The sequence below is a fragment of the Rhincodon typus genome, chromosome 22 (genome assembly GCF_021869965.1).
Source record: "Rhincodon typus isolate 14 chromosome 22, sRhiTyp1.1, whole genome shotgun sequence".
Taxonomy (NCBI): Eukaryota; Metazoa; Chordata; class Chondrichthyes; order Orectolobiformes; family Rhincodontidae; genus Rhincodon; species Rhincodon typus.
Genome location: NC_063353.1, coordinates 7,542,153 through 7,686,331, shown reverse-complemented (window position 1 = coordinate 7,686,331; position 144,179 = coordinate 7,542,153). Strand labels below are relative to the sequence as shown.

Genomic DNA, 144,179 nt, shown 5'->3' with positions numbered 1-144,179 from the left:
AAACTCTATGGCTCAGCTGATAAAGGAAAATATACCATATGCCGTCTTCAGCAATCTATCCACCTGCGCTATTACTTTAAGAGGCCAGTGTACATGCACACCAAGGTCCCTCTGATCTTTGGTGTTTCCCAAGATTACACTGTTCATCATGTATTCCTGATTAGATTAAGGCTGAGCAAGGATAGATAAATATGTTTGTATCTGGCTTTAATGGATGCATAGTTAATTTCAGAAGCAGAGATAATTATGTCATGGTAATTTCACTGGACTGGAAATCCAGAAGCCTAAGCTAATAATCTGGACTCACAGGTCAAATCCCATCCCTAAAGCTAGTGGAATTTACATTCAATTAATAAATATAGAATTATGAAGCTAGTCCCAATTTTGGCAACCATGAAACCATTGTCATAAAAGCCCATCTGGTTCACTACCGTTTTGTAGGGAAAGAAATCAACAAATGTTACCTGCTCTGGCCTATATGTAACTCCAGACCCACAGCAATGTTGACTCTGAAAAAGCCTATAAGCCATTCATCTGCATCCAGTGATTGCAAAGTCAAAAACAACCAAATTGGATTGATCCGAGATTGACCTAACACTGGAACCAACAAAATAGCACACACAGACTTGTTCACCTTGCAAAGTTTGGCTTATTAACAGCCAAGGGCTTATGCCAAAATTTAGAGTGCTGTCCCACAATCAACAATCAACTTGGTATATCACAGCAGGCAAAGAACATCCGCTGCCTCACAGCGCCAGGGACCCACGTTCAATTCCACCCTCTGGCAACTGTCTGTGTGGAGTTTGCACATTCTCCCCGTGTCTGCATGGGTTTCCTCCGGGTGCACTGGTTTCTTCCCAATGTGCAGGTTAGGTGGATTGGCCATGCTAAATTGCCCATACTGTTCAGAGATGTGTAGATTAGGTGGGTTATAGGGGGATGGGTCTGGGTGGGATGCTATGAGGTTGGATGTGAACTTGTTGAGCTGAAGGGCCTGTTTCCACACCGTAGGGATTCTATGATTCTATGATTCACACCACCATCACCATCCCTGGGTATGCCCAGGAAGTTAGAACCACCAAAGATGGTGGCACAGTGGTATATAATCAGGAGAGAGTGGTAGTTTTGGAGTTCTCATTAGATACTCTGGACCAAATGAAGTCTCTTGGCATCAGGTAGAAACCTACTGGCAATTACCACTCACTGAGACCCCTCAGCTGATGAATCAGTACTCCTCCATCTTGAACACCAGTAGAAGAAACACTGAGAATGATAAGGATACAGAATTTACCCTGTAGTGTTCTCGAATGTGTAGGTTAGGTGCATTAGCCATGGGAATTGCAGGATTACAGGGATAGGGTAGGGGGATGGGTCTGGGTGGGATGCTCTTCAGAGGGTCAGTGTGGACCTGTTAGGCTGAATGGCCTGTCCCTCCACTGTGGGGGATTTCAATTTCTATCACCTAGACTGGCTCTTTCGCATCCCTACTGTCCAAGCTGGCCCAGCCCTGAAGGACATCACTATTAAACTGGGTCTACAACAGGCGATGAGGAAACTGATAAGAAGGCAAACCTACCTGAACTCATCTTCACCAATCTACTTATTGCAGAGGTATCTGTCCATGACAGTTGTGATAGTATGACCACCGCATAATTATTATGAAGAGACAGCTCAGTTTCCTTATTGAGAAATCCTCCATCGTGTTGTATGGCACTATCGCCATGCTAAATGGGATAGGTTCTGAATAAATCTATCGAAATTAAATTTCCATGAGGCACAATAGTCCATCAGCAACAGCAGAATTGTATTCAACCATCCACAAAAGCACAATTCCGCAGTGTGATGGAATTCTCCCCACTTACCTGGATGTGCGCAGCTCTAACAACACTCATGTAGTTCAACACCATCCAGGTCAAAGCGGACCACTTGATTGGCATTCTTTATACCACTTTCAACATTTTTCCCCCAATACTGATGAACAGTGATGTACAAGATGCCCTGTAGCAACTCCCCAAGACTCTATTGATGCAACTTACAAACCTGTAGTTTCAAAACAAAGTGATACTCACTGTTGACATTATGTTGTGTGATGAATCCCTACCACTGCACACCATGTTGTATGAACTATCTGGACACATTGTCACCAAAAGATAGATTTGCTGCTGCCACCAACCTCCTTTTAGACTGGAGTCTATCGGGCCTGCTTTTCTTAAGAATAGAAGAAAACCATTAGGTAGACTAACAAAAATAGACCCTTAAACAAGCTGCAGTTCATTGCATGATAGCTATCAAGCACATGTTACACTATCATAATGGTCATTGTTATTAACACTATGAAGAGACCTTAACAGTAGATCTGTCTTCTTCAAGATCCAGAGATGTTTCCTCTTAAGTCCTTATGAGACCATATCATATTTAGTGGAGCTGAATGCATTCCTCAATATTAACTCTTTCTGAACAAACACCTTATACACACCATCTCTGATCTTCTTCCCACCCCCTTAATAACATTTACAGATTACTGTGTATCATTACTTTTATCACAATGTTATCTGCTCTAATGTCTCTGACTTCACAAACTCATGCCACCTGAAGGATTCACAATTCTTCCAGATTATACTCTATTTGGACTGATAGGTCCATGTTTTAAAAGCTGTTGGCTTTGATTCTGTTCTTGACTGTGTGATGTTGAAATAATTCCAAGGATGCATGTATTCTGTCACCAGGCCACCCTTTATTTACATGCATGCATTACATAGGCTGTGACCAGCCAGCTCAGAGCCAGTCCCCTGAATGAAGGGACTCTCTGAATCTCTTGTTTATGTCAGTCAGGACTCCCTGATTGGCCCAGGTTAACAACCTCATAGTCAATGAGATCTACCTGGCCTTGCTCCAATCTCTGCAGAGGTCTGTAACTCAGCTTAAACTGGACGACCCTTTATCTCTTGCTGTCCTTCGCTTAGGACCTTGCTCCTGCCAAACCAGGCAACTGATTGATACCAGCATCTGAAGGACCTATGATCTCCTGAATTTCATCAATAGAGTATTCTCTTCAGCTGAAAAAGACATTTGACCCGAAACATCATCCAGGGGACCTTTAAACCTCATGAATGTCCTTCTTCAAAGATGGCTCATCAGTTCAAACAGATATTTTCTTCCTTGTTGTAAAGAATTTCTGATCCAGTCAATTTCTTTTTGAAGGTATCTTGAATCCCTGTGCCAGTAATTTCTTCCTGACTGTGTTCTAAATCTGTTGCAATTAATCATCCCACCTCAGTGATGACTTCTAAGGAGTTATATGTAATCCATCTTCAATTTGAAGATCTGCTGGCTAATTTGTTGATTAGGTTGGGTGCTTATATTGATCCCCTTATGGTTGCTTTTCTTGCTCACCAACATGGTCATGCCTTCATCCATGCTATTTGAGGATTGTTGCTTACATAGCATGGTCTGTAAAAGTGGTATTTATTATTCTTCTTTGAGAAATGAAGAATTGAAATGTTCTGCTAGAACTTGGGCATTCACAGCTTTTGACATCAAATTCAAATTTGCCATAACATTTTATTCACCAGGTCATTTTGATGTCTGAACAACTTCAGTTAAAGATTCATTATTGAGCTCAAATGGGTCATACTGCTCATTAACTTTCTCATCATCACCATGTTGAGGTTGCACGGTGGCTCAGTGGTTAACACGGCTGCCTCACAGCGCCAGGGACCTAGGTTGGATTCCAGCCTCGGACGACAGTCTGCGTGGAGTTTGCACATTCTCCCCCTGTCTGTGTGGGTGCTCCAGTTTCCCCCCACAGTCACAAGATATGCGAGTTAGGTGGATTGCCTGTACTGTTCAGGAATGTGTAAATTAGATGCATTAGCCACGGGAAATGCAGGGTTACAGGGATAGCGTAGGGAGATGGGTCTGGGTAGAATGCTCTTCAGAGGGTCAGTCTGAACATGTTAGACTGAATGGCCTCCCCCCACACCCCCACTGTGGGGATTCAATGATCATCTCATTCTTCTTGGAAACTTTGTTGATTTTGTCATCTGACCTTTCGTCAGTATACATAGTGGTGGAAAACATTTCTGCCAACCTCGTATTGTCATATTTTCATCCAGTTGACAGTATGAAACAATTCTCTTATGCCTAATATAAGTAACGTCAATGGATTCTGTCTTCTTTTTGGATTTGCGATGAGTCTAGTAAGTCCTTTGAAATCTTTCATCAGTTGCCCTTTGACTTGCTGCTCAACAACTAACATTTCCTTGGCCTGTCATTCCATGACTAGTGTCTCCTTGAACAGTTGTGGTGTCATTGAGCTGTCCTTCACCAATTCACTATTAATTGAGTGAGGTTCAAGTCAAGGTACACAATCATGCTCGAGGGTTAGAATTCTTGGTTTTGAAATACATACACATTTTCTACTCTCTAACAGTTTATAAAGTTGCTCTCATTTAATGAGCTGAGTGTATTAACCTAACTGTTTGGATTGTGATCTTTGACATCTTTTTCTGCCTATAAGGTAACTTTGCACATTGTCATTTTTGAACTTTTGCAAGAGTGTTTGTATGGTGATGGTCATGTGATATTTATAATAGACATAATTTCTGCCTTAGTACATACTATATGTAGAGAAAGCAGCTACCACCCATAGCTGATTTGCAAACCATGGATTGGATAACACCAATCTGACCCTAGTCAGGGCTAAGATGATGGTTTGTAGAGTCTGCATTATTAGCAGCTTTCTCTATGTCTGTGAAAATGGATGATTTACAGCTACCAGCAAAAGAAGCCCAACAATTTCTATACAATTCCTGAGGCACATTTGTGCGCATATCCTAGCAAGAAAAAAAATCACAAATCTGCTCTCCAAGGCAGATCTCCCAAGTAAATTGACACTAATTGAACAGAGGCTGTTCAGAGGTTCAGACCCATCGCAGGCCTTTTAAACAAGACGAGGAAACAGAAATGAGGAGCCTGTGTGGATTTCAGTATCAGAAAGAGGTTTTAGAAGATAAATAATGAAAAGACTGTTTTTACTGGTTGTGGGTAAATTGGTATCAAGGGAATTTAGATTGAGACTGTCATTGGGGAACAGAAGGTCATTTAGTAATTGGAAAACTACTTAATGGGAAGAATATATAAAGTTAACAGGTAAGGACAGAGAAATAAGGTGAAAGTGGATTATTCCAGAAGTATAATGGCCTGAGTGGACTTCAGATGCATTGTAACCAATACAATTCAAAGGCTATCTAGATTTAAAAGCTTATTTTTTTTAAACCTTATGCATTAGAAGCGGATGCATCTTGAATTTGTTATGCTTGTATTCTGAAGCCTCTATATTCTTGCCTTACTTTTCTCATCCACAGCAACACCTTATTTCTGCACTATATAAACTGTCTGTGGATTGAAATCAACAGCGCAACCATCCTCAGGTTTCAGCTCAGATACCAGTTCAAACCAAAAAAAAGGCCATTCTTATTAGGTTCCACTTAACATGACATACAGGCTTTAACAGTCTCTGAGTGATGACTCATCTGCCTTCCCAAAGTAGTGCCAAAGATCACTTGCAGCATATTAGCTGAAAGGATTCTAATATAATTACAGCTATTAATGTCCACAATTTTGGAAAGCAGAATATTGGCACTCTTTTGTGTCATCAGCTGCAGTTTTCTAGCAGAATTGCTAGCAATTATCATTGTGTTATTGTGAGAGAGTACATTAAAGTTATTGATTTTCAAAAAGAATTTTTAGAGAACAGTTGAATATATTTTTACAATTGGGTGTATATTGATACAGTTTCAGCTGTTATCTCAGAAGTTGTCTTTGCTGGTGGAGATTGCGCTAAGGATGAATGTTTTGCTAAAATTCATGAAATCTAGAATATCAGGCCCATACAATGAAAGGAGGGAATGGATGCAGAAAGAGGATGTGATTGTTTTCACAGAGTCAGCAATGTACTTCTAATCTGTCTGGCTCTGGATGAGATGAACGAACAAGGTAAATGTGTTGCCTCCTGTATTAAATCATTCCTTGAACAACAATGGAAGGTGAATCAATACTAATTTGTCCCACATTCCATGCCTCAGCTATCGTTCACTGTCTCTGCAACAAGTCTCTACTTCTTCAGCGGTTGATTACCACAGTCAACAGAGAGAAAGTTTGCAGAGCATCTTTTGTAGAAGGGTCCTTAAACCCCTTGAGCTGACCTTAGACAGGCTTGCTTGCCAAGAGCTTCTGGACCTGCAGGCATGAATGGTGTAGTGGTAGTGCCACCACCTCAGAACCAGGAGACCTATATTCAAGTCCTACTTTCCCAACAGATGTGTAATAACATTTCTGAGCTATCAATTAAGAAAATATCTAGGACAAACAATAGAAACCCACAAGGAAGGGTAACAAGTACTTATACTCCATTGAAGATGCATTACATCAGCAAGCTTAACATGGATGGCTATTCCAATCAGTGTTGCCATTAATGTTCTTTAGGAATTTAGTAAAATGATTATTTAACAAATTTTAGCTTTATTTATTGAATCTGCCCTCTCCATGAGTCTGCTATTATAGTACTGTTAATTGTAAATTTAGAAGGGACGGTTGAGGCTTTTGGCTTCAAATTATTCCACGTGGAAATCCTGCCAATGTTGACACACACTCACAAGCTCTTTGTCCATATTGTTACAAAAGATGCACTGCATCAGAATTTGTGATCAATTATCAGACCGCCTTAAGCAATGAGACTTTTTTTATTTCTAGTTATTTGGCTACAGCAGTCTTTATAAAGACTGCCAGAAATGTTTTATACTAATCGATCGATGCTCAAAAACATGAAACTCTTCTACTTAAGATCTCAATGGCTTAGAATAAATTTAACATGAATAATCTCATGATTATAAGAAAAACATATGAAGCTTATATGATATCAAATTATATGTATGTTGATGCCACATGCTTTTTATTTCATTAATTACAAACATGAGGATCACTCTCAACCAACAAGTTTGCTACATAAATGCTTAGTACTTATTTTAATGGGACCAGATTCATGATATAAATGATAGGAAACATAACCATTAATTTAACATTTCCTTTTGTGTTGTTGAAGGTGGGGAATGAGAGGAGTGGGTGTAGCAGGAGGGTGGTACTGGAAGTAATAAGCCTTCATTGTCAGTAAACATAAACGTCTCCCTCGAGGAAAACAGGAAATCAAAACGATGAAAATGAAAGCAGTAAAATGTGGCTTCATAAAATAAATCAGTTGTGAACCAAATTGCACATTTGGCCCCAACCTCAATAAGGTCAGTGAGATGCTGCTGTGCATGATCCCACACACGCCAGATATAGAAAGGGTGACAAATCGAAGCCAATGAGTGGCAACAATAAAATGACAAGAGTTCCATCATGTAAATTTCACCCAAGGAACCAATTTAGACTTTGTGGAAAGGAGCAGCTAACATGAGGTGACGTGAGTATGTTCACATAATGATGTCGCCAAATAGATCTGCCATGCATGACGATAAGTGCCAATGTCACTGTACAATTGGAATACAAGACACAGTTTAAGAATTTGACAAATGAAGTAAAATTTGCCACAAAAAATCAAATTATTTGCATTTAGAAAACATACACCCTTCATTTCCAAATCCCAGGATATGTTTTTGTGCATTTAAAATATAAACCTCTTTAAATGAATTCTGCAGTTAAAAAAATTCTTTAAAGTCCTCAATTCAAACTCCGTTTTGCTTATTTTAATTGTATACAAAACTCTTCCAAGCACCCAATAAATTTGAAAGCTTTCCCAGTTGGAAAGACCTTTAAAGAATCTTTGACATCTTACTGTTTGAGAGTTGAAATGAATCAGGAACATTGCTATGTCCTAAAAATGTTGATGTCAAATATAGTCACCGCACAGAATGGAAAATATTTGTACCCTGTTGCATTTAAAGCAGTGGCAGAAATGATTCATTGTTATAACAATCTAATTATCTACTCATTCAATTCTCCTTTAGTCAAAATGAAATAGATGTTATTTCATAAAATAAATCAAATAGAAAGTGGTAGTGCAGGTAGTGCAAATGTAATACCTGGTAGCAGAATCTTATTTTTTAAAAAGGCCAACAGATTAGAACCTTACCCTCTAGCTCAGTCACCATATTTTTTACAATGTAAACTCATATTGTGCAGAAGTATAGATTCAAACCACACGTAGACGCAGACCAAGATATTTTGTTTCTTATGTTAAATGACATTATCAGTCTCTTCAGTCATATCCACCTGTCTGATTTCATTCCATTACTTCACTCTTATTTGTACTTCCAGTAATAGACGCCAGTGTCCAACAAACTAAAAAAAAGTTCCCTACAGACGTGTATCTTCAGAGCAATGAAATATAGACATCAGTCTTGCTTGAATAACAAAAGCACAAGAGACTGGCAACATTATGTGGAAATGGGTTTGCAGTTTATGCACCATTGAAGAGTATGTTTCACTTTCTATATTTATAATTTCCACATCAACAAGTGACGCAAGTACCATGCATTTTTCACCTTTTATTTAAAAAAGTAATCAGTGCTGATGTTTTGCATCACAATTAAAGTGAAATGGTAAACATACAAAACCACCTCGAAACCGATATTCATTTCAAGCCCACCGACTCCCACAGCTACCTAGAATACTCCTCCTCCCACCCACCTTCCTGCAAAAATGCTATCCCCTATTCCCAATTCCTTCGCCTCCGCCGCATCTGCTCCCAGGATGAGGCATTCCACTCCCGTACATCTCAGTTGTCCTCGTTTTTCAAGGACCGTAACTTCCCCTCCTCAGTGGTCGAGAACGCCCTCAACCGTGTCTCCCACATCTCCCGCACCTCATCCCTCACACCCCGTCCACGCAATAAAAACCAAAAAAGAATCCCCCTCGTCCTCACGTACCACCCCACCAACCTCCGGATCCAACGCATCATCCTCCGACACTTCCGCCATCTGCAATCCGACCCCACCACCAAAGACATCTTTCCCTCCCCACCTTTATCTGCTTTCCGGAGGGACAACTCTCTCCGTGACTCCCTTGTCCGCTCCACACTCCCCTCCAGCTCCACCACACCCAGCACTTTTCCCTGCAACCGCAGGAAGTGCTACACCTGCCCCCATACCTCCTCCCTCACCCCCATCCCAGGCCCCAAGAAGACTTTCCACATCAAGCAGATGTTCACCTGCACATCTGCCAATGTGGTATACTGCATCCGCTGTACCCGGTGTGGCTTCCTCTACATCGGGGAAACCAAGCGGAGACTCGGGGACCGCTTTGCAGAACACCTACGCTCGGTTCGCAACAAACAACTGCACCTCCCAGTCGCGAACCATTTCAACTCCCCCTCCCACTCCTCAGACGACATGTCCATCCTGGGCCTCCTGCAGTGCCACAACGATGCCACCCGAAGGTTGCAGGAACAGCAACTCATATTCCGCTTGGGAACCCTGCAGCCCAATGGTATCAATGTGGATTTCACAAGTTTCAAAATCTCCCCTCCCCCCACCGCATCCCAAAACCAGTCCAACTCGTCCCTGCCTCCCTAACCTGTTCTTCCTCCCACCTATCCCCTCCTCCCACCCCAAGCCGCACCTCCATCTCCTACCGACCAACCTCATCCCGCCCCCTTGACCTGTCCGTCCTCCCTGGACTGACCTATCCCCTTCCTAACTCCCTACCTACACTCACCTTTCCTGGCCCCATCCCCGCCTCTTCGACCTGTTTGTTTCCTCTCCACCTATCCTCTCCTCTATCCCTCTTCTATCCGCCTCCCACTCTCTCCCTATTTATTTCAAAACCCCCTTCCCCTCCCCCTTTTCTGATGAAGGGTCTAGGCCCGAAACGTCAGCCTCTCTGCTCCTATGATGCTGCTTGGCCTGCTGTGTTCATCCAGCCCTGCACCTTGTTGTCTCTGATTCGATACAAAAATACCTGCCTCCTTTGTTAAACATTCAAAAGTTTTGCATTCTACATTGTAACTTTTAGCAATTAGATAATTATTGGGTGATAAATTTAAAGTCAATGGCCACCTTGATTCTTAATTTTATTTTCCTTCCTCACCCATAACAATAGTGTAAATTTCAGGTTTGAAGCAGCTCTGTGTAGTGTAGAATACAGTGTGCCTGGAATGTGAAGTGCAAATGATGCTGAGTTCTCTGACAGAATGTAATTTGGCGCATGTAAGGAAGTTATTCATGGTGATAGAGGGAAATTGTCTACAAGTAAATTTAAAGGGATAGAAACAACTGAAGATGAATTTCACAATCATGGAACAAAAATTCAGAGATTTTAGCCTAAAGGAGAACTTCAACCCTGCATCTGAGGAAGCTGAATATTAAGAAAACAGGAAGAAAAGGAAAGGCAGTGGAAGGACATGTGAAGGGTGAGTCTGGAGATAAGTAAAAATGCTGTTCAGCATCCAATCTTATTTCACAGGAGTACTGCCATATCAGGTAATTTTGAGGTTGCCTTCTGCATTAACCCCTTAAATCATCATGAGAGTAAATAGGTGAGGAGGTACAGTCAAGTTTCAGGCTGGTAGGTCATTGCAATAGCCGGCACACTTCACATCTCTGCCAACCCTGGCAAATAGAATACAGGTCCTCAAGGCCATTGGCAGGTATGTGTGCCAGAATCTCTGAGAGTAGTTGGTGCAATTCCATTTGTTGCAGCTAATCAGGTGACATTAACTTCTGATCACTTTAACTTGCTTTCTTTCATGCACAAGACATGATGTACTGCACTTGGAATGGCCCTCAGTGTCATTAACATAAAGGTTAGTCAGAAATTAATTTAACGTAACTAAGGCACCCAGGGTTGTGTGTCTACTAACTCAAGTTCCTTTGAGAACAAAGGGGTGCACGGTGGCTCAGTGGTTAGCACTGCTGCCTCACAGCGCCAGGGATGCAGATTTGGTACCGCACTCAGATGACTGTGTGGAGTTTGCACATTCTACCTGCGTGGGTTTCCTCCGGGTGCTCTGGTTTCCTCCCACAGACCAAAGATATGCAAGTTAGGTGGGTTGGCCACACTAAATTGTCCCGTAGTGTCCAGGGATGTGCAGGCTAGGTAGATTAGCCATGGGAATTCTAGGGTTATTGGAATAGAGTAGAGGCGTGGATCTGGGTGGGATGCTCTTCAGAGGATTGGTGTGGACTCAATGGTCTGAATAGCCTGCATCCACACTGTAGGCATTCTATGATTCTTCTATGATTCTATGACAATAGTCCTTCACCTGCAATGTCTGCCAATGTGGACATGAGAATGAGAATTCCACTGTAGCACTACTCCTCCACTGGACTGCAACGTCAGCCCATTCCCTATGGTTGGAACACAGATCTCAAGGAGTCCCCTCACCCAAAATGGTTACTTATTGTGTGTGACCCCGGCAGTGGATATTGACAGGCAGATGTTGATAACCACGGGGATTACGAGAGCTTAGCCCAGTTCTTTCCTGACCTTGTGTCCACAGCAGGATGTGTTTGATGATGGCCAGCAATGGAAACTTCAGCTGCTTTTATTTCTCACCTCCTCACTTCTGTCTACAGACACTGAAGTTAATTATTGCTCCTGAAATACTGCGCTTGGCAAAACCATAGGTGAAGAATTATACTGGGAATGTTATGAACTGTACAACTTAACACCATCTATCCATTTGGCCAAGTGTATCCACTGGATCGCAGTTTTTCTTTGTAATAAGATGTCAGCATCACTAGTTAGGCCAACATTTATTACCCATCCCTAATTGCCCTTGAGAAGGCAGCTTGTAAACTGTAGCAACTCATCTTGCAAAGCTAAAGCAATTCACATTAATTTGAGGAACTGAAGAAGAGTCTTTGAACTCAAAACATCAACTCCTTCTCTCTCCACAGTTGCTGCCAGACCTGCTGAGTTTCTCCAGTATTTTCCGTTTATATTTCAGATTTTCAGCATCCACCGTATTTTGCTTTTATTAGATTTATTTGCATTTACTTCTTAACATAGAAACCTACAAAATGGGTGCAGAAATAGGCCATTTGGCCCTTCGAGCCTGCACCACCATCCAATATGATCATGGCTGATCAATCTCAGTATCCCATTTCCACCTTCTCTCCATACCCCTTGATCCCTTTAGCCGCAAGGGCCACGTTCAACTCCCTCTTGAAAAGATTTAATGAACTGATCCCAACTGCTCCCTTTGGGAGGGAATTCCACAGGTTCACAACTCTCCATGTGAAGCAATTCTTCCTCATCTCAGTTCTGAATGGCTTACCCCTTGTTGTTAGACTGCGACCCCTAGTTCTGGACTTTCCCAACATCAGGAACATTCTTCCCGCATCTAGCCTGTCCAGTTCCATCAGGATTTTATGTTTCAGTGAGATCCTCCCTCATTCTTCTAAATTCAAGTGAGTACAAGCCCAGTCGATCCAGCCTTTCTTCATATGTCAGTCCTGTCATCCCAGGAATCAGTCTGGTGAACCTCTGCTAGACTCTCTCAATAGCAAGAATGTCCTTCCTCAGACTAGGAGATCAAAACTGCACACAATACTCAAGGTGTGACCTCACCAAGGCCCTGTATAACTGCAGTAAAACATCCCTACTCCAATACTCAAATTCTCTCACTATGAAGACCAGCATGCCATCAGCTTTCCTCACTGCCTGCTGCACCTACATACCAACCTTCGGCAACTGTTCCACCATGACACCCAGGTCTCATTGCACTTCACATTTTCCTAAATTTCCACCATTTTGATAATAATCTGCATTCCTGTTTTTGCCGCTGAAGTAGATAACCTCATTTATTCACATTATATTGCATTTACCAAGTATTTACCCACTCAGCCAGTCTGTCCAAGTCACCCTGCAGCCTCTTAGCATCCTCCCCACAGCACACACTACCACCCAGCTTAGTTTCATCAGCAAATTTGGAGATATGGCATTCACTTCCTTCATCCAAATTGTTAATGTATATTGTGAACAGCTGGGGTCCCAGCACTGAATCCCGTGGCACCCCATTTAATGTAATAGCAAGGAAAGTAAGTTGCATTTGTACTGAAATTTTCAAAACTTCGGAATGTTTCAAAGCAACAGCCAATTAAGTACATCTGAAGAGGAGATTTTGCTGTAATGTATGAAATGTGGCTGCCAGTTTGAACGCATCAGTCACGTAAAAGAATAATGAGACAATCTGTTTTCATTTTGTTCGTTGAGGGCTATGCAATAGGAAAATCCACGAGTGCAAATTACACTGCAGCACTTTTCTTCATTGGTGGTTAAAGCATTAATCGGAATGCCAAGATTGATTAGTTAGGAAATGAACATACATGCAAATTGTTGGGAATGATCATTTAAGCTTTAGTAGAGCCTCAGGAAAACAAAAATGCTTGTGGTAGATAGTGGATACACATTGAACAACCCCTTTTATCTCTGTTGATATTCATAAAGCCAGTCCTGTACAAGTGCCACACGTGAAGCTGCCAAATCGTGTTGAGGATTGCTGTTTTCGAGCTTGAACCATGCTGCCAAGCTGCTGTAGCCATAGTCATCATGGTAAGGCACGCCAGCAGACAGAAAGTGTTACCATTCCACTCTTTCTCCAGCCCGTGACTCCCAGATGCGATCGTTAGAAAGGGCTTTAATGTCACATTTGCAAGCATCCTTGAAGCAGATCCTCAGGCACCCCATTGCTCTAGCAACCTCAGATACAGAAGGCCCTTGGCTATGAAAACCTGTGGACAGGTCTGAGCCTCTGAACCAGCCTCTGTATGATTAGTGTCAATTTACTTACGAGAGGTACCTTGGAGAGCAGATTTGTGATTTTGTCTTGCTAGGACATGTGCTCAATGTGCTACAGGTAGTAAAGTTAAAAATTGTTGAGCTTTTTCTGCTGGTAGCTGTAAGTCATCCATTTTCACAGTGATGCAGCAAGCAGCTGACAATGCAGGCCCTATAAACCATCACCTTAGCCCTAATTAGGGTCAGACTGGTGTTATCCAATCTATGGTTTGCAAATCAGCTGCTTTCCCTATATATGTATCAAGGCACAGATTACATCTGTTATAAATATCACACGACTATCGCCAATGATACGAGCATCCTTAGAAAAGTTCAAAAATGCCACCTGCATAGGCAGCAAAAAACGTTAATGATCACAACCCAAACAGTTAGATTAATACACTCAGCTCATTCATTAAGATCAATTATACAAATGCTACATAATTAGGGAGTTAAGTTGCCATGAGTGCATTTTAGAGAATGGAACGTATTTTTCCTGTAGTGATGGCTTTCCTGATGTTCGGCGGTCAAAGGTGTGGTTTAATTGGAACTCAGGAAAGCAGTTTACGTATTTAAATGCCTGCTTCATTGGAAATGTGGGGAAAACATCAGCTAATTCTAAACAGATAAGTAACCATCTGAAAAATCTCCAAGGGTTCCCCTTGCGACATTTGAATGGGTAGATGGTCTGATGTGTGGGAAGTTCTACCTGGATTCATCATGTAACTAATTCAAGTTTTTATTGGAGTAAAATGATTAGTGTAGCTTTAGCCTGTAATTTAGACTCAACTTTCACACTGTAGACAGAATGCAATTGTACTGCTTCAATTTCTCATTGTGAAGATTCAATTCCATCCTAGTCCTCATCCTCTCTAATAGTCATACTATATTTACTGTCAAGGTGCAGGATTGCCTCATGGACCATCAGTTTTAGTAGACTCTGCCGACTGCTTCCTGTGTGACCCACATGGCCCTGCTGAAAGAAAAGGATTTTTGCAAAGATATCTCCTATATGTGCCTGAAGTTGATGCTACTCTGGCACCACACAGCCCAATCAGCTGTTGTAGCATCAGTATTGTAATTGTATGAAATATATGCTCAGGTACTTCTATGTTGTTTATTCTGCATACAACCAGCATGGAGCAGAAAATAGGACTTTCATGAGCAACTGCAGCACAAGTGTTTCAAGTATCAGGCATACGAATTGCAACTGGCACTTTTGGAATGCTCGGTGGGTTCCTGTACATGCAGAGAGCATTGCAATATCCTTACAATGGAGGCTGGAGAAGGTAGCCTGCTCACACAGAGGCAGTAGGGTCTGCAGAATGAAAAACGTGATGGATGTAGAGGGTACAGAGGATGCACTCTCTGGGCTACGCCCTCTGCTAAGTTAGAGATGGAGTCCTCCACGCTTGTCGACATCCTCGCAGGCCAGTGAATGCACACAACATCTGAATGTGGTCATCTATCAATGCACTCCCATTCAGAATCCAGTTCTTCATAGCAACGGTGCTCATCTGTCACATTGACGAGCTTGAAAATGAACCTTCCTTTCCCTCTGGCCTGGCTGAAGGCGTTTGTGGCCTCTTGGCTCACTGCTGATCTTAACTCCATATTGGCCTCTGAGGTATGTGCAGTGCCAGTGGTCTGAACCTGTGGCTATGGGTGTCAGACCAAGTGGCAGGCCTTTGTTATCAATACTTTCTTTGTTGCTCTTCTCTCCTGGCATAGCCATGCAGACAGCAGCTCTTACTGTCAGTAAGCAAGCAGTCAGAAGACAAAGACAACAGTGAAGATGTGCGTCCTTGATTGAGAAGCAGGAAGTCCATGGTCACATTTTCTGCAGCTTGCTCATTGTGTCAGATAAAGCAGTGAAGTGTTGTACTGACTGGGAATTGGGTATAAGGCAGGGTGATGGCATCATTCTCAATGTTTGTGCCATCTGCAAGAGTGAGGGAAGAATCCCAGGGATCATGTGGCACGGTGTTTACTTATGGATGAAGAGTTGGTGGTGTTGAAGGCAGCGAGTGCTGGGTGTAAGGCTGGCAGCAGGAGTTGGTATGTATGGTGGCGTAACATTTAGGCAGGAGTCCTCAGTGCCTGGGAGTGCAGCTCTGAGACTGATAGAGGCATGGTGCATTGATTAGCATGAGTGCTTGGTGTTGCCTGAAGATCATTGCTCACCCCTGTGAGGTAATTGAATGTCTTGTAGCTTTGCCTCCAGATCCTCGGCCCATCTACTTTCATTCTCTCCAGAGGGCAGAAGTTGGAGATCTCCTGTGCTCTCCCCACTGACCCCTGCAGAACCGTGCCCTCTCTCCTCATGTTTACCTCCACTACTAATGCCTTCAGCGCTGCATATATGACCCGGAACCCTCCCTATGTCCTTGCATTACCATAATTTCAATTCCAGTAATATCAGTCTCTCTTAAGAGGGACAGTCTGTCTTCATGTCTGCACACAATACTGTCAATACTTAGCCTCTCTTCTCCACCCTGCTAAATGCAGAGGCTACTTCCAACACGGATGAGTGGCAACAATTGAAGAATCTCCTTAGCCACATGCAACAATGATGTAATTGAAGTGAGATGAGAGCGTCACTGGCTAGACCAGTATTTGTTGGCCGAATTGCCCAGAGGGAAGCTAAAAGTCTGGAGTCTGTGGGTCTGGAGTCACGTGTAGGTCAGACCAGGTAAGGATGACGGTTTCTTCCCTAAAGGATGTCAGTGAACCACATGGGTTTTTCCCAATGATCATCATGGTCATCATTAGATTCTTAATTCCAGATTTTTGTTGATTCAAATTCTACCATCTGTAATGGCAGGATTCTAACCCAGGTCCCCAGAACTTTAGCTGGGTCTCTGGTTTAACAGTCCAGTGATAATACCACTAGGCCATCACCACAAAGTCTGCCCCTATATGAAGGGAGCAGGAAGCTCATTCTTTTGTCATGTCATTTTACGAGTTTGATGAGTTTAAGACAGACTGTTCATGCAGAAGGCAATGTCAACAACTATCTTCAGGCTGAGCCTGGTTTAAAAATCTGTTATTGCATATTGAAACAAACTGCTATTATACATGATAACAAGGTGTAGAGCTGGATGAACACAGCAGGCCAAGCACATCACAGGAGCAGGAAGGCTGATGTTTCGGGCCTAGACCCTTCTTCAGAATTTCTGTTTCAATTTCTGAAGAAGGGTCTAAGCCCGAAACGTCAGCCTTCCTGCTCCTCTGATGCTACTTGGCCTGCTGTGTTTATCCAGCTCTACACCTTGTTATCTCAGATTCTCCAGCATCTGCAGTTCCTACTATCTCTGCTATTATACATGGTAATCTGAGATATATCAGGTTCGAATCTTATTTCTACATTATTGAAAGACTATTCTCGACATGTACTTCTCTCTAGCAATCTCATAAGATCCCCTCTAACTATTTACAGCCACACAGTGCAATTAATGCACATTCAGTAAATATAAGGAGGAGATAGAATATTTTTAATTAGTAATGGGTTAACGGGTTATGGGAAGTGAGCAGGAAAGTGGAATTGAGGCTAAGATGAGATCAGCCATGATAGTATGAAATGATGGAGCAGACTGAATGGCCCTACATCTGCTCCTAGTTCCTACGTTGTTGTGCTGAAAGGGGAGCATTTCCATGACATCATCCCAAGGTTGCTCCAAAGTCCTGAAGCCCTTAGGCAACAGTCAAGAACTGTGAAGACCCATCCACCTATCCAAAGCCTTCAGTTCTTTGGTAAAAAGACGTTACAGGAGTTATAGGAAAAGCAAAATCTGTGAACCAAGAATCTGACACCATGAAAAACAAGGAGGGATGCAAGACAGTCCCTTCGCAAATTAACCTTTTTCTCAGGTAAGAACCAAACATTTATGTGCAAAATCAAAACCCTTTCCCCAAGAGTCTGTCTCAACTTCATCTCTCCATGTCCAGCCTTTTCTCTTGTTCAAGCACTTGTAAGACAGATGCAATGTGCCTTAATTAGGGATGACAAATGCTGCAAAATAGAATTACCAGGGAGGTTTTGGAGTCACATCACGAGTTTATTGGCTTGTGTATTGAGGTAATCTGTGGGTGGATTGCTTCACTGCACATGATGAAAATGGCCAATTCTGCTTATTGAACATGATGTGATGTGACATTGGATTATTTGGTCTTGGTTTCTTTATCAGTTCCCATTGTATCTCAGTTGGGCAGCCGATGAGATTGAAAGGTTGTGTGTCGTTTGTCTGGTTAACATGGAGATGGTGCAATCACTATAGTCATCCATACAGTCAGACAATTGTTGCTGTAATATCAAGCAAAAGTTCTACAATCGAAGGTAATACACATAAAGTTATCAATAAATATATCATTTTAAAATGACAAGAAGTCAGTATTTTATACGTTACGCATTGCACAGTTAAAAGAATAGTTATTGCAAATACTGCAACAATAAGGTATTGAGGAGCAACTTCTTTACCAAGAACAAAAACAAAGTTGCTGGAAAAACTCAGCAGGTCTGGCAGCATCTGTGAAGGAGAAAACAGAGTTAACGTTTCAGCTCCGGTGACCCTTCCTCAGCACGTTCTGAGTTCATAGGCGTACACCTGCCTTGGAAAAACACTTTAGGATTATGTCTAAGTTCTCCAAAGTTTTCCTTGTTAGTTTTCCCAGTTATTAGCACATCAGCTGGATAAATGGCGACCTGAGGCAGACCTTTTAAAATGTTCTCCATCATCCGCTGAAAAACTGAACAGGCTGACAATACTCCAAACGGCAGTTTCATATATTTGTACAAACTCTTATGGATATTAATTGTAGCAAACTTCTGGGAATCCTTATCTAAATGCAATTGCAAGTAAGCGTGGGCTCATGTCCAGCTTTGTGGAGGACAAGCACTCCATGCCAGCTTTGCGTATAAATCCTATCTGAGGGATTGAGTATTAACCCAGCTGCAAAAGTGGTTTGCCGTTTGTTTAAAAATCCCCACAAAGGCGAACCGACCCATTGATCTTCACAATCAGTGCAACTGGTGCTGTCCATTCTGCAAACTGGGCTGGTTTGATGGCTCCTTCACTTTCCAGCCTTCTGATTTCTGCTTCTACTTTTGCCCATAAGGCAAATAGCACTGGGCAGGTCTTGCAGAATCATGGAATTGCATTCTGGTCAACATGCAAGGTAGCCTTGGTGTCTCTGGTAGTCCATAGACCTTCTTGGAAGACTTCTGGGTAATTAATTCAGATTTCACTCAGGCAGCCATTTTCTAACTGAAAAAGTTGCGTCAATCTCAGTGAATTTCTTGCGACCAATTTCACTTCATTAAGCTTGGGCCCAAGCCTTTTATGACAATTAACGGTAATTGAACCAGCTACTTTTTGTAAGAGAACTGAACCAAAGTTATAATCTTTATCTGTAAAGGTTCACTGGTATAGGTTCTCAGCCAAAATCTTGCACAAACTTAATGGCTGGATTCCAGAACGAATTTTGTAAAAAACTGGTATAGTGATCACTGATACAGTTGTGCTGGTATCAACCTCCATTAAAACCAGATGACCATTTAACCGGATGTTTATTTTGACTGGTTCTGATTTGGATCTTGCGAAGCAATTTAACTGTTCCAAACCAGATGTAGGTGGACTTTCCAGGGTACGAAGTCTCAGAGTTATCTTACTCTATTTAGGCTGGGTGGAACTCTTTAGCTGTTTTGAGTCCACATACCAATAGCAACTACAATGGCTTCTCAACGAAAATTTTAACTGTTTGGCTGAGGTTATGCTATGTTTTGGGGTTTTCCTGAGGACTGACCCAGAGTCCCTCTATTCAGGATGTGTTCTGAGTGAGGCTCTGCAATTGCCAGCACTCAAGTGTGTTGCCCAAGCTCAGTAAGACTGCAGAGGGTGTCCACTTCCAACAGAATACCCTCCAACTCATAAGATCCACTTACCACATTTTCCAATGATAAAGCCAGTTGTAGCACCTGTTTGAAGACAGGTTGGGCTTTAGTTAGTAGTGCCTTTGCATAGTTATATCATTAATCACACATACCAAACAGACTCTAAGCATCTCATTAAGGGTTAAACCAAAGGCACATGCTTGTGCCAGTCATCTTAACCTAGTCAAAAATCCCGATATAAATTTCCCCGATTCTCAAATTGCCAAGTAAAAACAATAACATCTCAGATTTCACGGAGGCTTGGGGGTCATAATATTCCTTAATTATGCCCATCAATTCTTGAACGGTTTTAATATCTGGTGCCTTCGGGAAAGTCAGGCTCCTAACAACAGAAAAAGCTGCAGCTCTACAGGCTGTCAGGAGAATTACTCATTTCCTTTGTCTGCCCAGAAAAAATAACTCATTCTTTCCACACACTGGACCCAGTCCTTGGTAGCAGGATCAAACAAGTCAAACTTCCCAAATAACAGCATGATATTAAAAAAAATGCTTATTCCAACTCAAAGACAACTATTGCTAGCAAGTTTCTTCAGGAACATGTTTTACTCTTGTCACCACTGAAATAACTCCACAAGGGCTGGTATCCCGAACCAAGCCACCCTTTATTTACACATGAAGACCCCTTGACTCTAGCTCTCCATTTTCTGGGTCAGCTCTCAGAGTGCCAGAATCTCTGACACTCCTCTTTTTATATGTCAGCCAGGGCTCCCTGATTGGACCGGATTAACAACCCTAGTCAGGGAATTTATATTCTATGAGGGCCAGCTGGCTGACCTCATTACAATCACTTGGACTCTCACCCCATCACGCAATTCATCATGCTCCTCATGGATGCATGTATAATGAGCTGTAATGCATGAGAAAAGCTGATCTGCCCCAATATAATAAAACTAAGAACTGCAGATGCTGGAAATCTGAAACAAAACCAGAAAGTGCTGGAGAAACTCAGCAGGTCTGACAGCAACTGTAAAAAGAGAAAAACAGAGTTAACATTTTGAATCCAGTGACCCTTCATCAGAACTGAAAGCAACCAAGAAATGGTGGCATTTATGCTGATGACTAGGATTGGAGGGTGATGGTGTGGGGGGTGGAGGTGGGGTGGAGGATGAAGGAACGATGGAGACAGTGCCCAGAGAGAGGAAAAAGAAGAAGGAAACAAAGGGACTGTTGGTGATAAACTGAGAAATAGAGGAATGGTGAATGGGAGCTAATGGGAAGTGTGAAGAGTTAAAAATGTGCTGGCTGTGCTGGCAGCAACCCATACAGAACAGGATCTGTGGGTGTGGGGTTGGATATCGAACATGGAAGAAAGAGTTCACACTCTGAAACTTTTAAAATCAACGTCTCCAAGCAGATGTTAACTTCCTCAACCACTGCTGAACCTGAGCTACAGAATGCAAACTCCCCCACCCCTGTTATGTCTGGTCAGTAACGAATTATGGATGTGAAGTCTGGAACATTGGGAAAGACGAAGAGAATAAATTAATAGCTTTGAAATGCAAGGTTTAAGAAATATCCCAGGATATACTGGGTGCAGCAAAGATCAAAGAAAAGGAATACTGACAAATGCTGGGATGACAAAAGAACTCTCAAATAATATCAAATTGTGACAGATGGAGTTCTTCAGAAGGGTTGGAACATAATTCCCATGTAAGGGTTAATGGGAGAAGAACAAAACATCGAAAGTGAAGGAAGCATCTCAACAACATTAAAGACTGGTTTAATCAGCATTCCAAAAACCAGGTCATCACCAGTGCTCTTCGATTGGAAGTTTTGGAATGCCATGTTTGCCTCTGTCATTCAGTATGGTCCTTATATGACAACAATATAACCGGCATTTTTATGACACCATGTGAAATGCAATATGGCCATTATCTAAGGAAAAGTCTTGCATTTTGTTTGCACAGACATGGAAGTGATTTTAAAGTGCAGTCATTTTTGTAATGTAGGATTGGAATTGGAAAATTTACACACAGTAAGCTCACACGGATAGAAATGCAATGAATGACAAAGAATGCATTTATTTTTTTTTCCTAAGGTCCATGCTTAGGCCCCGTATAGCAAGGCACTCCAAATCACAGCCTTGGTAATTGCTTCCTACGATTACTACTCATTCCTACGCTGAGCATTTATCTATGTTTGGAGAATATATTCTTTTCGCTGTATCAAGCATCAGATAATTTTTCTAGCAAAAACAAAAGTACGTTCAGTAAACTCCAGAGCACACGGGGAAGCACGCAAAATGCTGTCGGAAGTTTCTTACTGGTTCTGCTGGATGTAAATGTTTGCGTTATTTCAAAAATAGTGCTGAGTATCTAATGCCCTGTTGCCATTCTTAGTTGAATGGCTGTATCCTGAAAAGAGTCTGTGGCTGGGCGATGGGGGGAACATTCTGTTGTCATATTTAGAAGGCACCCTGACAAGCATTCATTCTTTGCAAGCCAGGAGCATCACTTGGACTCTCACCACTGCCATAAGATGTGCCATGATCCTCCTTCAGATGGTAGGCTTTGCAAATGGCAGTCAGAGTCCTATTATATACACCATAATGTGTGCATTTTGCCTCTACCAGATATCGTTACCTGATGTGGCAATACTTGAGTTATCCTTCATAAATTAAGAAACTAAAATATAGGTAACACAGTATTGTGAGATCAAACAGTCATTCATTACAACTCAGTAATATTACACAGATATTACATTCATAGATACATCTGGGTCTGGGCTAACATTATGCTCTTTGGTTACAAAAAGTAGAATGCTTCCATCAGCATGACACGCTGCAAGAGATCTGAATTAAGATAGAACCAGAGACATTCAGGTGGTGTGGAATGATTCAGTGACAACATGATGAACAAGTCTCTTATAGGTGCACTGACGTACTAACTGTGAAAAATAACACAACACACCAGACCTTGATGCCATTTTGGGAGACAATTATGCAGAGAAAATCAAGTTTAGACTTTATTTGTGGAGCCAGGAGAAGTAAAAGACCCGACTCCTTCATCATCTTCTTTTCTTATGCACAGCAAGTACCTACAAACAGCAATGTGATAAAATCAGTGGATGTGATCCAGTGATCTGTGATGGGGGATGCATACTGGGCAGGACACAAGGGAGGCTGCTTTCATTCTTCTTCAAAATATTGCCTTGGGAACTTTTACATTAACCTAAAATTGCATGTCAATTTGAAGAAAATTGCCTTTTATCAATGCTATACTTATTGACTGAATGCACTCTTAAACTCTCCAGAAAATGTTAAACTTCCAAATGTTTAGACCTTCTCAAGGTCAATTAGGAATTAGTGCTAGCCTAGCCTGCAATGTCCACACAGAATCATAGAATCTCTACAGTGCAAAAAGAGTCCATTCGACCCGTTGAGTTTGCACTGACCCTCTGAAGACCATTCCACCCAGACCCACCTTTGTTACACAATAAGTGAGCTGAGGTAGCAGCTTTATTTTAAGGTTCTTGGGGAGAGGTATAAATGGAAGAAAATGAAGCGAATGTGCAGAAATGTGCTGAAGTTTACCAGCTGAGCAAGAAACTTATGCACAGAGACACACGTGACTCTTCACTGAAGTTTAAGCATATGTAAAGGTGTTACAGGGGTAGAAGGAATGATATTTTTCTTCCTTTTTATTGTAATGAGATCATTCCAATAGTGCTGGTCCAGTATAATATAATTTATGTCAGTCTTTTGTGTAATAAACATTTATATTCTCTTGTTAAAAGTACATTGGCAGCCTCTTGCAAATGTGTTCAGTGACTGATCTCCTAAGCAACCAAAAGAGAGGAATTAAATTTATGATCTCTCAAACAGGTTTCACTCTGGGACTGCTTGTCCAGCATTATCATCAGCTGGGGTGATAACAGAAGCAGGCATTCATCCTGGTCTGAGGACAGCAATAACAGAGACAGCACTTAGTCCCACTCTCAATTTCAAAGTTGTTGGTACAAAACACAAGACACTTTTGAAGAGCATAAGATTGTATTTTTTCAGTGTTTTTCATCAAAAGCATGAATTTATTGGGATAAGTGCAATTTCAAAACTTGTGAATGCCTGCAACTGTTAAAAGTCACATTCCAGTAGGTTAATTAAAAGAACAGTTATTGGCATTATATAAAGTTAAAGCGTTAATCATTAATGACAGGCAATCTAATTAAGAAAGTGGTCCAAATGTTAAACCCAAGTACGTAGTCATAGAGCTGTACAGCATGGAAACAAATCCTTCGGTCCAACTCGTCCATGCCGACCAGATATCCTAAATTAATCTCGTCCCATTTGCCAGCATTTGGCTCTAAACCCTTCCTATTGATATACCCATTCAGCTGCTTTTTAAATGTTGTAACTGTACCAGCCTCCACCTCTTCCTCTGGCAGCTCACTCAATACATGCACCATCCTCTGCTTGAAAAAGTTGCCCTTTAGATCCCTTTTAAATCTTACCCCACTCAACTTAAACCTATGCCCCCTAGTTCTGGACTCCCCCACCCCAGGGTAAAGACCTTGGCTAATCACCCTATCCATGTCCCTCATGATTTCATAAATCTCTATAAGGTCACCCCTCAGCCTCCGATGCTCCAGGGAAAATAGCCCCATTCTATCCAGCCTCTCCCTATTACAAAAAACCTCCAAATCTGGCAACATTCTTGTAAATATTTTCTGAACCCTTTCAGGTTTCCTTCCATAGCAGAGAGACTAGAATTGAAAGCAGTGGCACTTTCTCTAAAAATCAAGAGAATGGAAGGGAATGATGCTGTTGGTTTAAACAAACTAAGCTAATTTAACTAATCTGTCACCTGTGTTCTGCAATTAAGCAATACTAAAAGGAATGGGTTGATATTTTAGGGTTGGACACTCATCTGCTGTCTGACAATCTTTGCTTGAATTCACCACAAATTTCGATTGAAAGACCTCTTTGTCTATTGGGGCAGGAAGAAGCCCTAAAGATGCACGTCAAGAGGTACTGAATCATCATAACTCAGTGTTAGCTATCCCATTGCAATGAATGAGTACAGTCAATGAATGAACGGTGAAGTTACACTGAGTGTCCACATGCAGCGCTCTCACTGCTACTGGGAATCTCGAACCACGTGGCCACAGGCCGGAAGGTGGCGCATGCGCGGAACCGGCGCTCCGCCCTGACGTTACTTCCGGGACAGCGGCCCGGTTTCGGTTGGAGTGTGGGTAGCTGAGCTGCCATGGCGACGGTGTCTGAACCTGTTCGAGCTCGGTTCATCGTTGTGGGGGGAGGAGTGGCGGGGGTCACCTGTGCCGAACAGGTAGGTGAGGGGCGGGACAGGGGAAAGAGACACGGGAGGGGGAGGACAGGTGAGGGGTGACAGGTGAGTGACATTGTGGGACTAGTGATCATACTGCTATTCTTTTAAAAATAGTTCTGAAAGAGAATGTCTTCTTTAGAAGTTAAAGCTCTTAATTGGAGTAAGGCACATTTTAAAGGTACGAAACAAGAACTTTAAAAAGTTGATTCAGGTAGATTGTTCACAGGTAAAGGGATGACTGATAATTGGGCAACCTTCAGAACTGTGATAGTGAGAGTTCGGAAGCATCATATTCCTGTTAGAATGAAATGCAAGGCTGGTAAGATTGGAGAACAATGGCTGAATAAAGATATTTTAGTTCTAGTTGCGTAAAAAATGAATCTATATTAGATGTAGGCAACTGGGATCAACTCCATCTATTCAAGAGTGTAAAGTGTAGGGGTATTCTTAAGAAGGAAATCAGGAAGGCAAAGATAGGATATGAAATAGCCTTGGCAGATAAGGTTAAAGATAATCCAAAGAATTCTGCAAATACATTAAGAGCAAGAGAGCAACTAGAGAGAGAGTAGGACCTCTTAAAGATCAATGAGATTGTCTTTGTGTTGAACTTCAGGAGATGGGAGATATATGTTTTGCATCAGTTTTTACTGTTGAGAAAGAAGTGGAGGCTAGAGAACTCGGAGAAATAAATGTTGATGTTTTGTAAACAGTTCACACTACAGAATAGAAAGTGCTGGCAGTCTTAGAAAACGTATAGGTGGATAAGTCTCCAAGACTTGATCAAGTGTGTCCCAGGACATTGTGGGAAGTTAGGAAGGAAATTGCGGTACCCTCTGCAGAGATATTTGTGTCATCTACAAACATGGTGCAGTACTGGAGGACTGGAGAGTGGCTAGTGTTGTGCCATTGTTTAAGAAAAGCTATAAGGAAAAGCCTCAAAACTAGACTTGAGTCTGACATCGGTGGTGGGTAAGTTGTTAGTGATTTTGAAAGATAGGATTTACGTGCATTTGGAGAGGCAAGGAGTGATTAGGGATAGTCAGTATGGTTTTGTGTGAGGGAAGTTGTGTCTCATGAACTTGAATGAGATTTTTCAGGAAGTAACTAAAAAGATTGAGGGTAGGTGTTGTTTACGTAGACTAATTAATAAAGCATTCGACAAGGTTCTGCATGGTAGACTAATTAGTAAAGTTAGATCACATGGGATGCAGGGTGAGCTTGCCAACTAGATACCAAATTCTTTTGACGGTAAGAGACAGAGGATTGTGGTGGAGGGTTGTTTTTCAGAATGGAAGCTTGTGACCAATGGTGTTCCACAGGAATCGCTACTGGATGTACTTTTGTTTGTCATTATATAAATGATTTGGATGAGAATATAGGAGGAATGTTTAGTAAGTTTACAGATGACACCAAAATTGGTGGTATAGTGGACAGTGAAAAAGGTTGTCTAAGATTACAAAGAGATCTTGATCATTTGTGTCAGTTGGCTGAGGAGTGGCAGATGGTAGAGGAGTTCAGTTTGGATAAAAGCCAAGTATTTCATTTTGGTAAAACAAACAAGGGCAGGAATTATACAATTAAAAGTAGGCCTTGGGTAGTGTTGTCGAACAGACAGACCTAAGGGTTCAAGTACATAATTCTTTGAAATTTGCATCACAGGCAGAAAGGGTGGCTGAGAAGGCATTTAGCACGCTTTCCTTCATTGCTCAGACCATTGAGAATAGGAGTTGGGATGTCATGTTGAGGTTGCACAGTAAGTTGGTGAAGCTGTGTGCCATTCTGGTAGCCCCCTTATAGGAAGGATATTATTAAGCTGCAGAGGTTTGAAGAGATTTTTCAGGATGTTGTCAGGACTGGAGAGTTTGAGTTATAAGGAGAGGCTGGATATGCTGTGACTTCTTCACTCCAACATAGGAGGTTGAGAGGCGACCTTATACAGATTTATAAAATGGCCGGAAGTGGGGGTGTGGGGAATAATTAAGGTAAATAGCAAAGGTCTTTTCCGTAGAGTGGAGGAGTTGAAAACTAGGGCATTTTTTATTTTAAGGTGAGAGGAGAACAATTTTAAAAAGTACATCAGTGGTGACTTTTTATACATGAGTGGTTCATGTATGGAATAACCTTCCAGTGAATGTGGTGGATGCAGGTACAGTTATAACATGTAAAAAAATTTGGATAAGTTCATGAATAGGAAACATTTTCAGGGATATGGGCCAAGTGCAGGCAGGTGGAGCTGGTTTAGTTTGGAAACATGACCGGCATGGACTGGTTGGACCGAAGGGTCTGTTTCCATGCTGTTTAACTCCATGTTTCTAAGTTTGAGGGGACAGGTGAGTCGGGGGTGGATGAGTGAGTGGAGAGTTGGGTGGGGGTGGGATTGGGGGAGATGGCTGTTGGGGTAGGACCAGGTAAGTGAGGGGGTAGGGGGAGGACAGGTTGGGAAGTGGGTGGATGGGAGGGTGAGGCAACAGACTTGGTGTTTGTGGGGGGAATTGCGAAAGGCATTGAGATGGGGAACGTGTGAGGGAGGAGGGTGGGAGATGGGTGAGGATAGGGCATCAGGTAGTGGGTGTGAGAGAGGAGGGGGATTGAGGTTACAGGAAAGGAGACGGGGCAGTGGGGTAAGCAGCAATGGGGGAGGAGGATAGAGGGATGAAAAATGAGCAGGGGGAGGGGAATGGTGCCAAATGCAGCTCAACCAAAAGGGTGGGGTTGGAGAGATGAGAGCCAGGTGGAAGAAATGGGTCCTGGTTGAGCAGGAGGAGACAAGTGAGCCAGGCTGTCAGGAGACAGGTAGCAGGTAGGTGGGGGACGAAACAGATGAGCTAGGGCAAGGGGAGGCAATTAACAAGAGGGTAGTTGAGGTGGCGGGATACAAATGAGGCAGGAGTGCGAGTTTAAGTGAGGCAGATGAGCAGGATGAGGCATGGCAGCAAGAGTGGAGTCAGCTGAGTAGAGAAAGGCACTGGGTGGAGGGAGAGAGAAAGAGCCAGTGGGTAGAGGGTGGAAGGACTGCCAAGCTGCCAGCAAGGCAGGGAGCAGAGTCCTGAACAAAGACCACCCACAATTGTTGTTGACTTTCCTAACCAGAGCTCTATATCAACATGGGGAGCCCCACCTGGGATCCCCTGTCAACATGTCCCCTTTGTCAGTGCCTGCCTGGGACTCTGTGTTTAATGTCAACATTCCCACCATTAAACATACAAAGAAATTGTAGCTATAAATTGATTCTGACAGGGAAGTTTGGTTAGGAATCTCAGTATCTTTAAGGGATCCCGTTTAGAGTGTTGATACTGAGAGGATATGTTTAATGACCTATATGTAATGTTAATATGTAAGTAGCGTTTATAATTGTTGATCATAGCTGCATGTATCTAAATAGTGTTTAACAGATCTCAATATATAGATGTTTTCTTTTTATTTTGGCAGCTTGCTGGTCAGTTTCCAGAAGATGACGTCCTTTTAATTACAGCATCGCCACTAATTAAGGCAGTGATGAACTTCAAACAGGTGTGCTTGGTTTATGATCAAAAAGACTAGCTCCTTGCCATTTTTACCTTTGTTTCTTTAACCCTTCACTAACAGAATGGATTGCAAATTTGGCTTCTATTTAAGGTTTCCAAGACATTAGAAGAGTTTGAAGTTGAAGAAAAGCCTTCTCACATACTTGAAGAGCACTATCCCAATATTAAAGTGATACAGTCTGCAGTTCGAAGACTGGATGCAGCAAATCATGTAAGAAAGTATTTCTTTAGAGATAATTCATGCTTATTGATCACTGAGATTCATGGCAGTTGAATCTATGCAGAATATTCTATAATATCATCATATATATCTTGGAAAATATTATTCATAAGTTTAAACATTTTACCATTTCATACAGTAAACTTTCATTTTATTTTTAGCTGTTATTTTACCAACAGATTGTCTATTTGTTCAAAATCTATTCCTGTGTTGCCAGAAAATGCACTAAAATCGCCTGCATACAAGCAAACCAGTTCGGAGCAGGTATAGACCACTCTGCTCTCGAGTCTGCTCCACTATTCATTAAGATTGTGGCTAATCTGTTTACTCAACATGCCCACCTATCCCTGATATTTTTTACCCTTGCTTATGAAGAATTTATCTACCTCTGTCTTAAAAATATTCAAAGCATCTGCTTCCACCTTTTGAGGAAGATAATTCCAAAGACTGAACCTCTGATGAAAGCCCATAAGACGTAGGAGCAGAAATTAGGCCATTCGGCCCATCGAGTCTGCTCCACCATTCAATCATGGTTGATAAGTTCCTCAACCCCATTCTCCTGCTTTCTCCCCATAACCCTTGATCCCCTTGATAATCAAGAACCTATCTATCTCGGTCTTAAATGTACTCAATGACCTGGCCTCCACAGCCTTTGGTGGCAGTGAATTCCATAGATTCGTCACTGTCTGGCTGAAGAAGTTTCTCCTTATCTCGTTCTAAAAGGTCTTCCCTTCACTCTAAGGCTGCGTCCTCGGGTCCTAGATTCTCCTACCAGTGGAAGCATCTTCTCAACATCCATTTTGTCCAGGCCATTCAGTATTCTGAAAGTTTCAATTAGATCCCCCCTCATCCTTCTAAACTCCAATGAGTATAGTCTCAGATTCCTCAAACGTTCCTCATATGTTAAGCTTTCTATTCGTGGGACCATTCTCGTGAACCTCGTCTAAACCCGCTCCAGGGCCAGCACATCATTCCTGAAATCTGGGGCCCAAAACTGTGCACAATACTTCAAATGTGGCCTGACCAGAGCCTTATAAAGCCTCAGTAGTACACTCCTATTCAAGTCCTTTAAAAATAAATGCCAACATTGCATTTGCCTTCCTGACTACTGACTCAACCTGCAAGTTTACCTTGAGAGAATCCTGGACTAGAACTCCCAAGTCTCCTGGCACTTCAGACTTCTGAATTTTCTCACCATTTTATTCTTCTTACCAAAGTGCATGATCTCCCACTTTCCCACGTTGTACTCCATCTGCCACTTCTTTGCCCACTCTCCTAACCTGTCCAAATCCTTCTGCAGCCACCACCTCAATACTGCCTGTCCCTCCACCTATCTTTGTATCGTCTGCAAACTTAGCCAGAATGCCCACAGTTCCTTCATCGGGATCATTAATATACAAAGTAAAAAGTTGTGTCCCAGCACTGAAACTTGCGGAACACCACTTGTCACCAGCTGCCATCCTGAGAAAGACCCCTTTATCCCCACTCTCTGCTTTCTGCCAGACAGCCAATCTTCTATCCATGCTAGCACCTTGCCTCTAACACTGTGGGTCCTTATCTTTCACTTTACTTCTGTCTTCAATGGGAGATCCCTTATCTTTAAACAGTGACTCCCAGTTCTAATGCCTTTGGAAGTTCAAGAGTACTGCATCTACTGGTTCCCATTATCTAGTTAAATTCTCAAAAATCTCTAATATTGCTCACAATTCTGAATACTATACAGCAACTTTGTTTTAACTGGCACCTAATGAACTGGCACCGTCAATAAAGCAACAAAATTATTCTAGTCTTTTTAATTTACTTACCTCAGTGTACATGTACTTGTTCAATTTAATAGCCACACAAAATATCAACAGTTGATTCAATTTCAAGTCAGTTTCTTCTCAAATACTGCAATGTCTGAGTGGTCAGTTGAGGGTGCGAGTGAGAAGGCTGTCTGCCATTAAGTTTTATTTAAGGCAAAGTTGCATTATTGTATGTGACTTATGCTGTTAATAAAATGTAACTGGGGTGTGTATATACCCCCTGCATTACATTTCTATTACTTAGGGTAAGCAAGAAAGAAGCTGGTGTCACCATCTGAAGATAATGCTAAGAACCTACATTGTGCTTACTTGCCTTATGCTTGCCAGACCGTTCAAGGGAAGGATGCAGGCTTGGATGACAGCTAGGGACTTTTCCGTTGACCAGAATACCATATTCTTTGCACGCTCAGAAGGCTAGATCTGTCTCCTTCCTTGTGAATGTAAGGCATTTTATAGTGTAAATGGAACTCATATTCACCAAATGAGTTTTTACTTGATCATGTGGACCTCTTGATTAACCAGAATATTTGATCAACTTACATGCTCCCGGTCCCATTGATGCCGGTCAATAAAAAGTTTGCTGTCAAAATGAAATCAAGATCCTGACAGGGGAACAGACAAGGATTACCAAAGTAATACTAGGATAAGTGACTTTGGTTATGTGGAGCGGTTGAGAAACTGACTGTTTTGCTTAGAGCAGAGAAAGTTGGGATATTTAATAAAGCTAATCAAAATTGAGGGGATTTAATCAAGAAAGTTCAGAGAAATTGTTTACCCTGGCAAATAGATTGGTAACCAGGAGTCATAAATTTTAAATGATTGGTGGGAGTGCTAGAGGTAAATTAGGAAATTGTTCAGAGTTAAGATCTCAGATGTACTGCCTAAAATGATGGAGTCAAATTCCATCAGAACTTTCAGAAGGAAATGTGATTGAAGAGAACTATGTGTTATGAGATAAAGCTGGGAGTGGGCCTAAATTGGACAGCTGTTTAATGAACTATCACAGGGATGACCAACTGAAATGTTTCTTTCTGCTCTGTAAGATTTTATGATTGTCAGTACTTTTTTTGACATTTTTGTTAATTTATTTACAGAAACTGCACACAGAAGAAGGCAATGAGCATATTTACGAGAAGCTCTGTATATGCGCAGGAGCGAGGCCAAAACTGATAGTCCAGCACAATCCATTTGTATTAGGAATTCGGGATACAGACAGTGCAAAGGTAACAACCAATTTCAACTGAACGCATGTTGTATTCAAACTTTGGTGTATTAATTGTGAGTAAAGCTTTGAGTTCAGATATCTTGAGCCTTAAACTGCTTTTTCAATGTGATCTGAACTCTGAAGTGAATTAGTCCTTGAAGTATGCTCTAAGATATGATAATTTACTTATGAGTTTGTAGTGGTGATGTTGTTGCGTTTTCTTACTATTGCTTTCTATAATATCCACCACAGGCACAATAACTGTGATTTATATAACAAGTTTCAATGTCACAAAGCATTCCATGGTACTGCAGAGGACTATAACTGGACAATTGATATAAAAGCAAAGAAAATAACATTGGGACAGGTTACCAAAAGCTTGGTCAATTCTGTTTAAGCTATGTCTGAAGAAGAGGAAAAGGAAGAGGTAAAGAAGCAAAAAGATCTAGGGAGGGAATTCCAGAGCTTGGGGTATAATCATCTGAGGGAGCTGCTGTGGAATAGTAGATTGTGCCTTGATTCAGTTATCTGATTTGGATAATGTGATGTGATTTCATCAGCAGTAATGTTCATTTTATGGAAAGTTAGAGAGCAGTCTTTTTTAACTTTAAAGAGCGTTAATTGGTTTTATGTTGTACACTTAACTTGAGCTGACGTGTGTCACAAGTAAAGCTGAAGCTGTTGTAGGCAATTAAACTTCTAAGTCTAAGTAATAAGCTCCAAGTTTGCCAGGAAGCCATTGCAGGGTCATGGGGTTGGAAGAGGAACAGCTGGAATGGAATATTGAATTTAAAACGCTGGGTATCGGACTGCATAAGGACTCTCAGCAATTCCTACTGGGTGCTATGGTGAATGTTAGTTCCATATACACAATAAAATGCCTTATATTCACAAGGAAGGAGGTAGATCTAGCCTTCTAAGCATGCAAAGAATGTGGTGTCCAGGTGACTGGAAAAGCCCTTAGCTGTTTTCCAAGCCTGTATCCTTCCCTTGAACAGTCTGGCAAGCATAAGACAAGTAAGCACAATGTAGGTTCTCCTATTATTATTTTCAGATGGTGACACCAGTTTGTTGCTTGGTATCATTTTTCTTCACTTAATTGCAGGTGCTTATCAACATTTTTAAAATAAGCTAATCCCAGCCTGAACCCATATAGTCTTGGTAAGAACAGGAATACAAATTACCATTCCATCAGGAATTTCAATCTAATGATTTAATGGCAGTGGTGTGAGATTAATGAATTTATTTTGTTACAGTTATGGAGTTTATATGAATGTGGTTTGGACTGTGCCATTAAACTTAGCTTAAATGAAAGGACAGTTCTGAATTCTGTCTGGCAAGCTTGGTTTAGTCATGGGATTAGCTAAGCAAGGAGCAAAGTTCTGGCAACTGGGAACAAAAGGCAAAGGCATCTGTGCTAACAGTAAAATTGCTGGCTGTAAGCTTTTTCGGGCACAAGAAAGAGGAAAGAACAGCAGTTGATGTGGTCAGCAGGAGAAGAGGCTGCAGGTTCTTTGCAAGTTACCAGAGCTGTTGAGAGGCTGGAAGAAGATGGGCTCCAGTGGAAGTAATGCATTCCTCACCCATCTAAGGAATGGTAATCAATTAACACCTTGAAAATGAAAGAAAAATCTGTTTTCATATTTCGTACAGTTGACAAAGACATGTAGTTAATGATAAAAAAAAAACTCAACTGCAGTGCAAGCTATTTTTACAAGAATGTAATTTCTACTTTGAAAAGTGATCCAAAGGAAATTTGCTTGGGCATCAGTGGAGGAAGAAACTTTTTATACAAGAACAGGTTAATTTTTGGAGGTCTATGAGGAAGTCCAGGTAAATTTAGAAAATATAGAAACACTGAAGGTGCAAAGTGATTTGTAAGAATGATATCAGGTTCCAGGGCAGACGGGCTAGAAGACTCAAGTATTGAACAGAATTGGACTTTCTACTCTAGAAAGGTGAAAGCTGAGAGGGAATCTGACAGAGGTGTTTTAGGATTATGAAAGGGGTTAGTAAACTAGGTACAGAGAAGGGGTGTTTCCAGTTTGCAGGGTAAGTCCAAATTTAGGGTCATCAGTATAAAGTGGTTGTTGAATCCAATGGAGAATTCAGGAGAAATTTCTTTACCCAGAGAATGTGAAAGTATGTGGAGTAATTGAGACAAATGGCAAATGTGTATTAAAGCAGAAGCTCAATATACATGAGAGCAAAAGAAATAGAAGGATAAGCAGAGATGATAGATGGAAGGAGACTCATGTAGATTATAACTATTAGCACTGATAAATTAGTCTGAATGACCCTTTTCATTGCTGTAAGTTCTGTATAACCTGCTTGTAATTGTCAGCCCTGCCGAGAAGTGTTCATTTTTTTTGTGCTAATTATTGCCATGGTATGTCTTCTGCAAAATCTCATCAGATAAAATTTAAGTACCAAAAATTCTAGCAGAAGGAGGCAGTTAACCCCTATCTCAGTTACAAGTGTGATTGGTCCATGCTGCTCTCAAACAGCTTAATCTTGTCAATTCAGTGAGTCAGTGTTGTACTTTCTTACATTTTGCAGTTGCAACAGCAGCTTGCTTTTGTCTAGTAATTTTCATAGAAAGCAAGCCCTTCAGTTGTCATAGGATGAATTATTTATGTGGGTAACCAAAAGCTTCATCAAAGAGATGGATTTTACAAAAGGGTGAGAGGTGGAGGAGTTGCAGACTTATGGAACTTTGAGGATCCTGCAGCCAACAGACAGGGAGAAAAACCTGTTGCTGGTGATGTTCTGACAGTGCTTGAGTTGCTAAAAGCAAAGCAAAAGGAGGAGTCTGTTTGAGGGAGAAAGGCATTGGAGGAAATTTATTTGGTCAAACGTAGAAAGAATGAGGAGAGAGAATGCACCATGATCATAGTCACAGAAAATATCACTTGTGATTTTGGGAAGGACTGTATTCGTTCTGTGGCAAGACTAGAAACCCATTTGGAGATAATTGCATCGGAATTAGAAAACAATTAGATTGGATTTGAAGATCACAACAAATCCAAGGACTTCGGAAATAGTACAACAGATTATAAAGACTGGTGTTACTTTTTTGAAAAGTGGGATGATTTTCTAATGGTGGGAAATAGTACTTGAGGGGAGGCAAGAATTCACATTGTCAACACACAATACAAGATGGAAAAGGGCCAGAGTCTAAAACCTACTGAAGGCCTTGTCTGTAAATGAAGCACTAACATTGTAATCCAGTCATCAGATTAAGACTATCTTACTTTGGAATGGAGAGGTGATAAATATTAGTTGTTTAACAATTTGTGAAGCCTAAAGGGGAAAATAGATAAGGACAGTGGGCTACAATATGGCAATGCATTGTATAACTTGTAGTTTTTTTTTCTTTGCAGGAATTTCAAAGTCGTTTGGCTAAAGCTAAAAGGATTACTGTTATAGGAAATGGAGGTATAGCACTTGAACTAGTGTAAGTATGCCTTTTAGTGTGAAGTGTTTGATAAGGTACCCAAATTAGGTTAATCAGATTTAAGTGTTTAGAATATTTGCATTGGGAAGCATGAGCTCAGGGTTGAAGACATGAGATACAAATCTCTTCACCTCAAGCTCAACCCAAAATGGTCCTGAGTCTGATTGTAAATGTTCTAATGTGAAAGCACCATTCTAAGTGGGTTTTAGGTAGTCACCCATAACTGAAAATCTCATGTATGCAGTCCACAGCATGGATAGTGTAGGAATTGAAGATACATTACAATATTTCAGTAAGGGGGCTTTTGTTGAGTTTGGGCTGAGGCCTGTTGTTTGGGTAGATTAAGGAAGTCTTTGCCATGTTGCATATGTTCTGGAAGTGTTTGATATTGTCTTGAAGGTGCCTGAATGGGAAATATTGTATTTCTCTGAACACCTTCTGATATTTTTTAAATGCCTTGATTAAAATTCCGTATTTTGTTATAAATCGTGATGTTTCTCTTATTCAGTTGTTTCATGTGACCCAAAGCGTAAGAGTGTAAATGATATTCCAATGGCATCACTGAAGAGTTGGTGATAAGAAAGGAATCTAGTCTAGTAATTGTTCCTACATTAGCAACAGATAAAATTTGGGGTTAAGGCCATGTTTATCATTTATTAATAAAACAACTGAATAGGTATCCACTACGTTACCAATTACCATCCAAGTCCCATTCAGACACTCGGCAAATGTCATGATCCACAATGTGTTTAGGTGTTCTTTCATGACTGCCAATGTTGTAATGTTACTTGTTACTTTTTTAAGAAGCTGCAGGAAAGAGATGAGTTGCTTATTTGCCAATTGTATCAAGGAAGGTGGAAAAAATGCTATGTGAAGTTGTCACTCCTGTTTTTAATTTAAAACAGCGTAGTGGATTGAGAAATATAGTGGCAACTTGTCAAATCATAGATGACGTACACTGTGTGGAGGCTGATGAAGGGAAATTGGATCAAAAGAGACATTCAAGAGACTGCGAGAAGTTTGTTACATTAAATGGGCAGAATGATGAAAAATTCAATTTAGTGTAGGTGTAAGTCGCCAACAAATGAATTTCTGGGTAGAGCAGGAGAGTGGCTAAAACCTAGGAATTAATACATTTAAAAAAAAAAATTGGATGCCAATGTTGGTTCCTGATCTTGTGATCTCACTTCCATTCTGAGGGTTGATTTAAGAGGCTGACCATTTCAAGCAAATGAAGGCAGTACTTACCTATGCTATTTAGCAGAGTTGGACCTGCTGTTCACCTTAAATGCTAGCCATTGAATACTACACGTATGCTGTACATTGTGTCCACCATGTTTAACAAATCGCCTGGTAAGAGCCTAGGCTTGAATTTGTAACAGTAATGTTTTCATTGGGTGCCTGAAACATCCTAAAATTGTATTTTCCTTTGTATTTCTAGCTATGAAGTTGAAGGATGTGAAGTGATTTGGGCAATAAAAGATAAAGCTATTGGAAATACTTTCTTTGATGCAGGAGCAGCTGAATTTTTGATTCCTCAGCTCAAAGCTGATAAGCCTGAGGTTCTTCTCCCTTGTAAAAGGACAAAATACACAACAGAAGGTAATTGTCTAGATGCAGCTTTTATTATCCACTTTACAGTGAATGATGTGTCGATAACTTTAGGCCAATTGTGCCATTATTATTAAAGGTGCATTATCATACTTGTATCTAATTTTAGAATATTTGCCTTTCCCTTAACATCATATGCAATAAAGTGGACCAGAACCTGACTGAAATTTCACTTCATCTTGCTGTTTAAGATGATCATTTTCAATGTTTTATAATATGAATTAAAGCACTGTAGGACATTGATGGATGACCAATGTGTCAAGTTTGAGTGTTCCCTCACCAGAATTATATTTCTCTATTATTTCAGAAATCTTTTTAAGTACAGCCAGGTTTCTTGAAACTGAATTTTTTTATGATGTCAGGAACTGTTGGATCTCTTGTAACCCCATGTAATTTGTCAAATACCATGGTTCGGTGAAACTCTTTTCCTCCATAAGGTGAACCACTGAAACTGAGACCATCTGAAGTAGTTCATGAATTAAATAAAAATTTTAAAAATGTAACTGATGTGGAAAATGGTCTAGATGAATATCAGCTTGTAATTGTTTTGAATGCAGGTTTGGAACAGGAAAGGAAAGCTCTTACTGAAGATGGAGCACATGGTAGTGCTTTGGGACCGGACTGGCATGAGGGGATGAAGTTGAAAGGAACAAAACAAGTAATAAACTGTTTTTGATTATTCAAATGTGTATTGTAGCACTTCGATTTTTCTTGCATCATCAAGTTTTTATTCAAAACCTATGCAGTATTTGCCATAAAGTCTCAGTTAACTTTCATACAGGGTACAGAGTGAGTGCTACACTGTTTAAGGTATTCTTTGGACGAAATGATGAGCTAGATCGCATCTACCCTCATGAGTGTAAGTTCCCGTGGTGCTATTTTGAAAACAAACGGGCTGTATTTGGCATTCTCCTGGCCAGTATTTATTCCTGAACCAACACCATTGAAAAGAATTATATGGTCCTCATCACATAAGTATTTGTGGAGGTTTGTTGTATCAAATTGATTAGTATGCTTCCTACATTATAACTAATGTCAAGAAAGCACTTAAGTGGATACAAAACCTTTCGGATGTCTTGTGGTTGTGAAACATGCTATACTTTAATTTGTTTCTCTCTTTCAGATTTCCCACAGAGTCCACGTTGAATACCAATGTGAGGTTGATAGGATTTACCTGCAAAATGAGTTTGCAGCATCACAGAAAACATCATTGGCATTCCCTGAAAATGGATCAGAAGAAAGAAAAAGAAAAGCAGATGATGGTATTTAGGAATTAAGGTTTCTTTTGGTTTTGTTTTAATTTAACTTTTCTTTTGTTACACCATCTGACTTAGAAGCTGTTGTAGCCAATTTTACTTTTATCTGTAATGATGCTTTTTATGAAATAAAACCCCCAACAGTGCCTCTCAGAAGTATTATAAAGCAAAAGTTGACATTGAACCACTTAAGGTGATATAATGGCAGAAAGCCCAAGCTTGGCCAAAATATGTTACAAGGAGCATCTTAAAAGAAACAAAATGATGTGGAAAGATTTAGAGAGGGAATTTCAGAGCTTAGAGCTTAGGCAGCTAAAGCCACGCTCACCAGTGGTGGAGGAATTAAGATCAGGAAAACTCGAGTCCAAAATTAGAGGAATGCCGATACCTTGGATGGTTGTGGGCCAGAAGAAATTACTGAGATGGGGCAGGTTGAGAGGGAAAGGATTTTAAAATTGAGACTTTGCTTGATCAGGAGTCAGCAAGCATAAAGGCGATTGGTGAACAGGACTTGGTCCGAGTAAGGGCACAGGCAACAGAATGTCGGATGACCTGAAGTTTGTAGCAGGTAAAAAAAAAAAAGAAAGCAAGCTAAGAGTGTTATTGAATAGTCACTCTAGAGTTGATAAAGACATGGATGAGGATTTCAGCAACAGATGCGCTGAGGCAGGAGTCAAATCTCATAATGTTATGGCGCAGGAGTACATGAACTTAGTGGCTGAGCAGATATGTGGTTGGGAGCTCATCTGAGGGTTAAATATGACTCCTAAGTTGTGAACAGTCTGGATGGATGGATGGATGAATGAATGAATGAAGTGTAGTGAGCAATGTCCAGTAGTTTTATTCAAGTTTCATTGTTCTGATTTTTTTAGTCATTACTTAAAGAAAGGAGGTTACGCTTAATACTGAAGATACATTTATCTCCTCTTTGTAATCTGTGATTATTAGGATATTTCCAATGTAAAAGCCACAACATTGCTGCTGTGATGAATGACAGCTACTGCAATCCATGGAAATACTTGAATTGTAATATAGCTCAGAATTAATGATGCTGTCTTGCAGAATAATTGCAGTGCAAAATTCTGATAAATTTACATCCTTGTCTTGGGAGCCAGTATGATAAATCCATAGCTGACTGCAAAATGCTACAAACGAGATTCCTAATATTGATTATAGATGGTGTATTTGATTAATTAGAATACACTGACATGTCAGTGTTTAACATACAGCAATAAATAGTTGAAATAGCAAATGATTAAATATTAAATGATATTAAACGATATTAAATGAATATTTTGCATCAGTTTTTAATGTGGAGAAAGAAATGGAGGTTAGAGAACTCTGGCAAATAAATATCGATGTTTTAAAAACAGTTCACATTACGGAGGAGGAAGTGGTGGAGGTCTTGGAAAATATAAAGGTGGATAAATCTCCAGGACCTGATCTTTGCATCCCAGGACTTTGTGGGCAATTATGGAGGAAATTGTGGGGCCTCTTGCAGAAATATTTGTATCATCTATAAATATGAGTAAGGTGCCTAATGACTGGAGAGTGGCTAATATTGTGCCTTTGTTTAAGAACAGATGTAAAGAGATGCCTGGGAACGATGGACCTGTGAGTTTGACTTCTGAGTCTGAGGTGGGTGGGGGGGGGGAGGGGGTTAGATGTTGGAAATGATTCTGAAAGATAGGATTTACGTGCATTTGGAGAGGCAAGGAATGATTAGGGATAGTCAGCATGGTTTTGTGAGGGAAATCATGTCTCTCAAACTTGGTTGAATTTTTTTGAGAAAGTAACAAGAAAGGTAGTTGAGGGCTGACTGGGAGACATTGTTTACTTGGACTTTAGTAAAGCCTTTGACAAGGTACTGCATGGTAGACTAATTAGTAAAGTTAGTTCACATGAGATTCAGGGTGAGCTTGCCAACTGGATACAAAATTGGTTTAACGGCAGGAAACAGTGATGGTGGGGGATCGTTTTTCAGACTGGAGGCCTGTGACCAGCCATGATCGGTGTTTGGTCCACTTTAATCATTTATATAAATGATCTGGATGAGATTACAGAAAGCGTGGTCAGTAAGTTTGCGGATGATACCAAGTTTGGTGGTTTAGTGGACAGTGAAAATGGTTCTGTGATTACAAAGAGATCTTGATCAATTGGATCAATAGGCTGAAGAGTGGCAGATGGAGTTTAATTTGGATAAATGCAAGGTATTGCATTTTGGTAAAACAAACAAAGGCAAGACTTATACAGTTAAAAGTAGGGCCTCAGGTAGTGTTGTACAAGGAGATCTAGGCATTCAGATACGTAATTCTTTTGAAATTTGCAGAAGGCGTTTAGCACGTTTGCCTGCATTGCTCAGACATTTGAGTATAGGAGGTGGGATGTTATGTTGAGATTATAATCGGTGTTGGTGAGGCCTCTTCTGTACTTTGTCCAGTTCTAGTGTCTCTGTTATAGAAAGGATATTAAGCTGCAGAGGGTTCAGAATAGATTCACCAGGGTGCTGCGAGAACAGAGGGTTTGCGTTATAAGGAGAGGCTGGATAGGCTGGGACTTTTTGCACTAGAGTGTAGGAGGTCAAGGGGTGACCTTAAAGCTTAAAAAAATCACGAAGGCTACTGATATGGTGAATAGCGGGTATCTTTTTTCTAGAGTGGGGGATTTCAAGGTGACATATTTTTAAGGTGAGAAGAAAAAGATTTTACAAAGACATGAGGGGAGACTACTTTACAGAGTGGTTTGTGTGTGGAATAAACTTCCAGAGGAAGTGTGATTACAATTACAACGTTTAAAAGACATTTAGGTAAGTACGTGAATAAGAAGCGTTTGAAGGGATATGGGCCAAGCATAGGCAAGTGGGACTAGTTTAGTTTGGGATTATGGTTGGCATGGACTGGTTGGACCGAAGCATCTGTTGCCTTGCTGTGTGCAACTGTATCTAGTCGTCTTTTCATAGTGCCTTAGGCATTTCAAAGGCACAAAAATTAAATGGAGCACTACCATCTGGATGCAAGTTCATAACCTCATTGTACTAATGAAGAAATAAAGTGAATGTGATACGGTAACAATGGATACTACACATTGGCCATTCTTTATTTATAGAGCTGCAAAAAAGTGATTTAGTACAATATTCTTGCTCTGTCAGAATGTACATTAGAATTCAGCCCAAACTGGTCAAAGTTCCTTCTATTTCCTGCTTATAATTGTCTTGTACAACATATGCTTAGATAGAAACAATCCAGTCATCCTATTAAAATTAGCACAGAAAACCTGTGTAAGGCCTTGCATAGAGTTGTACAGCCATGTGCAATTACTGCTGAATATTCCCTTGCTGAAACAATGAACATGTCTTACTGGAATCTACTTTTCTGTTCTTTTCAGAATCTTGGCCTGTTTATGTACAGTTGACAAACGGAAAGATCTATGGTTCTGATTTAATTGTGAGTGCAACTGGAGTAATACCAAATGCTGAACCATTCATCTCAGACAATCCTGTAAGTATTGTGTGTAATTGTTTTCAGCCAGTTTACTTCTGCACTTGAAATCAGGGTAGTCCTTAACTAAGGATAGAAGGTGTGTCTCCAGACAAATTCTGTCTTTGTAAAGAGTGAGTCAGAACCCTGAATCAATTGCTGAGACAGGTGTAACTATTTTTGTTTTACTTGGGATATCTGTTCAGTACTTTCATTTATTCTTTCACCAGATGCACATGTTGCTGGCTGGGCTAACATGTATTGCCTATCCCTAATTGCTGTTTAGAAGATGGTAATGAACTGCTTTCTTGAACGGGTGCAGTCTGTTTGGTGTTGGTACACTCGGTGTTGTTAGCAAAGGAGTTCCAGGATTTTTAAGCCATGACAATGAAAGGTCAGCAAAATAGTGCCAAGCCAGGATGATGTATAGATTGGAGCTGCTATAGTTAGTTTGCTCATCATCGCTACAGTCCATACTTTCATCCATACAGGGAGCAAGAATCTCAAAACTCATGAATTCCAGATTCAAAACCATTTGCTTGAAGAAATTTTTCATCTCAATCCTAAATGGCCAACCTCAAGCAACTATCCTAAGACTGTTATAAACACAGTCTGGAGAGTGACACCCAAACGCCATTTGGCTTAACAGAAACAATGGCACAGTCTCATACCAGCACTGAGACTGCAGGCAGCACCTGGCCCTACCCTTGGCATGTTGTTCAACATTGTTTCTATAATAGTACACCTAAACAGGCAATCAATTCCAACTGCAGCCTAAACATTACATTGGACCAATTTATTATAATATTATTTCTGTACTCTAAGCTCCATTTATTAAACTCAAAATGCAACTGAGTTCTTGCTCAAAGGTCTACCTGCACTCAGTTTGAATGAGTTCAGTCTAGTGATTGACCTACAGTTCAAACCTGAAACTAAAATACTTTCCAATAGGTAAGGCTTCATTTAGATAGCAAACCATAAAGGCTCAAATCATTAAAGTTTAAATATTAACAAATCAAAATAGATAGTCTGGAGCAACAGGTGAAAAATGTAAAACAAATGTAAACATGTAAAACGAAGTAAGCTCACCAGAGATATCAAATTAACAGTCCCCAAACAAGAAAAAGCAGAAGCTCATGCAATTTTGACTCATCGAATCTCAAATGTCTTCGTTCTCATTTAATTTCGAGATCTAGTCATTGTGAAATGTGCCTGGGTTTGAACTGTTCATTTTCTCAGAGCAAGTTCTTTCAAAAAGCTACTATCTGTGGCCTTATCTGCACAGAACGTGTGCACATTAATTTAGTTAAACATGGGGTATTTGGCAGAACCTAAATATTAAATTCCATATTCTAGGAAACTCGGTGTAACTAAATTCCACATCTCTGACAAAATGTTGTATTACACGCAAACCTGTGCAGGTGTATGGATAATAACACAAAATTGGTTAACTAGTTATGAAAACAAGAGCTGGAACTTGCTGATAAAGACCCTATTCTCAAAACCATAATGAAAATCCCAGTTAGAAGTTAGACTTGTATTTAGTAACTGCATAAGAAATCCAATTTTTAATTATTATTCATAACTTAAAACTTAAGTTAATACTAGCTTAGAGGTGTGGGTAGGCAATGGCCCATTTGGTACTATCACTAGATTATTAATCCAGGGACTCGGCTAATATTCTGGGGACCCAGGTTCGAATCCAGCCATGGGATTGGGATGGTGGAACTTGAATTCAATAATTTTAAAAATCTGGAATTAACAATCTGCTGATGACCATGAAATCATTGTTGATTGTCAGAAAAACCCATCTGTTCACTAATGTCCTTCAGGGAAGGAAATCTGCCAACTTTACTTGGTCTGGCCTACAAGTGACTCAAGACCCACAGCAATGTGGTTGACTTTCGTTTGCCCTCTGAAATGGCCTAGCAAGCCATTCAGTTATACCAATTACTACAAAGTCTCAAAGAAATGAAACCAGACGGATCACCTGGCATCGATCTAGGCACCAGAAAAGACAACAGCAGAAACAGCCCTGTCAACCCTGCAAAGACCTCCTCACTAACCTCTGGGGACTAGTGCCAAAAATTGGGAGAGCTGTCTCACAGACTAGTTAAGCAACAGCCTGACAGAGTCATACTCACAGAATTATACCTTACAGACAATGTCCCATACACCGTCATCACCATCCCTGGATATGTCTTGTCCCGCCGGCAGGACAGACCTGGCAGAGGTGGCAGCCTGTGGTATACAGTTGAGAGGGAGTTGTCCTGGGGGTCCTCAACATTGACTCCAGACTCCATGAAGTCTTGTGGCTTCTGGTTAAACATGGGCAAGAAACTGTCCTGATTACCATGTGCCGTCCTCCCTTAGCTGATGAATTGGTGGTATTCCATGTTGGACAATACTTAAGGGAAGCACTGGCAAGGACACAAATTGTACTGTGGGTGGGGGATTTCAATGTCCGTCACCAAAAGTGGCTCGGCAGCAGTACTACAGATCGAGCTGGTCGAGTCCTAAAGGATGTAGCTGCTAGACCGGGTCTAGGGCAGGTGGTAAAGGAATCAACAAGTGGGAAAAACATACTTGACCTTACCAATCTGCCAGCTGCTGATGCATCTGTCCGTGACAGTATCAATAAGAGTGACCACTGCACAATCATTGTGGAGCTGAAATCCGGCCCATCGTGTTGTGGCACTATCTCCGTCCTAAATGGGACAGACTTCAAACAGACTGGGTATCCATGAGGTACTGTGGGCCATCAATAGCAGGAAAATTGTACTCCGGCACAATCTGTAACCTCATGTCCTGGCATATACTCTGCTCAACCATTACCATTGAGCCAGGGGATCCGCCCTGGTTCAGTGGAGAGTGTAGGAGGCAATGCCAGGAGCAGCACTGTATATACCTGAAAACAAGGTGTCAACCTGGTGAAGCTACCAAACAGGACTATTTGCATGCCAAATAGCATAAGCAGCAAGTGATAGATAGAGCTAAGCAATCCCACAAGAAAGATCTAAGCTCTGCAGTCCTGCCACATCCTGTCATGAATGGTGGTGGAGAACTAAACAACTCACTGGAGGAGGAGGCTTCACAAGTATCCCCATCTTCAATGATGGAAGAGCCCAGCACATCAGTGCAAAAGATAAGACTGAATCTTTCACAGCAATCTTCAGCCAGAAATGCTGAGTAGACGATCAATCTCGGCCTCTTGCAGTAGTCCCCAGCATTACAGGTAACAGTCTTCAGCCAATTTGATTAGCTCCACATGATATCAAGAAACATTTGGAGACTGTGGATACAGCAAAGGCGACGGGCCCTGACAACATTCCAGCAATAGTACTGAAGACTTGTGCTCCAGAACTTGTTGCTCCGCTAGCCAAGCTGTTCCAGTCCAGTCACAAAACTGGTATCTACTCGACAATGTGGAAAATTGTCTACACTCGATCATCAGTAAAGTGATGGAAGGTGTCATCAAGCAGCATCTGCTCAGCAATAACCTGCTCAGTGACGCCCAGTTTGGGTTCCGCCAGGGCCACTCTAACCTCATTTCAGCCTTGGTCCAAATATGGACAAAAGAGCTGAATTCCAGAGGTGAGGTGAGAGTGACAGCCCTTGATATCAAGGCTGTATTCAACTGCTTGTGTGATCAAGGAGCCCTAGCAAAACTGGAATCGATGGGTATCACGGGGCAAACTCTCCGGTGGTTGGAGTCATACCTGACACATAGGAAGATGGCCGTAGTCGTTGGAGATCAGTCATCTCAGCTCCAGGACATCTCTGCAGGATTTCCTCGGGGTAGTATCCCAGGCCCGACCATCTTCAGCTGCTTCATCAATGACCTTCCGTCCATCATAAGGTCAGAAGTGGGGATGTTCGCCGATGATTGCACAATGTTCAGCACCATTCGTGACACCACAGGTACTGAAGCTGTCCATGTTCAAATGCAACAAGATCATGACAATATCTAGGCTTGGGCTGGCAAGTGGCAAATAACATTTGCACCACACAAATGCCAGGTTATGACCATCACCAATAAGACACAATCCAACCACCACCTCTTGATGTTCAATGGTGTTACCATCACTGAATCCCCCACTGTCAACATCCTGGTGGCTATCATTGACCAGAAACTCAACTGGATTTGCCACATAAACACTGGCTGCAAAAGCAGGCCAGAAACTAGGAATACTGTGGCGAGTAACTCACCTCCTGACGCCTCAAAGCCTGTCCGCCATCTACAAGGCATAAGTCCGGAGTGTGATGGAATACTCCCCATGAGTGCAGCCCCAACAACGCACAAGAAGCTTGACACCATCCAGGACAAGGCAGCCCACTTGATTGGTGCTACATCCACTCCCTTCACTACTGTCGCTCAGGAGCAGCAGTGTGTACTATCTACAGGATAATCTGTAGAAATTCACCAAAGGTGCTCAGGCAGCACCTTCCAAATCCATGACCACTCCCATCGAGAAGGACAAGGGCGGCAGATATACGGGATCACCACCACCTTCAAGTTCCCCCCCAAGCCACTCCCCATCCTGACTTGCAAATATATTCCTGTTCTTTCACTGCTGGGTCAAAATCCTGGAATTCCCTTCCTTATGGCATTGTGGGTCAACCCACAGCAGGTGGACTGTTGTGGTTCACAAACGCAGCTCGCCATCACCTCCTCAAGGGCAACTAGGGATGTGCAATGAATACTGGCCAGCCAGCAATGCCCACATCCCACAGATGAATTGGGAATTAAAAAACCTAGCCACTTTTTTGGTTTAGTCTGATTGAACTAAATGGCTCAAGTCAGAATTTGTGAACTGTTATGACCAGGTGGAAGATTTTACTGGTTTGAGAAGAATGTCAAATATGAAATTTCTGAGGACATATCAGGGGGTACTTTCCAAACCTGTGAACTCCACATCTAGAAGGCCAAGGGCAGATGATCCTTGGGAGGATCGTCACCTTCTATACATCATCCTGACTTGGAACTAATTTGCCATTCTTCCATTAAAAATCCTGGAATCCATTGGCTCTCTATCTAGCAGCTTAGTTAGCAGTCAAACTTGCTGCTTTTTCTGATGGTGTCAAGCTTCTTGAGTGTTTTATAGAGCTTCATTTATTCAGGAAAGTGGAAAATCTTCTGTTATACTCTTGATTAATTCCTTGAATGGTGAACCAGCTTTGGGGAATCTCAAGATGAGTTGCTTGCTGTACAACTCCTAGGCTTTGACCTACTCTTATAGCCAAAGTGTACATACGGCTGATGCAGTTAAATTTCTGATTACAGTTAACCCTTGTGATGAAAGGGGATTCACTGACAGCAGTATGATTAAATATCAAGGGAATATGGTGAGGTTCTCTTGTTGGAGATGATTATTGCCTGACAGTTGCGTGGTGTATATGTTGCTTGCCACATCAGCCCAAACCTGAATACCACTCAGTTTTTTAATGTATGTGATGATGCTTCAGTGTCTGAGGAGGTGCTAATGGAGCAGAATATTGTGCAATCATCTGCAAACATCCCATGTCAGACCTTGGGATGGTAGAATGATCACTGCTGAAGCAGCTGAAAGTGGTTGGGCCTTGGACTTCACCCTGAGGAATGACTGCAGTGATGTCTTGGTGTTGAACTGTTTGGTTTCCAAAATCCACAACCATTCCATTTTGTGCTAAGTGACTCCATGCAGCAGGGAATTTACTCCTTGATGCTATACTCCATCAAATGTTGCCTTGATGTCAAGGGAGTCACTCTATCCTTGCCCCTGGAATTCAGCTCTTTTGTCTGTATTTGGACCAAGGCTATAATGGTGCTGAATGGCCCTGGCAGATCTGAATCCGTGTCATTGAGCAGGCAATTGCTGAACACATGCTGCTTAATAGTATTTACACGTTCCATCATTTTGATTGAGAGTACATCGATGTGGTAACTGGTCAGATGAAAAAGCTGGAATCTATCTCCGTTTCCTTGGACAACTTTTATTGTTCCGTATGGCTTGAGACTTGAACCATGATTGCTTAGTGTCAGAAGTACAGATTTAGTTATGTCCTTCTTGATTTGCATCTACTTTTCTTTTAGCTTTACCTTTTAATTCATAAAATGCCTTTGATGTACAGATTAATAAGTGATTTGATGAATTTTCTCAAGTTTCAACAACTTGGACTATACAGTGATTCATTGTGGGGTTTTGTTTGTAGTCTATGTAAGAAATCCCCAATCTAGTCCATTGCAATGGAGAAAAAGTTACGATTGTGTTGCTTACACACCACCTTGTGGATGTTTGCAGAACTGCTAAACAAATTGTTTCCTAATATTTCAAGTGCTTCTGACAGGAAAAAAATGTTATTATCCCTTTAAGTAGAAGAAATATTCAGGCATGTTGGTTTAAACGTTTCGTTCCTCAATGTGTTGTGCCCAGAGGGAGGTCCTGAAACTCATAAAATAAAAACAAAGTTTACAAGAAATGTCAGCTGTTTATCACATCACAGATGCTGCCCAACCGCAGTTTCTCCAGTATTTTCTGTTCTTAATTCAGATCTGCATACTCCATTTTTACTTTGTTTCCTTAAGGTCATTGTCTGTTTGTACATGTCTCTGCTGGCACCCAGATTTAATGTATTAAATAATGCTGGAAATTAGGAAGTTAGTACAAGAATGTTGCATTATTTAACAAGTCAGTGTCGCCTCGGATACTTACTTCTTAATGAACAAAACTTGTGTTTTATGTTACTACTTATGGGAGTTTATTTGACCATTACACATTAGCTGCTGCATTTCCCTAAATTAGAACTGTAGCTACACCTCAACACTATTCCATTGGCTATAAACTGGTTTGAGACATCCCAAGGTGTTACATTGTTTGGATTATGAACTGAAATGTGAAATGGCTGTTCTTATAAAAGATTATTGAAGAGCTTGATGCACTTTTTGAAGCCAAGTTACCTGACATTCATTGTAAGCAGCTTTCCCTTTTAATTCTCTTACTGACCATGCGGGTCTCTGAGACCTGTGCGTGGCAATGACTTCTGGAATACTGCCGCTGTAGGCATGTTGATGCAAATTGCTGCGCATGAAATGCAGCCATGCAACTTAGCAGCAACATTGTTAGTGCTGTTCACACTGCTGTTCAAGCAGTGAGGCCTGGGCTGCAGACTGCAGTGGTGTGGTAAAAGTAAAATTGAGCAAGCAATGTTGGTGATTTTCCTGTGTAATGGTGAAATGTTATTGATTACAAAGGCCTTCTTCCTGCTTACTGCTATGTGTTTGGCTGCTAGGTGGCTGTGGGTGTGATTGTTTGTTTGGTCAGACGCCAGTGGACCTTCAGAAAGGCAAGTGCTGTCCTTTTTTTCTGCAGTAAATTAAGATCTCAAGCCTTGTGTCGTAAGTTGTCATAAGGTCTGGATTTTAGCCAATAATTCGGAGACTTTATACATGTGGATCAATCTGCAACTCCCACAAGCAAACAATAGTACTTGAAGGAAGATTTCAGAACAGCAAGTCCTGGCAAGTTAAAAGGATCATCTGACCAGGGGCCATTGAACTACCTTCCCAGTTCTTTCCTTCATCCATAACACCATTTTTTTTTTTTTTTGTCTGCCTATATGTGTGTGTAAAGAAAGTTCTATAAGAAGGTTAGAGATGTAATTGGTCGTATGTGAACAGTTCTAAATCATTTACTTGTTACAAATCTATTTATTTGTAATATTTTGTAAGTACAGAAACCACTCCATGCTTTGTTAACCTGGGTCTAAAAGACAGGTAAATCGGTGAATTGTGTGTACTTTTATTACATCTTTAACTTGTAACAACTTGGGGAATAGCAGATTTCCAGCATGCTATCTCTGAAATCATAACAGTGTGAAAGGTGTTGTACAAATGCAAGTTCTCTGTTTAAGGAATTTTAAATTTAATTAGATTGTAATGAAGGCCAAGAAAATTTTTTGCACTTTTTAATGGAAAAGTGAATAACTATTTGAATAACTCTATATGTTGGATCATGGGGAGACAACAGGAAAGTAGAGTTAATTGAATATTGCCCTAATAAGGAGTGAGCGTAACAGGATCAAATGCCAGCTGGTTTTGTAAATAACTTAAAATGAAGAAGAAATTCTTAAATTGAGCGTTTCATTCAAAACAGTTATCAGCAGTCATATACTGACAGTGTTCCAGTAGATAATTAACAATTATGATTTCTCTTTTTATAGCTTGACGTGGCAGAAGATGGGGGCCTTATAGTAAATGAGATGATGCATACCTCAATCCCAGATATCTTTGCTGCAGGTGACGTCTGCACTGTATCTTGGAAGCCTCGTGCACTTTGGCAACAGGTACAAGACCCACCATCTGTCACCAAGAATTTTTCATTCGTTAGAAAATGCAATTTGCCTGAATAATTACAGATATTTAAAATTCATCTACACAACCTAACAGATGCGACTGTGGACCCAGGCTAGACAGATGGGATATTATGCAGCAAAGTGTATTGCAGCGGAAATATCGGGGGAATCGATTGAATTGGATTTCTGCTTTGAATCATTTGCCCACGTCACCAAATTCTTCAACTATAAGGTAATTTTGAAAGTAGCTGTGACAAAATGGGTAGAATTTCAGGGAAGCTGTACCTAGTTCTTTTTCCTAAAACCCATACAGTTGCACTAATAAAGGAATATTCCACATGTGCTGCTTTCTGTACAGATTTACTAGCTTTTACACTATGAATGATGATAGAGAATAGTTCTCTAGCGTTTTTAACGTTAATGACTTTGCTGTTGTAATATTTCACTGGAGGACTTCAGTTGACATTAATGCTTTCAGGTTGTTAATACTTTTCTTACCTTACAGGTAGTATTGCTCGGGAAGTACAATGGCCAGGGTCTCGGGCCAGATCACGAGCTGTTGCTGCGTTGCACCACTGGCCAGGAGTATGTGAAAACAGTGATGCAGAATGGAAGGATGAAAGGAGCTGTGCTTATTGGTGAAACGGACTTAGAAGAGACCTTTGAAAACCTAATTTTAAATCAGATGGATCTTTCTGCATATGGAGAGGATTTACTCAACCCAAATATTGATATTGAAGATTATTTTGATTGAGAGGAGCAATTCTTAACACATCATTTGCATTTTATTATGCAGGTTTGGATATTCTGCCTTGATAGACAATAGTAAGGTACTTGATGGTTATTAAAGATTCCATGGACCTAATGGCGCAGATGCAGGGAATTCCTGTACTGTCCTAGCAAATCGTTCTCCCTCAACCAGCACCGACAAACAGATTAGATGGTTGGAGAAAATTACTGCAGATTCAGATTAGATAGCTGTTTGGAGACTTTGCTGTGTATAAATTGGTTGTCGTGTTTGTTTACAAGGAAGCAACAACGCTTTTAAAGCCATTCATTGATTCAGAAGCATTTTTAGATATCTTGAGGATTTGTAAGATTCACATTCTACCCTAATGAGTAACAAATGCCTTCAGTTGAATTTTCACAGAAACACTGTTAACTATTTCCATCTTTCTGGCTCCTCCAAACAAATTGAGTTCTTTTAACAAAAGGAAGTGCTCAGAAATATGTTTAGTGTTTGACTGAGAGTGGCCTTATAGGAATTGTTACATTGCAAAGACAACAACTTGTAACTTTTTAATAGCATCATGCCAGCAGCAACACCTTGCACTTGTATGGTGTCTTTAATATGGTAAAATATCCTAGGCACTTCAAGATTACCAAACTAAATTTGATTTTAATATCTAGACATTTATGTAGCACAAGTGAAACTTGCAATTTATTTTGTCTGCGATCAAATTTAAGTAGACATTTATCTCCTTTTTAATGCTGTCATTGTACTTAAAGCTGCTCCATATATATTTTTTCAGATTAAGGCAGATGAATGTAAATATCTATTTTTAAAAAAGTCACATGGCTACTGAAACCACTGATTACATGTCACAGAAACACATGAAATTGGTGTAATGTCATCAGACCAATCCCTCTACTGGACATTGCCGTAAGACTGCATATCTTCATCGCACAACAAATTACCAAGCATCATTTCAAAATTTATAGCTTATTCATTGTTGTAAAGGGTTTTCTAGTACTAGTGTTTTCAGTCCAAGTGTCCCAGAGTACCCTGACCATTTTATTGATTATGGTTTCAAGAATATTGTAATTCTGGATTTGAATGAAGCAGTAGGATCAATGCTGTGGAATTTTGTTTATATTTTGTCAGCCTTTTCTAATGTGTCCCTCTGGTGGTTGCCTGGGAACCATTTATGCTGAAATTGTATAGTCTAAGTTTGCAGCATCCACAAACAATGTACATTATTTTAGTTTAGATATTACTTAACAGGGCACCTGAATTGCAGGTGATTGACATGTTTGTTCCCAATTTTTGAGGAGCAGTCAATAAGAAGTTAGTCCCTCATTAACTTTAAAAACTGTCTTTGAAAACCCTGTGTACAGTCTGGTCAAACATTAAACAGTGATAGAACATTTGAATTATTTAAATCCTGTTAAGCTTTTTGAGCAGGGTGTGTATTCTTTGCTTTATTGAACATTTTTCCCCTCAAAACATCAAGGTCTGCTGTTCAGTATTGCCAGCAGTGGAAAGACAAATAGAATTAAGTTGTAAAGTCTTTGAAAGATTATTAGCTTAAAAAAAACCAGGAGGTGCTCACAACTTCTAAATCTAAAATCTGATGTTTTACTATTTGAAGCTTACCTAGTGTTAGCTCGTTTACACAGGTCGTACTCTGTCTTTGTTTTGGTAAGTTACAGTTCAAGTCCCACTCGAATATAAGCATATAATCCAGTTCATAATTAGACACATTGCTGACTGAGGGAGTGCTGTGTTGCACACTACAAACAGAGCCTGTCAGGAGCTGAGAAAGTAGAAGTACAATGATCTTATACGTGGCACCTTGTCAGATGCCTTCTGAAAATCCAAGCACAGTATGGCAGTAGGTTTACCCCCTTATTGTCAACACATTACTCCTTCAAAGAACTTCAGTAAGTAGTTTAAACATGATCTCCCCTTCCCCAATCCATGCTGAGTCTTCAGATTACCTTTTAGATTTTTTCAAAGTATCTAGTTATGACCATCTTAATGACCAAATCCACCGTAAGCCCATAAGATATAGGAGCAGAATTAGGCCATCTGGTCATGGCTGATATGTTTCTCAACCCCATTCTCTTACCTTTTCCCTGTAACCCATGATCCCCTTACTAATCAAGAACCTACCTATCTATCAATCAACGAATTGGCCTCCACAGCCCTCTGCACCAATGACTTCCACAGATTAACTACCCTCTAGTTGAAGAAATTCCTCCTCATCTCAGTTCTAAAGGCTCACTCGTTCACTCCGAGGCTTTTGTCTCGGGTCCTAGTATCTCCTACAAGTGAAAACATCATCTTCGCCCCCACTGCATCCAGAGATCTCTGAATTCTGTAAGTTTCAATCAGATCCCACCCCCAAAATCCTTCTCAACCCCACTGAGTATAGATATGGAGTCCTCAACCGTTCACTATATGACAAGTACTTCATTCCCAGGATCATTCTCATAAACTTCCTCTGATTTATTGTCACGTTTACCGAAATACAGTGAAAATCTTTGTTTATGAGCGGTTCAGGCGCATCACAGCAAGCAAATGATGTACAGATCAAAAAAACTTAGAGGCATGCAGGTTACATTATTTGAGGCTTGAGTCCATTCAACAGTTTGATAATAACCGTAAATAAGCTGATCCTGAACCTGCTCCTGCGTGTGTTCAGGCTTCTATTTCTTCTGCCTGATGGAAAAGGCTGTAGGAGGTTATTAGCAGGATGTGATGGGTCTTTGATATTGGCCGCCTTTCCGCGGCAGTGAGCCATGTAAATAGAGTCCATGGATGGAAGGTTGGCTTCCGTGATGGTCTGGGCTGTGCACACCATCTTCTGTAGTTTCTTAGGGTCCTGGGCAGAGCAGTTGCCATACCAGGCCATTATGCGCCCAGACAGTATGCTTTCAATGGTACATCTGTAGAAGTTGGTGAGGGATCTTATGGACATATCAAATTTCCTGAGCTGCCTGAAGAAGAAGAGGTGTTGTTGTGCCTTCTTGACTGTCACATCTACATGGCAAGTCGCGGACAGGTTGTTGGTTATCGTCACTCCAAGGAACTTCGTGCTCTTCACTCTCACAACCTCAGTTCCACTGATGTAGATGGGAGTGTGTTCTCCTTTCTTTCTGAAGTCGATGATCAGTTCTTTAGTTCTGCCGACGTTGAGAGACAGATTGTTATCATTGCACCACGTCACCAAGCCCTCTATCTCCCTTCTGTATTTTGATTTATCTTTGTTAGATATCTGTCCCACGACAGTGGTTCCACCAGTGAACCTGTGGATGGCGTTCATTCGGAATTTGGCAACACAGTCGTGGGTGTACAGGGAGTGCAGTAGGGGGCTGGGGATGCATCTTTGGGGGGCTCCAGTGTTGAGTGTTATTGTGGAGGAGGTGCAGTTACCTATCCTCACTGATTGCGGCCTGTGGGTCAGAAAACTGAGGATGCAGTTACAAAGGGCGGAGCCGAGACCAATGTCAGAGTTTTGAGATTATCCCAGAGGGGATAATAGTGTTGAAGGTGGAGTTGCAGTCAATGAGCAGGGGTCTGAAGAGGTTATCTTTGTTGTCCAGATGTTCCAGGGCTAGGGATATGGCATCCTCTGTGGACCTGTTAATAGTAGGCAAACTGTAGAGGATCAAGGCGGATTGGGAGACTGGAGTCGATGTGGGCTATGACCGGCTTCTTGAAGCACTTCAGGATTATTGAAGTCAGAGCCATTGGGTGGTAGTATTAAAGCACACTGCATGTGTTTTCTTGGGTACGAGGATGATGGTGGCCTTCTTGAAGCAGGTAGGATTTCGGCCTGTAGGAGGGAGAGGATGAAGATGTCGGTGAATACCTCCGCCAGTTGGTGCACACAGGATCTGAGTGCTCGGCCGTGAGCCCCCATGCAGGCATGCCGCTTTCCTTGGATTGATTTCTAGGAAAACTGATCTGACTTCTGAAGCGGTGACAGAGGGAACAGGTATGTCTGTGGCAGGCATCACCACGCCATTGGTATTCAGCTCAAACCGAGCATAGAAAGCATTGAGCGTGTCAGGGAGGAATGTGTCATTGTCTACTATCTTACACGGTTTCATTTTGTATCCAGTAATGCCATTTAGGTCTTGACGTAGACGGTGGGAGTCTGTTTGATAGGTCTGAGCCTCTAACATGGTCCGGTACTGTCTCTTGGCCTCCCTGATGACTTTATGGAGGTCGTATCTGGATTTTCAGTATTGGTCCGGGTCACCTGACTTGAATGCTGCACATCTGGTCTTCCGTAGGGAGTGGATTTCCTGGTTCATCCAAGGTTTATGGTTGGGCAGCACTTGGTTTGACTTCTTTGGTACACAGTCCTCCACGCATTTGCTAATAAAGTCTGTGACGGTGGTGGCATATTTGTCTAGGTTTACCACTAAACACTGTCCAGTCCACCGAGTCCAAGCATTCCTGGAGATGGTCTTCTGTTGCCCCAGACCAGCACTGTACGACTTTTTGTGAAGGATTCTCCTGTCCCAGCTCCTGCCTGTAAACTGGGAGGAGGAACACCGTGCTGGTGATCAGATTTTCCAAAGTGTGGGTGGGGGATTGAGCAGTAGGCATCTTTGGTTGTGTAGCAGTGGTCCAGAATGTATTCGGTCTGCTGGTGGGCAGGAGATGTGTGTTGGTGGTATTTTGGCATCACCTGCTTGAAGTTGGCTTGGTTGAAGTTGCCGCCCACAATGAATAGGGCCTTGGGTATTTTGTCTCCAGAGTATTTGTGGCGGTGTAATTCTCATCCAAGGGGTATTTGTCATGTCTGCATGGGATGAGATGTAGATGCTGTCAGGATGGCAGAGGTGAATTCTCATGGTAGGTAGTAGGGACAGCGTTTTACTGTAAAGTATTCTACGTCTAGGGAGCAGTGGCTTGCCAGGGTCCCTACGTCCGAGCACCAGGAGGTGTTGATCAGGAAGCATACCCAACCGCCCTTCACCTTACCCGAGGACGCCATGCAGTGTATGGAGAACCCGTCAGCTTGTAGGGCACAGTTGGGAATGGCAGGGTGAGCCAAGTCTCTGTGAAGCAGAGCACACGACAGTCTCTCAGCTCGCTCAGGTAGGGAAACATAGATATGAGTTCATCCCTTTTGTTTTTGATACTTTGGACATTTGCTTAGGAGTGTGCTGGGGAGGGGAGTCTTGAAACAGTGTTGTTTCAACCTCACCTTTGGGCCAGCATGTTTTCCCTGTTTCCTTGTAGGTTTCCTGCAGCTGGATGATCTAGGGAGTCAGTGCTGTGGGTCTGCTACTCCTGCAGGTAAGTGAATCGGTTCGGGTCAGTCTGGACCTCTTCCAATGCCAGCACATCCTTCCTTAGATTCGGGGACCCAATATGCTCTTAATATTCCAAATACAGTCTAAAGAAAGTCTCAGCTGTACATCTTTGGTCTTGTATTCTAGCCCTCTTGAAATGAGTGTTAACATTGCATTTGACTTCCTAACTGCCAACTGAACCTGCATGTTAATGTTAAGAGAATGCTGAAGTAGGACTCCCAATTCCCTTTATGCTTTCAGATTTGTAAAGTTTTACCCCATTTAGTAAATAGTCTATATCTCTTCTTCCTACTAAAGTGCATCACCTCACACTTGCCTACATTGTACTCCTGCCATTTCTTTGCTCACTCCTGTGGCATTTCCAAGTCCTTCTGCAGCCTCCCCACTTCCTCAAAGCTACCCATCCCTACACCTTCCCCATGACAGACTTAAAGCTAACTGGACTATAGTTTCCTGTTTTCGCCTTCCCTCCTTGAATAAGGTAAATTAAATTTCCTAGTCTGATGGAACCATTCCAGAACCTTGCAAATTTCAAAAAATTAAAACCAGTGCATCTACTACCTCATTAGTCATTTCCTTTAAGATCCTAGGAAGAAGTCTATGAGGTCAACATACAGTTCCATCAATCTGCTTGGTACTGTTTCCATAGTGATTGTATTCACCTTGATCCTCTCTTCCTTTTACCTCCTGATTTACGGCTATTAATGGAATGGTTTTTGTATTGTCATGGCCCTGATGGGAAGGGAGCACTGGAAATCAAGCCCCACTATTCCAGTAGTGATCACAAATATATAACTGACCACATTAATCACTGAGATGGGTAACTTGCCTGACTTTGACCACTATGATAAAACAATCCCTCACTAGGTTTCATCAATAAACAAGAAAGCAAAACTCATTACAGACAAACTTTGCCTAACAAGTAACAAAATGGATTAATTACTAAAATGCATACATAAACTATCTGACCCTTTAAATCCCAACACACGCACATTCATTCACAATAGAATAGACAAGAGTTCTGCAGATTTACCATGGGCGGAAAACTGGCAAAAAGGAATAAATACTGTGGATCAAGAGTTTAAACCACACAGGTCGAATGAAGTGACTTTCAGTTGTTCTGGTTTCTGATGATATCATGTTGTTGCCACTTGTGGCGATCCTCAGTTCAGTAGCTGGTCAGTTAGACTTAGGGTTTTGCTTTGACAGAAGTTCTTTATATTGAATTTTTTTTTAACCAGCAAAAGACCAAGTCCAGCAATTGCTTGCAGGCTTTTTGGAAGCGTGAGTGTAACTGCCCTTTCTCTCTTTGACAAACTACAATTTAACTGCACAATCTGTTGCCAGGCAGTCATTTTTTCAACCCAAAGATACTGTGTCAGCATGTCTAATAAAAGTATCAAATCTAGTTCTCCCAAAATACATGACTTTGTGAAATCAATAGCAAACACCACGCATTCCACTTTTGACACGAGTCAAAAAAAAAAACTTTAATACCGTGTAGTAACAAAAACAAAGTTGCTGGAAAAGCTCAGCAGGTCTGGCAGCATCTGTGAAGAAAAAAATCAGAGTTAACATTTCGGGTCTAGTGACCCTTTCTCAGAACTTCCACTCTCCTGTTATGTTAATACAGTAGTACACACATTTCAACTTTTTCCAGCTTATATTTTAAATAAAATATTAATAGTAGCCTCTATAATAAAAACAAAATGAATCATTTTAATGTGCCATTTCCCTATTATTTATTAAGTCCCTATTCTCTTCACACCTTACCTACTCTTTTTTTGCTTTCAAATACTTGTAGAAACTCTTGCTTTCTTTTTAAAAATATTTATCTAGGTTTCTGTCATTCTCAAACTTGTCTCTTTATTAATCTTTTCAGTCCTCTCCTTGAAACAAAGTATATTCCTACTATAAAGAAACATTTGTCTAGACGGAAATATTCCACTCACTCTCTGCTACTGCTTCTCTATTGATTGATCTCTTCACCTACCTCAGCTTTCATGCCCACACCGTTACACATACTTAAGTTTAAAAGAATAGTCTTACACTGACTCTTCTCCCCTTCAAACTCAAATTCACTCATATTGTGGTTGTTGCTGCTTAGAGATACCTTTATGCTGAGGCCATTAATTAATTCTGTCTCATTACACAATACTAAGTTTAATATAACCTGCTCTTTGGTTGATTCCACACTTCTGCTCTAAGAAACCATTTCAAAAAATCATTCTATGAACTAGTCACCCAGGGTACCAATTCTGATCTGAACTTTCCAGTTTAAATGTAGATTTAAATCACCAGGGTCATTTATGTCTCTTTATTGCATGTATCAAATATTTCTCTGTGCATTCTGTGTTGTGGTTACTCTTGGTCCTGTGACCACTCCCCTCTATGACCCCTTTTTCCTGCTATTCTTCAGCTCTGCTCAAACTAATTCTTAATTCTAATCTCCTGAATCAAGTAATTTTTTACTACTGCAAGAATGCTTTTGTTACCTAGCTTCCTAAAAATGTCAGTCAGTCCTCAATATTCAGAATCCTATCCCTGTCATTTGCAGCCATATCTCTAATAGCTAACAGTTCATATTTATTCACCTCAATGTATGCTCACAATTTGTTTAATTTGTTATGAATGCTATGTTATGCCTTCTGATACAGAGCCATTGTTTATTTTTAGTTATTTTTGTAACATCTAATGTGGACGGTTGATGATGTTTCCATGGATTTTTTTTTTTCTCTATCTTCCTGCCATTGTCTGACTTTCAGTTCCTAATTCACTCTCCTGCCTTGACTCTACCCATTGAATTCTTCTTCTTACTATCCTCCCTCCTTACACTTGATCAGAAGCCTATTACATTTCCAACTCTTCCCCATTCTGAAGAAAGATTGCAGATCTGGTTATCACTGCTGGCCCACAGTGCCAAAGGCCCAGGTTCAATTCCATTCTCCGGCAACTGTCTGTGTAGAGTTTGCAGGTTCTCCCCATGACTGTGTGGATTTCCTCTGGGTGATCCAGTTTTCTTCCACAGTCTGAAGATGTGCAGGTTAAATGAGCTGTGCAGTGTCCAGGAATGTGTAGGCTATGTGGGTTAGCCATGGGAAATGCAGGGTTACATGGATAGGGTAGAAGGGTGTGTTTGGGTGGGATTCTCTTTCGAGGGTCAGTGCAGATTCAATAGACCAAATGGCCTCCATCAGCTCTGTAGGGATTCTAATATGAACTGTTTATTCTGTTTTTCTCTGCACAGATGCTAACAGAACTGTGCATTTTCAGGTTTTCAACATCTGCAGTATTTTCCTTTTATTCCATTGAGCTTCACTGAGACATAGCAACTGGAAACTCTAAATGAGACTACATTTTAAGCAACAAATACAATTGACTAAATTGAAAGGCTTACAAGTAAATCACTTAAAGAGCTTTGGGTGCTAGACAATGGGAATTGAGGTAGTGAAGGGGTAGTTGTAAATCTTTAGTGCTCTCAATGCTGGAAAAATGGTTTGGATGTTGAAGTCATGTTGAAGGATGGAGAAATGGAACATGATGGATTTTTTTTAAGGGAACAGTCCCTTTGGATGTTAGGAGTACAGGAAAAGATTTGTTTAAGGCAAATAATGATCCATTTAATGTAGAGGCTGGAGGGTGCATGGTGAGGACAAGAGGAACCCTATTACAACTCACACTGTTTTATCCTCTGAATATCTCTCTAGCTCTGTCTCAGAATTTATGGTCTGGCAAAACTTTTGGTTTCTTCCTAAAATCTTTCCCATGCAGGTAGCTTTATAGGTTTCATGTTATATTAAATAGTCAAGTTAAAGTTTCAACCAGTTCAGAGAATGGAAGGGAAGCTGAAAATTCTTTTAAGGTCTGCAGCTAGACTAATAATAGTGATGTATCAGTAGTAGGGGGTGGGAGCAAATGCTGCAATAGCAGGAGATTTCAGGAATCCAAACCAAGTTATGAAACAGAATTTACAAGAGAATGATCCTAGCGTAGTAATGTTTCTTGTCAAAATGGGCATACAGCTGCTAAATTTGGGTACAAGATATATTTGGCATACTTGTTACTTTAGGGAACTTTAACACAAACTTGGCAGGAGGCAGGAACCAAGCTCAAAAACTGTTTCAGAAAATCCAGAAACAGATGCAACAGGATATTATTTTAGCGCAAGTGCTGTAAGTTTTTGGATCTCATGCCAGGTATTTGGATTATTGTGGTGTTAGTTACCACTGAGTAATGTGAACATTTCATGATATTAAATGTTAGCCCACATCAAAATGACTGTGAAAACCAAGATATATAAAAATTGGCAACGGTGTCCAAATTGGATATTAAGTATTCACAGAATCCCTGCAGTGTGGAAGCAGGCTACTTGGCCCCTCAAGTTCGCACCAACACTCAAGAGCATTCCACCCAGATCCACCTCTCTACACTCTCCCTGCAACCCAGCATTTCCTATGGCTAATCAACCCAACCTGCACATCCCTGGCCAATCCACCAAAATTGCAAAACTTTGGACTGTGGGAAACCTGGAGGAGACCCAAGCAGACACGGAGTATGTGTAAATTCCATAGTCACTCAAGGCTGGAATCCAACCTGGGTGCCTGGTGCTGTGAGGCAGCAGTGCTAACCACTGAGCCACTGTACCATCCCAATTGTGTGCCCTTTTCTGAATTCTCAATAATGTTTCAGGGCTGTAACCTCTCAGGCTCATTATTTTGTCCTATTATAAACAAATGTCTGATTCAGATTACAAGCAGATACCCTCATTGCTTTCTATTAAAACTGTGTAAAACTGTGGCTATCAGTGTATTGAAAATCAGGGACAAATATTTGCCTATATTTATCTTTGCACTAATTTTAACTTTTTAGTTACATGCTCCTGGCTACTTCGACACAGGTAAACTTAAGCATAGTATTGCAAACTTGAAATTTTATTTCAACAAATCATGGGACAGCACATTAAATGAGAGAAGGCAATAACTTGAAATACATTATAGATAAAATCATGCAGAAATATGGAAATAAAAACAGTAGTATAACTGAATACTGATGGAATGATTGGTTTACCATAATTGACAATATTGAACAAATAGATTTCATAATTATGCTCCAGATTCCATGAGTCCCAGCAAGACCTGGCTTCTGTTTATGTTGATGCAATTATCATTGATACAGTACTACTGGACTGTTGGTTTTCTATCTTATTATTGATGGTCAACAGGAGTGAAAACTGAACATGACTCATATTTGTATTAAAAAATAGGTACTGGAAGTAATCAATTAATCACTTGAATAGTATAAAGAGACAAGGCTTCTGCCATTTTGGTTTTGTACTGTTCTGCAGAATTGTCTGAGGGGCACCAACACAAAATGCCATAACCTGTTCTAGGTACTGATACAGACGGACAGTCTCATTGTCTCCAGTTTCTCCTTTCTAATTAAATTATACTTCATTTAGAGTCAACTTGGGGAATAAACTCCATTGAATTAATTAAGATAAGCACATCATTTTCTATAGTTTTCCAATTTTACTAAATCTTGAGAAATCAAACAGCTGTTGTGGCCAATGATGGTGTAAATTTTACCACAACTGGTATGCTGTTGACTCAAACTAATTACGAAAATTATGACATGAAGTGAATGCTGTTCCATGGGTGCTGTGATGTGGCGACCATGAGAGATCAGATTTGCTGCTGGGTGGTGGACACCAATGTCATATAGCAATCCCCATCTGTGGCTGTTTTTGTTTTTTTTTTGCCATCTAGGAGTCTCGGTGTATATACAACAGTTCCCAGCCTCAAAGTATAGGCCAGAAGTAGGCATTGGTGAATTCCTGATACCAACATATTCCTAAGCCCTCTATCAATGGAATCTCAAGATTGGTGCATTAATGTGAATCAAAGTCAATTTTTTTTCCTTCCTTGCTCCCCAGCAATAAGCAGTATTAAATTTCCTAATGACAGCCTGACACAGTAAAGATTGAACAAGCTGTTATTAGGTGGAAACAGATGACCTGGCATTCTACGGTGTAGCACCTTACAGCTCCAACATCCTCCCCCCATCCCAATACGATTCCAGTTTACACCATGATGTACGGCAAAGTTCTTACATTGTACCAGCAGCACACTCTTCCCTCTGAGGCAAAAAGTCATACATTCAAGTGTCTAACTAAGATGGAGATTTCAGTGCAGTACTAAGACAGCACTGTTTTTTGGATTAGATTTTAAACAGAAACTTCGTCCTCTCCAGGTGGAGGTTAAAGATCCCACAGCATCTGTGAAAGAGTTGGAAGCTCTTCCTTGTCCAAATTTCAGTCATTACATTACCAAGTGGAAATTGGTACTACATTTCAAAAGTACTTAACTAGCTGTGAAGCAATTTGAGACATCCTGACATCTAAAGGCACTAAAGAAATACCAGTTTATTCAAACATGGTGCACAGTGCAAGGGTACTGCATGATGCGTGCCATGGCCTAAAAAATGTGAAAGATCTACAATTCCACAAACGTTTTGGATACAAAATTGGTACAGCTTTGCCCAAGGCAAAATGAAATCATTAACATATAAAATTGATGCAATAGTTGATTGCACTTACTTACAAAAAAAACTACAAAAAATTATTTTGGTCAGTTTTATCAGTGTATAATGAGCTCCACTTTCAACAGTCCGTAACTATTGTCACGTGCTCATAAGAGAGAAATAGATTTGTCATTCAGGTGAAATTTTCATTTTAGCCTAGATGACAGAACATTGCAGTGAAGCGCGAAAATGGCATGTGCATCAATTTAGGAAATATTAAGCAAAATTATTTTTTTGGCCAGACTTTTTTTTTTCATTATGATTATCACCTGTCTTTCAATTTTTAGCATTTGTTTCCTCATTGATTTGTTCAACTTCCGAGCCAACCATTCTCATCATCCTATTGCTTACATTAGTTACTGCAAGAAGGCATAACTTTTAAAAAAAAAACATGTGCTTAGAATGTGCAAAACATGTAATATTGTGGATTACTGCAAGCAACAAGCCTTAAACTTTGTGGAGCTCTTAGTTCTGAGACAGATTTGTAGCCGGTGCACTATAATGACGTTTGTGATTACAAATCATACTTCTGCAGCATTAGGGCTCTTCTTAGCCATTTCTTCCCCTTGGCTGAGGAGTTTTGGCAAGCTTGCTTCTGCTGAAAGCTTTCTAATCATCAGCATCTCTCTTCTCTCCACATTCTGTTCCAAACTGAAAAAAGTATTAATTCACTTCATTAGTGGAACAGTCTTCTGAGGATAAAGCAAAAATAAGTCTAGTTACTGTGCAATTCCTAGAAATTCCAGTGTTAGTTTATTTGCTGGGGTTAGGAACAAAAGGGATGATTAATGGATACAGTATTCTGCCCCAAGGGTGGATAAGATAGCATGATTGTAACTATCTTTCTCTGACCTTTGAGACCACTATACACTGCTAGGAATCTGGAATGAGCATTAATTCAAATAGCATTGAAGGTGGGGAAAGTAATGTTTTCACCCTATTGGCAGTCTGACTGTATTTCAAAAATTAACATACAGATTACAACAAATAATTTGGTACAGAGGACGGCTATGGCCTACGGAAGAAGTGATTAATTTTTGGCAAAAACACGGATACAGATCCTGGATTTATTGAGAAGATCCAACAATTTTGGGAACATTGCGTGATTCTTTTAGAATAGATTGTCTCAGCTGCTATGTTGAAATTTATCACAGCTATCAAAATATGTGCAGAGTTTTCATAGCAGGGTTGGTAATGTGAATTAGCTTGAAGATATAAGCTCTTAAATAAGAATATTTTTGAGCTTTGTAGCTATAGAGGAAAAACCTCAAAGAAGTGCTACTTAACTGTAATAATCTGAACATGGCAGAGATATGCATTGGATTGAGTGGCCTCTTCACTTATTTTGTTATTCCAATTCCTAGGCATATCCTACTGAAATACATTTGGAGGAGGGGAGGAGAACCTTAGGATTAGCAAGTGCTTATTTGAGGAATTACTTACGTTGCATTCCATTCTTCTGAATCTTTAATAAAGCATTCACAAGATCATATCAGGTCATAGCAAGAGTGGTGTATCACTGTTTTGAGTTCACTTATGAGATAGGGCATTGATACAAACTAAAAGCTTTCCCTCATGACCTTGACAGCATTAAGAATGTTAACTTTTAAATATTTATTGTAGCATTGGACCTGTTAACCAAATAATGGATGAGGAGAAGTGTTGGAAAAGTACTGAGTCAAGTATACCTTCTTGTTCTAGTGGAGGCGAATCAGTCGAGGTTAAGTGGGATATCATCTGGCACCTTGCTTTTCTTGTTGGGGGTTACTTTGTGTGCAGTAGAAGTCTGTTTACGCTTACTTCCGGTCTCTTTCTGCTGAGCATTTGAAACTTTTTCCGGCACTTCCTCAGCGGAAGAATCCAACTACAGTTGGAGAGGAGAGTTAGACCTTTTTAAAAATCAAACATTTAGCAAACTAGCACATCTTTCACAAAAACAGAAATTGATGCAAAAGTTCAGCACGTCTGGCAGCAGCTGTGGAGGGAAATCAGAGTTTCTGTTTCGGGTCCAGTTTCCCTTCCTCAGAACGTTAATGCTTTCTCTCCACAGATGCTGCCAGACCTGCTGAGCTTTTCCAGCAATTTCACTTTGTTTCTGATCTCCAGCATCTGCAGCTCTTTCAGTTTTTATTGAGGACATTTTTAATGTATTTCTATTGATATGAACCTAATTTTCTACCCAAAACCAGGTACAAAATGCCTGATCACTGAATCAATTAAACAGCAATACTAACTGATACCTGGACATTGAGAATTTAAGAGGCTACTCCTTAGATGTTAAGTGTATAGCAGATATTAAAGTTTTGCACATCATTCGTTCATTTAAACTAACAGATGCCTTTTATGAGTGTTACGGAGAACACGTTACTTGTGTAGTTGGTGCAGCTGCAATACTTATCACCTACGACAAAACAGTACAGTTGATCAAAATCTGTGACTTGAACTCAACACCTGTTTTTGCCACATCCAGTACCATGAGATTACTGCAATGTGCAATCTACAGGATTTCTTTCTTTAATTACTTATTAATCAGCTGTGAGCTTTATTGGTTGGGCCAAAATTTATTGCCCATAAATAACAAACCTCGAGAAGGTAGCGTGAGCTACCTTCTCGAAACTGCAGTTCAATTTATAAACTTTACACAGTGGCAAGTCCAGGGCACTGCACTCCCCTGTGCCACTAATAAGGCAGAAATATCATGGGAAACACAACCTCCAAGCCCCATACCTGGCCTGGGAACATATGATCATGCCTTCATAGTCACAAGAGGGACTTATGTAATACAATTTGGTCACACCATCAGCACAGGTGGCACAGCGTATGTCCCATCAACCCTTCAGGGCATCTAAGGATGGTTTTAAAATTAAAAAGGGCCTTGCCAGTATCCACATACACAGAACATTTCTCCCCCTCTTCCTTCCTTCCTTCCTCCATTGTTGTGATCATTCTTTCCACTTTTACCATACTTGGACCATACAGTTTTATATTAATTCTTACAATATTACCTTGTTACTTCTCAGTTTCATACGCATAGAAATGACATGCTTCTTATTGTTCAGCAGGTTTGCCTTGGGTGCTTCCTTCAAGTATGAAATTGTGGCGAATGCGGTAAAGCTGAAGTCTTCTCTGTAAGTCAAATACCAATTCAATTAAATTGAACAGGAGTATTGAATTACAGTTAATTACAGTTAATCTTGATGGGTGCTTTCAGAAAAAAAAATCCATTAAAGATTCTTAGAAATTTATCATTTGATCCCCTGATACTATGTAGAGCAGGCAACTGTCCAATCCCATTTCCATCTCCAGGTCATATTTCCTGTTTTACTCTTATTTTTCAATATCTCTTTTAAATTAAGTTACAATTTCTGACAGGATGGCCAATGATAATGAAACATTCTACACATTAACACAGTATTCTGACTGCTCCAGGCTATTCTTTTTCTCAGCTTTCATTTGTGGAAACAATTATTCATCATTTACCCTCTCAAAACTGTTCATAATTTTCACACCTTTCCTTAAGATCTCTCACTTACCCTTTTCTGTGCCAGTAGTAAAGCGCCAGTCTTCAAGCTTTACTTCATAACTGTAACCTCATTCTTACCCTCATTCTCGTAAATCTTTAATGTTGCCAGTGCGTGGTTCTACTGATTTTTTTTTTTAAGAAAACCTTACCAATGGATTGTGGTACTTACTTCAAGTATTGTTCCAGAAGAAGATGGACAATTAGTTCTTCCATTTCATTCCTGGAGAGATTTGGAGGGCTTACAGAAGCCACCCTGAGTTTGGAAGGTCCCTTTCCATTCCAGGCTTCAATGAGTTTCAGTGGGGTAAGCTTTTCACCGAGCTGCTCAGCTTGTTTCAGGATTTTGATCAGATCAGCACAGTAACTTGTGACATCGACCTTTTCATATGCTGCAAGACAAGACCAAAAAAATGCATCACAACATCAGACAGACCTGACTTTCATTTTACACAGAAAGCAGGAGCAGGAGTAGGCCTTTTGGCCCTTTGAGCTAGCTCAGCCATTCATTACGATGATGGCTAATCATCCAATTCGACAGTCTGTTCCTGCTTTCTCCCCCATATCCATTGATCCCTTCATCCCCACTTCTATATACAACACCATCTTGAAATTTGTTGGACTCTATTGCTTTTTGTGGTAGCACATTTCACAGACACACCACTCTCTGGGTGAAGAAATTTCTTCACATCTCAGTCAGAATGGTTTATCCTTAACCTTAGACTGTGACACCTGGCTCTGTGCTCGCTGTCGTCAGGAATCTCCTCACTTCAGCTACCCTGTCTACTCCTGTTAGGATTTTATATGTTTCTCTGAGATTCCCCTCATTATTCTGAACTCTAGTGAATATAATCCTCACTGATTCAACCTCTCCTCATACACCAGTCCTGCCATTCCAGGAATCAGTCTGGTAAGCCTTCAGTGCACTCCTTTTAGAGCAAGGAGATGCTTCCCTAGATAAGGAGACCAAAACCATTCTCTCCCACATAATAGCAGCTCCTATACAGAAAAGCATTGTCTTCCATCTCTCACAACGCTTTCAATTTCCAATCGGGAGTCTGAATCCTACCTATCAAGCAACATTCACATTACATTGGAACAGCTGTCTTTCAAGTTGTTGGTGGGTGGTTAGGAGTTAAAAAGTGGAATTCAATCCAGTCAAACAGATTCAAGTGAACAGTTTTATAAATTTCATTCTCCAACGTCGTACTGGTGAAAGATCATTGACCTGAAATATTAGCTCTGTTTCTCTCTTTCCTGAGTGTTTCCAGCATTTTCAGTTTTAAATACCTCTACCATGGCTGGTTACAGTTACAGAATGCTGGTTTAGTATAGCCAAGTTTAATATAGCCATATGTTTCATTAACACAATTATGTGCACAGGTGAACAGCTATTCTCCTGCCAACTGTCTGATGCCATTGAAAGAGGTTTCATTATTGTCTATGGTTGTGCAACTTTTAGCAGTCGCAATGATTGTTGAGTGTGAAACACCAATCACTGTCTGGCGATTGCAAACTTGATGAGAACAACAGAAACATGAAACTCAGTTGCTGAGTCTAACAAAGAATAACTCTGAAAACATAAATAATGATTAAAGCACTGTGATATGCCAGTGTTTATATATTTTATTATACATTTCTGGCGTGTGATGACTGTCTGAGTTCTAAGGTTTTGGAGTAGATTTGTAGGTTGGGTTGTGGATGTTGTGGTTGGTTGGCTCGTCGAGCTGGTTCGTTGTTCTGCAGAAGCAGGGTAATGAAACGTCTGCGGAACAACGAACCAGCTCGGCGAGCCAAACAACCACAAGAATGTCTGAGTTACTAATGCTTCAGTTTTGCTTTTAATGAAGTGTTCTTGAATCCCTGACAATATTTTCTCAGTTTATATTGTCCATGTCACAGGAAGTGTTCAGAATTACTTTCTGAACTCAGTGCTAGCAACTTTTTTCCGTTTTTCTGAACAAGACTCATGTTCTGGTAAGACTATGAAATCTACACAACAGTGCACAATTATTTCTGCACCATGTTTTAGATTAATATTTTATGTAGTAAATGTTTATTTTTGTTGATTTGAACTCATTGGGTGTATCTAATGAATTAATAAGAAATGAACACTGTGTCTGCACAGTAGTCATGTATAGTCATTTTATAACATGTTCCAAAGGCATTTAACAATTTCTGTCAGAAACAAATACAAGTAGTCAGAGCTGTAGAGCATAGAAACAGATCCTTCAGCCCAATTCCATGCCGACCAGATATCATAAATTAATCTACTCCCACTTACCAGCATTTGGCCCACATCCCTCTAAACCCGTCCTATTTGTGGAAATATCCAGATGCCTTTTAAATGTTGTAATTGTACCAGCCTCCTCCACTTCCTCTGACATTTCATTCCATACACACACCACCCTCTGTGTGAAAAAGTTGCTGTTCAGGTCTGTACGTGTTCGAAAAAAATTGTGGCTGCAAGAGCTGCTCTTCAGTGTTGGAACCGATTCCCTTAAATTTTTAGAGCAGTAATTACTGTTTTATAAGCTGTTGCATTGTTTTGGAACTTTGGATTAAAAAAAATCAAAACAACAGCACTTTAAAAAATGGAGAAAGAGAGACAAAGCAAATTCCAAGTGGGAGGTGAAAAAACCTTCAGTGCTGACTGCCTCAGCTGTTTAGTTTCAAGTATCTCCGGACACTGGAGTTTGTTCTAAGAAAATAAATATAGGAAGGAATTATATCAACAAAACAAAACAAGACCTGACAATTCACAAAAGTACTTTACATGTTTCACTGTTGCAGTTGTCGCACATTTTGTTGCACTTTGCCGAATCCCAAACTTCATCAAAATACTGTGCTATCTGTACGCGTCTACATCTGGAAATAAAGTACAATGACAGATTACAATAATGTTCCAGCTTTTGATTCTGTACAAATATGTGAGATTTCAAAGGGTTCCAACCGAATCTGAGCAGCAATGTGAATGTACCATTTAATTACATGCAGCAAGTTACACCAGCATCACAGTGTCAATGTACAGTGTATGGACACTGTCAATATAGTGTTAAAATATAGACTACTGAGTTTCAAATTCCATCATCTGATCTTAATACTTGCGACATTCATAAAGTGGTTTTAAAAAGAAGTAAACACTAACTTATAAGTAGCCACAGCAACTAGCTGACCACACAATTAGTAAAATTTCATGAAGCCAACATGGAAAAACCACAAAACATGTCTGAACTGAAATTAATATTTTTATTAAAAGGCACTGAAATAAGTCCACCCAGTCTGATGTGAAGAAATCCTCATTTTCCAATTTGATTTATACCTGTACAAAAGATGAAGTCATCACCTGCAATTATCAAGCTTGGACACAATGAACTCAGACACTAAAATAAACCAGGAAGCTGCTTTGGGCAAAGCAGGGGAACTGGGCTTATGGCTAGAACCAGCTGGTGAAACTGCTCTCTCTCTCTCTCCCTCTCTTATTCAGTCACCCAACAAGGAAGAGAGCCTGGTCACATACCTAATTCAAAAGAAACATCCGACAACTGAAATATTTCCCACTGCTGATGATACAAGATACCAATTAAACAACTGTGATCTTAGATTAAAACCCACTCCTCAAAGGGGTGGCATAGTGGCTCAGTGGTTAACGCTGCTGCCTCACAGCGCCAGGGACCTGGGTTTGATTCCACCCTCTGGCGACTGTCTGTGTGAAGTTTGCACATACTCCCCGTGTCTATTTCAGTTTCCTCTGGGTGTTCTGGTTTCCTTCCACAGTACAAATATGTGTAGGCTAGGTGGATTGGCCCTGGGAAATACAGGGTTACAGGGATGGGAGGTGGTTCTGGATTGAATGCTCTTTGGACAGTTGGTGTGGACTCAATGGGCTGAATGGTCTGCTTCCACACTGTAAGGATTCCACGATTCTATGACAAAGGGGAACTTGTGGATACTATATTTAGATTTCTCAAAGGCAATTTCTCCGTAGAGGCCTTAGTGCCAAAAACTTTACAGCAATTCAGATTTCCATGAGGACCTTCCAAATGAGGACTCAATGCCTGAGCTTTAAGACAAATAGGGTGTCTTGATAAGCACATTTAAAAAAAAACTAGAATCAACAGAACTATTAATTGACTACAGTCTAAAAGCACCTTCGTGAATCCTGACAGTACGCCACCATCTCATACAGTTTCTGCTGTCCTACATTCTCCATGACCACCATCGTGCTTTGCCTGAAGATATCCATAAATCCATAATACAAAATACAATCGGCCTTAAGATCATCTCGACCTAGAAAACACAACCGGATGAGGTAGGTTATAGTAGATTATAACAGATCATTTTGATCGAGAGATGAAGTCATCTCATAGACCAACCAACTACTCAAAATGCTGCCTGGTTTGAAATGTGATCTGACCTATGTTAGCTAATCCGAGCCAGGGAACAGCAAGATCATTACAGTCCATCTTAGGAGAACAGCAAAGAACATACGTATGCTGGCAGGCTCAGCTGAGAATCTCATCAATGTTGATATCGAGCCTCTTGTCCAAAAAGTAGCAGAGAGGACAGAAACACAAAGTCACCAACTGCACAAAAGGAAGAAATAAATAGGACTCGGGCAGGGAAATGCTTCCACAGGTGCAATGCACAATATGCAAAATGAATGAACACGTTATACCTCCCTGACCTGGTAGCCTCAGGACCAGGCCTTTGCTGGCTCAGAGAATTGCTCTTTAAAATAACCCATTTCTCTACTCCAACCTCCTTCCACCATCACGTAGGCTCTGACTTGTAGAAAAGCCTTTGCTTTGTGCAAGCTTCTGATGGTGATCCTCAATGGGCTATTTGTCCATGGTGTTATCATGGGTACCGGCTGCTTTCCTCATCTGCCTCTGTGAACCCATCTTGAAGTCTGGTCTGACTAATATGCTTTGGTCGTTTTCGATGAGTTTCTCTTGTATCATGTAAACAGATATGACCTCGTGCTCAAAAATAATCAACACTAGGAAATCTTACTTGCTGCTCTTCAATCTATTCAGTTCTTAAAATGCTGAGAATTGCCTTTACAGCAGTTAAATGGGGAACTCTGTTTGCTTTATTTTAAGCTCCCTTTAGAGATGTTAAGCACTAGGAACTCTGCTTTCTGCACTGTAAGATATGTCTTCTTTGGGAAATCAGAAGTACTGTGGATGCCAGCTCACAGATGGCCAGGCCAGAGAGTACCAGATTAGGGAGGCACACCCAATATTGGGTATCAATTTGCTTGCTGTTTGTGATGCATTATAAAATAAAAAAGGGAAATAACCAGTTTACTTTGTAACTGCATCATCCAGTTATTAGTATTTGCATCCAGAATCTCATCATTAACTCAATCCCCCTTTAACCTTTGTAATTGGTGTATCTCGCAACGTTAATTGGCAGGGATGTTTGCTCTGTGTTGGCAGCTGCTAATATTAAGTGTGCACAACACACGTAATGGCAACTGTACTTGATTATGAATTCATGTTAAATCTATAATTTAAATAACAAGGAGCTCATTACAAGAAAGTTCAACATGTAATTTTGAAGATCTTGGTCCAATGAACATCTATTTGTTTACATTTTACATTTATCATATTATGAATTCCAAAGGTACTGATTACTTCAGTTGTATCCTGTATTGTGCCTCTAAACTACTGAGTTTGTGAACATATTATAGTCCTATCCAGAATCTAATGCAGATTACTAAAATTTTTGGTTGACAAGAGGCATATGTTTAGGATTAACATCTAAAAACGAAACGAGAAAATTAGAGGATTTATTTTTCACAAAGGAGGTTATTAGAACATTAAGTGATATTGGAAAAAAAGTATAGCATTCAAGTGGAAACTGAATAAATATTTGAAAAGTGAGGATATGATGCAGAATTGGGAAAGAAAGAAAGAGATAAAAATGGTCTTTGTTAGTGGTAAATTTTATGTTTCTATAAAAGACCGAAATGGATAATGTCACTGTCATGTTTGGTTACTTTATGACTGTCCTAAATTCACAAGTCTTTTGATACTTCACCTGCCCGTCCACTCTCTTGGTAGTAATTCTCCATTGATTTGCTGAGAGTCTGATGGATCACAAATCGCACATCAGCTTTGTCAATACCCATACCAAATGCCACTGTTGCCACAACAACCTGAAAAAAGAAACATTTGACAATCAGAACCAGCCCATTAAACAATACATCATTGTACTTTCTAATTCAGGACAGTTGGTTTCCCTCTTCCCTGCAAAAATCGCTTGGGAGAACACTTGAATTCAAAACTGCAGACAAATTCAATTTTTTGCATTTACTGTGCACCATGCTCAATGGAAATAGGAATGCCGAGCATTGGTCCATTATCATTCAGTTCCCTCCCACCAAAGGTTACATCATAGATAGCGCATGGAATTAAATACCGCTGTTAAATAGAATTATAATGTACAGGTTATTATTATATGTACAGAAAGGACTTTCTGTAGATTAATGATGCTTGCATTGGAATACACTGGGTGGATATCTGTTGCAATTTAATTTAGCATTGTCTCTGAAATAAGGCTAAGCCTCTGGAAGAGGAAATGAATCCTACAATATAAAATCACAGCCTGTGCAATCTCCTCGCCGAACGTCAATTTCTTAAGCAGGCTTGGAGAGATTTTTTTCTCCCAGTAGGTATTATATTTTTTTTTAGTATTTAGTGGGAGGTTACAAAACTTCAGCTGATCTTTGGCACACCTGCATGATTGGTACTAGAGCTATACTGGATAGGTGAGATGCATCAATATATCTTTTTTGTTATTTCCTCTGTAAGTAAGATGGTAAGTGGATAAATAAAGGAATAACTGCAATACTTATGCCACTTGCACCTGTTCTATAGATTATTTCCCATGATGGAAGGAGTATTTTCATATTCAATACTTGGGTAGTAATCTGCACAATCTGAGACTACAGAAATATTGTAGAACTCATCCTATTTTTATCTTGTTGCACTGATAATCAGACAGGCTTTCAGCAGCTTTGCATGTGTACTGCCCAAGCACTGAAGGTGGAAGTTACTCCCATTAACTTACCAATATGTCACTTAGTGCTTCTCTGTCTAATAGGAAAACACACAAAAGGCATATCTCTGTTACTAAACAGTGTTTTACTTTTAAACATGCCATTTTGTGGGAAGGGTCCAGTGCAGGTTTGTGCATTTTAGCACCTTGGTAAAGAGCAGCACTTAGAGTTAAACTGCAATAGAGAGATAGGAATGACCCTACTTTAACCAAGTCTGTGTGTTCCCATCAGTGGAGGGAAGATTCGTAAATGTAACTAATGTGACAGTGATTGATAGCAGCAAATAGAGAGGTTTGGGAAAGGTTTTCAGCAGGCAGTGCAAATTAAGTTTGCACACAAGATTATTCTCTCAGTCGGGGCTCAGTAATAGCACTCCATCTTCCAAATCCGACGTTCACATGTTCAAGTCTTACAAGAGGATTGAGCATTACATTCAGACTGACACTGCACTGTTGCACTGCCACCTTTCAGATGAGATATAAATTAAGGCTCTTAAACTAGAGAGGGTTCAGAAGAGATTTACCAGGAAGCCGTCAAGTATGAAAGGTTTGAGTTATAAAGAAGGGCTGGATAGGCTGGGACGTTTTTCCACTGGAGCGTGGGAGGTTGAGAGATGACCGTATAGAAGTGTATAAGATCATGAGGGGTATAGAGACGGTTAATGGCAGGTGTTTTTTGCCTTCGGGTGGGAGATTAAGACCAGGGGGCATATTTTTAAGGTGAGAGGACAGAGATTTAAAAAAAGACAGGAGGGGCAATTTTTTTTTTTTTAGTGTGGAATGAACTTCCTGAGGAAGTGGTGGTTGAGGGCACAGTCACCGCATTTAAAAGACACTTAAACAAGTACATGAATAGAAAGGTTTTGGAGGGATATGGGCCAGGAGCAGGCAGATAGGACTTGTTTAGTTTGGGATTATGTTCAGCTTGGACTGGTTGGACTGAAGGTCTGTTTCAGTGCTGTATGACTATCTGCCAACAAAGATGAACATGAAATAGCAGTGCTATTTCAAAGAGGAGCAGAATTTACCAGCATCCTGGGGAGTATGGCCCAAAGGATTAGGCTATTGCATTAGTTTGTGGGACCCTGCTGTGTGCAGATTGGCTGCACACATCTCCTATATTATGAACGACTACACTTTAAAAGTACTTAATTGGCTATGAAGCACTTGAGTAGTCCTGTGTTCATGAATGGAGTTAGTCCTTCTTTCATTCCAGTAAACAGCCATATTAAAATAAACAACCATGAAGAATATGAAAAGCTGTTATGTATCAATCTAATTTTACTGACCTTTATTTTGTTTAAAGTCCAATCCTTATGAACTTTACTCTTTTCAGCACCCTCCATGTTGGCATGGTAACACCCAGCTGCAATGCCAAGCTTTTGCAGACTACTAGCGACCTGCTCAGTATCTTTCTGAGAAAGGCAATAGATTATTCCTGGTGGAAAAAAGTTAGCAGAGTCAAAATTACAACGTAAACTGCACTACACATTTAGCTGTAACACACTTTGGGTACAATATTAAATACAATAATACATGGAACCACATAAAACGGATGAAATGGTTACTATAATTTGAAGTACATCATTTCTGCCAGATAGCCAGAAAAATCCATAAACATAATTCTGAAGATTTTATAATGGTAATGAGTTTTATTATATATCATAATTATTATTGCAGAACTTGGGTTCTAAAGTGGAGGAAAAATTAATTTTGGTTTTCAGCTCAAGTGAATCATAATTCTGTACGTTTTGAGATAATTATAGAAAAGGATAAGACTGGTCCTCAGGTGAAAGTGCTAAATTAGCCAAAGGTTAATACAACAGTATCAGGCAGGAACGAAAAATTAGATTGGGGGGGGACAAGAGATGTTCGAGAATAAATCCATATGGGAGTCTTTTAAAAGTCAGTTGACCGGAGTTCAGGACAAGCATATTCTTGTGAGGACAAAAGACAAGAAGGCCAAGAATCACGAACCTTCAATGACTGGAGATGTTCTAAGTTTACTTTAGAAAAAGCAAGCGTACATAAGGTTTAGGAAACTGAAACCTAATAAAGTCCTTGAGGAATATAAAGAAGCAGAAAAGAAGTTAAACAAGAAATCAGGAGGGCTAGAAGGAGCCATGAAATATCCTTAGCAAGTAGGATTAAGGAAAATTCCAAAGCATTTTATGAATATATTAGGAGCAAAAAGGGTAACTAGGGAAAGGGTAGGTCTGCTCAAGGACAAAGGAGGGATTTTATGCGTGGAGCCAGAGGAAGTGGGTGAAGACCTTAATGAGTACTTAGCATCAGTATTCACCAAGGGAAAAGACACCTGATGATGGTAAGATTAGAGAGACGTTTGTTGATACTGTGGGTCCTGTTGATATTAAGGAGGTGGAGGTGTTGGGTGCCTTGAAAGCATTAAGGCTGATAAGTCCTCAGGGCCTAATGGGATCTATCCCAGGACACTGAAGGAGGCAAGGGAGGAGATTGCTGGGGCCTTGACAAAGATCTTTGTATCTTCTTTAGCCACAGGTGAGGTCACAGAAGACTGGAAAATAGCCAATGTTGCTACTTTGTTTAAGAAAGGGCAACAGGGATCATCCAGAAAATTGTCAGCCAGTGAGTCTTACATCAGTGGTAGGGAAATTATTGGACAAGGTTCTTAGAGACAGAATTTAGTTGCATTTGGAGAAGAGTGAACTTATTAGGTATAGCCAGCATGGCTTTGCGCAGAGGCAGTCTTGTCTCACAAATGCGATCGAGTTTTTTTTGAGGAAGTGACGAAGATGTTAATGAGGGTAAAGCTGTGGATGTTGGCTACATTGACTTTAGTAAAGCATTTGAGAAGGTCCTCGTACTAGGCTGGTCCAGAAGATCAAATCACATGGAATCCAATGTGAGTTGGGAAGTTGGATACAAAATTGGTTTGGCTATAGAAGGCAGAAGGCAGAAGGTAGTTGTGAGGAGGTGTTTTTCTGACTGGAGGTCTATGACCTACGCAAGACTAAGTGATGGGACCTCTGTTGCTTGTAATATATATAAATGATTTGGATGAAAATGGCAATGGTCTGATTAGTAAGTTTGCGGATGACATGAAAATTGTTGGAGTTGTGAATAGTGAGGAAGGATATCAAAGGATACAGCAGGATATAGATCAGCTGGAAAGTTAGGCAGAGAAATAGTTAGGGGCGGCACGGTGGCTCAGTGGTTAGCACTGCTACCTTACAGCGCCAGGGACCCAGGTTCAATTCCACCCTCGGGCGACTGTGTGGAGTTTGCACATTCTCCCCGTGTCTGCATGGGTTTCCTCCGGGTGCTCGGCTTTCCTCCTACAGTCCAAAGATGTGCAGGGTAGGTGGATTGGCAATGCTAAATTGCCCAGGGAAGTTTAGGTTAGGTGGGTTAGACGTGGGAAAATGTAGGGGTAGGGGAATGGGTCTGGGTGGTATGCTCTTCGAAGGGGCAGTGTGGACTTGTTGGGCTGAATGGCCTGTTATCACACTGTAGGAATTCTATGATTCTATGAAATGGCAGATGAAGTTTATTCCGGACAAGTTTGAGATGTTGCATTTTGGGAGGTGAAATGCAACAGGAAAGTATACTGTAAATGGCAGGACTCTTAGGAGCATCAATATACAGAGGGATCTTGGGGTGCAAGTCCATAGCTCCCTTAAAGTAGCAACACAAGTGGTGAAGGTGGTGAAGAAGGCATACGGCATGTTTGCCTTCAGCAGTCAGGGCTTGTCATGTTGCAACTGTATTAGACTTTGGGCAGGCCACATTTGGAGTATTGTGCGCAGTTCTGGTCACCACACTTTAGGAAGGATGTGGAGGCTTTGGATGGGGTGCAGAAGAAGATTACCATGACATTGGCTGGATTGGAATGTATTAGCTATAAGGAGAGGTTGGGCAAGCTTGGATTGTTTTCGCTGGAGCGTCAGAGGCTGAGGGAAGACCTGGTAGAAATATATAAAATGATGAAAGGCATGGATAGTCAGTCATTTGCCCAGGGTGGCAATGTCAAATATTAGAGGGCAAAAGTTTAAGGTGAGAAGGGTAAAAGTTTAAAAGGAGATGTGCGAGGAAAGTTTTTTTTAAATCAGAAAGCAGGAGGCATGTGGAACATGCTGCCAGGCTTGATGGGAAAAGCACATACCATAGCAAAGTTTAAGAGGCATTCAGACAGGTACAGGCAGAGGATAGAGGGATACGAACCATGTGCAGACTGAAGAGATTAGGTTTAGTATAGCATCATGGTTGGCACAGACATGGTGGGCCGAACGGCCTGTTCCTGTGCTGTACTGTTCTGTGTTCTAAGATCTGACCAGGTTTCAGCTCCGAAACTATCAAAATGGTAAATAAGATAGGGTATCAAGCACAGAGAAATAAAGGAATGGAAAAGGATGGACAGTTCCCTTCAGAAGAGTGTACATCATCTTACATCAACAGACAAACATGGATTTGAAAAAGGAATCACTGAGACGGCAAAATTTTTTGTTCCAACTCCATACATGGATACTTGACAGCAGAGTATAACTAGAAGGTTTTGATGATTGAAATTCAATGTGAAAATAAGATACCAGATTTTCCTTTGTAACGTCCATTGATGATTTTGACTATATCTTCAATGCAGGCTTCAAAACTTGCTGGCTTTTGACGGATCTGTGAAATTAGAAGAAAATAGAAGTTTAAACACTGCAAGAACAGATGGCAGATCCACTCATATGCAAAGTTTCCTCACTTGACAAAATTTTGAACACTGTGTACATCTGGAACAACTTCTATTCATGTAGCTCCTTTAATGTAAGGAGACATCCAAAATTGTTTCACAGGGGCATTATAAAACAAAGCATAATACCAAGCAACATTAAGAGATATTAGGTCAGATGGTCAAAAACTTGGTCAAAGATGCATAATATACACTCGTGTAAAAACTGAATTTTTGGGACAATTTAATTAGGCGAACAGTTAAGAGTTGACCTTTAAACAGTTCATGTTTTCAAGGGGCTTATTTAGAACTAGAAAGTAATGGGGAAGCCCATCATTAAGAAGTACAGAAACAACTCTGGTCACTTGGTCATTATAAACAGTCCTAAACTATAGAATTTAATTTTGCTTCTAACAAGGGTCCTTCACATACCAGATAATAACCCATCTCCATGAAGATTCTTTATCCAGTTCTGTTTATGCTAAACTGGTCATGGAGCTCCCAGTTTTTCAGGTAACTGGCATTTAGTTCCAGACTGATCAGCTTTTGCATGTTCAGTAGTCAGCCCATCAACATGGTGCTCCCACAAAATCTAAACAGGCACTGAACTTGAACCCACTCTTATATGCTCCCACTTTAGGGAGCTCCACCAACCCAGGAGAGGTTATAGTGGCTTGAGCAGAGCCTGCACTTTCAATGCTGCTCAGGGGTCAAGGGAACCCACTACTAAAGTTACTGAGCATTATTTTGAATAGCCTGTGAAAGCGTATGAGATACTCTGTGCTCGTCAAAGGCATGTCTTCACAGCTCAGAAGGAAATCAAATAATACATGGGAGGGGGCAGTCAATTGGCAAGAAAAGGTTCCTGGACTGAGGCAACTTTACGGAAATATTTCAGATCTTGAAGGCAATCAATAAACTGTGTCCTGTAGGTTTGATATTCAAAGATAGATAGAAAATATGAACATATGGTTACGACACAAATTCTTCACATTAAAAACAGACAGAAAACATATGGAATAGCAAAGCAAGACAGGTACTTCACAAAGCGGCATACTTAGGAATTTTCAGAGAAGTGATGGATTAATATGGGTAATTAAAGTGCTGAGGCAAAATGTGTGAAAAAAATCTATCACCAACCAAAGCCCAACCTGATGGATGGAGTATTGCTCTATATGCCCAAAGAAATTAGTAACTATGGGCTGGAGAGAAATGTAGTTAGCTTAAGAAGACTAAGTGTAGTGACTTAATGACTAAGTCATTACAAAGAAGTTTCATCTCCTGGAGCTTACACGATTGTTTCAGATTGCTAAAACTATTCTGTGCAACTGGCCAATTTTTCTCTCCTTCCTTTGCCTCCCCCAACAGTGAGCATCATTACAGGTTATTGGGGGTGGCAGACAAACCAACTTGAATGACCTTTCGGTTCACACATTTAAGTGTGTGAGAAAGACTCCGATCAAAAGACAGCAAATGAGAAGATTTTTGGTGCTTGGACTTTGAAGTGGGTGTACAAATTTGCAATGCCTTTGATTTTCTACTCTTTCCCATCCCACTCCTTGAAAAGCATTAAGGTGATGCACCGATTATAAAATGGTTTTCACTGCCAGCTTCAAATTAAGAAAGTCATCACCCTTCAACTCTGAAAATATAATAAACATGGTTGTGGTATCATGTGTTGAATTTGAATGCACTTGACTCTGTGTGCAAATTCTAGTAAAATCAACATATATTAATGAGAGTGTTAAAAAAACAGCAAGTTGTTCAATATTTCAGTGCATGTTAGGTACCTCGTAAAACAGATTGGGTCTGTTGAAGGAAGCCGTAAACATGAGGCATTTGGGAACACACAGGATTTTTTTCACATCCTCCAAGACACTGCTTGTTGCGGTTGCAGTCAATCCAATTAACGGAGTCTTTGGGAACTGACGTTTCAGGATACCAAGGCTCTTGTAGTCTAAAGGTAACAAAATTTAATGTTCATCTCTAAAAGCAATTCCAGGAAATAAGTCTCCTCACCTTTAAGTTTTTCCCATAAATAATCACCGTTGCAAATTACACCATAAAGACAGTTTTAGTCATTTTTATATTGGCCTAAATCTTCCAATCTGAAATAGGGGTCTGGCCAATATCAGATACAACGCTGAGATAACAAGAACTGCTGATACTGGAGTCAGAGATAACACAGTGTGGAGTTGGAAGAACACAGCTGGCCAGGCAGCATCAGAGGAGCAGGAAAGTTGACGGTTTAGGTTGGGACCCTTCTTCAGAAATGGGGAGAGGGAAGGGAGCTGGGAAATAAATAGAGAGGAGGGGTGGGGCTGGGGAAGGTAGGTGGTATGGTGATAGGTGAGTGCAGGTAGGGAGTGGAGGGGAGTGGCCAGTGGGATGGGTGGGGTGGATAGGTGGGAGAGAAGATGGACAGGTTGTGTCAGGTCAAGGAAGCAGGGATGAGGGGGAGGGTTGGACATGGGATGAGGCCGGGGGTGGGGAGATAGTAAAACTGGTGAATTCCACGTTTAGGCCATCGGGCTGTCGGCTCCCGAGGCAGAATATCAGGTGTTGCTCCTCCAGACTGTGGGTGGTGTCAATGATGTCAACTTTACCGCTCCTTTGATGCTGCATGACCTGCTGTGTTCCTCCAGCTCCACACTGTGTTATCAGATACAACGTTGCCCATTTACCTTTGAGGTGGTTTTTGGTTGAACTTCTGGGCTAGGAGCCTTCCTAGCCAAACAATGCAGTGCACTGAAACAATCCAGACAGACAATTCCCACAGAGTCAACTGCATTGGGACTTCCACATGGACCTAACACACACGCCCTATTCACACTGCTGCAACAACAACTATCATTCTATTGGGAGACCTGGCCTCAGGGGATTTGGACTTGCATGTCTATGCCAGCATTTAGTGTCTGTCTCTAATTGCTCTTGAAAAGGTGGTAGTGGTGAGCAGTCTTCTTGAACCTTTGCAGTCAATTTGGTGTAGTACACCCACAATGTTACGAGGGAGGGCGTTCCAGGCTTTTGACCTAGCAACAGTGAAGGAATGGCGAAATATTTCCAAATCAGGACAGTGAGGAGCTTGGACAGGAACTTTCAGGTGATGGTGTTCCTATTTACTCCTGTTCACGTCCTTCCAGATGGCAGTGCCTGTGACTTTGGAAGGTACTGTCTCAGGTTCCTTGGTGACTTTCTGCAATGCATCTTACAGATGGTGCACAGTGCTGCTACTGTATGTTGGTGGTGGAGGGAGTGAATATTGAAGGTGTCAGATAATGTGCCAATCAAACGGGTTGCTCTTTCTTTGATGGTGTCAAACTTTGAACATGGCCGGACCTTCACTCATTCAGCCATGTTGGGAATGTTCTGTCACATTCCTAAATTGTGCCTTCTGAAGAGTGGACAGGATTCTTGGATGGGGTTGAGTGTCAGTTATTTAATGCAATCTTCCTTTTGGAGCCACAGTGTTTATATGGCTAGTCCAGTTCAGTTTCTGATCAATAGTAACCCTCAGGATGTTGATTTGTGGGGGATTCAGTGATGGTAACGCCTTTGAATGTCAAGTGTCAATGGTTACATTCTCCCTTTTTGGAAACGGTCATTGCTTGGCACTTTTGCGACGCGAATGTCACTCGTCACTTATCAGTCCTAGACTACTGTTCAGATCTTGCTACATTTAGACATAGGTCACTTGACTAACTGAGGAGTTGTAAATGGTGAAGAACATTGTGCAGTGAACAGCCCGACTTTTGACCTTATAATTGCGGGAGATGCTGAGGCAGCTGAAGATGTCTGTGCCTCAAACACACTACCCTGAGAAACTCCTGCAGTAATGTCCTAGAACTGAGATGACTGATCTCCAACAACCACAGCCATCATCCCTTGTATTAGATAAGACTCGAGCGTGGAGTCTTCCCATTGATTCCCTCTGATTCTAGTTTGGCTCCTTGATATCACATTTGCTCAAATGCAGCCTGACCTTGGTGTTAGATGTGGTAAGTTTCACCTCACCTCTGGAATTTTACTCTTTTGTTCATGTTTGAACCAAGGCTATAATGAGGTCAGGAGCTGAACAAGCGTAGCAGGACCCAAACTGAGTATCAGTGATCAGGTTATCACCAAGCAAGCGCTGCTGATGACCACTATAACCAGTTTACTGATAATATAGAGTAGACGGATGGGGTAGTAAGTCATACATAACACAGTGTAGAGCTGGAGGAACACAGCAGGCCAGGTAGCATCAGAGGAGCAGGAAAGCTGATGTTTCGGGTCAGGAGCCTTCTTCAGAACCTTCTTACTATCTCTGCTTTTTGCATACAGTAAATACCTGGGCAATTTTCCACATTGTCAGGTCAATGCCAGTTTTGTAGATGTACTGGAACAGCTTGACTAGGGATACAATATGTTCTGGAGCTCAAGTCTTCGGTACTAATACCAGAATACTGTGAGCTCCCATTGCCTGTGCAGTATCCAGTGCCTTCAGCCATTTCTTCATATCACGTGAAGTGAAATGAATCTACTTGGCATTTCAGATTGAATACTGTTGCAAATGTTTCAGCCTTATCTTTTCCACTGACTTGCTGGGCTCCCTTACTATTGAAGATGGTGTATTTCTGGAGCCTCAATTTTCAGTGAGTTGTTTAATCATCTACTGCCATTTATGACTGGATGTTGCAGAACTTAGATATGATTCATTGGTTATGGAATTGCTTAGACCTGTCTTTCATTTGCTGCCGAAGCGGTTCAACATGCATGGAGTACTGAGTTATAGATTTTCCAGGTTGACACCTCATTTTCACATGTCTGGTTAGTCCTGGCCTGCCGTCTTGCACTCGTTATTGAACGAGGGTTGATTCTAATAATGCTGGACTGGGAGATACGCTGGCCCAGGAGGTTGCAGATTGTAAATTCTGCTGCTGGTGGCCAACAGCACCTCATGGATATCTGGTCTTGAGTTGCTAAATCTGTTTTAAGTGCACATAGACAGTTGCATCTGCAGCAGGCAGATTGGTGAGAATAAGGAAGATTCTGAGGAAGGGTCACCAGACTCGAAACGTTAACTCTGTTTTCTCTTCCACAGATGCTGCCAGACCTGCTGAACTTTTCCAGCAACTTTGTTTTTGTTGTTGTTGTTGGTGAGAATAAGGCCAAATATGTTTTTCCCTCTCGTTGGTTCCCTGCTGAAGAATCAGTTCAGCAATTATGTTCTTTAGGTCTGGACTAGCTTGGTCTATTGTGTTACTCCCAAATCACACACATTGAAGTCCCTTACCCAAAGTTACAGCAGCACCCTTATCACCCTCAGCACTCTCCCCAAGTGCTGTTCAAAATGGTGGCAAGGGCAATACATGGTAATTAGGAGATTTCCTTGCCCATTTTTGGCCTGATGCCATGAAAAATCATGGGGTCTGGAGTCAATTTTGAGTTCCCTCAGCATAATAAGACAGATTATTCTCTGAATGTTGATAGATTGGGAAAGGGGTAGGTGCAACATTGTACACCAGTTGCTGAAAGTAAGGATCCAAGTGCAGCAGGTGGTGAAAAAGATAAATGGTATGTTGACTTTCATAAAGAGAAGATTCAAATACAGGGGCAGGGATATCTTGTTGCAATCATGTATCTTAACTGGCCTCTGGGCAATTAGGGATGGACAATAAATGCTGGTTTAGCTAGTGAAACTCACATCCCATGAATGAATAATAAAAATACAGGGCTTTTCTACGACCACACCTGGAGCGGTGCACACAGTTCTGGTCTCCTCACCTAAGGAAGATTGTTCTGGCTATGGAAGGAATAAAATCAAGTTTACCAGACCGATTCTTGGGGATGACAGGACTGACAAATGAAGACAGACTGAAATAGTTTGGAATATATTCACTGGCATTTAGAAGAATGGTGGGGCGTTGGAATTTCATATAAACTTATAAAATTCTTACAGGACCAGACAGGATAATGCAGGAAGGATGTGTCTGATGACAGGGGAAAACAGAACCAGGGGTCACATCTTAAGTTTAAGGATGCAGGGTAGCCCTTTTAAGTATAAGAGGAGTAGAAACATCTTCACTCAAAGAGTGGTTAGCCTGAGGAATTCTCTGCCACAAGAAAGTGGCTGAATCAAAAACTCTGAATGCTTTTAAGAACCTCTTTTAACATGATAGTACAATACATGATGATGGGAGCGATACATTACCTAAAGCTTGAGACTATGGATAACAATTGGTTTCTCACTAAAGACTTACCTTTAAGGGGTCAACAGCTATAAATGTTGCTGCTAAAAGTAAGTAGCTACATCCTGTCATTCAATCATACCTATTGTCTGGTCCTGGGCTTGGCAAAGATCACAATTTACAGTACAAGATGGACATGGCCAGGGCTTGGTAGATCTGGTATCAGTTTTTCTTCTCTACTTTCTTCAGAGGACAGCATTCTCTATGCCCAGGTGGCCCTGGAAAGAGAATATATGGAGCGTGCCTCCATGCTCAAGGCCTTTTGCAATTATCAGCTGGTCAATGGTTGGACACTTCAGCATTTTTATTTGGTTGGGAAGTTTTTTGTTGACACACTCATATTGAAGTTAATTTATTTGGATTGTCTGTTTCTTTCCTATATTATTGTTACCCTAGAAGAGGTAATGATGCCAAGTCTTCTTTAATGACCTTGGGGTAACCTAGTTATACCATTACTGGTCTATCAAAATTAGTCCAGCAACTGCTTGTGGAGCAACTGTTAACTCATCAGCAGTGATAGAAATTTGACAAAATTGGAGTTACTATTAACAATTTCAAAAAAGTGAGAATTGCATCTTTGTAAAAAGGAAAATCAGGAAATGTTTAAAACACGTGGACAATTTCATAGTGCTCATTTTAAATCGTCTTTCAATGGTCAAAATTACCCTCCCATAAGTGGAGCAGTTTACACTTAAATGTAAATAGTTTAAACTGTTTCAATTTTACTGTACACTATTTACATATATAGTTGTAGTTGGTAGAAGACTAATTTGGCCATGTATTCAAATGCCAACTTGAGAGAATGCTGCATTGTTGTAGGTTCCGCCTTTTGAACGGATATTAAAACTGTCTTCTGTCCAGGTGATTGTTCCTCCACCAAACTAACATTAACAAAACTCTTCCCAAAAAGTACAGGTTAACCAATCATTCATCTCATTTGCTTTGTGCAAGGCCTGCTGTGCTCAAATTGGCTGCAACATTTACCTATGTATTAACAATGACTGTACTTCACCAACCCTAACATTGCAATAAAATGGTATATAAATACAAGTTCCTTCCTAATGTGGAACACTGAGTTATGTACTGCCAACTAATTTCAATATGTATTGTCATATCTATTGATATATACCATTATGGTAAGTACAAAGGCATAGATATGTTTTCCACATAAGGCATCAGAACGTACAAAGGTAACAGGCAAGCAAAGACCCATTAGTCCATCAAGCCTACTCTACATATATTGTAGCACTGTGGCTAAATACATCCTAGCCAATAAACACCACCCATCCATTCACTAAGCCATGTGACCTCCTGAGAGACAATGCAAAAGCTCAGAGGAAATACAGGGAATATACTCAGGAAAACTCTTCTCTGAACCCCCACCATCCCTCCCTCCAATTAAGCAAAACTGATGAAAAAGACAACAGCCTCAAGAGTTATCTATAAAGGCACTCACCTTCTACGTAACACAATCTCTGACCCAGTGAGGAAACCGTTCTCCTCCCTCTTGAAGGCGATGTGGAAAGTTGACAACCAGACAACAGTCCGCAATGAATTTCGGCTGCTCACTACTCTCTGAGAAAAAAGACTGCCTACATCCAAACTATTCTTAATCTTACATAGTTTAAATTCACAACCCCAGTCCTCGCCAATCTGTTCAAGTGGAATAATTTAAGAGGCATATTCTCCCACCTTTTACACACACACACACATGAATGTATAAATTATACATGGTGTATCTTCCAATTCTAGGACATTAGTACTCACCAGGTCTGAAATCATGACCCCACTGACTGCAACAATGAACCTCATCTACGGCAATACGAGTCAGGCATCCTGCGTTGTATGCCTTTTCCAGCTTGGACATGAAGACTTTACTTTTAGCAATTTTCTCCGGAGTCACATACAGGAGCTTCAACTTGGAAGACTTGTTGAGCATTTCATCATGGACCCACTTGACATGCTCCTGTAAAAAGAGACCTTTACGCTTAAAAATCTACTGTACAACAGAAGCCAAATGTCACATCATGAAGAAGTGGGTGAAGGAAAAATGCTGCGGGCAAGCAGAACATCGTAATAAAACTCATTTCCAAATTATAGAAATAAGTAAGCCAAATATATCTTCAGCAGCCGTTAGCGAACACAACTCTGAGGTCGACATAGATTCCACAACACAATTGCTGCCCACATGTTTTCCGTTTTAGGGCACTCAAAAGTCTGTGTCATTGTTGGAATGGAATGAAAGTCAATAACCAATTATAGCAGAACTGAACATAAGTACTGCTGAAAAAGAAATGCATTTTGTTGAAGGACTCAAAGACAATTCATAAGAATACCAATGTAAACAGAAAAATCATTACTTATACTGTACAATACTGAAAATTTATACTTAATTATATTCAATAATTATTATTATTTGTAATTAAATTGGTATACTTGCAAATTGTCCCAATGACAAAACATTCTGTCTAAATCGGTCTTTCTTCAGCAATAACCAATGACCTCCATATAAAGCTCATTATTACTTAGTGGCAGGAAGCAGAGGGTGATGACTAAAGGATATGTGTGTGTATGGAAGCCTGTATCTAATGAAGTACAACAGCATTCAGTAATGGGTCCCTTGCTGCTTGTTGTGTACATTAATGATGTAGACATAAATGTAGAAAGCATGATCAGTCAATTCACAGATGACATGAAAATTGGTAGTATGGTAAATAATGAAGAGAAAAGACTCATAGACATAAACAGGGTAGTCAAAACATCTGAATAGCGGCAAATGGAATTTAATCCTGAAAAGTGTAAGGTGATATATTTTGGGAGGACTAATAAGGCAGGGGAATATACATTGAATGGTAAGACTCCAACAAATACAAAAGATCAGAGGGATCTTGGTGTATTTGTCCCTAATTCTTAAGGCAGAGGACAGATAAGATGGTTAAGACGACATATTGGACACTCGCCTTTGATAGTCAAGGCATTGAATACAAGAGCAAGAAGGTTATGGTGGAGTTGTATATAACATTAATTGGAATACTGTGTACAGTTCTGGTCACCCTGCTATAGATCATAGAATCTCTACAGTGAGGGAGCAGGCCATTCGGCCTATTGAGTTCTCACCGACCTCTGGAGAGCATCCCACCCAGACTCACCTGTAACCCTGCATTTCCCATGGTTAAACCACCTATCTTGGCCATCCCTGAGCACTTTGGACAATTTAGCATGGCTAATCCACCTAACCTGCACACTTTGGACTGTGGAGAGCACCTGGAGGACACTCACGCAGACATGGGGAGAACATGCAAACTCCACACAGAGGGTGGAATCGAAACCGGGTCCCTGGTGCTGTGAGGCAGCAAGCGCTGACCGCTAAGTCATTATGCCACCCCTATATGGAAGGATTTGATTGCCCTAGAGAGGGTGCAGAACAGATTCACCAATTAGCTGGGCTGGAGCAATTCAGCTATGAAGAGAAACTAGATAGGCTGGGGTTTTTTTCCTTATAGTGGAGAAGGCTGAGGGGAGGAGGAATCTGATTGAGGTGTACAAAGTTCTGAGGGCACAGACAGGGTAGATAACGAGAAACCTTTTCCCTTAATCAGACAGTTAATAAGCAGAGAACACAGTTTTAAGAGAAGGAGCAGGAGGTTTAGACAAGATTTGAGGAAAAATGTTTTTCACCCAGAGGGTTGTGGGTATCTGGAACTCACAGTCTAAAAGAGTTAGAGAGGCAGTGACCCAAAAGACATTTAAGAAATATTTAGATGTATGCTTGAAACGCCAAAGCGTACAAGGCCATGTGCTGGAAAACAGGATTAAAATAGATGGATGTATGATGAGTTGCATTGACATGATGGACCAAAAGGCCTCTTTCTGTACTGTAAAACCACTATGACTGTATGACACTGGTGAAGATCAAATGGTTAACTGCTGGGTTCATCTTGAAGTGCAACATCATTGAACCATTCTGAAGCATCTTAAAGAATACTCCGTGAAGATCATGCAAAACTGGCATGACTACTTTATACAGTTAAGTACACAAAGAAAGGTTGTATTTACACTTCACAAGACACTTGTACAATGAAAACAAGTGTCGCATTGTACAGCACTTTGTTATGAATCTGACACACAATTAGCATCATAGGGTCATACAGCATGGAAACAGATCCTTTAGTCCAACTCGTCCATGTCGACGAAATTTCCCAAAATAAATTAGTCCTAATTGCCTGCGTTTGACCCATGTCCCTCTAAACCTTACCGATTCATGTACTTATCCAAATGTCTTTTAAATGTTGTAATAGTAATAGCATCCATCACTTCCTCTGGAAGTTCATTCCACACACCAACCACTGTGTGAAAACAGTGCCCTTCAAGTCCTTTTTAAATCTTTCTCCTCTCATCTTAAAAATATGCCCCCTAGTTATGAAATGCCCCACCCTAGGGAAGAGACCTTTGCTATTCACCTTATCTATGCCCCTCATGATTTTAAAAACCTCTATTACTCACCCTTCAACCTCCCACATTCCAGTGAAAAAAGTCCCAGCCTATCCAGCCTCTCTTTATAACTCAGACCCTCCAGTTCCAGCAACATTCTGGTAAATCTTTTCTGAACCCTCTCCAATTTAATAATATCCTTCCAATAGTAGGGTGACCAGAACTGTACACAGTACCCCAAAAATACATCACTAATGTCTTGTACAACCTCAACATAATGTCCCAACTCTTATACTCAATGGTCTGAGCAATGAAGGCAAGTGTGCTAAACACCTTCGTAACCATTCTGTCTCTGATGCAACTTTCAAATAACTACGTAACTGAACCCCTAGATCTCTCTGTTCAACAACCCTACCCAGGGCCCTACCAATAACTGTATAAGTCCTGCCCTTGTTTGTTTTACCAAAATGCAATACCTCACATTTATCCAAATTAAACTCCATTTGCCACTCCTCAGCCCATTGACCCAGTTGAACAAGGTCCCTTTGTAATCTTAAATAACCTTCTCCACTTTCGACTATACTACTAATTTTGGTGTCATCCACAAACTTTCTAACCATGCCTCCTAAATTCTCATCCAAATCATTTATATAAATGACAAAACTGGACCCAGCACCAATCCCTGTGGAACACTGCTGGTCACTGGCCTCCAGTCCGAAAAGCAATTAACTATCTGACATGCACAGGTGCTGGGCATATTTTTCTCTTTCTAAACTTTGCTTGATAACCTGCAGAATGCTGAATTTTGTAACAGTAACGTGCCGTTCAGCCTATAGAACTTGTTCCAACATTCAGCTAAATCTAAATTACATTTAGATAAATGTGAGGTATTGCATTTTGGTAAAACAAACAAGGGCAGGTCTTGTACAATTAAAAGTAGGGCCTTGGGTAGCTTTGTAGAATAGAGAGACCTAGGGATTCTGGTGCATAAGTCTTTGAAGTTTGTGTCACATGTAGACAAGGTGGTTAAGAAGGCGTTTTGCACATTTGCCTTCATTGCTCAGACCTTTGAGTATAGGAGTTGGAACGTTATGTTGAGGAAGTACAGGGTGTTAGTAATGCATCTTCTGCAGTACTGTGTCCAGTTCTGGTCTCCCTGTCAAAGGACGGATATTATTAAGCTGGAGAGGGTTTAAAAGGTTTATAAGATCATGAGGGGTTTAGATAAGGTGAATGGCAGGTGTTGTTTCCCTAGGGTGGGGGATTTCAAGACTATGGCATATATTTTTGAGGCGAGAGGAGAAAGATTTTAAAAAGACATAAGGGACAACATTTTTACACAGACAGTGGTTCATGTGTGGATTGAACAATCTGTCCCAGACCACCCATGTTGGTATGACGGTCAAGAAAGCCTCCTGAGGAAGTAGAGGCCAAGGAAATCCAGCATGTCCATAAGGACCCTCACCGAGTTTTACAGATGCACCACAGAAAGCATTCTATCTGGGTGCATTAATGCTTGGCATGGCAACTACTCTGCCCACTGTAAGAAATTACAGCGAGTTGTGAACACAGCCCATGCCATCAAGCAAGCCAACTTCCATCCATTGACTTCATCAATACTTGTCATTGCCACGGAAAGGTAGCCAACATCATCAAAGACCCCTCCCACCCCGGTTATAATCTCTTCCAACCTCTTCCGTCAGGCAGAAAATACAAAAGCTTATATACACATACCAACAGGTTCAAGAACAGCTTCTTCCCTGTTGTTACAGAGTTATAGAGCTGTACAGCATGGAAACCCCCAACCCTTCAGTCCAACTCGTCCGTGCCAACCAGATATCCTAAATGAACCTAGTCTCATTTGCCAGCACTTGGCCCAGATTACTCTAAACCCTACCTATTGATATACCCATCCAGACACCTTTACATGTTGTAATTGTACCAGCCTCCACCACTTCCTCTGCCAGCTCAGTACATGCAGGGTATCCAACCGACAATCTTCAAAACCTCAGCAATCTGACTTTTGAAGCCCAGGCACCTCAGTCTTTATTGAACTCATTTGTATTTGCTGATTTTCCTGTAGCTGGGAAGTTCAGAAAGGGATATTTTAGAGCTTATGATTTGTCGATCCACAATCAGAACATTGATGCCTGATCAGCAAATTGAGGTATCAGCAAACTAAAGCAAGCACTGGTTTACGTACGGTCTTTGATGTGTCACAGTCAAGTATGCACTATGTAACCTAGAGAAACATGGCACCCCGGATAGACCTTGTTCAGTGGTTGGTGGTTAATAATGTTTGAATGATTGCACGCAGGATTATTTCCTAAAAACATTTAATGTTTAAAATATTACTTGGATAGAAATAATGTGCAATAGCATGGGGAGAAAGCTGGAAATTACCTATTGCCAATGATGCTCATTTAAAGAGCCTGTTTAAACACAATGGGCTGAATGGCCTCTTGCCGTGCCATAACACTTTTGTGATTCTGAGATTCAGAATAATAAGTGATAACATTGTTTGGGACTGATGTCTACTGGTAGAACAGCCAGTCAGTATAGCTTCAATCCTGTTCACATTAACTTTATTGGCCATATTTTACAAAGGCAACCGAATCTTCAAAATACATACGATTATTAATGGATGTAAAAGATTGTAAGGCTGTATTTGAAGAAAAGTAGTGGGCCATTCCAATCTCCTGGCCACAACTTGCGCTTCAACACCAATGAAACATGGCAATCAATGGTGCACTAAATGTGCCAGCCAGTTGTTATATTTACACTTGTCCAGAGACTTTTATGGGCTTTTGCATGGCAGGTTGCTGTCACTCAGCTTTCCAAAAATTGCACTGTCCTCTAGGGAAAATCTCAGAACTATGTGAACAGGGCAAGCAAATGTTTCTCTCCTTAATCAACCAGACAGACAAATTGTCAATGAGAAGTGCCAAGTCCGAATAATTAACTATGAGAATTTGTAATTCAATGTGAAATCAAGTGCAAAAAAAAAGATTGAAATAAGAGAAATAAAATAAGTAGAAAGATAAAACCTTTTAAATTTAACTTTTACTAAGTCTCTAACAATAATTAAAATCTGAAGGTAGAGACTCCTCATAAGTATTTTGTTCTTACCTTAGTACTATTGGAATTCAGCATTGTAGATGCAATACCCAATTGTTCTAGGACCATTAGTTGATCTTCCATCAACGAGATTAAGGGACAGATTACCAGAGTGAATCCTAATCAAAAAAATGAGCAATTAATTCCAATGCAACAGCCTTCTTCCACCTTCAACATTTTGTAAAAGTCCACATTTCATGAATTCTGGTCAACTTAAATATTTTAGTTACATATCTTTGTTATATATGGGCCTTAGCGCTATTTTATAAATGGTGCATTCATAAAAAGAAATTGCTTTTCAGAGCAAGAGGTGGTATGTCTTATATAATTGTATACATAAAGGACAAAAATCACTACTGTCACAGTGACTTATCATTATACTTTTGAAATTAGCTTAACTTTCTTCATGCTGCAGGCTTAGCTGTGAAACATTTGGGAGCCTCCTGAGGACATAAAAGGGGCCACATAAATCTGAGTATTTTCCTTATAACATTCCCAAGCCAATTTCTCTGAAATCAGCAGCAGTTATCATTTTAACACAATCATTTTGAACCAGGATAAAGCAAAAGAAAAAAATAGATTTAAAAAATTCACATGACAAAGCTCTCAAAATGTTTCTTCAAAGCTCAAGGAATAGAGAAGAGTATAACTGAAAATGTTATTAATGAATTTGGAGCTACATAAAATATTGAATTACTGGGGGAAAAAAATGACATCAGCAGTTTGCAGTACATACCACTGGAACAGGCAGCTGGCAGCTCATAGCACAAGCTCTTCCCACCACCTGTCGGCATTATCAGAAAGATATCCTTCCCTGACATCGTAACATTGATGGCCTGAAGCTGCAATGGTCGAAAGGTTTGCAGTTTAAATACGCTCTTCAAAGTCTCATCCACCTTCTGTGACCATGAAAAATCTGGTCAGGAGTAAAAGATAAATCATACTGGTTAGCTACATATGCCAAACAAAAACAAACCACTGAACACTAAGTAATCTATCAATGTTAATCTCTTAATAATAAACACCCTTTTCAGGAATTAGATAACTGCAATATTTAAGTTTCTAAATTTCATAAAACTTTCAACCTAGACAATAACCTGATCCTTTGCACGGTGATCTGTATAGGTAATTAATGTTTTTGAATGTGTGTAGAACATTTTTTTCTGTTATTTACTGTAAAACAACTTGTCCAAGTTAATAGTGTTCCAAGTTTAACTTAGATGTTTGAGATTTCAAGTCCTCATACAGATCTCCACATGGACCAAAATGGTGCTTCACTGAAGTATAATATCTGTTGGAGATGCCATCTTTCAGAAGAGTCACAGAACCAAGAAATCACCAAAAGGTTAAAACTTCCTTTTAACTATGCAAAAGAAGGGTGGGGTAGGTCTTCCAATGTTCCACTCAACATTCTTCCCTCAAGTATCGCTACCAAAAACAGCTCATCTGGTGACTCATTTGCTCTTTGTGGGATCTTGCTGCACACACAGCAGCTGCTACATTTTGCGAAATAGTTATAAATTTCAACAATAATGCAGGACAACAAGGTAATCCAATATATCAGAGGGTAAGATTACGTATTATATATTAAATCATTCTATTTGCATCATTCATATTGATCAATATACCAACAACTGAAATTGGCCATATCTATTCAGCAATTCCTGACACATCAAGTGATTTCTAACTTGTATAAAGCATTCTAGCAGCAAAGTAGTAGAATGTTTATTTTGTTGAATGAGGTGATTTTTGTTTTGAAACCATCATTCCAATATGTAGCTTCACAGTGGGAACATCCATTAGGACTATTCTCACCTGTGTATCTTCATGGGAACTTCTAACTATTATTTTAATAGAACAAAAAATTATGCCATGCTCGTTTGGTTGACCTCATTGGAGCTCCCAACATGTATGGTTATTAAGTGCAGGAGCTCTAATCTTTACTCAATAACAAAAGATGGAAGTGGAAGAAACAAACCTAATACCACAACGCTGGTATTTCTGAGACATGTTCATGCTGTGCAATGTTCACATAAAACTGTAATTCACCATGCTAACTTTTGGCTTTCACACAAATGCAACCTCAATGTCCTAATTATTACAGAGCTCTCAGCTGTCACAGTCACTGCACAGCAGAGGTGAAAAAGTTGCCTCAACACAACTAACGTGCTCAAAATGAAACCCAGCTTCAGCAAGAAACATTAGAACTTTACAGTTTGAAAAGATTCAAGTTACCATAAGGAGCATATAGCAACACAAGGTCTTTCTTTAAACCTCTATCGCTCCCACAGCAAACCTAAACAGGGCAAAAAAATCATAGCAGCATCCAACTCAGAGTAGCTATAGATGTACTGCACATTTTTGCATGTGGGGTTCAGGCCAGAGTGCAAGGGCTTCACTGAAATGTAAAAGGTGGCAGCTGATCACTGAAATTCAGAGCCTCAAACGGATTTAACATTTAGTGACACGTCTGACACCAGGAACTGGACTTGCCAGCAAAACCTGGTGCAGTGCAGGTGCAGGACCAGGACAGCACCAAGAGTTAAGCATATATGATATTGGTTTTCTTTAAAAAGTTTTCCTTTCCTTGTGGATGAAAGTGGGGAGAAGGGCTGAACGGCTTAATAGAAGACATCTCCTTGGCTCATTTACAGCAGGCAATTTCTGCTCCTGTCCGCTACTTTTACTATGATGACAGGCAAATTTAGGAGAGGCAGTCCAGGGAAATTATAGCGTAGCTCACGGATTAAAAGAGAGGAAATGTCTAGTCATGAGTTTCGAGATCATAGTGTGAAGAGTGTGAAAAGAGGCCAAATGCTGGCAAATGGGACTAGATTAATTTAGGATATCTGGTCGGCATGGACGAGTTGGACTGAAGCGTCTGTTTTCCATGTTGTACAATTATATGACTCTCCATCAAGGTGTTGGGGTTAGGCTTGATGGAGCAGCTGGTAATTTCCTACTCTCCAAATTCTTGGGGTTTGTATGCCATGTCTAAGTTTCTAACTCCCCTCCTCATTATTCTTGTGCCTTCCTGAGAATACATCCACTTTGTTTCTAATGATTGGTAAATCTGTAACAATCTTTCAAGAAACCAAACATTTCGTAGTCTTGAATTCATTCCTCAGATCACCACATCTTAACTATTCCTAAGCCTAAATATTCAAACCTTTCTTTACAATGAAACACATTCAGCATTCAGTTCTCGAACCAACTTTACAGAGATTGCTTAAAATGGGCTAACATTTGCAACTGAGGTGATCTCAAAACAAGCTGAATATTTGGAGAATCAATACCACTCCCTCCTCAGAAGATTGTGGGTTCAAGTGCCATGTCTAAGGGTCAATTATATAATATAATCTGGCACACTACTTCAGTACTTCCAGGTGCTTTTTGATGAGACATTAAACACACACAATCTGCTCACTCAGATGAACAGAAAAGATCATGTGTCATTATTCAAAGATGTTATAGTCAATATTTAGACTTCAAACAATTACATTTAACAAGTTGCTCAATAATTACATAGGCTTGCACAGGATGTATGGCACAGAAAGAAATCATCAAGCCCAATCAGGCCATTCCAATATTTATGGTCCATTACAGCCTCCTCCCATCTTAACCTGTTGTTGTCAACCTCTATTCCTATCTCCCTCATATGCTTGTCTAGATTCCCCTCAAAAACATCTATACTATTCACTTTCACCATTCCCTGTGGTAGTGAGCTCCACGCTCTTTGGGTGAAGCAGTTTCTTCCAAATTCCCTACTGGATTTCTTGGTCACCTCTCTATATGGAGTCATGCTCCACTTATGCTGCTCCCCACAAGAGAAAACATTCTCTCTGCACCTGCTCTATCAAGACCTTGTATATCTTTAAAAATCTATATTACGTCACCCCTCAGCGATCTAATGTTTAAGAGCAGAGAGACCTGGCCTGTCAATTCTTTTCTGATCGTTATACCCATGCATTTCTAGCATCTTCAGAAACTCCTCTAATGTCTCTGTACTCACTTTTATAGTATGCTAATCAGAACTGCATGCAATATCCAGCGTGCTATACCCCTTGTCTCATTGCTGTTTGGGGGAGTTTGCTTTGTGCAGATGGATTGCAGCATTTGATGCATTACAACAGCAACTGCATTAAAATATAATTTATTGGCTGTGAAATGGCTCGGGATGTCCTCGGAGCTTGAAAAGCGCCGTATAAAGTGTTTACCTCTTTACTTAAAATTCTTTAACCAGAAGTGGATCTGATTTGATTTCACTGACCTTTCTTGTTCCAGTCCTCCGCAGATACAGCAGGTGCTGTGCTTGATCCGGCCCCGCAATTCGCCGAAAAAGACTCTATCTTCGTCTTTAGTGCCCGCTCCTTTGCAACCAGCATCTGCTGTCTCTCCAGAAGTTCCTGAATCTGGACCTCCAAGGCTTGAATCTCACTGGCAACTGATGCCAACTGCTCCTCCAGATCTATGCAAGATGCAATTTTTAATCAAAATGCTGATGTTATTTGGCCAATATCATTGAAACCAAATGCAAGTCTGACAAGTATTTACATAAATTTGAAAAGAGATATAAATAAATAAGATTTAAGTGGATATTATTGATGCAGTTTTAAATTTGGACAAATAATTTTACAGTGATGTATTGTACATACACAAATTTAAAAAGACACAGAAAACAGCCTCAGGTCAATCTGAGGTTGAGCTAAACACCTAACTCACAAGCCTGCAAATCTTCCAGGTCTTTGCTTTAAGGAGAAATCTTAGGGACACAGACCAGTATGGACCAGGATTGTTGTAGTTTCCTTGAGGCGTCTCCATACAGCCTAGAATTATAAGAGCAGGTCTGCAGTGTTCCTATCCTTCCCAGCAGCTGGTTAACAAGACAAACGGGCACCTAAGTAGCTGATCATGGTGGGTTACCTCCCAAATATTGGGGAATAATCATATCAAGATCAAAAGCAAAGTGGTTTCCTTCTTTCCCTACAAAACAAGTAAACCAGGAACAAGTTGATTTTGGAGCCAACGCTGCAAAGCTGTCAGCCAGGCCTGTAGCTCCACTCTCTATTTTGCTCCTTTTAGTCAGCTTAGGGTACTGTAAGGGGACAGGCCAGAGGTAAAACCATGCAGGGTAATATGCCTAATGCACCAAATTCAGCAATGACTTAGTCTGGACAGCTGCAACAGGTTTCAAGTGCACTTAGAGTTAAGGATGGGTTTGAAGGTCAGCCGCTAGGATTTGGACTACCAACCTGTATGTATAATCTGTAAATAGACTCCTCTCATCCCCTTCCTTTAAAATAAATTAATTCACTGTCAAATAGCTTTGTGCAATTCCAAAATAAATAGTGATCCAGATAATCCACAAGATTAATATACCCACAAAAATTATTTTGCCAAAACACAATCCTCCCGTAATGATATTACCCACTGTGTGACCAAATATACTTGGACATCTTTACAACTGCTCCAATATTTCAAAGTCAATCAAGTTACATCACTTCAAACGAAGTCGGTTCACTCACAATTTTGACTTTTTGTTTTAAGGTGGACTCTGCCTGAGGCAGAAGAAAGAGTTTTAAAACTGGACTCTTACAGACTGAGATCTGGAACATCCTCTCCTCTGCTTCTACTGCTTGAAAAACTCAAAAAGACCTCCTCCTTCTGATGGCACAACCACTATCAAAGATTCAAAGTCATAAAGCTTCATTTCATGGCTCCAGGTATTGTGATTTATGGCAGCCACATAGTGATTCATGGCATGACTGAAACCTAGCAATTTCCTGTCAGAGGCTAGGTATCCAGTGGATGATAATCCTATGCCTTCAAACCTATAATATCTTTGAATACACCTTGTTCTGACAGATTACAATCCCTTCCCTGCACTGGGTCTAAATTGGAAATTTCAGCAACCTTACAGTCCCAATATTAAGGTTCAACTGATGGGATTAGAGAATAGGGCACGGCCTTACTTCCAACTCTGCACCACTGCTTCGCAAAATAACAGCACTGTGAGCACAGGTTCTATGAATAAGCCCTTTAGTTTGATCAGTCTCAACTGTCTGCATGTCAACTCCTCTCCATTAAAAATAAACCTACGCTGGCATGTTCTACCGTCAAACCGACCTGGGTAGAAACATTATGCTGGTGCTCTTCAGAATAAAATTCAACACTGAAGCAGCTGAATTCAGCCCTAGAATATAGGACATGAACACCAAGCATCAACACCGTGAACGGCAAAAACTTCACCAGGTTTAGACCAAACCCAAAATTTTAGTGAAACTGTCACAGGACAACACTCACCTGAAACTGCCTCCATTCTTGCAAAAGTGACTCCTGAATTACTGGTACACCTTAAAAACCTATAAGAAAATATGCAACCAAGTGAATTCCTAGGGCATAAATACTCAGCAATTGTAAGAAACTCAGAGTTTCCATGGATCCATATTAAAGACTTCACCTTAAGTTTCTGTAAGGTTTTCATCTCAAACATTACCTATTAAACTGGTCTTAAATGCACTGTGACTGCCTAGCTTCCTAATGATCAAATACGTACAGGTAACATAAAAACCTAAAGAACTGCGGATGCTGTAAATCAGAAACAAAAACAAGTTGCTGGAAAAGCTCAGCAGGTCCGGCAGCATCTGTGAAGAAGAAAACAGTTAACGTTTCGGGTCCGGTGACCCTTCCTCAGAACATATACAGGCAGCATGTTGTTGAGCAGACGAACGAAGGTTACTAACTGCAGCCCGAGAGTTGTAAGCACACAACCCCATATAATTCCATTTTATTTGCAGTGCCACTTCCTTTGCCTGCCCGATTTTCGAGTCTTGCACCAGACAGTTCAGCATTCCTTGTTGCTGCAAAAAACCTCAATTGCCCTTATCTGTTAGTAATTGCAGGCAGAGATTGAGGCAAATTAGTAGCAACTTCAATTTACACTTCATATAATGATGCAATCTGTCCTGCCACATCCACAATGGTGTGGGGATGGAGGTGGAGAGGAAGGGGTTAACTAGCAGAAATAACCGATCAAAACCAGAGACAAAAACACAACTTGGAGCTTGGTATATATTTCAATTTGGTCGCTTTTAGGATTCTGTACTTAACAAGTAGGACACAAGAATTAATTCTGCAATTACAAACATTTTTGAATTGTTGTCATTACCCTCAAATGAATCTTAGCCATTGTTCATTTATTATTCAGCCATAAAAGGCCAGTGCTTATAACAGTTAACAGCTTTGCTGCAGAATGAGTCAACCTTCCCAGAGAATCCAGTCAACAGGAAACTTCTTTAGGAATTTTCAGTTCATGAATGTTTACATTGGTCCAGCTTTAAGCTAAATTTAGATAGACTGTGTTCACAGCTCAAGATACTCAATAAATTATATCAGCTTAGGAAGTGTTAGCAGAAGAAAGGCTAAGGACTATTTAGCCTCCTATAACCACATGGTGCAATGAGGAGTTGTTTTTAAAATTAAGCATAGCAATCAACTGATTCATAACAAATTCAGACAAGATGCGAGGAGAACCCTAGTGGTGGAAAGTTTTAGAAATCAGTGATTCATAGTCACCTGTTCCACCAACACATACATACAAGCAGCAGAAATAGGCTGTTCAGCTGGTTGAGTATCCTCTGTCATTCAACTACGTCATATTGGATTTGACTGTAACCTTAAATCCATGGTCCGGCCTACTCCGATAACATTTCACCCTCATGCTTGACACAAATCTATCCACTTCTGCCTTAAATATATTCCTCTTTTAATTTAAAAGAAGGTAGTACCTTGGTTTCACAATTGGAGTACTTGAGCCAGTAAAAGTCCAGCAGCACTCAAATAAAACAGACAAGCGCTGGAGAAAACCAGCAGGTCTGGCAGCATCTGTTCAGGGAGAGACAAAGTTAATGTGGAGTCCAATATGATTTCTTACAAATAATAAGTGCTTGTAACTCTCCTAACAACTTCATAAGATGCATCAGTATAAGAAGTATAGAGATTTACTGCATTTTTACAGCCTCATCTTACTTTCCAATTCTTGGTCTGTTGCCTTATAGGTTACAGTGCTTCAAGTGGAAACCAAGTGGTTATCAACATACTGGGGGTCACCAGTGATCAGAAACTCAACTTAACTAGCTGTATAAATACAGTGGTTACAGGAGCAGGTCACAGGCTAGGAATTCTGTGGCATGTAATTCATTTCCTATCTTCCCAATGCATGTCCACCATTTACCAGGCCTAAGTCAGGAGTATGACTGAATACGTTCCACTTGTCCAGACAAGTATAGCTCCAACAACACTTAAGGAACTTGACATCATCCAGGTCAATGCCAATTATTTGGCACCCCATCCAGAAACTTCAACATTTACTCTTTTCTCAGTAGCAGCAGTGTGTACCTATTTACAAGATATATTGCAGTAACTCATCAAGGCTCCATAGATAGCAACTTCCAAACCTGTAACCTCTACGACTTAGAAGGATAAAGGCTGTAGATACATGGGAAGACCACCACCTGCAAGTTCCCCTCCAAGCCAACAATCTCTCCCTCAATGTCAGCAAAATGGAGGAGCTGGTCATCGACTTCAGGAAGTGGAGTGGAGGACATGCCCCTGTCTGCATCAGTGGTGCTGAGATGGAGATAGTCGAGAGCTTCCAATTCCTAGGAGTAAATATCACCAACAATCTATCCTGGAACATTCACGTCAACACTGCAGTCACGAAAGCACACCAATGCATCTACTTCCTCAGAGGCTAAGGAAATTCCACATGTCTACAATGACTCCTGCCAATTTTTACAGATGAACCATAGAAAGCATCCTATTTCCACAAGAAATTACAGAGAGTTGTGAACACAGCCCAGTCTATCACGAAAACCAGCCTTCCTTGCACTGACTCTGTCTACACTTCCCACTACCTTGGGAAAGCAGCCAACGTCATCAAAGATCCTCTCCGCCCCACCCCCCACCACAGTTATACTCGCTTCCATCCCTTTCCATCAGGCAGAAAAGATACAAAAGTTTGAAAACATGTATCAACAGATTAAAGAACAGCCTCTTCCCCACTGTTTTCAACTTATGAATGGACCTCTCGTGTTAGAGTTGATCTTTCTATGCACCTTCTCTGTAGCTGTGACACTATATTCTACATTCTGTTCTATTACCCTGATGTACTTATATAAGGTATGATTGGTTCGGTTAGCATGCAAAACAATACTTTTCACTGTATATCCAGACATGTGACAATAACAAATCAAGTCAAATCAAATCAAAAGCCATGCACCATCCTGACTTGGAAACAAAATTGCAGTTCCTCCATGTCACCGAGTAAAAATGCTGGAACATCTTTTCTAAGAACACTGTAGGTGTCCCTACAACACATGGATTGTAACAGCTCAAGGAGGCAGCTCACAACCACCTTCTCAAGTCCAATTAGAGATGGCCAATAAGTTATGACCTAACCAGTGATAGAACATAGAACACAGAACAGTCGAGCACAGGCCCTTCAGCCCACGATGTTGTGCCAAACGTTTACACTAAACCTAAGGTCTATCTAACCTCCACCCCTACCTTATACTGTCATCCATGTGCCTATCTAATAGTCGCTTAAATGCCTCTAATGAGGCCGACTCCACTACCCTCTCCAGCAATGCATTCCACGCCCCTTTCACTCTCTGAGTAAAGAACCTACCTCTGACGTCTCCTCTATATCTACCTCCACTCACTTTAAAACTATGCCCCCTCATAATAGCTACCTCCACCCGAGGAAAAAGTCTCTGGCTGTCCACTCCATCCATACCTCTGATCATTTTGTACACCTCTATCAAGTCACCTCTCATCCTTTGTTGTTCTAAAGAGAAAAGCCCGAGCTCTCTCAACCTTTCCTCGTAAGACCTTCCCTCCATTCCAGGCAACATCCTGGTAAATCTTCTCTGCACCTTTTCCAACACTTCCACATCTTTCGTGTAATGAGGCGACCAGAACTGTATGCAAGACTCCAGATGTGGCCGAACCAGGGTTTTGTATAGCTGGAGCATAACTTCACTGCTCTTGAACTCAATCCCTCTATTAATGAAAGCTAACACACCGTATGCCTTCTTAACAACACTATCCACCTGGGTGGCAACTTCCAGGGAACTGTGGACATGAACCCCTAGATCCCTCTGCTCCTCCACACTGCCAAGAATCTTTCCGTTAACCCTGTATTCTGCTTTCAAGTTTGTCCTTCCAAAATGAATCACCTCACACTTTTCAGGGTTAAACTCCATCTGCCACTTCTCAGCCCAGCTCTGCATCCTATCAATGTCCCTTTGTAACCTAGAACAGCCCTCCGCACTACCCATGACTCAACCCACCTTCGTATCATCCACGAACTTACTAATCCATCCTTCCACTCCTACATCCAAATCATTTACAAAAATCACAAATAGAAGAGGACCCAGAACAGATCCTTGCGGTACACCACTTGTAACTGAGCACCATATTGAATATTTTCCATCCACTACCACCCTTTGTCTTCAGCCAATTCTGAATCCAATCTGCCACATTTCCCCCTATCCCCTGCCTCCTTACTTTCTGCATGGGGAACCTTATCAAACGCCTTACTTAAATCCATGTATAACCACATCCACTCTCTACCTTCATCCACGTGTTTGGTCACCTCTTCAAAGAATTCAAAAAGGTTTGTGAGGCATGATCTACCCTTCACAAATCCATGCTGACTATCACGAATCAAACTGTGCCTATCCAAGTGATCATAATTCCTAGCTCTCAGAGCCCAGTGATGCTGACATCCCATGAATAAATAAGAGTTATCAATTTCTCCCTCAATCACCTTTTTAAGCATTGAGTTCAACCCTCAAGTCCCCTTAAAAGCTCCTATCCCCTTGCTCTAAGTCTATAGCTGGGTAACTGGGCCTTCCTGCTCACTCTTCCATCATGGCTCCCAACTCTTATGAAATGAAAGACAAGGGACACTTTGACTGTGGAAACAGGAGTAGTGTCTGATAACAACTATAATGGAAGGGGGGAGGTTGTGTGAACATTACCACCTCTCCGTTGGCCAATAGTCAGTCATAGAGATGTACAGCACAGGAACAGACCCTTCGGTCCAATTCATCCATGCCAACCAAATATCCCAAATTAATCTCGTCCCATTTGCCAGTATTTGGCCCATTTCCCTCTCAACCCTTCCTGTTCATGTAACTATCCAGATGCCTTTTAAATGTTGTAATCGGACCAGTCTCCATTACTTCCTCCGGCACCTCATTCTGTACACACACCACCCTCTGCTTGAAAAAGTTGCCCCTTTGATCCCTTTTACATCTTTCCCCTCTCAACTTAAACCTATGCTGTCTAGTTTTAGGCTCCCCTGCCCTAGGTAAAAGACCTTGATTATTCATCCTATCTACGCCCTTCATGATTTTCTAAACTTCTATGAAGGTCGTGCCTCAGCCTCCGATACTCCAGAAGAAATTGCCCCAGCCTTTTCAGCCTCTCCGTATAGCTCAAACCCTACAGCATTGGCAACATCCTTGTAAAGCTTTGCTGAACCCTTTCAAGTTTCACAACATCTTTCCTATAGTAGGGAGACCAAAAGTGGCCTAACTTTGCAATAAAAACAGAAACTGGAGAAACTCACCAGATCTGGCAGCATCTGTGGAGAGAGAACGTGAGTTAATGTTGAATCCAGCATGACTGCAGACTGGATTGGAAATATTAACCATTTTTCTCTCTACTGCCAGACCTGCTGAGATCTTCAGCACTTTCCATTTTTATTTCAGATTTCCAGGATCCGCAGTAATTGACTCACCTGCAGTTCAGCTTGAACTACTCAAATTCATCTCGAAGACTGCCAGAATCAGTATCTCACAAGCAATGCTAGAAATAACATCCCTTAAGGGAACAAAGCAAAGAGTGAAAATAAGAGATGATTTATCAAAAAGGGGAACGGTTGGTCACCCCCCACGATTTTAGGAACTTCAATTAGATCCTTTCACTTTCAGTGGAAAAAAGAAGTGACCCGAGTCTATCTAAACTTTCCACTGAGCTAAAATTCACCCAAGCAAGCAAACACCCCCACCCAAAATTTCCAGAAAGCTGCACTCAGTGACTGGCACTGTCCAGTCCATTATCAATGGTTCTGAGGTGATGCTCCAAGGAAAGGTCACCAGACCCAAAAGGTTAACTCTGATTTTCTCTTCACAGATGCTGCTGGACCTGCTGAGCTTTTCCAGCAATTTCTGTTTTTGTTCCATCATCAATGCTGCCCATCACCATACAGTGCTGGCGGTGTTGCCCTTCAGAAGCTCCATTATCTAAATGTGATCAACTGTAACCTCATTCTGATCTGAGGCTAAATGACTGAATGGGATCCATCAAAGGGGTAGCATGGTGGCTTAGCGGTTAGCACTGCTGCCTGACTGCGCCAGGGACCTGTGTTCGATCCCACCCTCGGGCGACTGTCTGTGTGGAGTTTGCACGTTCTCCGCGTGTCATGTGGGTTTCCTCCGGGTGCTCTGGTTTCCTCCCACAGTCCAAAGATGTGCAGGCTAGGTGGATTGGCCATGCTAAATTGCTCATAGTGTTCAGGGATGGGTAGATTAGGTGGGCTATAAGAGGGTGGGTCTGGGTGGGATGCTCTGAGGGTCGGTGTGAACTTGTTGGGCCGAAGGGCCTGTTTCCACACTGTAGGGATTCTATGATTCTATGAATCACTTGTAGATCAACCTGTCACCCAGGGCCCAACCAATCAGTATCCAGGTCTCTCGCCATTGGCCAACAGGCAGCCAATCACATTCAGGGCGCCTTTCCATGATGTCACGCTCAGCATAAGCCATGGACCGTTTTTATTTAAAATTCAAGCTGCCGAATGCTTTACAAACACAACTCCGCCATAACCGAGAGTAATAGGAACGGCGCGGACCGGGACATTATCGCGGTTACATTACCGACCGGCTTAGTCTCGGTACATCCTGCTCCCAACCGGCGGTGAAAGTGATAATGGCTGCAGCGGCTCCGGCTCCTGCGACTGATTCACCCACGGCGGGGGCGGGGGCGGGGCCTCATCCCGTCGATCAAAGGAACGGCCCACCACCTTCACCAAATCAGAGGCCGAGGTACCTCTCACCCCGCCCTTGGCTTGGAGCAAAACCAATAGAAACGCGCAATCGTCCCCCGTCACTCACACGGCACTCGACAATTCTCCAATCGAAGACAAGTATCAACCAACCCATACACTGCTGCCGCCTCTTCTCCAATCAGAGGCGGTCATCCATGGCCCGTTCCTGTCAATCACATCGCAGCTCCATGAATTGAGGAGCGGAAACTCCTGTCAATCAGGCCCCAGTCCCGCCGTGAGAGGCGGGGCCTTAGCGAAGGGGCGGGGCCGCCTGTGAATCAAAGCCCAGCTCCACCCATACACTCGAACACTCCCGTCAGTCACATTCCAACTCCACCCCTTGGGGGGCGGGGACCTTGTCAATCAAGGGCAGTTTGCGGTGCTGTCCCGCCTCCGGAAGTGATGTGTTCTCGGTTTCTGGGGGGTGTTGTGGGGAGGTGCGTCGCTTCCGGAGGACGTGGCGGCTGATGTGGATCTGGAGAAGCCGATGAGAATTAGCGGCCGTCAACATGATTTCCCTCACGGACTCACAGAGTAAGTGACCCTTCCTGGGGCCACGGCAGGTCGCAGACGCCGTCGGACCGGGCTGTAGGGGAGAGAGCCGGCCTGTGTCTGCCCTTAGAGGATCCTGGTGCCTGCGGCCTGGGGCCCAACCCGGCTTCAGGAAACAGCTGCGTGCCCCAAATATCCAGTTCGGTATCGGGGACTTTGATGGCCTTAGTGAAGCAAGAGGCTTTCCAGGGGTGAGCATAGGCCCGAGGCACTGGGAGTTCCTTGTAAGAGAGCTCTGGACTTCCCAATGACTGCCTTGTCCCACTGTAGTCACTAATGAAAGAAATCCTACTCCCTAGCAAGATTCCATACGTGGCTATGTCTTGGGTTCAAATCAATGGACCACACAATGCCAGTATGTTGCAGATCACTTGGGGAAATCTCTGCTTTCCTTTTGTAATAATTAATTCAATGTCCCGCTGTACAATGGGCTGGAGAGAACAAATACCATTAAAAACCTACTCGTGGGATGAACGAAAAATCTTTGAAAGAACACAATGTCAGTATCACGCCTGTTGTATCATTGTTTTATTGCATTTCTGATGTTTGTTTTTAAATGTGCATTCCTTGAATGACATAATGTGCGAAGATGCACTGCATGGAGACTACTTACGCTCTTCTAAAATATACTTGAATAGCGAAGTCAATAGATTACTAAATTGCTTGCCTGACCCAATGATTTTTAATAAAACATAAAGCTTTAAAATGGAGGGAATCTGCACATTAAATTTCAGGTATAAATTCAATGCTATGAACTTACTGCATCTTAATTAATGGTTAGTCTTATGGGCTGTGACAGGCACTGTACCTGGCAGATGAAAACACTGTGTATGAAAGAACTTGCATTTGTGAAGCACCTTTTGCCACTTAGGGTATCCCAAATACTTCACTGTCAGTTTGTACTTTTCTAAAATGTTGTAATGTCGAATACTTAAAATATGCAGCATTCTATCAACCCCTGAAGTAATGCTTTAGTAAAAAGTGTGCTGCACATTTCCTTAAACACTGTGGGACTTCAACATAATGCATTGTATTTTGTTTAATCAAGCTTAACACCAGACTAGGATTGCTTCTCGTTAAATTCAAAGCCTGAATAGTTTTAGATGCCATCTGGAAGAGTTGTCAAATCTCTTAGCATTATTGCACTAAATGTCAGATTAGAGCTGAAGTTACATTGACATGGTGCATCTGAAAACACTTAACATTGAGAAAGTGTCTATACATCTCCAGCCTTACATCCAGGATGGTTGAAATAATCTAATTGGGAAGTAAGAATATTTCTCTCGGAGGCTACCTGCAAAAAATGTATGCAAGTTTTAGAATTGCACTATTCTTGATTTTACTGCTGTATTTCAAATTTCCTGTAACTTTTCAGATCGTATCTCATCAGGAATTGTCATGCCTTTAATGCATGTCAAATGTGCTGGATAGTTTAATGAAGCTTTTGGTCCACTGATTTTCATTCTGACTAGAGGCTTATTTTTGTGCATATAAATGCTTGGCTGCATAATGTGAAAATGGTAATATGATTTGAGCTTTCATCTCTGAGTGTAATATGCTAAGGGATGTGATAATCTTTCCAGCTGGCACTTCAAACTGTTCGTGTGTACAGAGGATAAAGAAATCTACATATTATTTGTTTTCCAAATGTTACTTTTATTTGTGACACTATCAAAAAAACCATTTCACTAAGTGCAGAATTTGATTTACCTGCCTTGTCAGCTGGTGATATTGTCAGTGTCTATTGAAATTCTTCATGTTTATAGCACCTTATTGATTAAATTAAGCTCACCTACTTCAATATTGTTGTTATTTCAAAACAAGTGGTGAACTGGGTTTTTCTGCTTACCTGTACCATTCAGTGGAGGAAGCTGCCAAGAAGTTTGGATGCTGTATGTTTTAGTTTGAACGAAGTCAGACTGTACCAGTGCTTTGGACAATCGGTGATACGTGGCCAATGTTTAATGTTGCTGCCAACACATTATGTGAAGGTTGAGAAATGTTCAGGTGCTTATTAGAGATGGGCTTAATTTTTTGTTTTGATGTTGTTTGAGACGCCAGTGAGCATTTACTGACTGCCTCTAGTTTCCTTTCAGAAGGTGGCAATAAGCTGCCTTGAACGGCTGCAGTTTGTCTGGTAAATTCACTCTTAGGGTACCATTGGGGAGTTTTGAGCCAGTAACAAGTCAGGAAAGTGAGTGACCAGGAAGGAAACTTTGTGTTATTGTTCTTTTGTGCTCACTGCCTATCTTGTTCTAGGTCATTTGCTGTAGTTAAGCGACCTATAAGTGGTGCATGCGACGGCCATGGCAGCACTGACATTGAAGGAAGTGGATGCTTGAGATGGTAGATGAGCTGTGGATTAAGTGGCTGCTTTGTCCTTCGAGCTTTTAGGTTTTTTGAGTAGTTCTTCAGTTGCCCATATCCAGGCAAGTTGTGATTCATCCATCAAAGTCTTGACTGCTTTGTTCTATGTGTTGGAAAGGGTTTGGGAAATCACAAGGTGAGCCACATGCTGCACAATACCCAGCCTCTAACCTGCTTGTTCATCAGTGTTCATGCGACAGGTCAAAGGTGATTTCCTCACGATGTTGATGGTCCAGGATTCAACAGTAGCAATGTCATAAACTATTGGGTGATGGTTAGATTCTCTTTTTTTTTTGTTTAAAAAGTCACAAATTGCAGCTCATAGGGTCTGTTGTCAAATGTCATTACCACTTAACAGTCAAGCTTGTAAGTGCTCATATCTTGCTGTGTGTGAGTATAGCCACATTAAATGTCAGCTAAGAGAGCCACATAAAACCTTATAACCATACATCACAACAGTGATGACAGTTCAAAACTACCTCATTGGATGTCCTCTGGTCATGAAAAGTGTTTCTAATGAGTGTGTTTTTATGATTTTTACATTTTAGAGCTTAAGGTATGATTAAATAGCATACTTTGTTTAGAAAATTTGATAGTTACGCAATGTGCATGTGCATATTCTCCTGTGTTAATATTTATCTGTTGGTTCAGGTGGTGGAACTTTATTGTAACATATCTGTACTACTTGTTTTGCAGAAATTGGAATGGGATTAACAGGCTTTGGTGTGTTTTTCCTGTTCTTTGGTATGATTCTCTTCTTTGACAAGGCGCTTCTTGCAATAGGAAATGTAAGTTTAAATGAGTAAACTTGCATGCTTCTCTAAAGTCTCATTTTATCCGTCTTGACAACCTAATTATTTTGATGTGTAGACAAATCTTGCTGTTCACATAGTAAGCATTTTACCTCTTTCTCTCATAAAAGAATGCTTTTTATTAGTGCCTAGTTGACTGTTGTTGACTGTTCTTATGAAAATAATTTCAGCTCTGATGTCTATTAGGCGCTGGAAAACCATTGAGCAAGTTTTGATTTCTGTTTTTATAAATGCTTAAGCTGATTATATGGAGCTAAACAAGGACAGGAACACAGTGACATAAAGTATTGTGCGCTGCTCCGTAACTCATTTTGCTATTCGGCAAGGATAGAACATTGATTGTGAAACCGACACACTCCAGTAGTATGTAATATGCTGCTTGTCTGTTGCCTTGGAACATCAATTATAATTCCTGCCACCACATATATTTCATAGCCTATGTTGCACGACCCCTTTTCTTTTGGCTTGCTTTTATTCTTCATGAAATCTGTCTAGGTACACAACCTAAGTGGGAAAGGCAAAATATGATTGCAACTGCTGGATATATTTTTCTCAGTGCATATAATGCAATAAGTTTAAGGAGGCATTAATATATTGAAATCCAATTGACAGCACTATAACTGATGCCTGTCTTGTAAACTTTCAGCTAACCCTTTTGAAACTCGGGGGATTACAAACCAGTGAGCTTCACGTCAGTGGTGGGAAAACTATTGGAGAAAATAATGAAGGAGAAAATTAATCTCTACTCAGAGAGGCAAGGTTTGATCAGGTATAGGCAATATGTCTCTGTCAGACAGAGATCATGTCTAACAAATCTGATTGAATTTTTTGAGGTGGTGACCAGGAGTGTAAATGAGGTTAGTGCAGTTGAAGTAGTTTATAGATTTCAGCAAAGTTTTTGATGATACAGAAGGTAAAAGCACATGAGATCCAGGGTAACATAGGAATGGGATCAAAAATGGATTTAGTGGTAGCAGACAGGAAGTGGTAAAAGGCCGTTTGTGTGACCAAGGAACAGTATCCAGTGTCATACCACAGGGGTGAGTGCTGGGTCTCTTATCGTTTGTGATATATACAAAATATGGATGAGAATATCGAGGAGAAGGTGATAAGTAAGTTTGTGGATGACACAAAGATTTTCTGGGTGGTTGATAATGAGGAAGAAGTTCTTGGCTTACAGGAGGATGTAGATGGATTGGTCAGACGGATAGATCAGTGGCAGATGGAATTTAACCTTGATAAGTGTGAAATGAAGCATTTTGGAAGAAATAACGAGACCATGGAATTGTCTTCTGTATTGTATGATTCTATGATTTCTGGCCACAAGTGACTTGTTTTCCTTTAGCCTTTTTAAAATAGTCTGATTGCTAAGGAAGTCATCAAGTACACCTAAGTTATTTGCAGAACATACAGCTAATATCCTGTTTCACACTACAAGAATCCTTGTGCTTAGGATAAATGTACATTTTCACTTGATAGAACTTGCAGTTGGTAAGAAATAGACGAGGGATTCAGAGTAAGAATGTAGGTTTTGAAACTGCATTAAAGATATTATAAATGTATGATTTTCAACTACCTCAGATCAGTCCTTCAAGCAACCTTTATTCTTTCTTTTTACAGATTTTATTTGTGGCAGGCTTGTCTTTTGTAATCGGCTTAGAAAGGACTTTCAGGTTCTTCTTCCAGAAACATAAAATGAAAGCCACGGGCTTCTTTCTGGGTGGTATTTTTGTTGTGCTGATTGGCTGGCCAGTAATAGGCATGGTTCTTGAAATTTATGGCTTCTTTCTTTTATTCAGGTAAGATAAATGTGAACTCTTACTGAGCTTATTCTCCATGTGATTGTCCATGAAACTATGTTGTCATGTTACAAATAGCTGCTTTATTTTGAGTAATATAATTTTTTTTAAAGAGTCAGATTTCTAGTTCCAGTAGTAATTTGACGAACATGTAAGGCACTGGAAATCGTGATCTGAAGACTTTAGATTTCAGAATTCTTTGTTAAATTTAAGTGGCATTGCTCAGCCAGGACTCCAGTGTTAACTGCTTTCGTTTAGTTACTTAACAGAAACTGTTATCTGATCTTGGTGTCTTTCAAATAAGAAGTGATTTTATTTTTTTAAATTTTACCTTTTTTTTTTGGGATGTGGGCATTGCTGGCTAAGTCAGCATGATTTACCCATCTCTCGTTGTGCTTGAGACAGTGTTGGTGAGCTGCTACCTTGAACCACAGGAATCCTTGAGAAGTAGGTATATAAACATTGCTGTCAGGAAATGCGTTCCAGTGTTTTCACCCAGCGACAATGAAAGAACAGCAGTATATGTCCCAAGTCAATATGGTGTGTGGCTTGGATGGGAACTTGCAGTTGATGACACTCCCATGCATTTACTTCCGTTTGTTGTTCTAGGATTCTTCTAGGAGAGTGCTGTTGAAAGAGCTTTTATGAATTTCTGGAGTGCTTTTAGATGATGCACTTTGCTGCTACTGTGTGTTGACTATAGATGGAGTGAATGTTGAAAGTGATGGATGAAGTGCTAATGAAGCTGGCTGCTTTCTCTGGCTTCCTGAGTGTTGTTAGAGTTACACTCCCCAAGCAAGGGTGAAGTATTCTATCATACTCCTGACTTTTGCTTTGTAGATGGTGTACAGAGGAGCCAGGAGGTGAGTTATTCGCTACAGGGTTCCCAGCCTCTGACCTACTCTTTGTCCACAATATTTGTATGGCAAGCCAAGTTCACTTAGTTGTCAATAGTAGCCCCTAAGATGGTGATTGTGAAGGATTTGACCCTGGTAATGCCATTAAATGTCATGGGAGTGGCTAGATTCTCTAAAGGAGGTGCACATTGCCTAACGACTGCATGACATGAGTATTACTTACCATTTATCAGCCATGTATGGATATTGTCGAGGTCAAGATCTAGATCTTGCCGCACATGGATATAGATGGCTTAAGTATCTGATAAGTTGTGACTGATGCCAAATATTGGGCAATCATCAATGAACATCCCCATTTCTGAACGTTTGATGGAGGAAAGGTAATTGAAGTAGCTGAAGATGGTTGGGCCTAGGACACAAATCTGAGAAACCACTTTTCCTGGGACTGAGATGATTAACTTTCAACAGCTGCAATCACCTTCAGTTCAAGATATGACTTCAAACAAAGGAGAGTCACCCCCAATTCCTATTAATTTGAGTTTTCCTTGATGTCAAGCGCAGTCATTCTCACTTCACCTGTGGAGTTTAGCTTTTTTGGCCATGTTTAGACCAAACCTGTAATGAGATCGGGAACTGAGTGGCCCTGGTGGAACCCAAACTAAATATCAGGTATGTAGGTTATTGCTGTTGTTAAGTGCTGCTTAATTGTACTTAACACCTCCTTCCATCACTTTGCTGCTGATTTGGACTGATGGGGGAGTAATTGTCCAGATTGGATTTGTCCTGTCTTTTGTGTACAGGATGTACGTGGGAAGTTTTCTACATTGTGAATAGGTGCCTATGTTATAACTGTACTGGAATAGCTTGGCTAATGGTGCAGCTACCATGAAGTTGCCTTTGCAGCATATGTATTTTTTAAATGCCCAAAGTTTCACTTTCTCTAAAATTCTTTTTCTTTCCCTTTGTCTCTGCTAGGGGTTTCTTCCCAGTGGTGGTTGGCTTTATTAGACGAGTGCCTATATTAGGCTCAATTCTGAATTTACCTGGAATAAGCTCAGTAAGTATTTGTATTATTCAGTGCATGTTAAGCTATAATCCTGTCATTTTAAAGACTTTTTTTTTCCAAAATCCAGAATGCTTAATGGTGTGTTTAACAGATGGCTGTTCCAAAGACTACAGTCAGTGGCTGGCAATGAGTTACAGGACCTGTTATTTAGTGAAGCCATATGAAGTAAACTCTTGAATGCAAGGAAATAACTTAAAACAAGCATAAACTGGATAAATAATTGTGTTACAGTATTAACCTTACTTTCAAGTATGTATTGCATTTTGTCTGTTGAATTAAGTTGGAATTTATAAAGATTTTACTGTATTCTAAGATTGTAGAAGTGCACAGGTACATATGAAAGTAAGGGTCAGGGAAAGATAGTCCACCAAGCTTATCCTATACCATGATAGAGCAGTCAATATCCCTGACCACCAAACTCCTCTATCAACAATTATGTCACTCCTACAATACACAAACAAAAAAAGTTTTCTTAAAAAAAACACTAATGAAATGGCAACAACATTGAGGAAATTATTCCCATTCCTTTCATTTCATTTACAACAAAAACCCCTAACAAAATGTTGTAACTAAGTGCTTTTAGACGCGAATCTTATTGACCCTCATCTTTGAATGTCAAATGAATCGCCCTCCATATGAGGGACTGAAAACTTGGCCAAAAAGAACTATTCCAGGTTTAGCGTGAACAAGGCTTTTTTAAAAAAAGTTCTTTGACATGAGGTATCAAAGTTTTAGGAGTGATATAACGAAATTCTTCGAGCTTTGCAAAGTGTTGTCAACATGTGGAACAGACGTCTAAATAGAATAGTGGATGCAAAATTCCTTGCAGTTGTTTGAGAAACAATTGCACCTATCCAGAGGTCCCTGTGGTCCAGTTTCTCACAAGAAGAATGATAATATGGCTGAGTCACTGGGAACTACACATCCATAACACTACATTAAAAGTTAGTTATGTATTTGACGGCAGTGGTATTTTCTCTGGTATGGTTAAGTATTGTTCTCATCAGTAGAATCTTTTGCCTAACTGTGGCATCAAAAACGTTGATAATTCTCGGGTAAATTTGTGTAAAAGTTGTTACCGGTGAAAGGAATTAAGAGAATAAGTATTTTAATATTGAGTACATCTCCCTGGTATCTTTTTCAATAGGAACCTCTTTGGTTTGAAAGAATTAATTAGGTGTTAGTATTTGAGTTGTGTAAGATTAGATTATAACTAGTATTTACCTGTTTCTTCCAGTTTCACTTGGCCTTCAAACTACATTATGGCATTGGTAGAAAGTAGAATTGTCATTGAGGAAGCTGCTGCAACTTTTGAAAGAAATTGTTTTTCATTGGTGGTAGATTAGCTGAACTTTCTGATGTAGGTTGGAGTCCACGACTGTGATACAAGTGGAGGTTCCCCAGCTGTCATCTATTTATCAAGAAAACAAGTATGTGACTTCACAGCAGAATTTCAAGTCATTTTAATCCCTGGTATTCGGCTACAAACAGGTGGATTTGGTATTTCTGCAGTGGAAACTTTTAGACCCTATTCAGTATTAATGCTCAGACAGACAGCACATTTAAACTTACACTTGTAGGTCCAGATTATCTTTGTATTTTTGTCTTTGGCAATGCTATTATGTAACTTATGGTAGAATTAAGTAATATAGCCTATCCAAAGAATTATGTAGATGGCGAGCTGCATCAAGCGATTTGTTTTTGACAGTATTTATCTTGATGTGCAAGCAACATGTATAAATGATATGATCGTTCTTTACATCATTGAAGAACTGAGTAGCCAGTCTTCATTATTTTAGACAGGGCACTGAAGAATTTATGGCTGCAAATCCATATTGAAGAGATCCTTGTCATATTTTCAGCAGCAAATTTATAAAGTGTATTTCCATTTTTTTGTAAGTTTGTTTGTACCAGTGAATATTAAGGAGCATAAGTTAATTATCTGTCCTTCAAAGGAGGAATTGCACATACCCTGGTAATGTCTAAAAGTGCAGAAATGCAAAATGTTTCTTATGCATTAATAGTACCTGGTTCTGTATGTTGTGCATCAGTAACTACTCATCATTAAGCCATTTATCCTGTTGTGCACAGAGTTCAGTATTACCTATTATTTGGATGATAGTCATATTTTCAAGCATGTTAAGGATAAGATGTATTAACTAAAATACAACTTCATTTTATTCTCTTTAAAGTGTAATGGGCCCTCTCCGACTCATAGGAGTGCCCATTGACTCTAATTCAAGAATAGGTCTTGTTTGCTTCTACAACTCTATTGAGCATATGTGCTATGTAATGGCAGAAAAGTGGGCAAATTCACAAGAACAGAGAGACTGCCTGGACAGTGACTGCACAATGAGGAATTATTGAAAAAGCAAATTTTATATCGTGCCAATTACTTCAAATCAGCATCAGGGATGGGACAGGGGGAGAAATTTGAATGAAATTGAAGATGAACTTCATTTCAAGAATAAGGAAGACATACCAAAGCTAGGTAATGATGATTCATTTATGTTTAATATACATTAGGATTGAAGTGCAAAAAGGCAGGAGCAATGAAATTAATAAGCATTCGGTACAGTTCACTTTAGAAGGAATTAATGCTGTCATTGAAGGATTTTCCTGACTATTTGGTAAAGATCACAAGTTAATTTGGTAAATGAAGAAAACCCTCAGAACTTTGTTGAGAATAGTTCCTCTGGTTCAGAGATCCCAGTTTGAACATAATTGCTGTGCATCATCTACTACTCGGGGACAGATTAAAATACAAGTCGAGGCAGAGATCCCATAGTGATCCAGTTCCCAGTGGTTTTGAGTTAAAGTTCAGAATGTAACAGGATGGTTGATGGGGAAAATTGAAATGAAACATTAGTATTGTCAATTGAGTCCTGAGGGCGCACATTTTTGGAGCAGAGTAGAAAATGCTTTTGTTCTGCATCTTGCCCATGTCATTAATGACTTTACCATACAAAACAAAACTTGCAGTTTCTACTGCTTGTTACTTCCCCTAACCAAAGAGAAGCGTTTTGTTATGTCAATTGCATTAGCAGATTATCTGTGTTTCTTCCACAATAATTATATACCATTGTTTAATAATTGAGTAAACTTTGAAGTAAGCCCTTGCTTGTGAATTTTCCACCAGAGCATTCTAGGTCCTCTAATTTTCATGTTCCGCATGCATGTTTAATTACATGTAATTAAGCCACCCTAAAGTTCTATCTTATGTGCGGTGCCTATATTTTGTTTCTTTCTGTATAACATGCAAATCTAGTTTCTGGGAGAGAAATGTACAAGAATTTGTTTACATAGTCAAGCCATGTAAATTTTTGAATAATGAATGTATTTAATGGAAATATATTTCTTAGAGTGCAAGTACAATGTGAAACAACAAAATTCCAGAAATGCCCTGCAAGTTTGTCAGCTTCAGCAAAAAGAGCATAGAGTCATAGAGATGTACAGCACAGAAACAGACCCTTCGGTCCAACTCGTCCATGCTGACCAGATACCGTAAATTAATCTAGTTCTATTTGGCCCACATCCCTCTCAACCCTTTGTATTCATGTACCCATCCAGATGCCTTTTAAATGTTGTAATTGTACCAGCCTCCTCCACCACCTCTGGCAGCTCATTCCATACACACAGCAACCTCTTTGTAAAAAAAAAAAAGTTGCTCTTTCCCTTCTCCCCTCTCACCTTAAACCTATGGCCCCTATCTTCTCATTAGTTTTGAGGGATATCTGCCGAAAATATAAGATGCCTTTTACCTTTAGAGGCTTTCCCATGTCGACTGTGTTCCCAGTATTGTTTGTATTCTTTTTGTAGTGATCAACACTTGTTGGGAATTAGAAGTAGGTTTTATTGGCACGTGTACTCAAGTACAGGGATATGAGTGAAAAGTGTACAAGTTTGCCTTTCCTGGCACCATCTTAGGAACAAAGATACCTAGGTACAAAATCTTAGGTACATCTGCTATGGTGGATTTATTTAGGTCAGTTATTAATTGGCAGACTGGTGCATTTGCTATTTGAGAAAACCTCTACTTGGACATAAAAGATGTCTTGATATTGTAACAATGTGTCATTCAGTTCATTTGATAGCAGTATTGCTTTGTGCCTGAAGTTGTGTGCTTAAATACCACAACAGGACTTGAATACATGACCTTTTTGCAAGTCCAGTGTAGTATTAAGTGAATGTTAAATTAGAATTATCAAGTATCTGAAGATAGTTAAAGTAGGATTGTATCTTCCTATTGTACTAGATTTAAAGGTCTCTGATGCTGTTTGTAGTGAGTGCTGCAAGTTCTCCTGATATCTAAGCTATATTCCAGTCTGAACCAAAAATACCAGAAGTGGATAATTGATCATTCATCTTGTTGTTTCCAGTGTCTTGCTGTGTGTGATTGCTGCATTTGACAACAGAACAGCAACACTGATCATACTTCGGATGTAATTTGTTGTTTGTGAAATGTTTTAGAATGTGATGAAGGTGTGAACTTTTGCGTTGTTGCTAATCTTTTCCTTGTACTGCAGTGTTCTCATCTACCTTTATGATATTCAGCATTCTGCATTTTAATAACTTTCCATTCATGCAAATGAGGGGAAAATGAGTTGTGAATGATCGCCAAGTGCAGATTTAGTAACCAACTCTACGTTGTGATAGTCATGTGCTGCAGTAGGTTGAAGTGGTAACGGTTAGAGTAGAAGAATTAGTCATTGCAAAAAACATTTTATTTTAAATTTAAAGTGACCTTTCAAATTGGAACAATCCAAAACACACAGCCATAGACTGATCAGTAGCACATTGACCTTATCAGAATTTCTGCTATATAGTCAGACAATGTGTCTCACACTCAAATCCAATTTATATTGACTTGATTGTGGACTACCATGCAATGGTAGAAAACATTATCTTCCCTACACTTTGTAAAATGCCCTTCTAAGATAATACTCCCTGGAGGTCCACATTCAAAATCCCAATCTCAGTTCACAGCTCCTTTTTATGTTTAAACCACCCACTGCTTTGCATTCCGTTCATTTTTGCCTTTGTTTAAATGAGCCTTCAAGAAAATGTGTTTACATAATCAAACCATCTAACACTTTGAATAATGAATTTACTGGTGCTATGCGACTTGTTAATAATTGTTCCGTTAAATATCTTTAAAGCTGACGATATCATAAAGGAGGCTGAGCATGAAGTACGTATCTTGTTATATTTTCAAAATGGTCTTGTTTGCATAACCTGGAGGAAAAGCTGCTTCCTATAGCAGTATAATTTAGCATTCTTTTTATGCAATGATATGTTGTGAACTTAAAACTATAGGCAAGTTAATAAGCAGTATATGGAGCAAAGAATTAGTTCTAGCCAGTGGCATAGGAACTATTTCACAAAGGATAGCTTGTAGCACAATTACAGGGATAATTTGCTAAGTATGCTATCCATTGAGGTTGATAACTAGAAAATGACCATTGGCACACCTGTAATTTTCCAACAAGCTACTTGCTGCATTTAAACCTCACCCCTCTTTTCTGAGATCGGTAAAGATCTCAAAGTCTTTACTGTTTCTAACTGAAATGAATTTGTTTTCCCCCATCTATTGCCAGGTTTCAGCAATGATTATTGGAATGCTTTAGTTTTTAGTTTTTAGATTTTAGTGCATGCTGCAAATGCAGAAGGGTTGGTAGCAAGTTTAAATACCAAGAACATTCATTTTTAACGGTTGGTGCAAATATTAGGACCACTACCAGTTTCTTCCAATAAGTAATTCAGCGCATGAACCTATTAATTTGAAATATATGGGGTTAGATGCTTGACTGAAGTATCCCTGAGCCATGCATCTTTCTTGATTGGGAAAATAGGCTAGGAACCTTAGGGATTTATTTAGTTCAAGCTGTTGGGAATTGCACTGTACTTCCCCTTCTATCTTGCCCTGCTATAGGTTAGATTTGAAATCCTACTGTGTAGAATATTTTGGGTGAAGGTCTTTGCCCTGCTTATCTGATCAAACTCATTACGGTCTCTTCATCTTTGATGCTGTTACATTAGATTATGGATTTCTGTGCTTTTACATTTGTGTTTAAAATCTGAAGACTAACTACGTGAAAGCTGTTGAGATATATTGGTGGGGATTCATCAAGAATTTAACTAGCTTTTACTTGTGATTAATTATGAAAAGGAAGGCTGTATATATTTGGGTAAAGGAGAAGACCAGTGTTTACAAAGTGAAAGATACTAACCATAGAGATGAGTTGCTTGATGCATATGCTGTGGATATCTAAGATGTTAAGAATTGAGAATAATAGAATAACATGAAACAAAAAGGGGACCATCTGGAAATAATCAGGTCAGGCAGCATCAATGGCTAGAAGAACAGAATTAACATGTCAGATTAATCTGTAATATATTAAAAATGCAGAAAAGTCAAATCAGTCATTTCTTCAAAACATATAAATTGTTTAATATTAACAGTTCCAGATGAGGTTCAAGGATACGTTTGTTTTGGTTTTAAACCTGAGATCACTACATAGGAAGGGAGCTTCCATTTGGAAAGTGAGTTAATTGTACTCATTTGTTATTAGGCAGTGCAGCAAGGAGAGCTGTGGATATGCATTTAATTGTCACTGATTTAAGACAACTATGTTAAAGTTTTTGAATATTAAACATAATGAAATAACACCTCTTGGTTGTATTTTAGCTAATTACAGTTTCCTTTTGTTTTTGCAGTTTGTAGATAAAGTTGGAGACAGCAACAGCATGGTATAACAGAGACTGGATGGACAACTACAGAAACATACTGTATAATATATTTATAAGGTTTACCTAAGGAAAACATTTCTAAATTTATATTTTACTGAGTTACCTGTGTAGGAACAAATAACTTGATAACATTCTTTGTACCAAAATACTTTGTTAGAGAGGAGAGTTGGTCATGGCATTGAATTCCACTCTCTTTAACCTGTCCTCCCCTCCCCATTGTTCCAAATGTCTTTTCGTGCAGAATGCTTGACGCCACAGCCTCCAGCAGAGAGGGCAAGGTAGGCTGGAATGTGGGCTGAACCACTACCACCATCAATGCTGCTCATTGATCAGCAGGAAGGAAGTGAGCCTTAAACTGGCTGAGTTGGACCAGATAAGACCAACTGAAAAGGAATATCTTTCTATTTAAACATTGTTTGACGAAGGCAAGCGATTTTTGAAATACTAGAAGGACCCTGACCCACCTGACCACTTTTTTTTTGGTTTGCCAATCAAGTAATACAACACTTGAATGGGCACACCTTGTCCCATTTTTCACTTAAAAATACATGTGTAGATGATCTTGATCTTTTAGATAAAAGTAAATAGCTTTCATTTCTGATTGTCTTACCCTTAATTGTGTGTCTCTCACTGCAGTTATTTTTGATCACTTTACTGTCTCTTGTGTTGTACCTGTATCTTTTTATGTGAAAGATCAGGTTAATGATGAGTTTTTATCTTTCGTGACTGCCTCACTTGGCAGGGATTTTGTGCAAATTAACATGACTGATGTATTATGTACCTTTAGCAGATGGTGATTACAGTTATTAAAGCAGATTTTTTTTAAGAACATTTTTCTTGGTGTTAAACTAATGTAAATAAATGTTTGAAGCAAATGATTATCACTTTTTTTAACAAAATGTTCCCTTATATGACAACACTTATGACAGTGAGTTGTTAAAACTGAGAATCAGTATGTTTTGCTTATTCATGTAGGTTTGTGTAAGCCCTGTAATTACCTGCCAATGGAAGGAAAGTTTTTTTTATAAAATGTCCTAAAAATAACAAGGCCTTCCAATGGTATGGTTTTGTTCTTGACCAAAAAAAAATTCTACAATGGAAATTAACCTTTGTGATCTTTTAGAAAAAGAGATTAATAACATCCAAACTGGTGTATCAAAATTTGTCTGAAATCTTGGAAAATCTGATGTAAAAAAATTATATTGAATCTTTGCCTATATGGATGCCTGTTGCCTGTGTAACTTCTAAAATGAGACAATATGGAAACACCAGAGCTGCTGGTCTAATTTTCATAATCTGAAATAGTATTTATACATGTGCTTACATAAGGAACTGTCTAAGGTGCTAGTTTGACCTGAGGCAGAAACTAGGGGCAAGTTAACAAAGAATGAAACCAAGATGGTGTACTTTAGGGAAAAGAAAATTTGATTTTCTTTAATTTTATAGATGAGTTTAATTTGACTGTGATTCTGTATTGTACACCAAAACAATATTGCGAATTAAAGTACTTGTTCCAGACCAAAGTTCATAGAATACATTTGTGACATTTAGGGCAGCTGCTGAACATGTTAAGAGTTGCACTTTTTGTACCCTCCTGCCACCCTTGAGAGCAGAAGTAACAGCATTGTGCATCTTTTCTAAATTGCAGAAAGAAAATTAAAAAAAAAAAGTGCCCATGGTTTTTTTCTTGTACTGAGAATTTTGCATGTATTTATTATATCGGTCCTTCCAAACATACACTTCCCACTGAACACTATTCTTAATTTCTTGCATTTAATTTTTTTAATTGTAGATCATAAGTCAGGAAAGTTTGGTGTGAATATTGTTTTCCATTTTATGACTATGCAGGTCTTTCTGCTGTGTCAGTGTGTGTTTAAAGAAATCTTTAATTTGGAAAACAGAAGTTATCCCGACTTGTATGCTCCATAGTAAATATAATGTCACCAGGTTTGTAGAAGCAACTCTCAAGGCCAGCTTGTCATCTATATTCATGGCTTCTTAAAAATTGTTTGAGAATCAATCAAACTTATCCCAGCAACCCTGAGGCAGGTGGCTACATGTGTAAATTTATCTGGTGCAAATTTGTGTAGTTTTTCTAAGGTCTTGAATAAAGCCATTGAACTGTTCTGGCAAGTTAACTAAAATAAACCAAATGTTGGCAAAACAGTGGATCTATAATATTTTAGTACTGGATAAAAATATGTAACTATGAAGTGATATTCTGAAAATATTTGAGTCCAGTTTGTGGCTGGCTTGCAGAGCTTGTCTTCTGGAGATGGGATTGATTACTAAGTTGATGTTGCAGATATATTGCAGCTTGATGAATTGCTGAACACAACAGGAGAAAAAAGTAAGAAGAGATTCAGTATGACTTGTAGTTGACAATTTAAGAAATCAGTTTAACTGAAGCCCACTGCTCTTCTGAGTGAAGTCTGAATCTAAAGCAAGCCGTGATTTTTTGAATATAAGCAATGCAGTTTTCCAACTGATAATATTAAGATTCTGTAGAAGCCTGTTGTATTTTTTTTAGTTCAATTCCTAGATTGTCATCTTGTGATCTAGTTGTACTACAAAGCAGTAACTTGCTTCATTGACTGTGACAGTAGGCAATTGCAAAGGATATTAGGAGAATTAGCCACAGTCATGATGTTGAAGAGAATTTTTTTTTGGACAGTTTTAAAAGTTGGGAGATGGAAAGCATATTAGAACAGTTTAACAAGCACTCCCAAGTACGGGAGACTAATGTTTGGATGCTGAACCACTGATTTGAGAGAGAGACGTTTGCACAGTAAGCCAAGCTGAGAAGGAGGATGGTGCAAACCAGAACACAGATTTGTGCAGATGTCTGAATGTGAACAAGGATTTGGCGATCTCTGATGGGGTCAGTGACGCAGCGGAGATTGGCAAGGACAGGACAAGTTGATGAACTTTAGTACAGGACTTTCGTACAGGATAGGATGAGAATGTTTCTGTAATACAGAGGCCATTGGAAACTTCATCCAGGAAGGGATGAGGACGGAGTTTCAATGAAGGTGAAGTTGGGACAGAGGCACATGAAGTTGCAGAGGTGGAAATCTCAGTTCATGGTCAGACAATGTTGAGCTTATGCACCATTTAATCTAAATTCGAAATACACACGCGCTAGGGAACTATGGATCAGTTCAACCACACTGAAACAGAGGTTTTATTTTGCCATTGTTTGACCTGAAGAAAATAATCATCTATTTCAACTATTGAACTGAGACAAAAAAGTAGAGTTATGTTTTAAGGTGAAGGCAGAGGTAGAAAATTGACTGATTAACCTCCAGCTGCATGAACCACAGGCTCTGGGATTCTCTTCCTAAGTAGCTCTGCCTCTCAACTGCCTTTTCGAGATCAGTCCATCTCTTGGATCAAGCATTTGGTCACATGTCCTATTAGTTCTGTAATTCAGTTCCAAATGTTGTAAATCCTGGTTTGAAGTGCCTTGGGCAATTTTTTTCGCTTGTTAAAAGTGCTATCTAAAGGCCATTGTTACATGCAAACATGCCAACTTGGAAAATTAGCAAATGCTGACAGACCAATCAAGGCCGGCCCAGATTAAGGGCAAGGGATCTATGCAGGTGAATTGGACTGAAAATGTAGTGGACATTAGCTAATTATAATTTAAGATTCAATAATCCCACCATTTCATTCCCTTCTATTCTAGAGGAATAAACTGATTGCTTCAAAATAATGAATAGCAGTGACAGATTTAGATAAAAGTGCAAAAATCATTTCTCTTGGCCAATTAGCAGCATCTGAAATTTGGAAGGAAAAGTAGGTCTGGTGACTGCAGTTATGTTTTAGTCTCTGGTAAATCTAAGCCCAACTACATCATTTGGATTTGTGAACCAAAATCTTTAATAATAGTCCGACAACATAAACAAAATTGTGCACTGTCAGTCCCTGCCCTGATCCAACTGCAGCCTAGAGGCAGTTGTGGGATGACCTCGTTGAAGGTACAGTATGCTGATTTTAACAGATGTTACTTCTAGATACATTTTGAAGGGGTAAAGGAGTTTGTATGATGGATTTCTGATGAAGGGCCACCCATACATTTTAGCCTGTTTATTTCTCATGCTGAATTGCTGTATATTTAAGTTATTTTCTGACGTGAGGCTAATAATTGCTATTGATATGGTATGTTAACGCATCACATGCACCTCTTACATTCCTCCGTTTATTTTAACGGGGTTAGTGCATTTGAAATGAAACAGGATACATCAGTAGATGTCATTAGTAATTTCTGTCCTATGGTTTCTCTGACTGGAAATAAACATTTGAATTGAAACCTTAATGTGTGAAATCATGTTTTGCAAGAATAAATGGGGGTGCAGTTTGTGTTCTTTAATGGTCTTTTAATACTAAACTGCAGATAAAGGTATTGTACTCTACTTGGAATGAAAATTAGTCGTTGTTTTACTTGTATGTTTATTTCTGAGGAGGCGTTCACATCTTACAGTGACCATTTGAAAATTTAAATTCTGATTTTTAGATTAAAAATCCCCAGAAATTTAAAAGCTACTCTATGTATAAAATTGAACACTAGCTGTTGAATAATTGTAAAATCCGAGCTACCTCACTAACTTCATTTGGGAAGAAACCTGCCGTTCTTTCCCAATCTGACCTGTCTCTTATTCAACACTCTCTAATCTGTTTGACTTTTCACTGTCCTCCAAAATGGCCTGGCAAGCCACTCCCAGGCAATTTAGAATGGACAGTAAATGCTGAGAATACATTTTCAGAAAAGCTATGACCCTTGCTGTCTTTCCCTGTCATTGTTTATAGCTTTAGTAGAGATTGTGGTTCTATTCCCCATGAAAGGATGGTAACAAAAGGATCATGAGAACACCCTGCTTTCAGAGTTTTAAAAAGAAACAAAAAATTGTTCACATTTGTCCACTGCCCACCAAGTATGATATTGCATTGTAGTAAAGTCTTAACTCGATACCTTTAAAAAAGAATTGGTAAAACTGTATGTCATTCCTTGACAATTCCACCGTAATAGTTAATGAATTCACAGGAAATCAGCCCTTTATCTCAAAAGCGTGAACAGTTCAGGACGTAATTATAACTGTGTGTAAAACATTGATCATTGGTTAGGCTGGAGCAAGCAGCTGTGAAGAAAGTTATTTCTCCCCAAAAGCTGTTCTCTCAAGAAATAGTAGGCAAACGCTTAATTGCTAGTCCCGACCTATTATTTCATCTTGAATTATTTCTGCCCCACATTTATGTGTAACTAGCTTGCATAAAGTAATATTGAATTGCTCTAATTAACCTTCAGCCCATTGTTAATTCAATCTAATTTATCCAGGCACCTCAATGAGTGGAGTGGGAGCGGGGCTGTGTTTTCCCTGCAGAGTGACAACATCTAGATATGAGAGTGTTGACTATGAGATATGGTGATGTTGGTTAGTACACAGCAAGGTCTTTCTTTATTGGAACAAATAGAGGTGGACTCACAGTAACCAGTGGGAGGATGCTGAAGTCAATAAAATCACACTGGACTCGTACTCTGAAAGCTCAGGTTAACTATCTGGTCTTGTGTGTTCAAATGGCAGCTGGTGGAATTTAAATTCAATTAAATATCTGGAACATAAAGTTAGTGGTGGTGACCATAAAATATCATGAATTGTTGAGGAAAACCAGCTGGTTCATTAATATCTTTTAAGGCAGGGAATTGGTGTTAACTGTTCTGGCTGACATGTGGCCCCAAACCTACTGCAGTAGCCAAGCTAGAGGATCATATTAAGGCCAACAATGTCGAATCCCATGAAATAAAGATTGATTTGTATTTTAAACCCATTAATCTCCCATCTAAAACAATGGGCTAAATTATCAGGAGAAAAACCGAATATAGCTAAATTAATAATACCAAACTAATTCAGAAGGGAAAGATCCCAAGGACTAGCCTCTGATTTCTTTGTTGAAATGATGCCCAAAGTGGACTGTAGTAAGGCTTCACCTATCTCTAGAGGGAAACGTGACATACTGTTAAAAGGTTATTGTTTAAGCTCAAAAATATATGAAAGAACCTCGGTGTCCTTGTGGGCTGGTCACTGAAAGCAAGCAGTTAGCAAGACAAACAGTATGTTGGCCTTTGTTGCAGAATAATTGTACTGTATTTGTACAGGCCCTTGGTGAAGCCACGCCTGGTTTATTATTTGCAGGTTTGGTCTCCTATCAAAGCCAAGGGGAAGTAAAAAAAAAAAAAAAACCTGCCATTAAGGGACTGCAGTAAAAGTTTACCAGACACATTCCTGGTATAGTGTATGAGAAGAGATTGGATTGACTGGATCTGGATTTACTGCTGTTTAGAAGAATAAGTGGACCTCATTGAAGCGTATAAAATTCTGATGTGGAATAAGGGTTCCAGAACAAGGGGTCATGGTCTCAGGATACTTTGTAGGCCACTTCAGACTGAGATGGGGAGAAATGACTTCACTCAGACTGGTGAACCTGTGAAATTCCCTATCCAAGGCCAAGTCACTGAATACATTTAAGAAGGAAATACATTTCTAGAGGCTAAAAGTGGCAAGGGATATGGGGACAGAGAAGGAGTATGGTGTTAAAATAGAGAATCAACCTTGATCATGTGACAATGTGGAGTGGACTTGATGGACTGAATGGCCTAATTCTGCTCCTATTTCCCACATTTCTTTGTATCCAAAAGTGTGGTTATTCAAGTTAAATCTTGGGTATGGTAAAGAGTTTGGGCAAATGATAAGTCTCTTTCATGGAAATAGAATATTATATAATATGAGTAAGGTTCCACCATGGATTGGTGTTGAGACTACCACTGTTTCTGATTTGTACCTCTGGCATGGTTTCAGAAACCATAGAAAAGTTTTCAAATTTATGATTAAATCATACTAGAGTTTTTGGGGGAGGGGACTGGGGAAAAAGGAGGCACCTCAATTTACTGAGTATGTTAGACAAAATATGGAAGTGGGAAGGCAAATGAAAGCAAATGCAGAAATGTGTACACTGGAAAGAAAATATTTGGAACAATTGTATGTAATGGTATTGAAACAACAAAGTTGTAAGGCATCCAAGAATTTTAAACTTGGTGCACAATGTGCCCAGCCAATGTAATAGCCAAAAGAATTAATAGAACTCTTGCCTCAACTATAATTATCTTGTGCTAATCCTGGCAGTGTGTTGAAATATTAGTGGGCTGGACTGAGCCAAATAATGTGTGGGATGGTCAAGTATGGGAATGATGGAAATTGCAATGGTAATTTCCATTCATTGAAACATGGAATTGTCAATGCTAACTTGGCTCAAGAGAAGAAAGATTTTCTGGGAATTAAGAGTTTTGCGTTGATGCTACTACGGATGGTATTGCAGTGAGTAGACTATATTGTTCACATGAAAACTTTATATTTGGGATATTTCAAATCCTTTTGTCTTTTGGCACATTTGGTAAGCATTACTGACAGTTCTCTTATCTATGTTTTAAAAAAGGTCAAAGCAGTTCTGCTGTAGGGAAAGGTTTCCATTTATCCTAATAGCAGTTGACATTTTTGATTTCTGAACATTGCAATTACCTCCCTGCTTCCTCAGAATGTGCAATTATAGCCACAATAAAAAAAAAGTTGTGTTTCTCTTCATCAGTGGATGTCTTAACCTGTTCTTGTATCCTGGTGGATCAGCATTGTCTAGCATTCAACAAAGAAGAGTTCAATTTTCCCTTTACTTGTATTTAAAATATCAATCTTTAAATAAAAGTTTTCTTGGGTGTTTGAGTATAATATTACAAAGAGTTGGTCCTTGGTGACAATATTATCATCTCAGTTTTGCTCTGTGGATAAGAGGTGGTGCTCATCTTACACTTTACTGACTTTGTCCATGAAAAAATACTTCTGTTTCAGCATCAGGTTCAATGTGACACACTTTACAGGGGTGAAATCAGAGTAGACTTCAAACCAGCGGTATAAAGCAGGAAATATAAATTTGATTGAATTGATGCACAAAGCAAAATTTAAGAGGGCATGAGACAGATGAGGTTAAAGGAAAAATGAGACACAGAAGCCAAGGAAAAAGTTAGTTTTTTAAAAACAAACTTAATTTGTTGTGAAGGATTGAAATTCTACATTTGTAAACGTTATTATCCACGGCTCAAGAAGTTGTTCAGTTGTAATTGTCATTTATGTCATTTAAATTCCCATGCCTAAAGACATTACCCACATGTTTCAGATTTTTAAAGTATGGAAATGGGGAACAAATACAACAAGTTCATGCTATTTCAGACAGAGCCCAAGGAAAAAATAAATAAAAGCAGAGGTGGCCCGTAAATCATTTCAAGCATACTTCAACATTCAATAAAATCATAGCTGATCCTTGAATTCAGCACTACTTACTTGTCTGATTCCCATATCTTAACTTCCTTTACAGACCAAAATTCTAATGATCCCAAATTTCAATATGTTTAATAATGTGCTTCCTCTAGGGTAGAGAATTCCAAAGAGTCACAACCCGCTGAATGAAGATTTTTTTTCCCTCATCTCAGTCTGAAACAGCTGACCCCTTTCTCCTGAGACTCTGTCTCTAGTCAGGAAACAGCTTCTCAACTTTCACCCAGTGAAACCTTCAGTATCATGGTGTTTCAATGAGATTACATTACTGTTCTGAAAGAGTATAAATCCATTCTGAACAATTCCTTCTCATCAAAAAAATCCAATATATACCACTTCACTCTTAGCTCTCTGAAAATGATATTACTGTATGCCTCACCAGTGAAATATCTTGTATATTAACTACCTTTTATAAGTTTGTAAAAAATGTTAATTATTGTTAAACTACCTGCCTACCACTGAAAATTACCTAATAGATAGGGGGAGCCTCATTCTTTGAATTTTTAATTGCTGTTTTAGAAGGCATTCATCTGACTGAATGACGAGGAGGTAAAAGTGTTAAAGGATGGAATGGTAGCTTAGGGAATGTGAAGTGGAGAATCCAGATCAAATTACCTTCTGCCAAAAGCTTGAAGCATCAGAATCCTGGGGGAAGTTCTTTGTACGTGGCCAGCAAATGGATCACAAAAGCACTAACAATCATGTGAAGGCTTGGGGATGAGTATAAGTGATTGTAACAAATTGGTTAGGACTGCATTAGTAATAAGAGATGTGATACGAGGGGTGGACACTAATTTTTGCAGTTTAAGTTGAAGTTCCCAGTTGTGATGTTGCTCAGCAGATATTTGAATGTTGAGGCGTAAGGGAGAACAGCTAGTCTCCATGGTGCATCTGAGACCCAACAACGTAGGAAAGAAAAAGGATCAAAATCTGGACATTATGAAGTCAGTGATCTCTTGATCATTCCCACCAATACATGCTTGAGTAGATCAGAAAACACAACATATGATTAAGAGTGGTCAGGAAGAGGGTTTCATTTTTAAAAGTAAGTGACTCCAGATCCAGGGAAGATTGGAGATGTTTCCCAAGGATTGACTGTATTTGAACTAAGAGAACGAATGAATTGTCAAAATGGACAATGGGGAATGGCCACTAAGCCATTGACAAGGAAGAGGGGAGAATAGGAAATATGTAATCAAAATGGGCAAGTTAGAACATAGAAATAAATGAGATCAGTATATGGTGAAAAGACTTAACAAAAATATTAACATGCAGAAGGAATAATGGGTTTGGTTTATTCACTAGTGTGTCACCAGTTGGGCCAGCATTTCTTGCCCTCCCTTAGTTGCCTTAGAGAAGGTGGTCATTAGCTACCTCCTTGAACTGCTGCAGTTCATGGGCAGTAGGTAGATCCACAATGCTGTTAGAGAGGGAATTCCTGGATTTTGATCCAGTGGCACTGAAGGAACTGCAGTATATTTCCAAGTCAGGATGGCAAGTGGCTTGGAAGAAAACTTGAAGATGGTGGTGTTCCCATACATTTGCTGCCCTTGTCTTTCTAAATGGAAGTGGTTGTGGGTTTGGAAGGTCCTGTCTAAAGATCTTTGGGGAATTCCTGCAGTGCATCTTGTAAATAGTACACACTGCTGCTGCTGAGTATTGGTGGTGGAGGGAATGAATGTTTGTGGATGTGACGCCAATCAAGTGGACTGCTTTATCCTGCAGGGTGTCAAGCATCTTGAGTATTGTTGAAGCTGCATGCTCAGGGGAGTATTCCATCACACCATGACTTGTGCTTTGTAGGTGATGGACAGGCTTTGGGGAGTCAGGAGCTGAGTTACTTGCTGTGGCATTCCTAGCCTCTGAATTGCTCTTGTAGCCTCTGTATTTATATGGCAAAGTCGGTTGAGTTTCTGGTCAATGGTAATCAACAGAATGTTGACAGCAAGGGATTCTATGATGATAATGCCATTGAATTTCAAGGGGCGGCGGTCAGATTTGTCTTTTGTTGAAGATTATCATTGCCTGCTATTTATGTGGCATGAATATTACTTGCTACTTTCAGCCCAAGCCTGTACATTGTTCAGGGCTTGTGGAGGAGAGAGTTGAATTGACCAGTTATAAATAGGAAAAAGATGTTAATGTATTCTTTCACGAAAGTGGATTTATTATCCATCCTTAATTGCTTCTTCAAGGTATTTAGGAGTCGATCACATTGCTGTGATTCATATATAACCCAGATCAGATAAGGACAACAAATTTGCATTAATAGTCATTTAGTAATACAGAACTTGAGTATTTCTGACAAAAACACATTTTGTTGAAATTTTTGTATCCTGAGACATGAACTAGAAATTGGCTAGCGCCTATTTTGTGGAGCTAGAACAGACACGGTGGTGTAGATGTTCTTTCTGGCTACAAAAAACATGGTCGAATGTATTAATGTATGTAAAAATTAAAGGCAAAGTTTTCATAGTCCTACTGGACCATGGAGCTGCTCTTTCATTAAAGAGAGACAACTAGTGGTGGTTTAACCCAAGGGTCACCACCTCAAGCAAGGAGAAAGGTTAAGAAGGAAAGTCTTTCTGATAACCTTAGCAGGTACGGGAATTGAACCTACACTGTTGGCATCACACTACATTGATCAATACATATAGCTTCCAGTGCACCAAACTGCAAGCCCAACTGACAACTTAAATTTGTTGTTCGTGTCATTCCTTGCATGAATTACAGAATAGTCTTAGACCCTATTTTGCAGATTTTGCAAGCTCAGACTGGTCGGTACATTCAATGCTTTGCTTTGCGAATACCTGAAAGGATACGCTGTTCGGTACAATCCATCAGTTTTGGGATGTACAGACCAGATACCTTGTATAACACTGGCACTGAAATTCATATGCCACATTACTCACTTAGGGATAAGTAGAGCATCTTTAGCTTGACCTTTGAATTGGTATTCCTCTATGTTGTCCTGATGAGTATGAGACAAAACCCTTTTTTTTTATTCATTCACTGGATGAGGGTGGTGCTGACCAGGCAGCATTTATTGGTAATCCCTAATTGCCCAGAGGGCAGTTAAGAGTTACCCACATTGCTGTGGGTTTGGAGTCACATGTAGGCCAGACCAAGTAAGGATGGCAGTTTCCTTCCCTAAAGAACATTAGTGAACCAGATTTTTTTTTTCCAACAATCGACAATGGATTCGTGGTCATCATTATACTCTTAATTCCAGATTTCTTTTTTATTGAATTCAAATTCCATCATGTGTCGTGGCGGGATTTGGACCCAAGTTCCCAGAACATTATCTGGGTGTTTGAATTAACAGTCCAACAATAATACCACTAGGCCATTGTAGTGCCCAAATTTCCCTTAGTGAACCAAATTTTGTCTGTGACAATTAGTGATAGTTTCTGTCACTATTACTGAGATTAGCTTTCAATTCCAGATTTTTTTTTGTGGTTAATTTATTGAATTCAAATTCCACCAGATTTGAACCTCTGTCCTTACATCATTAGCCTGGGTTGCTGAAATATCAGGACCATACCCAGAGAAGGGAAAAGAAGTAGCTTTAAATGGAGCCAAAAATATTGCTGTATGACAAAGCTCATATTATGCAAAGTGAACTTGGTGAATCAAACGCCATTTGTCACAAGAAGATTTTGGTTCAATGGCACAAATAGAAATTTGACAACAAACTGGAAAGTAAATATATCAGATTATAATAATTTTACAATGGATAGAATAAATACATAAGGAAGAAGAGCGGCAAATGTTATTAAAAGTACGCAAAATCAGTTCAAATAAAGTCACTTATTAGAGAGCAAAAAATAAATTCTTTTAATAGTGGGGTTTTGCTACAGTTTTCACAAGGGAGGAGAAATAAATTAGATAACAGATACTGTTCTCAGGGCTTTGGATTGCTAATTTATTGATTGGAAAAGGAGTAAATAGAATGGAATTCCTATAATATGCACAAGATTCTTTCTTCAAGCAGAGTGTTTAATGGTAGGGTATTTGTCTAGTTACAAATAAAGAAACAAGAAGCAGTAGATGAATTACATGTCACCAAAGCCTCAGGGCTAATGATCACAATATGGTACAGATTGATGTCCAACTAAAAAGGGGAAAGGTTAGCATAAAAACAAGGGACCTACATTATGATGGAACAGATTATACAAGTTTGAAAATAAACCATTTGAAATTAGGTGAAAAGAGAAATGGATGCAGCTTTACAATTTTTGTAAAGGAACTGAGATGCCTGCAAACAGGACTACTTCAAGTCTTCAAAATGCTATGAATAAATTTTAAAAATTGAAATTGTAATTTAAGAGAGCATAAGGGGCCTGTAAATTCCATAAAAGCATGCAAAGAAATTGATGGTGAAATAGGGTTTTTGCAAGGAAAAGAACCTCACAAGTATGAAATGAAGTTAAACTTCAACTGGATACCAATCTATTCAATAACTGTCAGATGTGCTGATCAAATGAAGGAATATTTTATTTAAAGTATTGTTTTTAAAAAGTTTACAACAAATAAATATTAATAGTTTAAACTAGATGAGTGAAGGTATAGTGTCAGATATATTTTATTTTCAAGTACTTTTATTATTCATAGTGATCTTAATTGCTGAACTAACTTTTCTAATCCATTTACCAATTGTCCACATTCTGTTTATTTATGTACAAAGAATGACAAAAGGTGCAGAAGATTTGAATGTTCTTTCAGTGAAATTATGCGTTCTAGATTGTTCGTATTTGCCAGTGTAAACTGTCAGATTCTAGGCACATCACTACCATTATCCTTTAGGGATCTGCAAAGGTCAATCCGAATTGTATTAGCTTCAGAAAAGTACATTTCTGTCAAAACATGAATTGGCTGTATAGTTTTCTAAAGCAGCACCAACTACCTTGCAAAGTTACGCATGTACCTCTTTGTCTGAGATTTAAGGTTATACGATGAATGCGTTCATCAAATGTATGGGCTCATTCACAAGGGTCAAAGTTTCAACCAGACTGAAGTACTTCACACGTAGAAAGATTGTTAAATATTCTTTAGTATTGTTTTCAACAAAGTGCTGGTTAATAATGGCAAAAGTATGAGGTATATATTTTATTCAACTTTACCAGTGGCATTCGCTACTCATAAAGTGATGAATAATTCAACCACATTTGAATAATTACCTGCCATAGCCTGGTTGTCTGTGCCATTCTAGAAAAAAAAAGAAAATCTTGTGATGTTACAGCCAATAAAGTGTTGTACTTTCAAATACCACCATTGCTAGCATGTATTATTCTAATTTGGATAGTCCATTGTTACCAATCCTCCTTTCTCTATGCGAAGACCAGGAACTGACTAATTGTCAGTGGTAGAGAATAAACCACTGATGAGATGTAAGAGCCACTTGCCTTACATAACAAGGATGTTTCTTGCATGATAGCGATAGGTTCCCATTACATTGGCATGCTAAGCATAATTAGTAAAGTGGGGGGGGGTGGAGTTGGTTAGCTCAGTTGTGCTGAAGAGTAATGCCAACAGTATGGGTGCAATTCCCACACCGCTGAGGTTGCTATGAAGGACTCTCCTCCTCAACCTTATCCCTCACCTGAGATGTTGTGAATCTCCAGTTGAGCCACCACCATTCTCTCTAATGAGCAAGCAGTCCTATGGTCCTCCTTTATAATTACTAAGGACTGTGAGAAGCTGTGCAGCATGTATTTGCACCTTTCAGGTACTTGAAGAACTCAACTGTCTGTACTATGTATCATTACCAGTTTGGGTGGATGTTACATGAGCATTAGTTCCAACAGAAACATTACCTTATATGACATAAAATCATAGAGTCATAATGCATGGAAGCACAGCATGGAAACAGACCCTTTAGTCCGTGCTAACCAGATATCTTAAATTAATCAAGTCTCATTTGCCAGCATTTGGCCCAGATCCCTCTAAACCCTTCCTATTCATATACCCATCCAGATGCCTTTTGAATGCTGTAATCATACCAGCCTCCACCACTTCCTCTGGCAGCTCATTCCATACATGCACCACCCTCTGTGTGAAAAAGCTACCCCTTAGGTCCCTTTTAAATCTTTTTCCTCTCACCGTAAATCTATGCCCTCTAATTTTGGACTCCCCCACCCCAGGGAAAAGACTTTGTCTATTTACCCTATCCATGCCCCTCATGATTTTATAAACCTCCAGAAGGTCACCTCTCACCCTCCTATGCCCCAGGAAAAATAGCCCCAGCCAATTCAGCCTCTCCCTATAGCAAAAACCCTCCAACCCTGGCAACATCCTTGCAAATCTTTTCTGAACCCTTTCAAGTTTCACAACATCCTTCCTATAGCAGGGAGACCAGAACTGCATGCAGTATTCCAAAAGTGGCCTAACCAATGTCCTGTACAGCTGCAACATGACCTCCCAACTCATTTATTCAATTCACTGACCAATAAAGACAAGCATACTAAATACCTTCTTCACTACCCTATCTACCTGTGACTCCACTTTCAAGGAACAATGAACCTGCACTCCAAGGTCTCTTTGTTCAGCAACACTCCCCAGGACCCTGCCATTATGTGTATTAGTCCTGCCCTGAATTACCTTTCCAAAATGCAGAACCTCACACATATCGAAATTAAACACCATCTGCCACTCCTCAGCCCATTGGCCCACCTGATGATGATCCCATTGTACTTTGAGGTAACCTTCTTCACTGTCCACTATATCTCCAATTTTCATGTCATCTGCAAACTTACTAACCATGCCTCTTTCATTTATATAGCGCAACAAGACTCCTGCGACCACTAGGAATCATGATAGCACACAAACACACAGCCACACTACGACAAACTCTCACAAGGACCAAAGACCCCATACCTATGACATGCAGGATCAATGTAGTTTACAAAATACCTTGCAATGACTGCAACAAACTTTGCATCGGCCAGACTGGAAAGAAACTAGCTATCAGGATACACGAACACCAGCTAGCAGCAAAACGACATGACGAACTTTCCCTCATCTCAGTGCAGTCAGACAATGAAGGCCATCAATTTAACTGGGACAACATGACCATCCCAGCTCAAGCCAACCACAGACATGCACGGGAATTCCTAGAGACTTGGTTTTCAATCCTTAATGCAATCAACAAACATGTAATTAGACCCCATATACAAATGCATGCAGAACAGAACTGGAAGTGACACAACCCAACTTAACAAACCGGATCATATAAATTCCAGGCAGAGTAGAACAACATCGCTTCAGCGGAGGCAGCATGGTGATGTTACCTAGCATGGTGACGAAGAATACCTAGAATACACCTCCTCCCACCCACCTTCCTGCAAAAATGCCGTCCCCTATTCCCAATTCCTTCGCCTCCGCTGCATCTGCTTCCAGGATGAGGCATTCCACTCCCATACATCTCAGATGTCCTCATTTTTTAAGGACAGCAACCTCCCCCCCTCAATGGTTGAGAACACCCTCGACCATGTCTCCCGTATTTCCCACAACTCATCCCTCACACCCCGTCCCCACAATAACAACCAAAACAGAATCCCCCTCGTCCTCACGTACCACCCCACCAACCTCCGGATCCAACGCATCATCCTCCGACACTTCTGCCATCTGCAATCCGACCCCACCACCAAAGACATTTTTCCCTCCCCACCCTTATCTGCTTTCCGGAGGGACCACTCTCTCCGTGACTCCCTTGTCCACTCCACACTCCCCTCCAGCCCCACCTCACCCGGCACTTTTCCCTGCAACCGCAGGAAGTGCTACACCTGCCCCTACACCTCCCCCCTCACCCCCATCCCAGGCCCCACGAAGACTTTCCACATCAAGCCGATGTTCACCTGCACATCTGCTAATGTGGTATACTGCATCCTCTGTTCCAGTTGTGGCCTCCTCTACATCGGGGAAACCAAGCGGAGGCTTGGGGACCGCTTTGCAGAACACCTATGCTCGGTTCGCACTAAACAACTGCACCTCCCAGTCGCGAACCATTTCAACTCCCCCTCCCATTCCTCAGATGACATGTCCATCCTGGGCCTCCTGCAGTGCCACAACGATGCTACCCGAAGGTTGCAGGAACAACAACTCATATTCCGCTTGGGAACCCTGCAGCCCAATGGTATCAATGTGGACTTCACAAGCTTCAAAATCTCCCCTCCCCCGACCGCATCCCAAAACCAGCCCAGCTCATCCCCGCCTCCCTAACCTGTCCTTCCTCCCACCTATCCCCTCCTCCCACCTCAAGCCCCACCCCCATCTCCTACCTACTAACCTCATCCCGCCCCCTTGACCTGTCCGTCCTCCCTGGACTGACCTATCTCCTCCCTACCTCCCCACCTACACTCACCTTTACTGGCTCCATCCCCGCCTCTTTGACCTGTCTGTCTCCTCTCCACCTATCTTCTCCTCTATCCGTCTTCTATCCGCCTCCCCCTCTCTCCCTATTTATTTCAGAACCCCCTTCCCCTCCTCCATTTCTGAAGAAGGGTCTAGGCCCAAAACGTCAGCCTTCCTGCTCCTCTGGTGCTGCTTGGCCTGCTGTGTTCATCCAGCTCTACACCTTGTTATCTCAGATTCTCCAGCATCTGCAGTTCCTACTATCTCTGGTGAAGAAACGTCTGTACAATAACCAACCAGCTTGGCAAGCAAGCCAACAACCTCATCCACAACCCGAGCTCCAAATCTTCGCAAGAACCTTAAAGCAGATATAGATGGTGGTGTGTTTCTTGTAAATGTTGAAAAATCTGTACAAGTCTGGCATTTTTGACAGAATTAGAGGTAATATCAGTTGTCCATTACATAGAAATCCATTGGATATACAATACAAAAACAGGCTTTTTTATCCCGACCAGTCCAAGTACATTTGTTTCCTTCATGAGCAATACCAATCCCATGTTTTACTCATTATTTGTTTACCCACTTCCATCTATCTAACATGTTTTTGAAAAGTGGTATGTTCTCCCATTGTTAATTCTTGTATTGGATTCTAAAAGTTCATAAATCTGTGCATGAGAAGACTATTTACCAAAACGCACCCCCCAACCCCCACCCCTGGCTACCTCACTCCATCATTGGAAATTTTTAATGTGATTTGATTTATTATTGTCACATGTATTTAAGTACAGTGAAAGGTTTTGTTTTGTGTGCAGTACAGGCAGATCATACCACACAACGATCATTGAGTGGTGGAACAGAATGAGGAATACAAAGTTATAGCCGCAGAGAAGGTGCACAAAAGCAAGACCAACAATAGATTTGAAATTTGAGAGGTCCATTAATAGCAGCGGGGAAGAAGCTGTTCCTGAACCTGTTGGTACATGTGTTTAAGCTTTCATATTTTCTGCCTGATAAAAGAGGTTGGAAGAGAATATGACTGGGGTAGGAGTGATACTTGATGATGTTGGCTGCCTTTCTGAGGCAGCAAGAAGTGTATAGCTCTGTCCCATCAAAACCACTCACACTTCTCTAACTATAGTTTTCATAAGGTTCTGTATTGGGATCACCATGAATTTGTTTTTCTTATATTCTATGCCTTGTGTAATTTGAAACAATGTTCTATTTGTGTTTCATGGTCTTTATCAAGTCCACTGTACTCATTGCCATCATCCTGGCACAGTAGTTTGGTTTCTTCAATGTCATTGAAGTGTGCCTAAAACCAGATATCAGTGCCCAATCTGCCAACAGGGCCATTTGCAGTGCCATTGACGACATTGTTATACACCCAAGTGATTCTTAATCACTACCCAATCACCACTCTGCTTTCTGCCTGGTTCTTTCCTCCCATTTGCTTCTTTGCTGTTTTGTGAACCTAAACCTCACATCTCTTTGTTCTTCCACCTCATTGAGCTTCCCCTTATGCAAAGTATAATAATTTCCTCTAACTACCACCTAATACTTACTGTCAATGACTTTTATTTGGAACATTTTCACCCATCTGATATGTCCTTGCAGCTTTTATTTACAAAATGTTTTACAATGTCTTCTATTGAATATAATCTGGAAATCTGACATCTACTCCTTACAGTCCAAATCATTTCCAACCAACACTGGTAAACTGCCAATAACTTATACTCTCTATTTCACTACTTCTAGCCATTTTAATCCAATTTTATATACCCTTGCTTTTCTTCCTGCATGGTTCTTAGTCGAAGTATTTCTGAAGTCCATTGTTGGGATTTTCCTGGATACTGATAAATTTTAAGATGCTATAGATTTCCCAGCAACTGACTGAAGTTAGGGGAGGCAACGGCCTTGTGGTTTTATCGCTGGACTGTTAATCCAGAGACCTAGGCAACATTCTGGGGACACGAGTTCAAATCCTGTCATGGTAGATAGTGGAATTTGAATTCAATAAAATATCTGGGAATCTAATGATGACCATGAATCCATTGTCAATTGTCAGGAAAAACCCATCTGGTTCACTAATGTCCTTTAGGGAAGGAAACTGTCATCCTTACCTAGTCTGGCCTACATGTGACTCCAGACCCACAGCAAAGTGGTGGACTCTGAACTGCCCTCTGGGCAATTAGGAATGGGCAATAAATGCTGCCTAGCCAGTTACACCCTCATCCTGTTAATGAATAAAAAAAAAATCTTAGGTCAAAATTTCACATTTTAGGATGTTTTCAGTAACAAATAAGCTTACAACATTGACTCGACAATACTTAGTAAGCAATGAATGTAACGAAGTACAGAAAAGGTGTTTTTCCCATTAACCAATTAAAAGAACCAAAAAAAACCTATAGGTAGCTTCCCAACAAAATATTGTCTTCTGATTTTAGGGAGTTCATGATCACAGTTAATTACTATAGGTAGTTATTGATTGTATTATCTGATAATTTATTGAGTTTATTACGAAGTAGCAATTTAAATATGATACATTATTTGCTTGGGCAAAGTGTACAACTGTGACAATTGAGGATTGTTCACTGATTCCAGAAGACAAACAGGCAGTCGGTACGTAGTGTTTTGGTCTTGTTAAAGTGGTGGGGGCAGCATCCTGCTCCCTAGGTGAAGTGTTAGAGATCTCTTCCCTCCGTCTTCCTTCACTTCTTCTGGTCCATCTTCTACCTGCCTGGTGAAGACAGCTCATTGAAGACTGTGGTCTGAGGACTGCCCCAATGAGAAATGCTGCTTACAAAGTCTGCTTGTTGAGAACTCCCCAAAAAAGAATTTGCCTTTTTCCCCGACTACTTATTGTTGTAACATATTTCCAGGGACATGATATTTTCTCCATATCAATTAATTTCCTGAACTCTGTTGGCCAATGTCCATGGGACAACTACACTTGATGTCAGATGACCATTGTCTCCTTGCCCACTTCCATTTGAAGATTAGTTTTCATTCCTTCTAAGAAAACAAAAATTCTTCATTTTGAAACCATCACACCAATAATAGGGTACATTTGGCACCAATTAAACTGTTGACAAGAGTTGAATGGCCATTGTGACCTCCATGTTTCTTCTAATTCTTCCCTTTGTTTTCACATGCTAGAACTTTGGCAAGTATATTACTGCTGTATGAGCTGTTCAATGAAATCTCATGCTACTTAGTAAATTCTGGAAAAATGCAGTTTTAAAGGACCCTAATATTCAACACTTCTTATGACACTAGGTTGAATTTTTCTATTGTCCTTTTAAAAACCTCTGCACTCAATCTCCAGAATTATTTTGAACAAACTTTCTTTGTGAACTATTCTTTGTGACTATTTGCTCTTTAAGTCTCTACAAGTCTCATCTTTTCCAAGGGGAAGCTCTTCCAAAAGTTAAAAGTGCTGGTCTCTTCTTCAGAGTATGCACAACTTGAGAACTTAACTTTGTTCTCTAAGGTTTTGGAGTGGATCTGTAGCTCGGATTGTGGGTGTTGTGAGAACTTTGTTCATCACACTACAGATAGATGTCAGACCTGCTGAGTATCTCTAGCATTTTCTGTTTTTATTTCAAATTTTCAGTGTTTTTGCTTTTATTTTAGGGGTGTCATTCTCACTAGTATTCTGTCTGGTAGTTAACACAAAAACAATCTTTCCTTCTGCTTGCCGCAGCTTTGTTCAACCTTTCTCAACAGGTCTATCTGTCTAAGTGTCTCTATCCCTATGTCTTTCGGATCATGTATCTTTTGCAGTTGAGAAATGAGAAAACACACTTATAAATGCAGCTTCTATACTGCCTGCCTTGCTCCTCAATCAGAATTTGAAATGACATGACTTGGTTCAAGAGGTTCCAGGAATGAGACTCTGCCAACACCCTCAACCTCTGGAAGAATTTTCAACCCAGCCAGCTGACATCCCTATTGATTTAACCTCAGATGATTAATACAAGAAAATGATTTGAAAAATGCCAACCTGTTGTCCAAGTAGTTCATTAAGCTGAGCTGACAAAGAGGGCAAAACTGGATCAATATAAGACTTGGAACAACTACTTATGTCTTGTCTTCATTTTTGATTCCAATAGTTATTCACATCCAACACGAATACATACACTGTCCAAAGTCCTGATCTCTTAGTTATCTGCAATCAACTTAACCCTTTTAGGCAGTGGCTTTGCCGTTTGATCAGTAATTTCATTTTGACTATCTGCTCATATGGCCCATTTGATAATGATTCTCAAATACATTTCTTAGGGAGAATGAATGGATCATTTGAAAATACGAGTAATACCAATCAGTGCACTGCAGAATTAATGATTACAATCTGAAATCAAGTCCCATTTTTGAGAATTTTGACTCTTGAACGTGACAACAAATGGTTAAAATATGTTTTAAAACAATACCATTACTTTAGTACAAAAACAGAAAATGCTGGAGAAACACAGCAGGTTTGGAGATGATTAAGAGAGAGAAACAGAGTTAACGTTTTGAGTCCTGTGACCATTCTTCAGTTCTAAGGTTTAATAGCTTGGTTTGCAACAGATCCAAAAAAATCCACCATTGCACATAAGACTAAAATCAAACCAACTTTCTCTCAATGCTGCCTCTGAATAGGTTCATAGTTTAAGTTCAGCAATTCATTAAAGCATTATTATTGTAACGTGCAAACAGTAGCATGTAATAGCAGCACATAAAAAGAATAGAGCAATGATTGTGATGACTTTAATCTTCATGGTGATTGGTTTAATCAAACTGGAAGTGATGGAAATGGCAACAAATTCATAGAGTGCATTAGCGATAGCTTCCCAGAGCAATATGTCATGGAGCCAACCAGGCAGCAAGCTATTTTGGATCTGGTAATTGGTAATGAGGTTGGTGTAATAAATTATCTCTGAGTAAAAGATTCCCTAGGAAGTAGTGATCATAACATGGTAGAATTTAATATTCAGTTTGAGAATGAGAAATTTGGGTCAGAAACAACTGTGTTTAACTTAAATAAAGGGACTTACAATGAAATGAGGATAGAGTTAGCTAAAGTGAAGTGGGTGGATAGATTAGCAGGAATGACAGTAAGTAAGCAATGGCAGACATTTAAGGCGGTAATTCGTGACTCTTAGCAAAAGTACATCCCAGTAAGGAGGAAAGAATCTAAGTGAGGGATAAACTAACTATGGCTAAGATTATAAAGTGGAGGTTGACCACCCCCCCCCCCCCCCCCCCCCCCCCCCCGAGAACTAAAACCAAAACACCAAATAGAAGCGCCTTGACCTAAAATCTGTTAAAAAGGAGTGTGAAAAGTGATGTAACCTGTTTTTCAGTAACTTCTAGCATCAAATAAAATAATTCTCTGACACTCACTTTAAAATCAACATGTAGCAATTTATTTATCTAACTCTAACAGTGAATAAATTTACTAAACTATTAACAAACTGAGCAAACCCCTTCTAACAATTAACTATTCCCAAATAAAACAAGATTCTAATGGTATGCTGTTCCAATAAATACAAGTCCCACTTATATAAAATTTAAAAAATACATAGAATTTAGTTTCTCAAAATTATGGCCAGGTTACAAGTCTTCCAAAATGTTCTGTGCCTTCTCTGTTGAATGGTCTGTCAGGAGTGCCTTCTCTGTCAATTCTTCTGTAAGGACTATTAACTAGTTGTGCTGTAGGTACCTTTGATTTAGATGATGCTTTCTCTAAGACTTAGAGGAAACCGTCAGAGCCAGCAATTCTCTCTTGAGAACTGAGAGCTGTTAAATCTGGCAGATGGCAGTTAGTTCTCATTCTTTGCGCAATTGCCCTCTTCTTGTATACCCTTGATGACATATCAATTTCTTACAGTAGAATTGGTCCTTTGTTGTCAAAACCATCAGATTTAAATTTAATTGGTTTTTGGTATCTAAGTGCCTGGTTCAAATTGATTGGCTAAATTCAAAACTTGTTGTCTTGATAACAAAACAAAACCACTGCTTGGCCTGCGAAGTGTATGGCCTTTTAATACAGATGTTTCAATTCAGGTACTCTCTGTGTACTTGCAAACTTTCAAGTTGCTCACAGACATCCGTTTAAAATCTCTAAGCATGGAAAAAGCACATCGTCTTTTAAAGGGACCACACACTGCTTTCCCCGCTAACATTTTACAAATACCAAATGCTAATTCCTGCCTCCCAATCCACAAGTACTCTACACGACTTCACAACACCTTCCCCTTAAGAAAAAAAAATTAACCGTCATTATGAAAAGATGCCTTCATTTTCTTTTTCTTTTAAAACCTTAACTCCATTACATTACTAGATCCATATCTCATTAATCTAGATTTACACATTTCATACTAATTCTACATATAGACAACATTGAACACTACCGTTTCTATCTTATAGAAACATCTTTCTTTTAAACCAACGATAATGTATCCGCGATATTTTCACGACCCGCAACATGTAAAATTTGTAAATGCTTATAACATCAGAGTCCAATTAAACAGTTTGGTGTTCTTGTCCTTAAATCTTTCCAGAAATGTCAATGGATTATGATCCGTATACACAACTGTCTCTGATGCATTATTTGCAACATAAATATTAAACTGTTGTACTGCCATTACCAAACTCAATAACTCTTGTTCAATGATTGAATTTCTTTGTTCTGGTGGATATTGATTTTTTTTTGAAAAATAACTAATTGGCCTTTCAATTCCCCACAATCATCCTCCTGTAATATCACAACCCCAACACCCACATCACTTGCATCAATGGTGACTTTGAAGGGTTTCAAAAAATTTGGCTTGGCTAAAACTGTCGCAGTGGTTAACATTGCTTTTAAATTCTCAAATACCTCCTGATGTTGTTCTGTCCATTAACATTTTATGTTCGTTTTTAACAAATCCGTCAACAGTACCATGGTACAAATTTCCTGTAGAATGCACTCAATCCTAAAAATCACAGCACTTTCTTGTTCAAGGATGGTCTTAGAAATTACTTGATGGCCCTTGTCTTCACGTTTCTCTGTGACATCGATCCGTATCTGATGTTGTGTCCTAAGAATGTCACTTCCACCTTTGCAAATTCTGTTTTTGCCAAATTTATGACCAACTATGCCTCTGTAGTCTCTCAAAGAGCTTGGCCAAATTCTCCATGTAATCTTTCCACAAATGACTAAAAGATCACTAAGTCATCCATGTATACAGCACAATTAGTCAACCATGCAAGAACTCTATTCATAAGTCTTTGAAAAGTGGCTGGTGTGTTTTTCATTCCAAAGTGTATTACCTTAAATTGACACAGCCATTTGGGGTAACAAAAGCCAAAACATTTTTTGCTCTCTCTGACAAATGTACTTGCCAGTAACCATGAAGTAAGTCCAACTTTGCGATGTAAGTGGCTTGTTCTACTATGTCCACACAGTCTTCCAGCCTTGGAGTTGGGTATGAGTCAGAATTGATCAGAGCATTGACCTTCCAATAATCAGCACAGAATCATTGAGTACCACCAGGTTTGGGAACCAATGATCGACAAACTCCATTCGCTTTGACTCAGCTTTATGATGTCTTCTTAGAGTATCGCTTCCAATTCCTTAAGAACCTGTGCTGTTTTGACAGGATTAAGCCTGTCGCGGTGTTGTTTATCAGAACAGCATTCTCTACGTCAACCTCATGTACTATTGTGTTAGTCCTCCCCATTCTATTTCTACATATGTACTCATAGCACTGCAACAAGTGTTTCAGTTCAGCTTTCTGTTCTGGGGACAGATAGCTCACTACCCTATCCCATTCCTTAAGGATTTCCTCATTATTCAATTTATTTTGAGGCACATCAAAATCCAAATCATCTGGATTTGATTCCTCATTCTGAGTAGCAGTAACTAATATCTGTTTTTCCGGTTCCCTTTCCCTATCATCGTAAGGTTTCAGCATGTTCAAATGACATACCTGATAGATTTTTTTTCCTATCGGGCATCTTTACCAGATAATTCATCTGTCTTAACTTCTTCTCAATCTGATAGGGAACACTAAACCTTGCTTTGGAGGCATCTCCTACCAGTGGTAATAGCACCAATACGTTATCCCCATGGGCAAAGTTATGAATTTTAGATTTCTTATCTGCTTCTTGCTTCATTATGTGCTGTACCATGTTCAAATGTTGCCGAGCTAATTCACCTACTCTGTTTAATCTTTCTCTCACCTCAGATACATAATTCAACTATGAGATCTTGGACTTCGGACCTATCAACTTTTCCTTAAATAATCTTAAAGGCCATCTTACTTCGTGTCTAAATATCAATTCAAATAGAGGAAACTGATTTGATCAATTTGGAGCATCTTTAATAGCAAATAATATAAATGGGATACCTTTATCCCAATCATTTGGTAATCCTGGCAATGAGCCCTCAACACTGTCTTTAGGGTCTGATGCCACCTGTTTAAGGCTCCCTGGGATTCAGGATGGCAAGCACTTGAGTTAAAGTGCAGAGCTGGATGAACACAGCAGGCCAAGTAGCATCATAGGA

General features: G+C 40.2%; 3 protein-coding genes across 6 annotated transcripts; 2 read left to right on the top strand and 1 right to left on the bottom strand.

Annotated features, from left to right (window-relative positions):
• The first annotated feature begins 24,886 nt into the window (after positions 1–24,886).
• Positions 24,887–95,964, top strand: pyroxd1 (pyridine nucleotide-disulphide oxidoreductase domain 1). 2 transcript variants are annotated; one of them, XR_007264464.1, is made up of 14 exons: positions 24,887–25,014; positions 28,444–28,524; positions 28,630–28,749; positions 31,658–31,786; positions 35,151–35,224; positions 36,666–36,826; positions 37,393–37,493; positions 37,959–38,097; positions 41,476–41,588; positions 49,767–49,889; positions 49,993–50,130; positions 50,404–50,694; positions 65,597–65,662; positions 95,881–95,964. XR_007264464.1 is itself a non-coding variant. In XM_020518001.2 (12 exons), the coding sequence occupies exons 1-12, from the start codon at positions 24,934–24,936 to the stop codon at positions 50,650–50,652; spliced, it is 1,509 nt and encodes a 502-aa protein (XP_020373590.1). In that variant the 5' UTR covers positions 24,887–24,933; the 3' UTR covers positions 50,653–52,052. The 2 variants fall into 2 exon arrangements, 1 of the variants encoding a protein (XP_020373590.1); XM_020518001.2 differs by lacking the exons at positions 65,597–65,662; positions 95,881–95,964 and having other exon boundaries at positions 50,404–52,052.
• Positions 60,866–104,657, bottom strand: recql (RecQ helicase-like). 3 transcript variants are annotated; one of them, XM_048610205.1, is made up of 18 exons: positions 104,548–104,636; positions 103,406–103,488; positions 99,384–99,480; positions 97,900–97,958; positions 95,867–96,064; positions 92,333–92,512; positions 91,609–91,715; positions 85,816–86,014; positions 79,609–79,775; positions 77,691–77,772; positions 74,412–74,560; positions 72,103–72,220; positions 70,206–70,344; positions 68,831–68,922; positions 66,227–66,446; positions 65,540–65,660; positions 64,223–64,398; positions 60,866–63,185 (listed from the first exon to the last, which is right to left on the bottom strand). In XM_048610205.1, the coding sequence occupies exons 4-17, from the start codon at positions 97,913–97,915 to the stop codon at positions 64,246–64,248; spliced, it is 1,941 nt and encodes a 646-aa protein (XP_048466162.1). In that variant the 5' UTR covers positions 97,916–97,958; positions 99,384–99,480; positions 103,406–103,488; positions 104,548–104,636; the 3' UTR covers positions 60,866–63,185; positions 64,223–64,245. The 3 variants fall into 3 exon arrangements, with proteins under 3 accessions (XP_048466162.1, XP_048466164.1, XP_048466163.1); XM_048610207.1 differs by lacking the exon at positions 103,406–103,488 and having other exon boundaries at positions 60,875–63,185; positions 104,548–104,657; XM_048610206.1 differs by lacking the exons at positions 99,384–99,480; positions 103,406–103,488 and having other exon boundaries at positions 60,875–63,185; positions 104,548–104,651.
• Positions 104,658–105,047: 390 nt separating this feature from the next.
• Positions 105,048–123,228, top strand: LOC109928936 (vesicle transport protein GOT1B). Its single transcript, XM_020528863.2, has 5 exons — positions 105,048–105,247; positions 108,329–108,420; positions 110,065–110,243; positions 112,076–112,157; positions 118,884–123,228. Exons 1-5 carry the CDS (start codon positions 105,223–105,225, stop codon positions 118,920–118,922), a joined length of 417 nt encoding a protein of 138 aa, XP_020384452.1. The 5' UTR covers positions 105,048–105,222; the 3' UTR covers positions 118,923–123,228.
• Positions 123,229–144,179: the final 20,951 nt, after the last annotated feature.

Excerpts from the sequence above, each read along its gene's own strand:
- pyroxd1 (XM_020518001.2), top strand. The coding sequence starts at position 24,934 with ATGGCGACGGTGTCTGAACCTGTTCGAGCTCGGTTCATCGTTGTGGGG. Across the intron at positions 35,225-36,665 it reads GGTATAGCACTTGAACTAGT|CTATGAAGTTGAAGGATGTG; the intron begins GTAAGTATGCCT and ends TTGTATTTCTAG. Across the intron at positions 37,494-37,958 it reads AGTTGAAAGGAACAAAACAA|ATTTCCCACAGAGTCCACGT; the intron begins GTAATAAACTGT and ends TCTCTCTTTCAG.
- recql (XM_048610207.1), bottom strand. Across the intron at positions 77,773-79,608 it reads GACCCAATCTGTTTTACGAG|ATCCGTCAAAAGCCAGCAAG; the intron begins GTACCTAACATG and ends CTAATTTCACAG. Across the intron at positions 66,447-68,830 it reads CAACTGCAACAGTGAAACAT|CATATGAAAAGGTCGATGTC; the intron begins GTAAAGTACTTT and ends CTTGTCTTGCAG.
- LOC109928936 (XM_020528863.2), top strand. The coding sequence starts at position 105,223 with ATGATTTCCCTCACGGACTCACAGA. Across the intron at positions 108,421-110,064 it reads CGCTTCTTGCAATAGGAAAT|ATTTTATTTGTGGCAGGCTT; the intron begins GTAAGTTTAAAT and ends TTCTTTTTACAG. Across the intron at positions 112,158-118,883 it reads ATTTACCTGGAATAAGCTCA|TTTGTAGATAAAGTTGGAGA; the intron begins GTAAGTATTTGT and ends TTGTTTTTGCAG.